Below are 144,179 nucleotides of genomic sequence, written 5' to 3' on the forward strand. Positions count from 1 at the left end.
CTTCTTGCGTATTGTTGGTGCAACGCTCATCCAGGCAAGTGGAGAGTATTCCATCACACTCCTTATTTGTGCCTTGTAGATGGCAGAAAGTCTTTGGAGAATCAGGAGATGAGACACCCGCCGCAGAATATCTAGCCTCTCACCTACTCTTGTTGTCACATTATTTATGGGGTTGGTCCCGTTATGTTTCTGGTCACTGGTAACCCCCCAGGATGTTGATGGTCGGGGATTCGGCGATGGTAATGTCGTTGAATGTTAAGGGGAGGTGGTTAGACTCTCGTTTGTTCGAAATAGTCATTGCCGGGCACTTCTGTGGAACGAATGTTACCTGCCACTTATCAGCACAAGCCTGAATGTTGTCCAGGTTTTTTGTATACGGGCATGGATTACTTCATTATCTGAGGAGTTCTTAATGGCACTGAACACTGCAATCATCAGCGAATATCCCCACGTTTGACCTTATGCTGGAGGGAAGGTCATTGATGAAGCAGCTGAAGATGGTTCGACCAAGGACACTGCCCTGAGTAAATCCTGCAGCGATGTCCTGGGGCTGTGATGACTGACCTTCAGTCACCACAACCATCTTCCTTTGTGCTAGGTAAGACTCCAACCAATGGAGAGTTTCCACCCCACCCCCCGATTCCCATTGACTTCAGATTTACTAGGGCTCCTTGATACCACACTCAGTCAAATGCTGCCTTGATGCCAAGGGCAGTCACTTGCACTTCTCCTCTGGAATTCAGCTCCTTATTTCATGTTTGGACCAAGGCTGTAATGAAGTCGGGAACCGAGAGGTTTTGGCAGAACCCAAGCTGGGCATCCATTAGCAGGTTATTGGTGAGTAAGTGCCACTTGATAGCACTATCGATGACAACTTCCATCACTTTGCTGATGATTGAGCGTAGATTGATGGGGCGGTATTTGGCTGGATTGGATTTGTCCTGCTTCTTGTGGACAGGAAATACCTGGGCACTCTTCCACATTGTTGGTTCGATGCCAGTGTTGTAGCCTCACTAGAACCGCTTGGCTAGATGCACAACAAGTTCTGGATCACAAGTCTCCAGCATGATAGCCGGGATGTTGTCAGGGCCCATAGCCTTTGCTGTCGACAGTGTGCTCTACCGTTTTTGATATCACGTGGCGTGAAACTAATTGGCTGAAGTCTGGCTTCTGTTCTGTTGGGGACCTTAGAAGGAGGCTGATATGGATCAGGACAGGTGATCCTCCCAGATTCATTTTTATTATTTTGTTTTATAGCGGTTTGTTACAACTGAGTGGCATGCTAGGCCAGTTCAGAGGGCAGTTCAGAGTCAACCACATTGCTGTGGGTCTGGAGTCACTCATCGGCCAGACCAGGTAAGGATGGCAGATTTCTTTCCCTGAAAGACATTAGTGAACCAGATGGGTTTTTACGACAATCCGATAGTTTCATGGTTACCATTACTGATCCTGGTGTTTTTTTGGTGAGTTGCAGTACAGAAGGAGGAGCCTCGTGTGGAGACCAGTTCGTGCAAATGGACTGTTTCTGTGGTGCAGACTCTATGATAATATGTAACACCCGTTTTAAACAGACATAGAATGATCTGAGTCTGACAGAAGATCCCTTTTAAACAGACACAGAATGATCAGGGACTGCCAACACACCCTTTTAAAAAGTCAAAGAATGATCCGGGACTGACAGCACATCCCTTTTAAATAGACACAGAATGATCCGGGACTGAAAGTAGAACCATTTTACACAGGCATCTAAAGCTGCCTGACTTGCAGAGTGCTTCCAGCATTTTATCTGTTTATATTTCAGATTTCCAACATCAACAATATTTTGCTTTTGTAATACAAGTGCCTTTAGTTGGCTCTGTGGCGCAATGGAAGTGCATTGAACTTATATATTACTATGTGACTAGATGAAGTCATTCAAAGGCTAGTGGGTTCGAATCCCACCAGAGTTGAATTTTGGGTCAGGTTTCTGTGGTTCTTCCACTGACGGTGCATTTGGCAGTAAATCAGTAATTCAGTGAAGGGAAACTCCCCCCCGCCAACACTTCCTTTACACAAGTGGCTCCAGTCCCACCCCACTTTCCCTCTGAGTCCTCTCAACCCCTGAATCTGTTACACAGGAACAGGAGGATTCAATTGATCCCCTCGAGTCTGTTACACAGAAGCAGGAGGAGGCCATTCAGTCCAATGGCTCTTTTACATAGAAACAGGAGAAGGCCATTCAGTCCTATGGCCCTTTAACTTAGGAACAGGAGGAGGCCTTTCAGTCCCATGGCCCTCTTACATAGGAACAGGAGGAGGCCATTCTTTCGCATGATCCTTTGACATAGGATCAGGAGGAGGCCATTCAGGTCCATGACACATTAATAAAGGAGCAGAGGCATGCCATTCAGTCCCAAGGCCCTTTTACACAGGGACAGGCGGAGGCCATTTAATCCCATGACACTTTTACATAGGAACAGAATGCCATTCTGTCCCATGAGCCTTTCGCACAGGAACAGGAGGAGGCCATTCAGCCCCTGTAGCCTGTTATACAGGAACAGGAGGAGGCCATTCAGCCCCTCGAGCCTGTTACACAGGGACAAGAGGAGGCCTTTAACGCCTCGAGCCTGTTGCATTGGACTCGAGGAAGCCATTCAGCGATACAAGATCTGTATAAGAACAGTAGCAATCCATTCAGCCCCTTGAACCTGTTACAGAGGATGACAAGGAGATAATTCAGAGCCACGATCCAGTTATACAGGAACAGGAGAAGGCAATTCATTCCAACAAGTCTGTTATACAGCAACAGGAGGAGACAATTCAGACCCACGAGCCTGTTTCACATGAACAGGAGGAGGCCATTCAGCCCCTCAATCCTGTTATACATGAATAGGAGGAGGCCATTCAGCCCCTCGATCCTGTTATGCATGCACAAGAGGAGGCCATACAGCCACTCGAGCCAGTTACATAAGAACAGGAGGAGGCCATTCAACCCCTCAAGCCTGTTACAATGGAACTGGAAGAGGCTATTCAGTTCTTCGAGTCTGTTATTCAGGAAGAGGAGGAGGACATTCATCCCCTTGAGCCTTTTACACAGGAACAGGAGGTGACCATTCAGCCACTCGGGTCTATTATACAGGAAAAGGAGAAGTCCATTCAACCACTCAAGCCTGTTACACAGTAACAGGATGAGGCGATTCAGCCACTAATGCCTGTTACACAGTGTCAGGAGGAGACCATTCACCCACTCGAGTCTGTTATCCAGGAACAGGAGGAGGCCATTCAGCCCCTCAAGCATGTTACGCAGGAACAGGAGGAGGCCATTGAGCCACTCGAGTCTGTTATATTGGAAGAGGATGAGGCGGTGAAAAATCCTCTCCGTCACGGAATTAAACCCCGGTCTCCAGCGTGAGAGGCAATGATACTCACCACTATACTAAGAAAGAAGTGAGCGATGCAATGTCCGTCAGTGCTAGAATTGACCGAGGGACAAAGAGGCAGAAGGGAGAGAAAGAAGAATAAGAACAGAAGAAATAGGAGCAGGAGTGGGCCATTCGGCCCCTCGAGCCTGCCACGTCATTGAATAAGATCATGGCTGATCAGATCATCCACTCTACGCCAGATTCCCGCCAACTCCCCATAACCATTGACTCCCCTGTAGCTCATATATATGTCTATCTCTGCCAGACCTACAGAGCGAGAGCCTCAGTTTGACGTCTTACAGAGTGGCCCGAGGGATAAGGGACTTCAGTTATGTTGATAGTGTGGAGAACTGGGATTGCTTTCCTCAGAAGGTTAAGAGGAAATTTAATCGAGGCTTGCAAGATTACAAGGTGATTTGGTAGAGGAAATGAGGAGAAACGCTTTCCAGTGGCAGGAGGGTCGGTAACCAGAGAACACCGATTGGAGATAACCGGCAAAAGAACCAGCATGAGGAGAATTGTCTTACGCAGCAAGGGGTAAGGACTAATGAATGTCTTAATGCTCAGGATAAGTTATCACGGCGCAGGTACACTCTCATTCCAGTCTTGCACACGTTGCTAATGTGGCATTTTTCACACTGGCAATGAGTTGATTGATAGCCGTGCTGTGATCAGCTAAGTTTGTTCGGGAGATGCAGTCGGCAACAAAATACATGGATGACGGATAACAACCATGACGGTTCTGACACTGTGAGGTACAGTTAAATGTGTGCGAGTAAACATTTAAAGTATCTTGTTCCCAATGTCATTTCCTGCAAACATTGAAACAACAGGCTTTTCACAGAAGGCAATGAAGTGTATAACATAACATTACATAAGAACTCGGAGCAGGAGTAGACCATACGGCCCCTCGGGCCTGCTCCACCATTCAATAGGATAATGACTGATCCGAACCTTGACTCACGTACAATTCCCTGCCCGCTCCCCATAACCCCTAATTCCCTTATCAGATAGGAAACTGTTTATCTCCTTTTTAAATGTATTTAATGTCGCAGCATCCACAGCTCTCTGAGGTAGCAAACGCCATAGATTTACTACCCTCTGAGTGAAGAAGTGTCTCCTCATCTCAGTTTTGTAATGGCAGCCCCTTATTCTAAGACTAGCTGGAGTGCCCGGCGGTGCCGAGGCTTTTTCGAGGACATGTTGTTGGAAGAGAGAGAGAGAGAGCGACTGGGGGGGGGGAAAGAGAGTGAGTGACTGTGGGGGGGGGAAGAGAGCGAGCGACTGTGGGGGGGGAAGAGAGCGAGCGACTGTGGGGGGGGAAGAGAGCAAGGGAGAGAGGGGGGGAAGAGAGCGAGGGAGAGAGGGGGGAGTGAGGGAGAGAGGGGGCGAGGGAGAGGGGGGTGCGGGAGTGGGGGGCGAGGGAGAGGGGGGTGAGGGAGAGGGGGGCGAGGGAGAGCGGGGGTGAAGGAGAGGGGGGGCGAGGGAGAGGGTGAGGGCGAGGGAGAGGGGCGGGTGAGGGGGGGGTGAGGGAGGGGGGCGAGGGAGAGGGGGGGCGAGGGAGGGGGGTCGAGGGAGAGGGGGGCGAGGGAGGGGGGCGAGGGGAGGGAGGGAGAGGTGGGCGAGGGAGAGGGGGCGGGGCGTGGGAGAGGGGGCGAGGGAGAGGGCGAGGGAGAGGGGGGGCGAGGGAGAGGGGGGCGCGAGGGAGAGGGGGGCGCCGGGGGGGGAGAGAGAGAGAGAGAGAGAGAGAGAGAGAGAAGGGGGGGAGAGAGTGAGAAGGGGGAGAGAGTGAGAAAGGGGAGGAGGTGGAGGAAGGAGAGTGGGAGGAGGGGAGGAGTGTTTTGAGGGGGTCAGCGAAAGACCAAAAATTTTTTTTTTCAAAAACGGGTGTTAAGAATATGGGAGGCTATGTTGAAAGGTTTTTAATGTTTTTAAAAAGCTGCCATGGAGAAGGAACGCGCAGTCTGTGAAACCAACAGAAATTTTTTTTTTTTTTTTTTAATCTGCTACGGAGAAGGAACCCAACAGAATTTTTTTTTTTTAAAGCTGCCACGGAGAAGGAACGCGCAGTCTGAAATGAACAGAATTTTTAAAGTTTTTTTTTAAAAAGCTGCCACGGAGAAGGAACGCGCAGTCTGTGAAACCAACAGAAATTTTTTAATTTTTTTTTTAAAAAAGCTGCCACGGAGAAGGAACGCGCATTCTTGCTGAAAACACCAAAAGTTATTTTTTTTAAAACGACTGTTAATAAGATGGGACACCATCTTCATTGTGTTTAAACGTTTTAGACATTGTGTTTTTACGTTTTACACATTTAAAAAAAAAAATCGCTCCTAACAAAACAACAGAAATTTCACTCACTTCTTAATCCTGCAAGTGACTCACGTGTACTCAGGCCAGTGTCCGTCTCTTTGTTGATGAAAGAAGGCTAAGCTAATGTATTTATAGTCTTTGAAGGATTAGGCCCCACCCAGACAATAAACACACAGAAGGTGAGAATAAAGATGGCGGCCACTCACCTCAGTTCAGAACGATAAGGCCCACCACAGTAGCACTGATTGGTCGATTGTCATGTCACCGAAGCATAGGATTGGTCAGTCGCCCTGTCATTCGACTCTAGGAGGGCCCGGCTTCACATGCGACGAACCCCCCCCCGCCACGCATTGATTGGTCGACCATCGGGTTGGTCACTCTATGGTAATGAGTGGATAATGAGCGGAATGTTGAAGGTTTTTCGGATACCGCAGGCACAATTTTTGTCCGGCCGAAACGTAAATATGCTTACCATCGTTTTGGAACGGTGAGCTTTCTTTTGACGTAACGCACGCATAGGTACGCTCTGTAACTTTCGAGCGCATAGCCGGACAGACGCACACCCGAGGACAGACAGATGGACAGACAGAATGACAGACAGAAGTACGGACAGAAGGACAGACAGACAGAAAGAACGATCCGTTTATATATATAGATGATGTACCCTAGTTCTATTCTCACCCATCAGCGGAAACATCCTCCCCACATCCACCCGATCAAGCTACCTTTCAATCTTATATGTTTCGATAAGATCGCCACTCATTCTTCGGCATTCCAATGAGTAGAGGCCCAACCTACTCAACCTTTCCTCATAAGTCAACCCACTCATCTCCGGAATCAACCAAGTGAACCTTCTCTGAACTGCATTGAGAGCAAGTATATCTTTTCTTAAATATGGAAAACAAAACTGTACGCAATATTCCAGGTGTGGCCTCACCAGTACCCTGTATAACTGAAGCAAGACTTCGCTGCTTTTATACTCCATCCCCCTTGCAATAAAAGCCAAGATTCCATTGGCCTTCCTGATCACCTGCTGTACCTGCATACCAACATTCTCTGTTTCCTGTGCCAGGACACCCAGATCCCTTTGTACTGTAGCACTTTACAGTTGCTCTCCATTTGGATAATAACCTCCTCTTTGATTTTTTTCTGCCAAAGTGCATAACCTCACAATTTCCAACATTATATTCCATCTGGCAAATGTCTGCCCACTTACTTAGCCTGTCTATGTCCTTTTTGCAGGATTTTTATGTCCTCCTCACTCACTGCCTGCCCTTGCATCTTTGTATCATCGGCAAACTTGGATATGTTGCAACTGGTCCCCTCCTCCAAATCGTTAATATAGATTGTAAAGAGTTGTGGTCCCAGGACTGATCCCCGCGAAACACCACTAGTTACTGATTGCCAACCTGAGAATGAAACATTTTCCCAACTCTCTGTTTTCTGTTAGATAGCCAATATTCGACCCATGCAGGATATAACCTCAAATCCCGTGGTATTTTATCATGTGCAGTAACCTTTTGTGTGGCACCTTGTCAAATGCCTTTTGGAATTCCAAATACACCACAACCACTGGTTCCCCTTTATCCACACTGTTTGTTACACCTGAAAGAATTCAAGCAAATTTGTCAAACATGACTTCCCCTTCATGAAACCATGCTGACTCTGTCCGATTAAATTATGCTTATCCAAATGTCCTGTTACTGCTTCCTTAATAATGGACTCCAACATTTTACCAACCACAGATGTTAGGCTAACTGCTCTATACTTTCCAGCCTTATGTCTGCCTCCCTTTTAAATAAGGGCTTTACATTAGCAGTTTTCCAATCTGCTGGGACCTTTCCTGAATCCAGGGAGTTTTGGATATTACCACCAATGCATCCGCAATCCCTACCGCTGCTTCTCTAAAGACCCGAGGATGTAAACCATCATGTCCAGGGGATTTGTCCGCCTTAAGTCCCATTATCTTACCGAGTACCATCTCCTTAGTGACTTTAATCGTGTTTAGCTCCTCCACCCCTATAGCCCCCTGTTTGTCCAGTGTTGGGGTAGTTTTAGTTTCCTCAACTGTAACGATTGATACAAAATATTTGATCAGCGTTTCTGCCATCTCCATGTTCCCCAGCAGTAATTTCCCGGTCTTGTCCTCTAAGGGACCAACATTCACTTTAGCCACACTTTTTCTTTTTATATAACTGTAGAAACACTTGTAATCTATTATTTGCTAGTTTAATTTCATAATTTATCTTCCCTTTCTTAATTAATCTTTTAGTTATTCTTTGCTGGCTTTTAAATGCTTCCCAATCTTCTCTCCTCCCAGGAGATTTGGCTACTTTATATGCCCTTGTTTACAGTCGGATACTATCCTTTATTCCTTTCCTTAGCCATGGATGGCTGTCTTTTCTTTTATGCCCCTTTTTCCTCAATGGAATATATTTTTCTTGAAAGTTGTGTAATATCTCCTTGAATGTACACCACTGCTCACGTACCGTCTTACACCTTAATCTATCTTCCCAGTCCACTTTAGCCAACTCTGCTTTCATACCTTCATAATCTCCTTTACTTAAGCATAGTACGCTGGTTTGAGCTCCAAGTGTCTCACCCTCCAACTGAATTTGGAATTCAACCATGTTATGGTCAGTCATTCCAAGGGGATCCTTTACTAGGGCATTTTTTATTAATCCTGTCTCATTACACAAGACCAGGTCTAAGATTGCCTCTCCCCTGGTTGGTTCAGTAACATACTGCTCAAGGAACCCGTCCCTAATACACTCTATGAAATCTTCCTCAAGGGTGCGCTGCCCAATTTCACTTGTCCAATAATTATGAAAGTTAAAATCTCCCATGATTATAGTTGTTCACTTATTACAAGCCCAAACTATTTCCTGATTTATACTCCGACCAATAGAGTTCCCACTATTAGGAGGCCTATAGACTATGCCCACTAGTGACTTTTTCCCCTTATTATTCCTTATCTCCACCCAAACCGTTCCACTATCCTGAACATTTGACCGAATATAATTTCTCACTATTGCAGTGATTCCATCTTTATTAACACAGCCACCCAACCTCCCTTTCCTTCCTGTATGTCCTTCCTAATAGTCAAGTGCCCCTGGATGTTTAGTTCCCAGTCCTGGTCACCCTGCAGCCATGTCTCCGTAATGGCCAGCAGAACATACCCATGTGTAATTATTTGTACCGTCAACTCGTCTATTTTATTACGAATGCTGCATGCATTCAGATAAAGAACGTTTAAATAAGCTTTGTGACAATTAATTCCTGCTTTTACCCCCTTTACTACTTTACCTTTATTTTTATATATTCTGTCCCTTCCTGACACGATCTGGTTTTTAATTCCCCCACTGCTACCTTGGTTTTTAATTCCCCCACTGCTACCTTGCTCTATTGCCTTCTCCGTTGACATTTTTATTTTTCACTCTCTTGAAACCTCCCTCCCCCCACTAATTATTTTAAAGCCCTCTCTACAGCCCTAGTTTTTCGATTCGCCAGGATTCTAGTCCCAGCACTGGACAAGTGAAGTCCTTCACAACGGAAAAGCTCTCTCCTGTCCCAGTACTGGTGCCAGTGTCCTAAGAAGCAAAACCCATTTCTCCCACACCAGTCTTGTAGCCACGCATTTAACTCTCTGATTTTATTTACCCAAGCCAAATTTGCTCGTGGCTCAGGTAGTAATCCAGAGATTATTACCCTTCTGGTTCTGCTTTTTAATTTGGCACCTAGCTGCTCATACTCCCTCAGAAGAACCTCTTTCCTTGTCCTATTTATGTCGTTCGTACCAACATGGACCACGACAACTGGATTCTCCCCCTCCCACTCCAAGTTTCTCTCCAGCCTAGAGGAGATGTCCTTAACCGTGGCACTGGGCAGGCAACACAGCCTTTGGGACTCTCACTCTCGGCTGCAAAGAACCCTATCTATCCTCCTAATGATGCTACCCCCTACCACTACAACATTTCTATTTACTCCCCCAACTTGAATGGCCCCTCGTTCCACGGTGCTGTGGCCAGGTTGCTCATCATCCCTGCAGTCCCCGTTCCCGTCCTCACAGGGAGTAAAAGCCTCGAACCTGTTGGACAAGAGCAAGGACTGTGGCTCGTCCAGCACTACCTCCTGCTTCCCCGTCCCTGCCTCAATAATAGTCACACCATCCTGCCCTGACCACGGACTACATCTGAATTGGTGTGACTACTTCCAGAAACAGAGAGTCCAGGTAACTCTCCCCCTCCCTGATGTGTCGCAGTGTTTGAAGCTCGGTCTCCAGCTCATCAACACGGAGCCAGAGTTCCTCGAGCAGCCAGCACTTACTGCAAATGTGATCACTGTGAACATCAATGCTGTCCACCAGCTCCCACATATTGCAGCAGTAACACATCACCTGCTCTCCCATTCTATGTAATGAATTACATTTATTAATATTATTTTTAAATACCCTCTGCCCCGATTCTAGATGATGAATATCGCACCTCTATTTAATTGAACTTATCAACTTATAAAGGTTTCAAAGGGAAGGAAAAGTACTCACGAACCAGCCAATCACGTACCAGCTTTTCTGTGATGTCACTTTTGAATTCTGACGTCCCCTTGGTATGTTGCCTTTGGAGCCTTTTTAGGCTGCTTCGCCTCGCTGCTCTGACTCGACTCAACACCCACTGTTGCTACCGGCAGCCTCGACTGGGCCTCGCCTCGCTGCTCCGCCTCCACGATGTCTGCTAATCCTGAGACTGGCAGGAAAACAAGGCCAGAAACAAAACAGAAACAGCACCTCACACCCCAATTACCCTAACTCTCTCACTTACCCAAACTCTCACAGCACGCTCTGCTACTCGCACTGATCTTTTTATACTGTTTGTTTGTAACCAATTGAATCACCCCTGCTGATTGGTTAGAGAACTGGTTTTTACTGCCTGCCAATTAACTCTGACTGCACTGTTACCTTGCATTACTCTTCTTAAATCAACAGAATCTCAAATATTTAACTTTTCTCCTTTACTTAAACTGTTTAAGTAATCTTATCAAGATATTACTGGCAAATGCCACTAACAATTTGCACCACTCCAAATGATTCAAAGAGAAATAACCATTAAAGAACTATGTCATTTACCCAAACTTTCACAGCACTCTCTGCTAATCGCACTCATTTTGTACCTCTGTACCGAATGATGCGCTGCTGATTGTTGAGGCAACAGCAGCGGTGTGGAAAGTTGAAAGGTTCAGAGGTGCACGCAATTTTTCTCGTGGCTGCTTTGAATGCTGCTATTACAAACAGCCGAAAAATGCACTGTTCTCTGACTGCGAAAGAAACCCATGCCGCGGCGGTTTAAGCGCCGAATCCTAACCACTAGACCAGGAAGCGTCCTGCCAGCAAGCAGAACAATGCAGTCTTTCCTCCTTGCTGCTTTGAAATTCAGGTCACATTCATGCCAGGCAAACTTTTCGTACACGATGACATTTTTTAGGCGAGATCACAAAGGACATGTTCACGAAACCACAGCATCAAGTGCGGGGAGGCGTCCACCTGAAATGTATTTGCTTCTGTGCTTTTCTCAGAGACACACAGTCAGAGAAAACCCTTCGGGATATTGAATAATCAGGACTAAAATATCAAGGACAAAATAGAGGAAAATGTAATGCAGTGCTTGAGGCAAAGACTCAAACACATACACGAACACAGATGTGTGCCCACTTTGTGTGGGTATGTCTCAGATATCCTTATGATTCATGGAGGCTTGCAGCATAGTGTGAGGCCATTCGGCCAATCGTGCCAGTGCTGTCTTCTTGAAAGAGCAGACGTGCTTTCTTCCACTGTTATCTACATTTTCCTGTCCTCTCTCCTTCCGCAGTGCCCCGCACAAAAGACAAACAGAAAGAAAACACGAACGAGGAATTGATGCAGGAAGTTGTTATACAGTTCTCCACCGTTTAAAATTATTTTAGGTTCATTTTTATTCTGTTATTCTTTTCGAAGGAGCACTTTAATGTGCTGCCCAAAGGTTTAAAATTGGGATCGAGCCAGTTACACAGCAACAGGATGCCATTCAGCCCCTCAAACCAGTTGCACAGGAACAGGAGCAGAACATTCATAACCTTGACCCAGTTGCACAGGTACAGCTAATATATTATTAATGCTTCATGTGATGTGTTTGCTATGATATAAATTGTTAAAAAATTACGCTGCATTGACCAAGATTCGAACCCAGGTTTTGCTACGCTGGCAGGCGAGAATTCTACCCCTGCACCACCAATGCACACAGGAGCAGCCGATTCCATTTTCTGGTAGCTACAATTTAATTTTGACTTTTGTTAATACAAGCGAGGACACTGCGTTAACATAAAAAGCAAAATGCAGCAGATGCTGGATCTGGAATTGTTGATTAAATGCTGGAAACAGTCCGACGGTCCTGGAACATCTGTGGACAGAGAAACACAGTGTTAATCTTTCAGGACCATGAGCTCTCGGCAGAGATAAAATTTTGCGGTTTTGTAGTTCCCGTGTGAGTTTCCATCCAAAGTTGTTAAGCTCCTCAAAAATTAGATAATTAAGAAACTAACCTTCCCCAAAATAATAAATAGGTGCAGGATTGGGCCATTCGGCCCCTCGAGCCTAACTCGCCATTTAATAATTTCATGGCTGATGAGATCTCCAACACAACGCCACTTTGCTACCCGCTCCCCATAAAGCTTGACTCCCCGGTAGCTGAAATATATATCTATATCCGCCAGACATACAGAGCCCGTTTGACGTCTTAAAGAGTGGCCCGAGGGATAAGCCACTTCAGTTATGTTGATAGTGTGGCGAAGCTGGGACTGCTTTCCTCTGAAGGCTAAGAGGAAATGTAATAGAGGCTTGCAAAATTACAAGGGGTTTTGATAGATGAAATAAAGGGAAACGCTTTCCAGTGGCAGGAGAGATGGTAAGCAGAGGGAGAATTGTCTTATGTAGCAAGTGTTAAGGCATAATAAATATCTGAATAAGTTATCACGGCCAAGGTATTCTCTCATTCCAGTCTTACACACGATGCTAATTTTTCACACTGGCAATGAGTTGACTGATAGCCGTGCTGTGATCAGCTAAGTTTGTTATGGAGATGCAGTCGGTAAGATAAAACATGGAAGACGGATAATAACCGTGACTGTTCTGACACAGTTAAATGTGGACATTTAAAGTGTCTTGTTCCCAATGTCATTTCCTGCTGACTTTGAAACAACAGGCAAGGCAGGAAGTGAATGTTGCAGCTCTGTACCGAATGATGCGCTGCTGTCGGTTGAGGCAACAGCAGCGGTGTGAAAGGTTGATGAGGTGCAAGCAGAACATTCATACCCTTGATCCAGTTGCACAGGTACAGCTAATATATTATTTAAGCTCATGTGATGTGTTTGCTCTGAAATGAATTGTTAAAAGTATGAACCTGCATTGGTCGGGAATCGAACCCGGGTCTCCAGCGTGGCAGGCGAAAATTCTATCGCTGAACCACCAATGCACACCAAGTTAACAAATCCCTTTTTCTGGTAGCTACAATTTATGTCTGACTTTTGTTAATACAAGCGGGGACACTGCGTTAACATGTAACGCAAAATGCAGCAGATATTGCATCTGGAATTGTTGATTAAAAGCTGAAAACACTTCGAAGCTCCTGGAAGATCTGTGGACAGAGATACACAGGGTTAACCTCTCTGGTGCATGAGCTCTCGGCAGAGCTAAGATTTTGCACTTTTCTAGGTCCCGTGGGAGTTTCCTTCCAACGTTGCTTAGCTGCTCAAAAATTACATAATTAAGAAACAAACCTTCCCCAAAAGAATAAATAGGAGCAGGATTGTGCCATTCGGCCCCTCGAGCCCCGCCATTTAATAGGTTCGTGGCTCATGAGATCTTCGACACAACGGAACTTTGCCGCCCGTTCCCCATAACCCTTAACACCCCTGTAGCTAAAATATATGTCTATCAGATATACAGAACCCGTTTGACGTCTTACAGTGTGGCCCGAGGGACAAGCGACTTCAGTTATGTTGATAGTGTGGAGAAGCTGGGATTGCTTTCCTCTGGAGGCTAAGAGGAAATTTAATAGAGGCTTGCAAAATTACAATGGGTTTTGATAGAGGAAATAAAGACAAACGCTTTCCAATGGCAGGAGGGATGGTAACCAAAGGTAGAATTGTCTTATGCAGCGAATGTTAAGGCCTCATGAATATCAGGATAAGTTATCACGGCCCAGTTACTCTGTCATTCGAGTCTTGCACACGTTGCTAATGTGGCATTTTTCACACTGGCAATGAGTTGACTGATAGCCGTGCTGTGATCAGCTAAGTTTGTTAAGGAGATGCAGTCGGCAAAATAATACATGGAAGACGGATAATAACCGTGACAGTTCTGACACAAGGAAGCGAATGCTGCACCTCGGTACCGAATGATGCGCTGCTGACTGTTGAGGCAACAGCAGCGGTGTGGAAATTTAAAAGGTTGATGAGGTGCAAGCATTGTTTCGCGCGGGTGCTTTGATTGCTGGCATTTCAAACACCCAGACGACGCACTGGTTCCCTGACCGTGAATCGAACCCGGGCCGCGGCGGTGAAAGCGCCGAATCATATCCACTAGACCACCAGGGAAGCTGTGAGAAACGGCCTGCCAGCAAGCAGAACAAGGCAGTCTTTCCTCCTTGCTGCTTTGAAATTCAGGTCACTTTCACGCCAGGCAAACTTTTCGGACAAGATGACATTTTTTAGGCGAGATCACAAAGGACATGTTCAGGAAACCATAGCATCAAGTGCGTGTAGGCGTCCACCTGAAATCTATTTGCTTCTGTGCTTATCTCAGAGATACACAGTCAGAGAAAAGCCGTCGGGATATTGAATAATCAGCATCAAAATATCAAGGACAATACAGAGGAAACAGTAATGCACTGCTTGAGACAAAGACTCAAACATATGCACGAACACAGATGTGTGCTCACTTTGTGTGAGTATGTCTCAGATATCCATATGATTTATGGAGGCGTGCAGTACAGTGTGAGGCCATTCGGCCAATCGTGCCAGTGCTGTCCACTTGAAAGATCAGACGTGCTTTCTCCCGCTGTTATCTGCATTTCCCTGTCCTCTCTCGTTCCGCAGTGCCCCGCACAAAAGACAAACAGAAGGAGAACACTATGCTAACGAGGAATTGATGCAGGAGGTTTTTTTGCAGTTCCTCACCGTTTAAAATTGTTTTAGGTTCAATATTTCGCTGTTGATCTTTTCCAAGGAGCGCTTTAAGGTGCTGCCAAAACGTTTAAAATTGGGGATGTTAAAATTCCTTTCCGTCGGGGAATTTCACCCCGGTCTCCCGCGTGACAGGCGGGGATACTCACAACGAGACTAACGAGGAAGTGAGCAATGTCTGTCAGAGTAAGAATCGAGCCTGTTACACAGGAACAGGATGCCATTCAGCCCCTCAAAGCTGTTGCACAGGAACAGGAGCAAAACATTGATACCCTTGATCCATTGCACAGGTACAGCTAATAAATTATTGATGCTCATGTGATGTGTTTGCTATGAAATGAGTTGTTAAAAAAATTAGCCTGCATTGGCCGGGAATCGAACCCGGGTCTCCCGCGTGGCAGGCGAGAATTCTACCCCTGAACCACCAATGCACGCCGACTTAATCGATTCTATTTTCTGGTAGCTACAATTTATTTTTGACTTTTGTTAATACAAGCGGGGACACTGCGTTAACATAAAAAGCAATATGCAGCAGATACTGCATCTGGAATTGTTGATTAAATGCTGGAAACACTTCGAAGGTCCTGGAAGATCTGTGGACAGAGAAACACAGGGTTAACCTCTCAGGTGCATGAGCTCTCGGTAGAGCTAAGATTTTGCACTTTTCTACGTCCCTTGGGAGTTTCCTTCCAACGTTGTTTAGCTGCTCAAAAATTACATAATTAAGAAACTAACCTTCCCCAAAAGAAAAAATAGGAGCAGGATTGGGCCATTCGGCCCCTCGAGCCCGCCATTTAAAAAGTTCGTGGCTGATGAGATCTTCGACACAACGCAACTTTGCCGCCCGTTCCCCATAACCTTTGACTCCCCTGTAGCTGAAATATATGTCTATCAGACATACAGAACCCGTTTGACGTCTTACAGTGTGGCCCGAGGGATAGTGTGGAGAAGCTGGGATTGCTTTCCTCTGGAGGCTAAGAGGAAAGTTAATAGAGGCTTGCAAAATTACAATGGGTTTTGATAGAGGAAATAAAGACAAAAGTTTTCCAATGGCAGGAGGGAAGGTAACCAGAGGTAGAATTGTCTTATGCAGCGAATGTTAAGGCCTCATGAATATCAGGATAAGTTATGACGGCCCAGTAACTCTGTCATTCGAGTCTTGCACACGTTGCTAATGTGGCATTTTTCACACTGGCAATGAGTTGACTGATAGCCGTGCTGTGATCAGCTAAGTTTGTTAGGGAGATGCAGTCGGCAAAATAATACATGGAAGACGGATAATAACCGTGACAGTTCTGACACTGTGAGGCAAGGAGGCGAATGCTACACCACGGTACCGAATGATGCGCTGCTGACTGTTCAGGCAACAGCAGCGGTGTGGAAATTTGAAAGGTTGATGAGGTGCAAGCATTGTTTCGCGCGGGTGCTTTGATTGCTGGCATTTCAAACACCCAGACGACGCACTGGTTCCCTGACCGGGAATCGAACCCAGGCCGCGGCGGTGAAAGCGCCGAATCCTATCCACTAGACCACCAGGGAAGCTGTGAGAAACGGCCTGCCAGCAAGCAGAACAAGGCAGTCTTTCCTCCTTGCTGCTTTGACATTCAGGTCACTTTCACGCCAGGCAAACTTTTCGTACAAGATGACATTTTTTAGGCGAGATCACAAAGGACATGTTCAGGAAACCATAGCATCAAGTGCGTGTAGGCGTCCACCTGAAATCTATTTGCTTCTGTGCTTTTCTCAGAGATACACAGTCAGAGAAAAGCCGTCGGGATATTGAATAATCAGCATCAAAATATCAAGGACAATACAGAGGAAACAGTAATGCACTGCTTGAGACAACGACTCAAACATAGGCACGAACACAGATGTGTGCTCACTTTGTGTGAGTATGTCTCAGATATCCATATGATTCATGGAGGCGTGCAGTACAGTGTGAGGCCATTCGGCCAATCGTGCCAGTGCTGTCCACTTGAAAGATCAGACGTGCTTTCTCCCGCTGTTATCTGCATTTCCCTGTCCTCTCTCGTTCCGCAGTGCCCCGCACAAAAGACAAACAGAAGGAGAACACTATGCTAACGAGGAATTGATGCAGGAGGTTTTTATGCAGTTCCTCACCGTTTAAAATTGTTTTAGGTTCAATCTTTCGCTGTTGATCTTTTCCAAGGAGCGCTTTAAGGTGCTGCCAAAACGTTTAAAATTGGGGATGTTAAAATTCCTTCACGTCGGGGAATTTCACCCCGGTCTCCCGCGTGACAGGCGGGGATACTCACAACGAGACTAACGAGGAAGTGAGCAATGTAGTGTGTGTCAGAGTAAGAATCGAGCCTGTTACACAGGAACAGGATGCCATTCAGCCCCTCAAAGCTGTTGCACAGGAACAGGAGCAGAACATTCATACCCTTGATCCATTGCACAGGTACAGCTAATAAATTATTTATGCTCATGTGATGTGTTTGCTATGAAATGAGTTGTTAAAAAAATTAGCCTGCATTGGCCGGGAATCGAACCCGGGTCTCCCGCGTGGCAGGCGAGAATTCTACCCCTGAACCACCAATGCACGCCGACTTAATCGATTCTATTTTCTGGTAGCTACAATTTATTTTTGACTTTTGTTAATACAAGCGGGGACACTGCGTTAACATAAAAAGCAATATGCAGCAGATACTGCATCTGGAATTGTTGATTAAATGCTGGAAACACTTCGAAGGTCCTGGAAGATCTGTGGACAGAGAAACACAGGGTTAACCTCTCAGCTGCATGAGCTCTCGGTAGAGCTAAGATTTTGCACTTATCTACGTCCCGTGGGAGTTTCCTTCCAACGTTGTTTAGCTGCTCAAAAATTACATAATTAAGAAACTAACCTTCCCCAAAAGAAAAAATAGGAGCAGGATTGGGCCATTCGGCCCCTCGAGCCCGCCACTTAAAAACTTCGTGGCTGATGAGATCTTCGACACAACGCAACTTTGCCGCCCGTTCCCCATAACCTTTGACTCCCCTGTAGCTGAAATATATGTCTATCAGACATACAGAACCCGTTTGACGTCTTACAGTGTGGCCCAAGGGATAGTGTGGAGAAGCTGGGATTGCTTTCCTCTGGAGGCTAAGAGGAAATTTAATTGAAGCTTGCAAAATTACAATGGGTTTTGATAGAGGAAATAAAGACAGACGCTTTCCAATGGCAGGAGGGATGGTAACCAGAGGTAGAATTGTCTTATGCAGCGAATGTTAAGGCCTCATGAATATCAGGATAAGTTATCACGGCCCAGTTACTCTGTCATTCGAGTCTTGCACACGTTGCTAATGTGGCATTTTTCACACTGGCAATGAGTTGACTGATAGCCGTGCTGTGATCAGCTAAGTTTGTTAGGGAGATGCAGTCGGCAAAATAATACATGGAAGACGGATAATAACCGTGACAGTTCAGACACAAGGAAGCGAATGCTGCACCTTGGTACCGAATGATGCGCTGCTGACTGTTGAGGCAACAGCAACGGTGTGGAAAATTGAAAGGTTGATGAGGTGCAAGCATTGTTTCGCGCGGGTGCTTTGATTGCTGGCATTTCAAACACCCAGACGACGCACTGGTTCCATCTGACCGGGAATCGAACCCGGGCCGACGGCGGTGAAAGCGCCGAATCCTATCCACTAGACCACCAGGGAAGCTGTGAGAAACGGCCTGCCAGCAAGCAGAACAAGGCAGTCTTTCCTCCTTGCTGCTTTGAAATTCAGGTCACTTTCACGCCAGGCAAACTTTTCGTACAAGATGACATTTTTTAGGCGAGATCACAAAGGACATGTTCAGGAAACCATAGCATCAAGTGCGTGTAGGCGTCCACCTGAAATCTATTTGCTTCTGTGCTTTTCTCAGAGATACACAGTCAGAGAAAAGCCGTCGGGATATTGAATAATCAGCATCAAAATATCAAGGACAATACAGAGGAAACAGTAATGCACTGCTTGAGACAAAGACTCAAACATATGCACGAACACAGATGTGTGCTCACTTTGTGTGAGTATGTCTCAGATATCCATATGATTTATGGAGGCGTGCAGTACAGTGTGAGCTCATTCGGCCAATCGTGCCAGTGCTGTCCACTTGAAAGATCAGACGTGCTTTCTCCCGCTGTTATCTGCATTTCCCTGTCCTCTCTCGTTCCGCAGTGCCCCGCACAAAAGACAAACAGAAGGAGAACACTATGCTAACGAGGAATTGATGCAGGAGGTTTTTATGCAGTTCCTCACCGTTTAAAATTGTTTTAGGTTCAATCTTTCGCTGTTGATCTTTTCCAAGGAGCGCTTTAAGGTGCTGCCAAAACGTTTAAAATTGGGGATGTTAAAATTCCTTCCCGTCGGGGAATTTCACCCCGGTCTCCCGCGTGACAGGCGGGGATACTCACAACGAGACTAACGAGGAAGTGAGCAATGCAATGTCTGTCAGAGTAAGAATCGAGCCTGTTACACAGGAACAGGATGCCATTCAGCCCCTCAAAGCTGTTGCACAGGAACAGGAGCAGAACATTCATACCCTTGATCCATTGCACAGGTACAGCTAATAAATTATTTATGCTCATGTGATGTGTTTGCTATGAAATGAGTTGTTAAAAAAATTAGCCTGCATTGGCCGGGAATCGAACCCGGGTCTCCCGCGTGGCAGGCGAGAATTCTACCCCTGAACCACCAATGCACGCCGACTTAATCGATTCTATTTTCTGGTAGCTACAATTTATTTTTGACTTTTGTTAATACAAGCGGGGACACTGCGTTAACATAAAAAGCAATATGCAGCAGATACTGCATCTGGAATTGTTGATTAAATGCTTGAAACACTTCGAAGGTCCTGGAAGATCTGTGGACAGAGAAACACAGGGTTAACCTCTCAGGTGCATGAGCTCTCGGTAGAGCTAAGATTTTGCACTTTTCTACGTCCCGTGGGAGTTTCCTTCCAACGTTGTTTAGCTGCTCAAAAATTACATAATTAATAAACTAACCTTCCCCAAAAGAAAAAATAGGAGCAGGATTGGGCCATTCGGCCCCTCGAGCCCGCCATTTAAAAAGTTCGTGGCTGATGAGATCTTCGACACAACGCAACTTTGCCGCCCGTTCCCCATAACCTTTGACTCCCCTGTAGCTGAAATATATGTCTATCAGACATACAGAACCCGTTTGACGTCTTACAGTGTGGCCCGAGGGATAGTGTGGAGAAGCTGGGATTGCTTTCCTCTGGAGGCTAAGAGGAAATTTGATAGAGGCTTGCAAAATTACAATGGGTTTTGATAGAGGAAATAAAGACAAACGTTTTCCAATGGCAGGAGGGAAGGTAACCAGAGGTAGAATTGTCTTATGCAGCGAATGCTAAGGCCTCATGAATATCAGGATAAGTTATGACGGCCCAGTAACTCTGTCATTCGAGTCTTGCACACGTTGCTAATGTGGCATTTTTCACACTGGCAATGAGTTGACTGATAGCCGTGCTGTGATCAGCTAAGTTTGTTAGGGAGATGCAGTCGGCAAAATAATACATGGAAGACGGATAATAACCGTGACAGTTCTGACACTGTGAGGCAAGGAGGCGAATGCTACACCACGGTACCGAATGATGCGCTGCTGACTGTTGAGGCAACAGCAGCGGTGTGGAAAATTGAAAGGTTGATGAGGTGCAAGCATTGTTTCGCGCGGGTGCTTTGATTGCTGGCATTTCAAACACCCAGACGACGCACTGGTTCCATCTGACCGGGAATCGAACCCGGGCCGACGGCGGTGAAAGCGCCGAATCCTATCCACTAGACCACCAGGGAAGCTGTGAGAAACGGCCTGCCAGCAAGCAGAACAAGGCAGTCTTTCCTCCTTGCTGCTTTGAAATTCAGGTCACTTTCACGCCAGGCAAACTTTTCGTACAAGATGACATTTTTTAGGCGAGATCACAAAGGACATGTTCAGGAAACCATAGCATCAAGTGCGTGTAGGCGTCCACCTGAAATCTATTTGCTTCTGTGCTTTTCTCAGAGATACACAGTCAGAGAAAAGCCGTCGGGATATTGAATAATCAGCATCAAAATATCAAGGACAATACAGAGGAAACAGTAATGCACTGCTTGAGACAAAGACTCAAACATATGCACGAACACAGATGTGTGCTCACTTTGTGTGAGTATGTCTCAGATATCCATATGATTTATGGAGGCGTGCAGTACAGTGTGAGGCCATTCGGCCAATCGTGCCAGTGCTGTCCACTTGAAAGATCAGACGTGCTTTCTCCCGCTGTTATCTGCATTTCCCTGTCCTCTCTCGTTCCGCAGTGCCCCGCACAAAAGACAAACAGAAGGAGAACACTATGCTAACGAGGAATTGATGCAGGAGGTTTTTATGCAGTTCCTCACCGTTTAAAATTGTTTTAGGTTCAATCTTTCGCTGTTGATCTTTTCCAAGGAGCGCTTTAAGGTGCTGCCAAAACGTTTAAAATTGGGGATGTTAAAATTCCTTCCCGTCGGGGAATTTCACCCCGGTCTCCCGCGTGACAGGCGGGGATACTCACAACGAGACTAACGAGGAAGTGAGCAATGCAATGTCTGTCAGAGTAAGAATCGAGCCTGTTACACAGGAACAGGATGCCATTCAGCCCCTCAAAGCTGTTGCACAGGAACAGGAGCAGAACATTCATACCCTTGATCCATTGCACAGGTACAGCTAATAAATTATTTATGCTCATGTGATGTGTTTGCTATGAAATGAGTTGTTAAAAAAATTAGCCTGCATTGGCCGGGAATCGAACCCGGGTCTCCCGCGTGGCAGGCGAGAATTCTACCCCTGAACCACCAATGCACGCCGACTTAATCGATTCTATTTTCTGGTAGCTACAATTTATTTTTGACTTTTGTTAATACAAGCGGGGACACTGCGTTAACATAAAAAGCAATATGCAGCAGATACTGCATCTGGAATTGTTGATTAAATGCTGGAAACACTTCGAAGGTCCTGGAAGATCTGTGGACAGAGAAACACAGGGTTAACCTCTCAGCTGCATGAGCTCTCGGTAGAGCTAAGATTTTGCACTTATCTACGTCCCGTGGGAGTTTCCTTCCAACGTTGTTTAGCTGCTCAAAAATTACATAATTAAGAAACTAACCTTCCCCAAAAGAAAAAATAGGAGCAGGATTGGGCCATTCGGCCCCTCGAGCCCGCCACTTAAAAACTTCGTGGCTGATGAGATCTTCGACACAACGCAACTTTGCCGCCCGTTCCCCATAACCTTTGACTCCCCTGTAGCTGAAATATATGTCTATCAGACATACAGAACCCGTTTGACGTCTTACAGTGTGGCCCAAGGGATAGTGTGGAGAAGCTGGGATTGCTTTCCTCTGGAGGCTAAGAGGAAATTTAATTGAAGCTTGCAAAATTACAATGGGTTTTGATAGAGGAAATAAAGACAGACGCTTTCCAATGGCAGGAGGGATGGTAACCAGAGGTAGAATTGTCTTATGCAGCGAATGTTAAGGCCTCATGAATATCAGGATAAGTTATCACGGCCCAGTTACTCTGTCATTCGAGTCTTGCACACGTTGCTAATGTGGCATTTTTCACACTGGCAATGAGTTGACTGATAGCCGTGCTGTGATCAGCTAAGTTTGTTAGGGAGATGCAGTCGGCAAAATAATACATGGAAGACGGATAATAACCGTGACAGTTCAGACACAAGGAAGCGAATGCTGCACCTTGGTACCGAATGATGCGCTGCTGACTGTTGAGGCAACAGCAACGGTGTGGAAAATTGAAAGGTTGATGAGGTGCAAGCATTGTTTCGCGCGGGTGCTTTGATTGCTGGCATTTCAAACACCCAGACGACGCACTGGTTCCATCTGACCGGGAATCGAACCCGGGCCGACGGCGGTGAAAGCGCCGAATCCTATCCACTAGACCACCAGGGAAGCTGTGAGAAACGGCCTGCCAGCAAGCAGAACAAGGCAGTCTTTCCTCCTTGCTGCTTTGAAATTCAGGTCACTTTCACGCCAGGCAAACTTTTCGTACAAGATGACATTTTTTAGGCGAGATCACAAAGGACATGTTCAGGAAACCATAGCATCAAGTGCGTGTAGGCGTCCACCTGAAATCTATTTGCTTCTGTGCTTTTCTCAGAGATACACAGTCAGAGAAAAGCCGTCGGGATATTGAATAATCAGCATCAAAATATCAAGGACAATACAGAGGAAACAGTAATGCACTGCTTGAGACAAAGACTCAAACATATGCACGAACACAGATGTGTGCTCACTTTGTGTGAGTATGTCTCAGATATCCATATGATTTATGGAGGCGTGCAGTACAGTGTGAGCTCATTCGGCCAATCGTGCCAGTGCTGTCCACTTGAAAGATCAGACGTGCTTTCTCCCGCTGTTATCTGCATTTCCCTGTCCTCTCTCGTTCCGCAGTGCCCCGCACAAAAGACAAACAGAAGGAGAACACTATGCTAACGAGGAATTGATGCAGGAGGTTTTTATGCAGTTCCTCACCGTTTAAAATTGTTTTAGGTTCAATCTTTCGCTGTTGATCTTTTCCAAGGAGCGCTTTAAGGTGCTGCCAAAACGTTTAAAATTGGGGATGTTAAAATTCCTTCCCGTCGGGGAATTTCACCCCGGTCTCCCGCGTGACAGGCGGGGATACTCACAACGAGACTAACGAGGAAGTGAGCAATGCAATGTCTGTCAGAGTAAGAATCGAGCCTGTTACACAGGAACAGGATGCCATTCAGCCCCTCAAAGCTGTTGCACAGGAACAGGAGCAGAACATTCATACCCTTGATCCATTGCACAGGTACAGCTAATAAATTATTTATGCTCATGTGATGTGTTTGCTATGAAATGAGTTGTTAAAAAAATTAGCCTGCATTGGCCGGGAATCGAACCCGGGTCTCCCGCGTGGCAGGCGAGAATTCTACCCCTGAACCACCAATGCACGCCGACTTAATCGATTCTATTTTCTGGTAGCTACAATTTATTTTTGACTTTTGTTAATACAAGCGGGGACACTGCGTTAACATAAAAAGCAATATGCAGCAGATACTGCATCTGGAATTGTTGATTAAATGCTTGAAACACTTCGAAGGTCCTGGAAGATCTGTGGACAGAGAAACACAGGGTTAACCTCTCAGGTGCATGAGCTCTCGGTAGAGCTAAGATTTTGCACTTTTCTACGTCCCGTGGGAGTTTCCTTCCAACGTTGTTTAGCTGCTCAAAAATTACATAATTAATAAACTAACCTTCCCCAAAAGAAAAAATAGGAGCAGGATTGGGCCATTCGGCCCCTCGAGCCCGCCATTTAAAAAGTTCGTGGCTGATGAGATCTTCGACACAACGCAACTTTGCCGCCCGTTCCCCATAACCTTTGACTCCCCTGTAGCTGAAATATATGTCTATCAGACATACAGAACCCGTTTGACGTCTTACAGTGTGGCCCGAGGGATAGTGTGGAGAAGCTGGGATTGCTTTCCTCTGGAGGCTAAGAGGAAATTTAATAGAGGCTTGCAAAATTACAATGGGTTTTGATAGAGGAAATAAAGACAAACGTTTTCCAATGGCAGGAGGGAAGGTAACCAGAGGTAGAATTGTCTTATGCAGCGAATGCTAAGGCCTCATGAATATCAGGATAAGTTATGACGGCCCAGTAACTCTGTCATTCGAGTCTTGCACACGTTGCTAATGTGGCATTTTTCACACTGGCAATGAGTTGACTGATAGCCGTGCTGTGATCAGCTAAGTTTGTTAGGGAGATGCAGTCGGCAAAATAATACATGGAAGACGGATAATAACCGTGACAGTTCTGACACTGTGAGGCAAGGAGGCGAATGCTACACCACGGTACCGAATGATGCGCTGCTGACTGTTCAGGCAACAGCAGCGGTGTGGAAATTTGAAAGGTTGATGAGGTGCAAGCATTGTTTCGCGCGGGTGCTTTGATTGCTGGCATTTCAAACACCCAGACGACGCACTGGTTCCCTGACCGGGAATCGAACCCAGGCCGCGGCGGTGAATGCGCCGAATCCTATCCACTAGACCACCAGGGAAGCTGTGAGAAACGGCCTGCCAGCAAGCAGAACAAGGCAGTCTTTCCTCCTTGCTGCTTTGAAATTCAGGTCACTTTCACGCCAGGCAAACTTTTCGTACAAGATGACATTTTTTAGGCGAGATCACAAAGGACATGTTCAGGAAACCATAGCATCAAGTGCGTGTAGGCGTCCACCTGAAATCTATTTGCTTCTGTGCTTTTCTCAGAGATACACAGTCAGAGAAAAGCCGTCGGGATATTGAATAATCAGCATCAAAATATCAAGGACAATACAGAGGAAACAGTAATGCACTGCTTGAGACAAAGACTCAAACATATGCACGAACACAGATGTGTGCTCACTTTGTGTGAGTATGTCTCAGATATCCATATGATTCAGGGAGGCGTGCAGTACAGTGTGAGGCCATTCGGCCAATCGTGCCAGTGCTGTCCACTTGAAAGATCAGACGTGCTTTCTCCCGCTGTTATCTGCATTTCCCTGTCCTCTCTCGTTCCGCAGTGCCCCGCACAAAAGACAAACAGAAGGAGAACACTATGCTAACGAGGAATTGATGCAGGAGGTTTTTATGCAGTTCCTCACCGTTTAAAATTGTTTTAGGTTCAATCTTTCGCTGTTGATCTTTTCCAAGGAGCGCTTTAAGGTGCTGCCAAAACGTTTAAAATTGGGGATGTTAAAATTCCTTCCCGTCGGGGAATTTCACCCCGGTCTCCCGCGTGACAGGCGGGGATACTCACAACGAGACTAACGAGGAAGTGAGCAATGCAATGTCTGTCAGAGTAAGAATCGAGCCTGTTACACAGGAACAGGATGCCATTCAGCCCCTCAAAGCTGTTGCACAGGAACAGGAGCAGAACATTCATACCCTTGATCCATTGCACAGGTACAGCTAATAAATTATTTATGCTCATGTGATGTGTTTGCTATGAAATGAGTTGTTAAAAAAATTAGCCTGCATTGGCCGGGAATCGAACCCGGGTCTCCCGCGTGGCAGGAGAGAATTCTACCCCTGAACCACCAATGCACGCCGACTTAATCGATTCTATTTTCTGGTAGCTACAATTTATTTTTGACTTTTGTTAATACAAGCGGGGACACTGCGTTAACATAAAAAGCAATATGCAGCAGATACTGCATCTGGAATTGTTGATTAAATGCTGGAAACACTTCGAAGGTCCTGGAAGATCTGTGGACAGAGAAACACAGGGTTAACCTCTCAGGTGCATGAGCTCTCGGTAGAGCTAAGATTTTGCACTTTTCTACGTCCCGTGGGAGTTTCCTTCCAACGTTGTTTAGCTGCTCAAAAATTACATAATTAAGAAACTAACCTTCCCCAAAAGAAAAAATAGGAGCAGGATTGGGCCATTCGGCCCCTCGAGCCCGCCATTTAAAAAGTTCGTGGCTGATGAGATCTTCGACACAACGCAACTTTGCCGCCCGTTCCCCATAACCTTTGACTCCCCTGTAGCTGAAATATATGTCTATCAGACATACAGAACCCGTTTGACGTCTTACAGTGTGGCCCGAGGGATAGTGTGGAGAAGCTGGGATTGCTTTCCTCTGGAGGCTAAGAGGAAATTTAATAGAGGCTTGCAAAATTACAATGGGTTTTGATAGAGGAAATAAAGACAAACGTTTTCCAATGGCAGGAGGGAAGGTAACCAGAGGTAGAATTGTCTTATGCAGCGAATGTTAAGGCCTCATGAATATCAGGATAAGTTATGACGGCCCAGTAACTCTGTCATTCGAGTCTTGCACACGTTGCTAATGTGGCATTTTTCACACTGGCAATGAGTTGACTGATAGCCGTGCTGTGATCAGCTAAGTTTGTTAGGGAGATGCAGTCGGCAAAATAATACATGGAAGACGGATAATAACCGTGACAGTTCAGACACAAGGAAGCGAATGCTGCACCTCGGTACCGAATGATGCGCTGCTGACTGTTGAGGCAACAGCAGCGGTGTGGAAAATTGAAAGGTTGATGAGGTTCAAGCATTGTTTCGCGCGGGTGCTTTGATTGCTGGCATTTCAAACACCCAGACGACGCACTGGTTCCATCTGACCGGGAATCGAACCCGGGCCGACGGCGGTGAAAGCGCCGAATCCTATCCACTAGACCACCAGGGAAGCTGTGAGAAATGGCCTGCCAGCAAGCAGAACAAGGCAGTCTTTCCTCCTTGCTGCTTTGAAATTCAGGTCACTTTCACGCCAGGCAAACTTTTCGCACATGATGACATTTTTTAGGCGAGATCACAAAGGACATGTTCAGGAAACCATAGCATCAAGTGCGTGTAGGCGTCCACCTGAAATTTATTTGCTTCTGTGCTTTTCTCAGAGATACACAGTCAGAGAAAAGCCGTCGGGATATTGAATAATCAGCATCAAAATATCAAGGACAATACAGAGGAAACAGTAATGCACTGCTTGAGACAAAGACTCAAACATATGCACGAACACAGATGTGTGCTCACTTTGTGTGAGTATGTCTCAGATATCCATATGATTTATGGAGGCGTGCAGTACAGTGTGAGGCCATTCGGCCAATCGTGCCAGTGCTGTCCACTTGAAAGATCAGACGTGCTTTCTCCCGCTGTTATCTGCATTTCCCTGTCCTCTCTCGTTCCGCAGTGCCCCGCACAAAAGACAAACAGAAGGAGAACACTATGCTAACGAGGAATTGATGAAGGAGGTTTTTATGCAGTTCCTCACCGTTTAAAATTGATTTAGGTTCAATATTTCGCTGTTGATCTTTTCCAAGGAGCGCTTTAAGGTGCTGCCAAAACGTTTAAAATTGGGGATGTTAAAATTCCTTCTCGTCGGGGAATTTCACCCCGGTCTCCCGCGTGACAGGCGGGGATACTCACAACGAGACTAACGAGGAAGTGAGCAATGCAATGTCTGTCAGAGTAAGAATCGAGCCTGTTACACAGGAACAGGATGCCATTCAGCCCCTCAAAGCTGTTGCACAGGAACAGGAGCAGAACATTCATACCCTTGATCCATTGCACAGGTACAGCTAATAAATTATTTATGCTCATGTGATGTGTTTGCTATGAAATGAGTTGTTAAAAAAATTAGCCTGCATTGGCCGGGAATCGAACCCGGGTCTCCAGCGTGGCAGGCGAGAATTCTACCCCTGAACCACCAATGCACGCCGACTTAATCGATTCTATTTTCTGGTAGCTACAATTTATTTTTGACTTTTGTTAATACAAGCGGGGACACTGCGTTAACATAAAAAGCAATATGCAGCAGATACTGCATCTGGAATTGTTGATTAAATGCTGGAAACACTTCGAAGGTCCTGGAAGATCTGTGGACAGAGAAACACAGGGTTAACCTCTCAGGTGCATGAGCTCTCGGTAGAGCTAAGATTTTGCACTTTTCTACGTCCCGTGGGAGTTTCCTTCCAACGTTGTTTAGCTGCTCAAAAATTACATAATTAAGAAACTAACCTTCCCCAAAAGAAAAAATAGGAGCAGGATTGGGCCATTCGGCCCCTCGAGCCCGCCATTTAAAAAGTTCGTGGCTGATGAGATCTTCGACACAACGCAACTTTGCCGCCCGTTCCCCATAACCTTTGACTCCCCTGTAGCTGAAATATATGTCTATCAGACATACAGAACCCGTTTGACGTCTTACAGTGTGGCCCGAGGGATAGTGTGGAGAAGCTGGGATTGCTTTCCTCTGGAGGCTAAGAGGAAATTTAATAGAGGCTTGCAAAATTACAATGGGTTTTGATAGAGGAAATAAAGACAAACGTTTTCCAATGGCAGGAGGGAAGGTAACCAGAGGTAGAATTGTCTTATGCAGCGAATGTTAAGGCCTCATGAATATCAGGATAAGTTATGACGGCCCAGTAACTCTGTCATTCGAGTCTTGCACACGTTGCTAATGTGGCATTTTTCACACTGGCAATGAGTTGACTGATAGCCGTGCTGTGATCAGCTAAGTTTGTTAGGGAGATGCAGTCGGCAAAATAATACATGGAAGACGGATAATAACCGTGACAGTTCAGACACAAGGAAGCGAATGCTGCACCTCGGTACCGAATGATGCGCTGCTGACTGTTGAGGCAACAGCAGCGGTGTGGAAAATTGAAAGGTTGATGAGGTGCAAGCATTGTTTCGCGCGGGTGCTTTGATTGCTGGCATTTCAAACACCCAGACGACGCACTGGTTCCATCTGACCGGGAATCGAACCCGGGCCGACGGCGGTGAAAGCGCCGAATCCTATCCACTAGACCACCAGGGAAGCTGTGAGAAACGGCCTGCCAGCAAGCAGAACAAGGCAGTCTTTCCTCCTTGCTGCTTTGAAATTCAGGTCACTTTCACGCCAGGCAAACTTTTCGTACATGATGACATTTTTTAGGCGAGATCACAAAGGACATGTTCAGGAAACCATAGCATCAAGTGCGTGTAGGCGTCCACCTGAAATTTATTTGCTTCTGTGCTTTTCTCAGAGATACACAGTCAGAGAAAAGCCGTCGGGATATTGAATAATCAGCATCAAAATATCAAGGACAATACAGAGGAAACAGTAATGCACTGCTTGAGACAAAGACTCAAACATATGCACGAACACAGATGTGTGCTCACTTTGTGTGAGTATGTCTCAGATATCCATATGATTTATGGAGGCGTGCAGTACAGTGTGAGGCCATTCGGCCAATCGTGCCAGTGCTGTCCACTTGAAAGATCAGACGTGCTTTCTCCCGCTGTTATCTGCATTTCCCTGTCCTCTCTCGTTCCGCAGTGCCCCGCACAAAAGACAAACAGAAGGAGAACACTATGCTAACGAGGAATTGATGAAGGAGGTTTTTATGCAGTTCCTCACCGTTTAAAATTGATTTAGGTTCAATATTTCGCTGTTGATCTTTTCCAAGGAGCGCTTTAAGGTGCTGCCAAAACGTTTAAAATTGGGGATGTTAAAATTCCTTCTCGTCGGGGAATTTCACCCCGGTCTCCCGCGTGACAGGCGGGGATACTCACAACGAGACTAACGAGGAAGTGAGCAATGCAATGTCTGTCAGAGTAAGAATCGAGCCTGTTACACAGGAACAGGATGCCATTCAGCCCCTCAAAGCTGTTGCACAGGAACAGGAGCAGAACATTCATACCCTTGATCCATTGCACAGGTACAGCTAATAAATTATTTATGCTCATGTGATGTGTTTGCTATGAAATGAGTTGTTAAAAAAATTAGCCTGCATTGGCCGGGAATCGAACCCGGGTCTCCCGCGTGGCAGGCGAGAATTCTACCCCTGAACCACCAATGCACGCCGACTTAATCGATTCTATTTTCTGGTAGCTACAATTTATTTTTGACTTTTGTTAATACAAGCGGGGACACTGCGTTAACATAAAAAGCAATATGCAGCAGATACTGCATCTGGAATTGTTGATTAAATGCTGGAAACACTTCGAAGGTCCTGGAAGATCTGTGGACAGAGAAACACAGGGTTAACCTCTCAGGTGCATGAGCTCTCGGTAGAGCTAAGATTTTGCACTTTTCTACGTCCCGTGGGAGTTTCCTTCCAACGTTGTTTAGCTGCTCAAAAATTACATAATTAAGAAACTAACCTTCCCCAAAAGAAAAAATAGTAGCAGGATTGGGCCATTCGGCCCCTCGAGCCCGACATTTAAAAAGTTCGTGGCTGATGAGATCTTCGACACAACGCAACTTTGCCGCCCGTTCCCCATAACCTTTGACTCCCCTGTAGCTGAAATATATGTCTATCAGACATACAGAACCCGTTTGACGTCTTACAGTGTGGCCCGAGGGATAGTGTGGAGAAGCTGGGATTGCTTTCCTCTGGAGGCTAAGAGGAAATTTAATAGAGGCTTGCAAAATTACAATGGGTTTTGATAGAGGAAATAAAGACAAACGTTTTCCAATGGCAGGAGGGAAGGTAACCAGAGGTAGAATTGTCTTATGCAGCGAATGTTAAGGCCTCATGAATATCAGGATAAGTTATGACGGCCCAGTAACTCTGTCATTCGAGTCTTGCACACGTTGCTAATGTGGCATTTTTCACACTGTCAATGAGTTGACTGATAGCCGTGCTGTGATCAGCTAAGTTTGTTAGGGAGATGCAGTCGGCAAAATAATACATGGAAGACGGATAATAACCGTGACAGTTCAGACACAAGGAAGCGAATGCTGCACCTTGGTACCGAATGATGCGCTGCTGACTGTTGAGGCAACAGCAGCGGTGTGGAAAATTGAAAGGTTGATGAGGTGCAAGCATTGTTTCGCGCGGGTGCTTTGATTGCTGGCATTTCAAACACCCAGACGACGCACTGGTTCCATCTGACCGGGAATCGAACCCGGGCCGACGGCGGTGAAAGCGCCGAATCCTATCCACTAGACCACCAGGGAAGCTGTGAGAAACGGCCTGCCAGCAAGCAGAACAAGGCAGTCTTTCCTCCTTGCTGCTTTGAAATTCAGGTCACTTTCACGCCAGGCAAACTTTTCGTACAAGATGACATTTTTTAGGCGAGATCACAAAGGACATGTTCAGGAAACCATAGCATCAAGTGCGTGTAGGCGTCCACCTGAAATCTATTTGCTTCTGTGCTTTTCTCAGAGATACACAGTCAGAGAAAAGCCGTCGGGATATTGAATAATCAGCATCAAAATATCAAGGACAATACAGAGGAAACAGTAATGCACTGCTTGAGACAAAGACTCAAACATATGCACGAACACAGATGTGTGCTCACTTTGTGTGAGTATGTCTCAGATATCCATATGATTTATGGAGGCGTGCAGTACAGTGTGAGGCCATTCGGCCAATCGTGCCAGTGCTGTCCACTTGAAAGATCAGACGTGCTTTCTCCCGCTGTTATCTGCATTTCCCTGTCCTCTCTCGTTCCGCAGTGCCCCGCACAAAAGACAAACAGAAGGAGAACACTATGCTAACGAGGAATTGATGCAGGAGGTTTTTATGCAGTTCCTCACCGTTTAAAATTGTTTTAGGTTCAATCTTTCGCTGTTGATCTTTTCCAAGGAGCGCTTTAAGGTGCTGCCAAAACGTTTAAAATTGGGGATGTTAAAATTCCTTCCCGTCGGGGAATTTCACCCCGGTCTCCCGCGTGACAGGCGGGGATACTCACAACGAGACTAACGAGGAAGTGAGCAATGTAGTGTCTGTCAGAGTAAGAATCGAGCCTGTTACACAGGAACAGGATGCCATTCAGCCCCTGAAAGCTGTTGCACAGGAACAGGAGCAGAACATTCATACCCTTGATCCATTGCACAGGTACAGCTAATAAATTATTTATGCTCATGTGATGTGTTTGCTATGAAATGAGTTGTTAAAAAAATTAGCCTGCATTGGCCGGGAATCGAACCCGGGTCTCCCGCGTGGCAGGCGAGAATTCTACCCCTGAACCACCAATGCACGCCGACTTAATCGATTCTATTTTCTGGTAGCTACAATTTATTTTTGACTTTTGTTAATACAAGCGGGGACACTGCGTTAACATAAAAAGCAATATGCAGCAGATACTGCATCTGGAATTGTTGATTAAATGCTTGAAACACTTCGAAGGTCCTGGAAGATCTGTGGACAGAGAAACACAGGGTTAACCTCTCAGGTGCATGAGCTCTCGGTAGAGCTAAGATTTTGCACTTTTCTACGTCCCGTGGGAGTTTCCTTCCAACGTTGTTTAGCTGCTCAAAAATTACATAATTAATAAACTAACCTTCCCCAAAAGAAAAAATAGGAGCAGGATTGGGCCATTCGGCCCCTCGAGCCCGCCATTTAAAAAGTTCGTGGCTGATGAGATCTTCGACACAACGCAACTTTGCCGCCCGTTCCCCATAACCTTTGACTCCCCTGTAGCTGAAATATATGTCTATCAGACATACAGAACCCGTTTGACGTCTTACAGTGTGGCCCGAGGGATAGTGTGGAGAAGCTGGGATTGCTTTCCTCTGGAGGCTAAGAGGAAATTTAATAGAGGCTTGCAAAATTACAATGGGTTTTGATAGAGGAAATAAAGACAAACGTTTTCCAATGGCAGGAGGGAAGGTAACCAGAGGTAGAATTGTCTTATGCAGCGAATGCTAAGGCCTCATGAATATCAGGATAAGTTATGACGGCCCAGTAACTCTGTCATTCGAGTCTTGCACACGTTGCTAATGTGGCATTTTTCACACTGGCAATGAGTTGACTGATAGCCGTGCTGTGATCAGCTAAGTTTGTTAGGGAGATGCAGTCGGCAAAATAATACATGGAAGACGGATAATAACCGTGACAGTTCAGACACAAGGAAGCGAATGCTGCACCTCGGTACCGAATGATGCGCTGCTGACTGTTGAGGCAACAGCAGCGGTGTGGAAAATTGAAAGGTTGATGAGGTTCAAGCATTGTTTCGCGCGGGTGCTTTGATTGCTGGCATTTCAAACACCCAGACGACGCACTGGTTCCATCTGACCGGGAATCGAACCCGGGCCGACGGCGGTGAAAGCGCCGAATCCTATCCACTAGACCACCAGGGAAGCTGTGAGAAATGGCCTGCCAGCAAGCAGAACAAGGCAGTCTTTCCTCCTTGCTGCTTTGAAATTCAGGTCACTTTCACGCCAGGCAAACTTTTCGTACATGATGACATTTTTTAGGCGAGATCACAAAGGACATGTTCAGGAAACCATAGCATCAAGTGCGTGTAGGCGTCCACCTGAAATTTATTTGCTTCTGTGCTTTTCTCAGAGATACACAGTCAGAGAAAAGCCGTCGGGATATTGAATAATCAGCATCAAAATATCAAGGACAATACAGAGGAAACAGTAATGCACTGCTTGAGACAAAGACTCAAACATATGCACGAACACAGATGTGTGCTCACTTTGTGTGAGTATGTCTCAGATATCCATATGATTTATGGAGGCGTGCAGTACAGTGTGAGGCCATTCGGCCAATCGTGCCAGTGCTGTCCACTTGAAAGATCAGACGTGCTTTCTCCCGCTGTTATCTGCATTTCCCTGTCCTCTCTCGTTCCGCAGTGCCCCGCACAAAAGACAAACAGAAGGAGAACACTATGCTAACGAGGAATTGATGAAGGAGGTTTTTATGCAGTTCCTCACCGTTTAAAATTGATTTAGGTTCAATATTTCGCTGTTGATCTTTTCCAAGGAGCGCTTTAAGGTGCTGCCAAAACGTTTAAAATTGGGGATGTTAAAATTCCTTCTCGTCGGGGAATTTCACCCCGGTCTCCCGCGTGACAGGCGGGGATACTCACAACGAGACTAACGAGGAAGTGAGCAATGCAATGTCTGTCAGAGTAAGAATCGAGCCTGTTACACAGGAACAGGATGCCATTCAGCCCCTCAAAGCTGTTGCACAGGAACAGGAGCAGAACATTCATACCCTTGATCCATTGCACAGGTACAGCTAATAAATTATTTATGCTCATGTGATGTGTTTGCTATGAAATGAGTTGTTAAAAAAATTAGCCTGCATTGGCCGGGAATCGAACCCGGGTCTCCCGCGTGGCAGGCGAGAATTCTACCCCTGAACCACCAATGCACGCCGACTTAATCGATTCTATTTTCTGGTAGCTACAATTTATTTTTGACTTTTGTTAATACAAGCGGGGACACTGCGTTAACATAAAAAGCAATATGCAGCAGATACTGCATCTGGAATTGTTGATTAAATGCTGGAAACACTTCGAAGGTCCTGGAAGATCTGTGGACAGAGAAACACAGGGTTAACCTCTCAGGTGCATGAGCTCTCGGTAGAGCTAAGATTTTGCACTTTTCTACGTCCCGTGGGAGTTTCCTTCCAACGTTGTTTAGCTGCTCAAAAATTACATAATTAAGAAACTAACCTTCCCCAAAAGAAAAAATAGGAGCAGGATTGGGCCATTCGGCCCCTCGAGCCCGCCATTTAAAAAGTTCGTGGCTGATGAGATCTTCGACACAACGCAACTTTGCCGCCCGTTCCCCATAACCTTTGACTCCCCTGTAGCTGAAATATATGTCTATCAGACATACAGAACCCGTTTGACGTCTTACAGTGTGGCCCGAGGGATAGTGTGGAGAAGCTGGGATTGCTTTCCTCTGGAGGCTAAGAGGAAATTTAATAGAGGCTTGCAAAATTACAATGGGTTTTGATAGAGGAAATAAAGACAAACGTTTTCCAATGGCAGGAGGGAAGGTAACCAGAGGTAGAATTGTCTTATGCAGCGAATGTTAAGGCCTCATGAATATCAGGATAAGTTATGACGGCCCAGTAACTCTGTCATTCGAGTCTTGCACACGTTGCTAATGTGGCATTTTTCACACTGGCAATGAGTTGACTGATAGCCGTGCTGTGATCAGCTAAGTTTGTTAGGGAGATGCAGTCGGCAAAATAATACATGGAAGACGGATAATAACCGTGACAGTTCAGACACAAGGAAGCGAATGCTGCACCTCGGTACCGAATGATGCGCTGCTGACTGTTGAGGCAACAGCAGCGGTGTGGAAAATTGAAAGGTTGATGAGGTGCAAGCATTGTTTCGCGCGGGTGTTTTGATTGCTGGCATTTCAAACACCCAGACGACGCACTGGTTCCATCTGACCGGGAATCGAACCCGGGTCGACGGCGGTGAAAGCGCCGAATCCTATCCACTAGACCACCAGGGAAGCTGTGAGAAATGGCCTGCCAGCAAGCAGAACAAGGCAGTCTTTCCTCCTTGCTGCTTTGAAATTCAGGTCACTTTCACGCCAGGCAAACTTTTCGTACATGATGACATTTTTTAGGCGAGATCACAAAGGACATGTTCAGGAAACCATAGCATCAAGTGCGTGTAGGCGTCCACCTGAAATTTATTTGCTTCTGTGCTTTTCTCAGAGATACACAGTCAGAGAAAAGCCGTCGGGATATTGAATAATCAGCATCAAAATATCAAGGACAATACAGAGGAAACAGTAATGCACTGCTTGAGACAAAGACTCAAACATATGCACGAACACAGATGTGTGCTCACTTTGTGTGAGTATGTCTCAGATATCCATATGATTTATGGAGGCGTGCAGTACAGTGTGAGGCCATTCGGCCAATCGTGCCAGTGCTGTCCACTTGAAAGATCAGACGTGCTTTCTCCCGCTGTTATCTGCATTTCCCTGTCCTCTCTCGTTCCGCAGTGCCCCGCACAAAAGACAAACAGAAGGAGAACACTATGCTAACGAGGAATTGATGAAGGAGGTTTTTATGCAGTTCCTCACCGTTTAAAATTGATTTAGGTTCAATATTTCGCTGTTGATCTTTTCCAAGGAGCGCTTTAAGGTGCTGCCAAAACGTTTAAAATTGGGGATGTTAAAATTCCTTCTCGTCGGGGAATTTCACCCCGGTCTCCCGCGTGACAGGCGGGGATACTCACAACGAGACTAACGAGGAAGTGAGCAATGCAATGTCTGTCAGAGTAAGAATCGAGCCTGTTACACAGGAACAGGATGCCATTCAGCCCCTCAAAGCTGTTGCACAGGAACAGGAGCAGAACATTCATACCCTTGATCCATTGCACAGGTACAGCTAATAAATTATTTATGCTCATGTGATGTGTTTGCTATGAAATGAGTTGTTAAAAAAATTAGCCTGCATTGGCCGGGAATCGAACCCGGGTCTCCCGCGTGGCAGGCGAGAATTCTACCCCTGAACCACCAATGCACGCCGACTTAATCGATTCTATTTTCTGGTAGCTACAATTTATTTTTGACTTTTGTTAATACAAGCGGGGACACTGCGTTAACATAAAAAGCAATATGCAGCAGATACTGCATCTGGAATTGTTGATTAAATGCTGGAAACACTTCGAAGGTCCTGGAAGATCTGTGGACAGAGAAACACAGGGTTAACCTCTCAGGTGCATGAGCTCTCGGTAGAGCTAAGATTTTGCACTTTTCTACGTCCCGTGGGAGTTTCCTTCCAACGTTGTTTAGCTGCTCAAAAATTACATAATTAAGAAACTAACCTTCCCCAAAAGAAAAAATAGTAGCAGGATTGGGCCATTCGGCCCCTCGAGCCCGACATTTAAAAAGTTCGTGGCTGATGAGATCTTCGACACAACGCAACTTTGCCGCCCGTTCCCCATAACCTTTGACTCCCCTGTAGCTGAAATATATGTCTATCAGACATACAGAACCCGTTTGACGTCTTACAGTGTGGCCCGAGGGATAGTGTGGAGAAGCTGGGATTGCTTTCCTCTGGAGGCTAAGAGGAAATTTAATAGAGGCTTGCAAAATTACAATGGGTTTTGATAGAGGAAATAAAGACAAACGTTTTCCAATGGCAGGAGGGAAGGTAACCAGAGGTAGAATTGTCTTATGCAGCGAATGTTAAGGCCTCATGAATATCAGGATAAGTTATGACGGCCCAGTAACTCTGTCATTCGAGTCTTGCACACGTTGCTAATGTGGCATTTTTCACACTGTCAATGAGTTGACTGATAGCCGTGCTGTGATCAGCTAAGTTTGTTAGGGAGATGCAGTCGGCAAAATAATACATGGAAGACGGATAATAACCGTGACAGTTCTGACACTGTGAGGCAAGGAGGCGAATGCTACACCACGGTACCGAATGATGCGCTGCTGACTGTTGAGGCAACAGCAGCGGTGTGGAAATTTGAAAGGTTGATGAGGTGCAAGCATTGTTTCGCGCGGGTGCTTTGATTGCTGGCATTTCAAACACCCAGACGACGCACTGGTTCCCTGACCGGGAATCGAACCCAGGCCGCGGCGGTGAAAGCGCCGAATCCTATCCACTAGACCACCAGGGAAGCTGTGAGAAACGGCCTGCCAGCAAGCAGAACAAGGCAGTCTTTCCTCCTTGCTGCTTTGAAATTCAGGTCACTTTCACGCCAGGCAAACTTTTCGTACAAGATGACATTTTTTAGGCGAGATCACAAAGGACATGTTCAGGAAACCATAGCATCAAGTGCGTGTAGGCGTCCACCTGAAATCTATTTGCTTCTGTGCTTTTCTCAGAGATACACAGTCAGAGAAAAGCCGTCGGGATATTGAATAATCAGCATCAAAATATCAAGGACAATACAGAGGAAACAATAATGCACTGCTTGAGACAACGACTCAAACATATGCACGAACACAGATGTGTGCTCACTTTGTGTGAGTATGTCTCAGATATCCATATGATTCATGGAGGCGTGCAGTACAGTGTGAGGCCATTCGGCCAATCGTGCCAGTGCTGTCCACTTGAAAGATCAGACGTGCTTTCTCCCGCTGTTATCTGCATTTCCCTGTCCTCTCTCGTTCCGCAGTGCCCCGCACAAAAGACAAACAGAAGGAGAACACTATGCTAACGAGGAATTGATGCAGGAGGTTTTTATGCAGTTCCTCACCGTTTAAAATTGTTTTAGGTTCAATCTTTCGCTGTTGATCTTTTCCAAGGAGCGCTTTAAGGTGCTGCCAAAACGTTTAAAATTGGGAATGTTAAAATTCCTTCCCGTCGGGGAATTTCACCCCGGTCTCCCGCGTGACAGGCGGGGATACTCACAACGAGACTAACGAGGAAGTGAGCAATGCAATGTCTGTCAGAGTAAGAATCGAGCCTGTTACACAGGAACAGGATGCCATTCAGCCCCTCAAAGCTGTTGCACAGGAACAGGAGCAGAACATTCATACCCTTGATCCATTGCACAGGTACAGCTAATAAATTATTTATGCTCATGTGATGTGTTTGCTATGAAATGAGTTGTTAAAAAAATTAGCCTGCATTGGCCGGGAATCGAACCCGGGTCTCCCGCGTGGCAGGCGAGAATTCTACCCCTGAACCACCAATGCACGCCGACTTAATCGATTCTATTTTCTGGTAGCTACAATTTATTTTTGACTTTTGTTAATACAAGCGGGGACACTGCGTTAACATAAAAAGCAATATGCAGCAGATACTGCATCTGGAATTGTTGATTAAATGCTGGAAACACTTCGAAGGTCCTGGAAGATCTGTGGACAGAGAAACACAGGGTTAACCTCTCAGCTGCATGAGCTCTCGGTAGAGCTAAGATTTTGCACTTTTCTACGTCCCGTGGGAGTTTCCTTCCAACGTTGTTTAGCTGCTCAAAAATTACATAATTAAGAAACTAACCATCCCCAAAAGAAAAAATAGGAGCAGGATTGGGCCATTCGGCCCCTCGAGCCCGCCACTTAAAAACTTCGTGGCTGATGAGATCTTCGACACAACGCAACTTTGCCGCCCGTTCCCCATAACCTTTGACTCCCCTGTAGCTGAAATATATGTCTATCAGACATTCAGAACCCGTTTGACGTCTTACAGTGTGGCCCAAGGGATAGTGTGGAGAAGCTGGGATTGCTTTACTCTGGAGGCTAAGAGGAAATTTAATTGAAGCTTGCAAAATTACAATGGGTTTTGATAGAGGAAATAAAGACAGACGCTTTCCAATGGCAGGAGGGATGGTAACCAGAGGTAGAATTGTCTTATGCAGCGAATGTTAAGGCCTCATGAATATCAGGATAAGTTATCACGGCCCAGTTACTCTGTCATTCGAGTCTTGCACACGTTGCTAATGTGGCATTTTTCACACTGGCAATGAGTTGACTGATAGCCGTGCTGTGATCAGCTAAGTTTGTTAGGGAGATGCAGTCGGCAAAATAATACATGGAAGACGGATAATAACCGTGACAGTTCAGACACAAGGAAGCGAATGCTGCACCTCGGTACCGAATGATGCGCTGCTGACTGTTGAGGCAACAGCAGCGGTGTGGAAAATTGAAAGGTTGATGAGGTGCAAGCATTGTTTCGCGCGGGTGTTTTGATTGCTGGCATTTCAAACACCCAGACGACGCACTGGTTCCATCTGACCGGGAATCGAACCCGGGCCGACGGCGGTGAAAGCGCCGAATCCTATACCACTAGACCACCAGGGAAGCTGTGAGAAACGGCCTGCCAGCAAGCAGAACAAGGCAGTCTTTCCTCCTTGCTGCTTTGAAATTCAGGTCACTTTCACGCCAGGCAAACTTTTCGTACAAGATGACATTTTTTAGGCGAGATCACAAAGGACATGTTCAGGAAACCATAGCATCAAGTGCGTGTAGGCGTCCACCTGAAATCTATTTGCTTCTGTGCTTTTCTCAGAGATACACAGTCAGAGAAAAGCCGTCGGGATATTGAATAATCAGCATCAAAATATCAAGGACAATACAGAGGAAACAGTAATGCACTGCTTGAGACAAAGACTCAAACATATGCACGAACACAGATGTGTGCTCACTTTGTGTGAGTATGTCTCAGATATCCATATGATTTATGGAGGCGTGCAGTACAGTGTGAGGCCATTCGGCCAATCGTGCCAGTGCTGTCCACTTGAAAGATCAGACGTGCTTTCTCCCGCTGTTATCTGCATTTCCCTGTCCTCTCTCGTTCCGCAGTGCCCCGCACAAAAGACAAACAGAAGGAGAACACTATGCTAACGAGGAATTGATGCAGGAGGTTTTTATGCAGTTCCTCACCGTTTAAAATTGATTTAGGTTCAATATTTCGCTGTTGATCTTTTCCAAGGAGCGCTTTAAGGTGCTGCCAAAACGTTTAAAATTGGGGATGTTAAAATTCCTTCTCGTCGGGGAATTTCACCCCGGTCTCCCGCGTGACAGGCGGGGATACTCACAACGAGACTAACGAGGAAGTGAGCAATGCAATGTCTGTCAGAGTAAGAATCGAGCCTGTTACACAGGAACAGGATGCCATTCAGCCCCTCAAAGCTGTTGCACAGGAACAGGAGCAGAACATTCATACCCTTGATCCATTGCACAGGTACAGCTAATAAATTATTTATGCTCATGTGATGTGTTTGCTATGAAATGAGTTGTTAAAAAAATTAGCCTGCATTGGCCGGGAATCGAACCCGGGTCTCCCGCGTGGCAGGCGAGATTCCAACCCCTGAACCACCAATGCACGCCGACTTAATCAATTCTATTTTCTGGTAGCTACAATTTATTTTTGACTTTTGTTAATACAAGCGGGGACACTGCGTTAACATAAAAAGCAATATGCAGCAGATACTGCATCTGGAATTGTTGATTAAATGCTGGAAACACTTCGAAGGTCCTGGAAGATCTGTGGACAGAGAAACACAGGGTTAACCTCTCAGGTGCATGAGCTCTCGGTAGAGCTAAGATTTTGCACTTTTCTACGTCCCGTGGGAGTTTCCTTCCAACGTTGTTTAGCTGCTCAAAAATTACATAATTAAGAAACTAACCTTCCCCAAAAGAAAAAATAGGAGCAGGATTGGGCCATTCGGCCCCTCGAGCCCGACATTTAAAAAGTTCGTGGCTGATGATATCTTCGACACAACGCAACTTTGCCGCCCGTTCCCCATAACCTTTGACTCCCCTGTAGGTGAAATATATGTCTATCAGACATACAGAACCCGTTTGACGTCTTACAGTGTGGCCCGAGGGATAGTGTGGAGAAGCTGGGATTGCTTTCCTCTGGAGGCTAAGAGGAAATTTAATAGAGGCTTGCAAAATTAAAATGGGTTTTGATAGAGGAAATAAAGACAAACGTTTTCCAATGGCAGGAGGGAAGGTAACCAGAGGTAGAATTGTCTTATGCAGCGAATGTTAAGGCCTCATGAATATCAGGATAAGTTATGACGGCCCAGTAACTCTGTCATTCGAGTCTTGCACACGTTGCTAATGTGGCATTTTTCACACTGTCAATGAGTTGACTGATAGCCGTGCTGTGATCAGCTAAGTTTGTTAGGGAGATGCAGTCGGCAAAATAATACATGGAAGACGGATAATAACCGTGACAGTTCTGACACTGTGAGGCAAATGCTGCACCTCGGTACCGAATGATGCGCTGCTGACTGTTGAGGCAACAGCAGCGGTGTGGAAAATTGAAAGGTTGATGAGGTGCAAGCATTGTTTCGCGCGGGTGCTTTGATTGCTGGCATTTCAAACACCCAGACGACGCACTGGTTCCATCTGACCGGGAATCGAACCCGGGCCGACGGCGGTGAAAGCGCCGAATCCTATCCACTAGACCACCAGGGAAGCTGTGAGAAACGGCCTGCCAGCAAGCAGAACAAGGCAGTCTTTCCTCCTTGCTGCTTTGAAATTCAGGTCACTTTCACGCCAGGCAAACTTTTCGTACAAGATGACATTTTTTAGGCGAGATCACAAAGGACATGTTCAGGAAACCATAGCATCAAGTGCGTGTAGGCGTCCACCTGAAATCTATTTGCTTCTGTGCTTTTCTCAGAGATACACAGTCAGAGAAAAGCCGTCGGGATATTGAATAATCAGCATCAAAATATCAAGGACAATACAGAGGAAACAGTAATGCACTGCTTGAGACAAAGACTCAAACATATGCACGAACACAGATGTGTGCTCACTTTGTGTGAGTATGTCTCAGATATCCATATGATTTATGGAGGCGTGCAGTACAGTGTGAGGCCATTCGGCCAATCGTGCCAGTGCTGTCCACTTGAAAGATCAGACGTGCTTTCTCCCGCTGTTATCTGCATTTCCCTGTCCTCTCTCGTTCCGCAGTGCCCCGCACAAAAGACAAACAGAAGGAGATCACTATGCTAACGAGGAATTGATGCAGGAGGTTTTTATGCAGTTCCTCACCGTTTAAAATTGTTTTAGGTTCAATATTTCGCTGTTGATCTTTTCCAAGGAGCGCTTTAAGGTGCTGCCAAAACGTTTAAAATTGGGGATGTTAAAATTCCTTCTCGTCGGGGAATTTCACCCCGGTCTCCCGCGTGACAGGCGGGGATACTCACAACGAGACTGACGAGGAAGTGAGCAATGCAATGTCTGTCAGAGTAAGAATCGAGCCTGTTACACAGGAACAGGATGCCATTCAGCCCCTCAAAGCTGTTGCACAGGAACAGGAGCAGAACATTCATACCCTTGATCCATTGCACAGGTACAGCTAATAAATTATTTATGCTCATGTGATGTGTTTGCTATGAAATGAGTTGTTAAAAAAATTAGCCTGCATTGTCCGGGAATCGAACCCGGGTCTCCCGCGTGGCAGGCGAGAATTCTACCCCTGAACCACCAATGCACGCCGACTTAATCGATTCTATTTTCTGGTAGCTACAATTTAAATTTGACTTTTGTTAATACAAGCGGGGACACTGCGTTAACATAAAAAGCAATATGCAGCAGATACTGCATCTGGAATTGTTGATTAAATGCTGGAAACACTTCGAAGGTCCTGGAAGATCTGTGGACAGAGAAACACAGGGTTAACCTCTCAGGTGCATGAGCTCTCGGTAGAGCTAAGATTTTGCACTTTTCTACGTCCCGTGGGAGTTTCCTTCCAACGTTGTTTAGCTGCTCAAAAATTACATAATTAAGAAACTAACCTTCCCCAAAAGAAAAAATAGGAGCAGGATTGGGCCATTCGGCCCCTCGAGCCCGACATTTAAAAACTTCGTGGCTGATGAGATCTTCGACACAACGCAACTTTGCCGCCCGTTCCCCATAACCCTTGACTCCCCTGTAGCTGAAATATATGTCTATCAGACATACAGAACCCGTTTGACGTCTTACAGTGTGGCCCGAGGGATAGTGTGGAGAAGCTGGGATTGCTTTCCTCTGGAGGCTAAGAGGAAATTTAATAGAGGCTTGCAAAATTACAATGGGTTTTGATAGAGGAAATAAAGACAGACGCTTTCCAATGGCAGGAGGGATGGTAACCAGAGGTAGAATTGTCTTATGCAGCGAATGTTAAGGCCTCATGAATATCAGGATAAGTTATCACGGCCCAGTTACTCTGTCATTCGAGTCTTGCACACGTTGCTAATGTGGCATTTTTCACACTGGCAATGAGTTGACTGATAGCCGTGCTGTGATCAGCTAAGTTTGTTAGGGAGATGCAGTCGGCAAAATAATACATGGAAGACGGATAATAACCGTGACTGTTCTGACATAAATGTGGGCATTTAAAGTGTCTTGTCCCCAACGTCATTTCCTGCTGACTTTGAAACAGCAGGCATTTTTTGAAGGCAAGGAAGCGAATGCTGCACCTCGGTACCGAATGATGCGCTGCTGACTGTTGAGGCAACAGCAGCGGTGTGGAAAATTGAAAGGTTGATGAGGTGCAAGCATTGTTTCGCGCGGGTGCTTTGATTGCTGGCATTACAAACAGCCAGAAAACGCACTGGTTCCCTGATCGGGACTCGAACCCGGGCCGCGGCGGTGAAAGCGCCGAATCCTATCCACTAGACCACCAGGGAAGCTGTGAGAAGCGGCCTGCCAGCAAGCAGAACAAGGCAGTCTTTCCTCCTTGCTGCTTTGAAATTCAGGTCACTTTCACGCCAGGCAAACTTTTCGTACAAGATGACATTTTTTAGGCGAGATCACAAAGGACATGTTCTGGAAACCACAGCATCAAGTGCGTGTAGGCGTCCACCTGAAATCTATTTGCTTCTGTGCTTTTCTCAGAGATACACAGTCAGAGAAAAGCCGTCGGGATATTGAATAATCAGCACCAAAATATCAAGGACAATACAGAGGAAACAGTAATGCACTGCTTGAGACAAAGACTCAAACATATGCACGAACACAGATGTGTGCTCACTTTGTGTGAGTATGTCTCAGATATCCATATGATTCATGGAGGCGTGCAGTACAGTGTGAGGCCATTCGGCCAATCGTGCCAGTGCTGTCCACTTGAAAGATCAGACGTGCTTTCTCCCGCTGTTATCTGCATTTCCCTGTCCTCTCTCGTTCCGCAGTGCCCCGCACAAAAGACAAACAGAAGGAGAACACTATGCTAACGAGGAATTGATGCAGGAGGTTTTTATGCAGTTCCTCACCGTTTAAAATTGTTTTAGGTTCAATATTTCGCTGTTGATCTTTTCCAAGGAGCGCTTTAAGGTGCTGCCAAAACGTTTAAAATTGGGGATGTTAAAATTCCTTCCCGTCGGGGAATTTCACCCCGGTCTCCCGCGTGACAGGCGGGGATACTCACAACGAGACTAACGAGGAAGTGAGCAATGCAATGTCTGTCAGAGTAAGAATCGAGCCTGTTACACAGGAACAGGATGCCATTCAGCCCCTCAAAGCTGTTGCACAGCAACAGGAGCAGAACATTCATACCCTTGATCCACTTGCACAGGTACAGCTAATGAATTATTTATGCTCATGTGATGTGTTTGCTATGAAATGAATTGTTAAAAAAATTAGCCTGCATTGGCCGGGAATCGAACCCGGGTCTCCCGCGTGGCAGGCGAGAATTCTACCCCTGAACCACCAATGCACGCCGACTTAATCGATTCTATTTTCTGGTAGCTACAATTTATTTTTGACTTTTGTTAATACAAGCGGGGACACTGCGTTAACATAAAAAGCAATATGCAGCAGATACTGCATCTGGAATTGTTGATTAAATGCTGGAAACACTTCGAAGGTCCTGGAAGATATGTGGACAGAGAAACACAGGGTTAACCTCTCAGGTGCATGAGCTCTCGGTAGAGCTAAGATTTTGCACTTTTCTACGTCCCGTGGGAGTTTCCTTCCAACGTTGTTTAGCTGCTCAAATATTACATAATTAAGAAACTAACCTTCCCCAAAAGAAAAAATAGGAGCAGGATTGGGCCATTCGGCCCCTCGAGCCCGCCATTTAAAAAGTTCGTGGCTGATGAGATCTTCGACACAACGCAACTTTGCCGCCCGTTCCCCATAACCTTTGACTCCCCTGTCGCTGAAATATATGTCTATCAGACATCCAGAACCCGTTTGAAGTCTTACAGTGTGGCCCGAGGGATAGTGTGGAGAAGCTGGGATTGCTTTCCTCTGGAGGCTAAGAGGAAATTTAATAGAAGCTTGCAAAATTACAATGGGTTTTGATAGAGGAAATAAAGACAGACGCTTTCCAATGGCAGGAGGGATGGTAACCAGAGGTAGAATTGTCTTATGCAGCGAATGTTAAGGCCTCATGAATATCAGGATAAGTTATCACGGCCCAGTTACTCTGTCATTCGAGTCTTGCACACGTTGCTAATGTGGCATTTTTCACACTGGCAATGAGTTGACTGATAGCCGTGCTGTGATCAGCTAAGTTTGTTAGGGAGATGCAGTCGGCAAAATAATACATGGAAGACGGATAATAACCGTGACTGTTCTGACACTGTGAGGCAAGGAGGCGAATGCTGCACCTCGGTACCGAATGATGCGCTGCTGACTGTTGAGGCAACAGCAGCGGTGTGGAAATTTGAAAGGTTGATGAGGTGCAAGCATTGTTTCGCGCGGGTGCTTTGATTGCTGGCATTTCAAACAGCCAGAAAACGCACTGGTTCCCTGATCGGGACTCGAACCCGGGCCGCGGCGGTGAAAGCGCCGAATCCTATCCACTAGACCACCAGGGAAGCTGTGAGAAGCGGCCTGCCAGCAAGCAGAACAAGGCAGTCTTTCCTCCTTGCTGCTTTGAAATTCAGGTCACTTTCACGCCAGGCAAACTTTTCGTACAAGATGACATTTTTTAGGCGAGATCACAAAGGACATGTTCAGGAAACCACAGCATCAAGTGCGTGTAGGCGTCCACCTGAAATCTATTTGCTTCTGTGCTTTTCTCAGAGATACACAGTCAGAGAAAAGCCGTCGGGATATTGAATAATCAGCACCAAAATATCAAGGACAATACAGAGGAAACAGTAATGCACTGCTTGAGACAAAGACTCAAACATATGCACGAACACAGATGTGTGCTCACTTTGTGTGAGTATGTCTCAGATATCCATATGATTCATGGAGGCGTGCAGTACAGTGTGAGGCCATTCGGCCAATCGTGCCAGTGCTGTCCACTTGAAAGATCAGACGTGCTTTCTCCCGCTGTTATCTGCATTTCCCTGTCCTCTCTCGTTCCGCAGTGCCCCGCACAAAAGAGAAACAGAAGGAGAACACTATGCTAACGAGGAATTGATGCAGGAGGTTTTTATGCAGTTCCTCACCGTTTCAAATTGTTTTAGGTTCAATATTTCGCTGTTGATCTTTTCCAAGGAGCGCTTTAAGGTGCTGCCAAAACGTTTAAAATTGGGGATGTTAAAATTCCTTCCCGTCGGGGAATTTCACCCCGGTCTCCCGCGTGACAGGCGGGGATACTCACAACGAGACTAACGAGGAAGTGAGCAATGCAATGTCTGTCAGAGTAAGAATCGAGCCTGTTACACAGGAACAGGATGCCATTCAGCCCCTCAAAGCTGTTGCACAGGAACAGAACATTCATACCCTTGATCCACTTGCACAGTTACAGCTAATGAATTATTTATGCTCATGTGATGTGTTTGCTATGAAATGAATTGTTAAAAAAAATAGCCTGCATTGGCCGGGAATCGAACCCGGGTCTCCCGCGTGGCAGGCGAGAATTCTACCCCTGAACCACCAATGCACGCCGACTTAATCGATTCTATTTTCTGGTAGCTACAATTTATTTTTGACTTTTGTTAATACAAGCGGGGACACTGCGTTAACATAAAAAGCAATATGCAGCAGATACTGCATCTGGAATTGTTGATTAAATGCTGGAAACACTTCGAAGGTCCTGGAAGATATGTGGACAGAGAAACACAGGGTTAACCTCTCAGGTGCATGAGCTCTCGGTAGAGCTAAGGTTTTGCACTTTTCTACGTCCCGTGGGAGTTTCCTTCCAACGTTGTTTAGCTGCTCAAATATTACATAATTAAGAAACTAACCTTCCCCAAAAGAAAAAATAGGAGCAGGATTGGGCCATTCGGCCCCTCGAGCCCGCCATTTAAAAAGTTCGTGGCTGATGAGATCTTCGACACAACGCAACTTTGCCGCCCGTTCCCCATAACCTTTGACTCCCCTGTCGCTGAAATATATGTCTATCAGACATCCAGAACCCGTTTGAAGTCTTACAGTGTGGCCCGAGGGATAGTGTGGAGAAGCTGGGATTGCTTTCCTCTGGAGGCTAAGAGGAAATTTAATAGAGTCTTGCAAAATTACAATGGGTTTTGATAGAGGAAATAAAGACAAACGTTTTCCAATGGCAGGAGGGAAGGTAACCAGAGGTAGAATTGTCTTATGCAGCGAATGTTAAGGCCTCATGAATATCAGGATAAGTTATGACGGCCCAGTAACTCTGTCATTCGAGTCTTGCACACGTTGCTAATGTGGCATTTTTCACACTGGCAATGAGTTGACTGATAGCCGTGCTGTGATCAGCTAAGTTTGTTAGGGAGATGCAGTCGGCAAAATAATACATGGAAGACGGATAATAACCGTGACTGTTCTGACATAAATGTGGGCATTTAAAGTGTCTTGTTCCCAACGTCATTTCCTGCTGACTTTGAAACAGCAGGCATTTTTTGAAGGCAAGGAAGCGAATGCTGCACCTCGGTACCGAATGATGCGCTGCTGACTGTTGAGGCAACAGCAGCGGTGTGGAAAATTGAAAGGTTGATGAGGTGCAAGCATTGTTTCGCGCGGGTGCTTTGATTGCTGGCATTTCAAACAGCCAGAAAACGCACTGGTTCCCTGACCGGGAATCGAACCCGGGCCGCGGCGGTGAAAGCGCCGAATCCTATCCACTAGACCACCAGGGAAGCTGTGAGAAGCGGCCTGCCAGCAAGCAGAACAAGGCAGTCTTTCCTCCTTGCTGCTTTGAAATTCAGGTCACTTTCACGCCAGGCAAACTTTTCGTACAAGATGACATTTTTTAGGCGAGATCACAAAGGACATGTTCTGGAAACCACAGCATCAAGTGCGTGTAGGCGTCCACCTGAAATCTATTTGCTTCTGTGCTTTTCTCAGAGATACACAGTCAGAGAAAAGCCGTCGGGATATTGAATAATCAGCACCAAAATATCAAGGACAATACAGAGGAAACAGTAATGCACTGCTTGAGACAAAGACTCAAACATATGCACGAACACAGATGTGTGCTCACTTTGTGTGAGTATGTCTCAGATATCCATATGATTCATGGAGGCGTGCAGTACAGTGTGAGGCCATTCGGCCAATCGTGCCAGTGCTGTCCACTTGAAAGATCAGACGTGCTTTCTCCCGCTGTTATCTGCATTTCCCTGTCCTCTCTCGTTCCGCAGTGCCCCGCACAAAAGACAAACAGAAGGAGAACACTATGCTAACGAGGAATTGATGCAGGAGGTTTTTATGCAGTTCCTCACCGTTTAAAATTGTTTTAGGTTCAATATTTCGCTGTTGATCTTTTCCAAGGAGCGCTTTAAGGTGCTGCCAAAACGTTTAAAATTGGGGATGTTAAAATTCCTTCCCGTCGGGGAATTTCACCCCGGTCTCCCGCGTGACAGGCGGGGATACTCACAACGAGACTAACGAGGAAGTGAGCAATGCAATGTCTGTCAGAGTAAGAATCGAGCCTGTTACACAGGAACAGGATGCCATTCAGCCCCTCAAAGCTGTTGCACAGGAACAGGAGCAGAACATTCATACCCTTGATCCACTTGCACAGGTACAGCTAATGAATTATTTATGCTCATGTGATGTGTTTGCTATGAAATGAATTGTTAAAAAAATTAGCCTGCATTGGCCGGGAATCGAACCCGGGTCTCCCGCGTGGCAGGCGAGAATTCTACCCCTGAACCACCAATGCACGCCGACTTACTCGATTCTATTTTCTGGTAGCTACAATTTATTTTTGACTTTTGTTAATACAAGCGGGGACACTGCGTTAACATAAAAAGCAGTATGCAGCAGATACTGCATCTGGAATTGTTGATTAAATGCTGGAAACACTTCGAAGGTCCTGGAAGATATGTGGACAGAGAAACACAGGGTTAACCTCTCAGGTGCATGAGCTCTCGGTAGAGCTAAGATTTTGCACTTTTCTACGTCCCGTGGGAGTTTCCTTCCAACGTTGTTTAGCTGCTCAAATATTACATAATTAAGAAACTAACCTTCCCCAAAAGAAAAAATAGGAGCAGGATTGGGCCATTCGGCCCCTCGAGCCCGCCATTTAAAAAGTTCGTGGCTGATGAGATCTTCGACACAACGCAACTTTGCCGCCCGTTCCCCATAACCTTTGACTCCCCTGTCGCTGAAATATATGTCTATCAGACATCCAGAACCCGTTTGAAGTCTTACAGTGTGGCCCGAGGGATAGTGTGGAGAAGCTGGGATTGCTTTCCTCTGGAGGCTAAGAGGAAATTTAATAGAGGCTTGCAAAATTACACTGGGTATTGATAGAGGAAATAAAGACAAACGCTTTCCAATGGCAGGAGGGATGGTAACCAAAGGTAGAATTGTCTTATGCAGCGAATGTTGAGGCCTCATGAATATCAGGATAAGTTATCACGGCCCAGTAACTCTGTCATTTGAGTCTTGCACACGTTGCTAATGTGGCATTTTTCACACTGGCAATGAGTTGACTGATAGCCGTGCTGTGATCAGCTAAGTTTGTTAGGGAGATGCAGTCGGCAAAATAATACATGGAAGACGGATAATAACCGTGACTGTTCTGACACTGTGAGGCAAGGAGGCGAATGCTGCACCTCGGTACCGAATGATGCGCTGCTGACTGTTGAGGCAACAGCAGCGGTGTGGAAAATTGAAAGGTTGATGAGGTGCAAGCATTGTTTCGCGCGGGTGCTTTGATTGCTGGCATTTCAAACAGCCAGAAAACGCACTGGTTCCCTGACCGGGAATCGAACCCGGGCCGCGGCGCTGAAAGCGCCGAATCCTATCCACTAGACCACCAGGGAAGCTGTGAGAAGCGGCCTGCCAGCAAGCAGAACAAGGCAGTCTTTCCTCCTTGCTGCTTTGAAATTCAGGTCACTTTCACGCCAGGCAAACTTTTCGTACAAGATGACATTTTTTAGGCGAGATCACAAAGGACATGTTCAGGAAACCACAGCATCAAGTGCGTGTAGGCGTCCACCTGAAATCTATTTGCTTATGTGCTTTTCTCAGAGATACACAGTCAGAGAAAAGCCGTCGGGATATTGAATAATCAGCACCAAAATATCAAGGACAATACAGAGGAAACAGTAATGCACTGCTTGAGACAACGACTCAAACATATGCACGAACACAGATGTGTGCTCACTTTGTGTGAGTATGTCTCAGATATCCATATGATTCATGGAGGCGTGCAGTACAGTGTGAGGCCATTCGGCCAATCGTGCCAGTGCTGTCCACTTGAAAGATCAGACGTGCTTTCTCCCGCTGTTATCTGCATTTCCCTGTCCTCTCTCGTTCCGCAGTGCCCCGCACAAAAGACAAACAGAAGGAGAACACTATGCTAACGAGGAATTGATGCAGGAGATTTTTATGCAGTTCCTCACCGTTTAAAATTGTTTTAGGTTCAATCTTTCGCTGTTGATCTTTTGCAAGGAGCGCTTTAAGGTGCTGCCAAAACGTTAAAAATTGGGGATGTTAAAATTCCTTCCCGTCGGGGAATTTCACCCCGGTCTCCCGCGTGACAGGCGGGGATACTCACAACGAGACTAACGAGGAAGTGAGCAATGCAATGTCTGTCAGAGTAAGAATCGAGCCTGTTACACAGGAACAGGATGCCATTCAGCCCCTCAAAGCTGTTGCACAGGAACAGGAGCAGAACATTCATACCCTTGATCCACTTGCACAGGTACAGCTAATAAATTATTTATGCTCATGTGATGTGTTTGCTATGAAATGAATTGTTAAAAAAATTAGCCTGCATTGGCCGGGAATCGAACCCGGGTCTCCCGCGTGGCAGGCGAGAATTCTACCCCTGAACCACCAATGCACTCCGACTTAATCGATTCTATTTTCTGGTAGCTACAATTTATTTTTGACTTTTGTTAATACAAGCGGGGACACTGCGTTAACATAAAAAGCAATATGCAGCAGATACTGCATCTGGAATTGTTGATTAAATGCTGGAAACACTTCGAAGGTCCTGGAAGATCTGTGGACAGAGAAACACAGGGTTAACCTCTCAGCTGCATGAGCTCTCGGTAGAGCTAAGATTTTGCACTTTTCTACGTCCCGTGGGAGTTTCCTTCCAACGTTGTTTAGTTGCTCAAAAATTACATAATTAAGAAACTAACCTTCCCCAAAAGAAAAAATAGGAGCAGGATTGGGCCATTCGGTCCCTCGAGCCCGCCACTTAAAAACTTCGTGGCTGATGAGATCTTCGACACAACGCAACTTTGCCGCCCGTTCCCCATAACCTTTGACTCCCCTGTAGCTGAAATATATGTCTATCAGACATACAGAACCCGTTTGACGTCTTACAGTGTGGCCCGAGGGATAGTGTGGAGAAGCTGGGATTGCTTTCCTCTGGAGGCTAAGAGGAAATTTAATAGAAGCTTGCAAAATTACAATGGGTTTTGATAGAGGAAATAAAGACAGACGCTTTCCAATGGCAGGAGGGATGGTAACCAGAGGTAGAATTGTCTTATGCAGCGAATGTTAAGGCCTCATGAATATCAGGATAAGTTATCACGGCCCAGTTACTCTGTCATTCGAGTCTTGCACACGTTGCTAATGTGGCATTTTTCACACTGGCAATGAGTTGACTGATAGCCGTGCTGTGATCAGCTAAGTTTGTTAGGGAGATGCAGTCGGCAAAATAATACATGGAAGACGGATAATAACCGTGACTGTTCTGACACTGTGAGGCAAGGAGGCGAATGCTGCACCTCGGTACCGAATGATGCGCTGCTGACTGTTGAGGCAACAGCAGCGGTGTGGAAATTTGAAAGGTTGATGAGGTGCAAGCATTGTTTCGCGGGGGTGCTTTGATTGCTGGCATTTCAAACAGCCAGAAAACGCACTGGTTCCCTGATCGGGACTCGAACCCGGGCCGCGGCGGTGAAAGCGCCGAATCCTATCCACTAGACCACCAGGGAAGCTGTGAGAAGCGGCCTGCCAGCAAGCAGAACAAGGCAGTCTTTCCTCCTTGCTGCTTTGAAATTCAGGTCACTTTCACGCCAGGCAAACTTTTCGTACAAGATGACATTTTTTAGGCGAGATCACAAAGGACATGTTCAGGAAACCACAGCATCAAGTGCGTGTAGGCGTCCACCTGAAATCTATTTGCTTCTGTGCTTTTCTCAGAGATACACAGTCAGAGAAAAGCCGTCGGGATATTGAATAATCAGCACCAAAATATCAAGGACAATACAGAGGAAACAGTAATGCACTGCTTGAGACAAAGACTCAAACATATGCACGAACACAGATGTGTGCTCACTTTGTGTGAGTATGTCTCAGATATCCATATGATTCATGGAGGCGTGCAGTACAGTGTGAGGCCATTCGGCCAATCGTGCCAGTGCTGTCCACTTGAAAGATCAGACGTGCTTTCTCCCGCTGTTATCTGCATTTCCCTGTCCTCTCTCGTTCCGCAGTGCCCCGCACAAAAGAGAAACAGAAGGAGAACACTATGCTAACGAGGAATTGATGCAGGAGGTTTTTATGCAGTTCCTCACCGTTTCAAATTGTTTTAGGTTCAATATTTCGCTGTTGATCTTTTCCAAGGAGCGCTTTAAGGTGCTGCCAAAACGTTTAAAATTGGGGATGTTAAAATTCCTTCCCGTCGGGGAATTTCACCCCGGTCTCCCGCGTGACAGGCGGGGATACTCACAACGAGACTAACGAGGAAGTGAGCAATGCAATGTCTGTCAGAGTAAGAATCGAGCCTGTTACACAGGAACAGGATGCCATTCAGCCCCTCAAAGCTGTTGCACAGGAACAGAACATTCATACCCTTGATCCACTTGCACAGTTACAGCTAATGAATTATTTATGCTCATGTGATGTGTTTGCTATGAAATGAATTGTTAAAAAAAATAGCCTGCATTGGCCGGGAATCGAACCCGGGTCTCCCGCGTGGCAGGCGAGAATTCTACCCCTGAACCACCAATGCACGCCGACTTAATCGATTCTATTTTCTGGTAGCTACAATTTATTTTTGACTTTTGTTAATACAAGCGGGGACACTGCGTTAACATAAAAAGCAATATGCAGCAGATACTGCATCTGGAATTGTTGATTAAATGCTGGAAACACTTCGAAGGTCCTGGAAGATATGTGGACAGAGAAACACAGGGTTAACCTCTCAGGTGCATGAGCTCTCGGTAGAGCTAAGGTTTTGCACTTTTCTACGTCCCGTGGGAGTTTCCTTCCAACGTTGTTTAGCTGCTCAAATATTACATAATTAAGAAACTAACCTTCCCCAAAAGAAAAAATAGGAGCAGGATTGGGCCATTCGGCCCCTCGAGCCCGCCATTTAAAAAGTTCGTGGCTGATGAGATCTTCGACACAACGCAACTTTGCCGCCCGTTCCCCATAACCTTTGACTCCCCTGTCGCTGAAATATATGTCTATCAGACATCCAGAACCCGTTTGAAGTCTTACAGTGTGGCCCGAGGGATAGTGTGGAGAAGCTGGGATTGCTTTCCTCTGGAGGCTAAGAGGAAATTTAATAGAGTCTTGCAAAATTACAATGGGTTTTGATAGAGGAAATAAAGACAAACGTTTTCCAATGGCAGGAGGGAAGGTAACCAGAGGTAGAATTGTCTTATGCAGCGAATGTTAAGGCCTCATGAATATCAGGATAAGTTATGACGGCCCAGTAACTCTGTCATTCGAGTCTTGCACACGTTGCTAATGTGGCATTTTTCACACTGGCAATGAGTTGACTGATAGCCGTGCTGTGATCAGCTAAGTTTGTTAGGGAGATGCAGTCGGCAAAATAATACATGGAAGACGGATAATAACCGTGACTGTTCTGACATAAATGTGGGCATTTAAAGTGTCTTGTTCCCAACGTCATTTCCTGCTGACTTTGAAACAGCAGGCATTTTTTGAAGGCAAGGAAGCGAATGCTGCACCTCGGTACCGAATGATGCGCTGCTGACTGTTGAGGCAACAGCAGCGGTGTGGAAAATTGAAAGGTTGATGAGGTGCAAGCATTGTTTCGCGCGGGTGCTTTGATTGCTGGCATTTCAAACAGCCAGAAAACGCACTGGTTCCCTGACCGGGAATCGAACCCAGGCCGCGGCGGTGAAAGCGCCGAATCCTATCCACTAGACCACCAGGGAAGCTGTGAGAAGCGGCCTGCCAGCAAGCAGAAAAAGGCAGTCTTTCCTCCTTGCTGCTTTGAAATTCAGGTCACTTTCACGCCAGGCAAACTTTTCGTACAAGATGACATTTTTTAGGCGAGATCACAAAGGACATGTTCAGGAAACCACAGCATCAAGTGCGTGTAGGCGTCCACCTGAAATCTATTTGCTTCTGTGCTTTTCTCAGAGATACACAGTCAGAGAAAAGCCGTCGGGATATTGAATAATCAGCACCAAAATATCAAGGACAAGACAAAGGAAACAGTAATGCACTGCTTGAGACAAAGACTCAAACATATGCACGAACACAGATGTGTGCTCACTTTGTGTGAGTATGTCTCAGATATCGATATGATTCATGGAGGCGTGCAGTACAGTGTGAGGCCATTCGGCCAATCGTGCCAGTGCTGTCCACTTGAAAGATCAGACGTGCTTTCTCCCGCTGTTATCTGCATTTCCCTGTCCTCTCTCGTTCCGCAGTGCCCCGCACAAAAGACAAACAGAAGGAGAACACTATGCTAACGAGGAATTGATGCAGGAGGTTTTTATGCAGTTCCTCACCGTTTAAAATTGTTTTAGGTTCAATATTTCGCTGTTGATCTTTTCCAAGGAGCGCTTTAAGGTGCTGCCAAAACGTTTAAAATTGGGGATGTTAAAATTCCTTCCCGTCGGGGAATTTCACCCCGGTCTCCCGCGTGACAGGCGGGGATACTCACAACGAGACTAACGAGGAAGTGAGCAATGCAATGTCTGTCAGAGTAAGAATCGAGCCTGTTACACAGGAACAGGATGCCATTCAGCCCCTCAAAGCTGTTGCACAGGAACAGGAGCAGAACATTCATACCCTTGATCCACTTGCACAGGTACAGCTAATGAATTATTTATGCTCATGTGATGTGTTTGCTATGAAATGAATTGTTAAAAAAATTAGCCTGCATTGGCCGGGAATCGAACCCGGGTCTCCCGCGTGGCAGGCGAGAATTCTACCCCTGAACCACCAATGCACGCCGACTTAATCGATTCTATTTTCTGGTAGCTACAATTTATTTTTGACTTTTGTTAATACAAGCGGGGACACTGCGTTAACATAAAAAGCAATATGCAGCAGATACTGCATCTGGAATTGTTGATTAAATGCTGGAAACACTTCGAAGGTCCTGGAAGATATGTGGACAGAGAAACACAGGGTTAACCTCTCAGGTGCATGAGCTCTCGGTAGAGCTAAGATTTTGCACTTTTCTACGTCCCGTGGGAGTTTCCTTCCAACGTTGTTTAGCTGCTCAAATATTACATAATTAAGAAACTAACCTTCCCCAAAAGAAAAAATAGGAGCAGGATTGGGCCATTCGGCCCCTCGAGCCCGCCATTTAAAAAGTTCGTGGCTGATGAGATCTTCGACACAACGCAACTTTGCCGCCCGTTCCCCATAACCTTTGACTCCCCTGTCGCTGAAATATATGTCTATCAGACATCCAGAACCCGTTTGAAGTCTTACAGTGTGGCCCGAGGGATAGTGTGGAGAAGCTGGGATTGCTTTCCTCTGGAGGCTAAGAGGAAATTTAATAGAGGCTTGCAAAATTACACTGGGTATTGATAGAGGAAATAAAGACAAACGCTTTCCAATGGCAGGAGGGATGGTAACCAAAGGTAGAATTGTCTTATGCAGCGAATGTTAATGCCTCATGAATATCAGGATAAGTTATCACGGCCCAGTAACTCTGTCATTCGAGTCTTGCACACGTTGCTAATGTGGCATTTTTCACACTGGCAATGAGTTGACTGATAGCCGTGCTGTGATCAGCTAAGTTTGTTAGGGAGATGCAGTCGGCAAAATAATACATGGAAGACGGATAATCACCGTGACTGTTCTGACACTGTGAGGCACGGAAGCGAATGCTGCACCTCGGTACCGAATGATGCGCTGCTGACTGTTGAGGCAACAGCAGCGGTGTGGAAAATTGAAAGGTTGATGAGGTGCAAGCATTGTTTCGCGCGGGTGCTTTGATTGCTGGCATTTCAAACAGCCAGAAAACGCACTGGTTCCCTGACCGGGAATCGAACTCGGGCCGCGGCGGTGAAAGCGCCGAATCCTATCCACTAGACCACCAGGGAAGCTGTGAGAAGCGGCCTGCCAGCAAGCAGAACAAGGCAGTCTTTCCTCCTTGCTGCTTTGAAATTCAGGTCACTTTCACGCCAGGCAAACTTTTCGTACAAGATGACATTTTTTAGGCGAGATCACAAAGGACATGTTCAGGAAACCACAGCATCAAGTGCGTGTAGGCGTCCACCTGAAATCTATTTGCTTCTGTGCTTTTCTCAGAGATACACAGTCAGAGAAAAGCCGTCGGGATATTGAATAATCAGCACCAAAATATCAAGGACAATACAGAGGAAACAGTAATGCACTGCTTGAGACAAAGACTCAAACACATGCACGAACACAGATGTGTGCTCACTTTGTGTGAGTATGTCTCAGATATCCATATGATTCATGGAGGCGTGCAGTACAGTGTGAGGCCATTCGGCCAATCGTGCCAGTGCTGTCCACTTGAAAGATCAGACGTGCTTTCTCCCGCTGTTATCTGCATTTCCCTGTCCTCTCTCGTTCCGCAGTGCCCCGCACAAAAGACAAACAGAAGGAGAACACTATGCTAACGAGGAATTGATGCAGGAGGTTTTTATGCAGTTCCTCACCGTTTAAAATTGTTTTAGCTTCAATCTTTCGCTGTTGATCTTTTCCAAGGAGCGCTTTAAGGTGCTGCCAAAACGTTTAATATTGGGGTTGTTAAAATTCCTTCCCGTCGGGGAATTTCACCCCGGTCTCCCGCGTGACAGGCGGGGATACTCACAACGAGACTAACGAGGAAGTGAGCAATGCAATGTCTGTCAGAGTAAGAATCGAGCCTGTTACACAGGAACAGGATGCCATTCAGCCCCTCAAAGCTGTTGCACAGGAACAGGAGCAGAACATTCATACCCTTGATCCACTTGCACAGGTACAGCTAATAAATTATTTATGCTCATGTGATGTGTTTGCTATGAAATGAGTTGTTAAAAAAATTAGCCTGCATTGGCCGGGAATCGAACCCGGGTCTCCCGCGTGGCAGGCGAGAATTCTACCCCTGAACCACCAATGCACGCCGACTTAATCGATTCTATTTTCTGGTAGCTACAATTTATTTTTGACTTTTGTTAATACAAGCGGGGACACTGCGTTAACATAAAAAGCAATATGCAGCAGATACTGCATCTGGAATAGTTGATTAAATGCTGGAAACACTTCGAAGGTCCTGGAAGATATGTGGACAGAGAAACACAGGGTTAACCTCTCAGGTGCATGAGCTCTCGGCAGAGCTAAGATTTTGCACTTTTCTACGTCCCGTGGGAGTTTCCTTCCAACGTTGTTTAGCTGCTCAAATATTACATAATTAAGAAACTAACCTTCCCCAAAAGAAAAAATAGGAGCAGGATTGGGCCATTCGGCCCCTCGAGCCCGCCATTTAAAAAGTTCGTGGCTGATGAGATCTTCGACACAACGCAACTTTGCCGCCCGTTCCCCATAACCTTTGACTCCCCTGTAGCTGAAATATATGTCTCTCAGACATACAGAACCCGTTTGAAGTCTTACAGTGTGGCCCGAGGGATAGTGTGGAGAAGCTGCGATTGCTTTCCTCTGGAGGCTAAGAGGAAATTTAATAGAGGCTTGCAAAATTACAATGGGTTTTGATAGAGGAAATAAAGACAAACGCTTTCCAATGGCAGGAGGGATGGTAACCAAAGGTAGAATTGTCTTATGCAGCGAATGTTAAGGCCTCATGAATATCAGGATAAGTTATCACGGCCCAGTTACTCTGTCATTCGAGTCTTGCACACGTTGCTAATGTGGCATTTTTCACACTGGCAATGAGTTGACTGATAGCCGTGCTGTGATCAGCTAAGTTTGTTAGGGAGATGCAGTCGGCAAAATAATACATGGAAGACGGATAATAACCGTGACTGTTCTGACATAAATGTGGGCATTTAAAGTGTCTTGTTCCCAACGTCATTTCCTGCTGACTTTGAGACAGCAGGCATTTTTTGAAGGCAAGGAAGCGAATGCTGCACCTCGGTACCGAATGATGCGCTGCTGACTGTTGAGGCAACAGCAGCGGTGTGGAAAATTGAAAGGTTGATGAGGTGCAAGCATTGTTTCGCGCGGGTGCTTTGATTGCTGGCATTTCAAACAGCCAGAAAACGCACTGGTTCCCTGACCGGGAATCGAACCCGGGCCGCGGCGGTGAAAGCGCCGAATCCTATCCACTAGACCACCAGGGAAGCTGTGAGAAGCGGCCTGCCAGCAAGCAGAACAAGGCAGTCTTTCCTCCTTGCTGCTTTGAAATTCAGGTCACTTTCACGCCAGGCAAACTTTTCGTACAAGATGACATTTTTTAGGCGAGATCACAAAGGACATGTTCAGGAAACCACAGCATCAAGTGCGTGTAGGCGTCCACCTGAAATCTATTTGCTTCTGTGCTTTTCTCAGAGATACACAGTCAGAGAAAAGCCGTCGGGATATTGAATAATCAGCACCAAAATATCAAGGACAATCCAGAGGAAACAGTAATGCACTGCTTGAGACAAAGACTCAAACACATGCACGAACACAGATGTGTGCTCACTTTGTGTGAATATGTCTCAGATATCCATATGATTCATGGAGGCGTGCAGTACAGTGTGAGGCCATTCGGCCAATCGTGCCAGTGCTGTCCACTTGAAAGATCAGACGTGCTTTCTCCCGCTGTTATCTGCATTTCCCTGTCCTCTCTCGTTCCGCAGTGCCCCGCACAAAAGACAAACAGAAGGAGAACACTATGCTAACGAGGAATTGATGCAGGAGGTTTTTATGCAGTTCCTCACCGTTTAAAATTGTTTTAGGTTCAATCTTTCGCTGTTGATCTTTTCCAAGGAGCGCTTTAAGGTGCTGCCAAAACGTTTAAAATTGGGGTTGTTAAAATTCCTTCCCGTCGGGGAATTTCACCCCGGTCTCCCGCGTGACAGGCGGGGATACTCACAACGAGACTAACGAGGAAGTGAGCAATGCAATGTCTGTCAGAGTAAGAATCGAGCCTGTTACACAGGAACAGGATGCCATTCAGCCCCTCAAAGCTGTTGCACAGGAACAGGAGCAGAACATTCATACCCTTGATCCACTTGCACAGGTACAGCTAATAAATTATTTATGCTCATGTGATGTGTTTGCTATGAAATGAATTGTTAGAAAAATTAGCCTGCATTGGCCGGGAATCGAACCCGGGTCTCCCGCGTGGCAGGCGAGAATTCTACCCCTGAACCACCAATGCACGCCGACTTAATCGATTCTATTTTCTGGTAGCTACAATTTATTTTTGACTTTTGTTAATACAAGCGGGGACACTGCGTTAACATAAAAAGCAATATACAGCAGATACTGCATCTGGAATTGTTGATTAAATGCTGGAAACACTTCGAAGGTCCTGGAAGATATGTGGACAGATAAAAACAGGGTTAACCTCTCAGGTGCATGAGCTCTCGGCAGAGCTAAGATTTTGCACTTTTCTACGTCCCGTGGGAGTTTCCTTCCAACGTTGTTTAGCTGCTCAAATATTACATAATTAAGAAACTAACCTTCCCCAAAAGAAAAAATAGGAGCAGGATTGGGCCATTCGGCCCCTCGAGCCCGCCATTTAAAAAGTTCGTGGCTGATGAGATCTTCGACACAACGCAACTTTGCCGCCCGTTCCCCATAACCTTTGACTCCCCTGTAGCTGAAATATATGTCTATCAGACATACAGAACTCGTTTGAAGTCTTACAGTGTGGCCCGAGGGATAGTGTGGAGAAGCTGGGATTGCTTTCCTCTGGAGGCTAAGAGGAAATTTAATAGAGGCTTGCAAAATTACAATGGGTTTTGATAGAGGAAATAAAGACAAACGCTTTCCAATGGCAGGAGGGATAAAGGGGAAAGTTTTGGCGTGGATAGGGAACTGGCTGTCAGATAGAAAACAGAGAGTTGGAATAAACGGCTCATTTTCTGAATGGCAGGCAGTAACAAGTGGGGTACCACAGGGATCTGTCCTGGGCCCCCAGCTGTTCACAATTTACATTAATGACCTGGATCAGGGAGTCGGATGCAGCATTTCCAAATTTGCAGACGACACTAAACTAGGAGGGGGGGTGGGCTCAGAGGAAGAGACCAGGAAGCTCCAGAGCGATTTGGACAGACTGGGCGATTGGGCGGATAAATGGCAGATGCACTATAATGTGGACAAGTGCGAAGTTATCCACCTTGGGTGCAGGAACGGGAGGGCAAATTATTATTTAAATGGCAATAGATTGGGAGAGGGGGAAGTACAGAGAGACCTGGGTGTTCTTGTACACCAGTCACTGAAGGCGAGCATGCAGGTGCAACAGGCGGTCAAGAAGGCAAACGGTATGCTGGCCTTCATAGCAAAAGGGTTAGAATACAGGAACAGGGATACCTTGCTGCAGCTGTACAGGGCACTGGTGAGACCACACCTCGAGTACTGTGTACAGTTTTGGTCGCCTCATCTGAGGAAGGATGTTCTTGCCATGGAGGGGGTGCAGCGGCGATTCACCAGGCTAATACCAGGAATGGCGGGAATGACCTATGAGGAGAGACTATGTAGTTTAGGGATGTACACACTGGAGTTTAGAAGATTGAGAGGGGACCTCATAGAAGTGTATAAAATTCTGACAGGTCTAGACAGACTGGATGCAGAAGGAATGTTTCCCTTGGCGGGTGAGAACAGAACTAGAGGACATAATTTAAGGATAAGGGCTAAACCATTTAGGACAGAGATGAGGGGGAATTTCTTCACTCAGAGAGTGGTGAACCTGTGGAACTCATTGCCACAGAGGGCAGTGTACGCCAGCTCATTAAATATATTTAAGAGGGAATTAGATATATTTCTACGGGCAAAAGGGGTTAAGGGTTACGGAGAGAAGGCGGGGACGGGATACTGAATTAAAGGATCAGCCATGATCTCATCGAATGGCGGAGCAGGCACGAAGGGCCGAATGGCCTACTCCTGCTCCTATCTTCTATGTATCTATGTATCTATGTAACCAAAGGTAGAATTGTCTTATGCAGCGAATGTTAAGGCCTCATGAATATCAGGATAAGTTATCACGGCCCAGTTACTCTGTCATTCGAGTCTTGCACACGTTGCTAATGTGGCATTTTTCACACTGGCAATGAGTTGACTGATAGCCGTGCTGTGATCAGCTAAGTTTGTTAGGGAGATGCAGTCGGCAAAATAATACATGGAAGACGGATAATAACCGTGACTGTTCTGACATAAATGTGGGCATTTAAAGTGTCTTGTTCCCAACGTCATTTCCTGCTGACTTTGAGACAGCAGGCATTTTTTGAAGGCAAGGAAGCGAATGCTGCACCTCGGTACCGAATGATGCGCTGCTGACTGTTGAGGCAACAGCAGCGGTGTGGAAAATTGAAAGGTTGATGAGGTGCAAGCATTGTTTCGCGCGGGTGCTTTGATTGCTGGCATTTCAAACAGCCAGAAAACGCACTGGTTCCCTGACCGGGAATCGAACCCGGGCCGCGGCGGTGAAAGCGCCGAATCCTATCCACTAGATCACCAGGGAAGCTGTGAAAAGCGGCCTGCCAGCAAGCAGAACAAGGCAGTATTTCCTCCTTGCTGCTTTGAAATTCAGGTCACTTTCACGCCAGGCTAACTTTTCGTACAAGATGTCATTTTTTAGGCGAGATCACAAAGGACATGTTCAGGAAACCACAGCATCAAGTGCGTGTAGGCGTCCACCTGAAATCTATTTGCTTCTGTGCTTTTCTCAGAGATACACAGTCAGAGAAAAGCCGTCGGGATATTGAATAATCAGCACCAAAATATCAAGGACAATACAGAGGAAACAGTAATGCACTGCTTGAGACAAAGACTCAAACATATGCACGAACACAGATGTGTGCTCACTTTGTGTGAGTATGTCTCAGATATCCATATGATTCATGGAGGCGTGCAGTACAGTATGAGGCCATTCGGCCAATCGTGCCAGTGCTGTCCACTTGAAAGATCAGACGTGCTTTCTCCCGCTGTTATCTGCATTTCCCTGTCCTCTCTCGTTCCGCAGTGCCCCGCACAAAAGACAAACAGAAGGACAACACTATGCTAACGAGGAATTGATGCAGGAGGTTTTTATGCAGTTCCTCACCGTTTAAAATTGTTTTAGGTTCAATCTTTCGCTGTTGATCTTTTCCAAGGAGCGCTTTAAGGTGCTGCCAAAACGTTTAAAATTGGGGATGTTAAAATTCCTTCCCGTCGGGGAATTTCACCCCGGTCTCCCGCGTGACAGGCGGGGATACTCACAACGAGACTAACGAGGAAGTGAGCAATGCAATGTCTGTCAGAGTAAGAATCGAGCCTGTTACACAGGAACAGGATGCCATTCAGCCCCTCAAAGCTGTTGCACAGGAACAGGAGCAGAACATTCATACCCTTGATCCACTTGCACAGGTACAGCTAATAAACTATTTATGCTCATGTGATGTGTTTGCTATGAAATGAATTGTTAAAAAAATTAGCCTGCATTGGCCGGGAATCGAACCCGGGTCTCCCACGTGGCAGGCGAGAATTCTACCCCTGAACCACCAATGCACGCCGACTTAATCGATTCTATTTTCTGGTAGCTACAATTTATTTTTGACTTTTGTTAATACAAGCGGGGACACTGCGTTAACATAAAAAGCAATATGCAGCAGATACTGCATCTGGAATTGTTGATTAAATGCTGGAAACACTTCGAAGATCCTGGAAGATATGTGGACAGAGAAACACAGGGTTAACCTCTCAGGTGCATGAGCTCTCGGCAGAGCTAAGATTTTGCACTTTTCTACGTCCCGTGGGAGTTTCCTTCCAACGTTGTTTAGCTGCTCAAATATTACATAATTAAGAAACTAACCTTCCCCAAAAGAAAAAATAGGAGCAGGATTGGGCCATTCGGCCCCTCGAGCCCGCCATTTAAAAAGTTCGTGGCTGATGAGATCTTCGACACAACGCAACTTTGCCGCCCGTTCCCCATAACCTTTGACTCCCCTGTAGCTGAAATATATGTCTATCAGACATACAGAACCCGTTTGAAGTCTTACAGTGTGGCCCGAGGGATAGTGTGGAGAAGCTGGGATTGCTTTCCTCTGGAGGCTAAGAGGAAATTTAATAGAGGCTTGCAAAATTACAATGGGTTTTGATAGAGGAAATAAAGACAAACGCTTTCCAATGGCAGGAGGGATGGTAACCAAAGGTAGAATTGTCTTATGCAGCGAATGTTAAGGCCTCATGAATATCAGGATAAGTTATCACGGCCCAGTTACTCTGTCATTCGAGTCTTGCACACGTTGCTAATGTGGCATTTTTCACACTGGCAATGAGTTGACTGATAGCCGTGCTGTGATCAGCTAAGTTTGTTAGGGAGATGCAGTCGGCAAAATAATACATGGAAGACGGATAATAACCGTGACTGTTCTGACATAAATGTGGGCATTTAAAGTGTCTTGTTCCCAACGTCATTTCCTGCTGACTTTGAGACAGCAGGCATTTTTTGAAGGCAAGGAAGCGAATGCTGCACCTCGGTACCGAATGATGCGCTGCTGACTGTTGAGGCAACAGCAGCGGTGTGGAAAATTGAAAGGTTGATGAGGTGCAAGCATTGTTTCGCGCGGGTGCTTTGATTGCTGGCATTTCAAACAGCCAGAAAACGCACTGGTTCCCTGACCGGGAATCGAACCCGGGCCGCGGCGGTGAAAGCGCCGAATCCTATCCACTAGATCACCAGGGAAGCTGTGAAAAGCGGCCTGCCAGCAAGCAGAACAAGGCAGTATTTCCTCCTTGCTGCTTTGAAATTCAGGTCACTTTCACGCCAGGCAAACTTTTCGTACAAGATGACATTTTTTAGGCGAGATCACAAAGGACATGTTCAGGAAACCACAGCATCAAGTGCGTGTAGGCGTCCACCTGAAATCTATTTGCTTCTGTGCTTTTCTCAGAGATACACTGTCAGAGAAAAGCCGTCGGGATATTGAATAATCAGCACCAAAATATCAAGGACAATACAGAGGAAACAGTAATGCACTGCTTGAGACAAAGACTCAAACATATGCACGAACACAGATGTGTGCTCACTTTGTGTGAGTATGTCTCAGATATCCATATGATTCATGGAGGCTTGCAGTACAGTATGAGGCCATTCGGCCAATCGTGCCAGTGCTGTCCACTTGAAAGATCAGACGTGCTTTCTCCCGCTGTTATCTGCATTTCCCTGTCCTCTCTCGTTCCGCAGTGCCCCGCACAAAAGACAAACAGAAGGACAACACTATGCTAACGAGGAATTGATGCAGGAGGTTTTTATGCAGTTCCTCACCGTTTAAAATTGTTTTAGGTTCAATCTTTCGCTGTTGATCTTTTCCAAGGAGCGCTTTAAGGTGCTGCCAAAACGTTTAAAATTGGGGATGTTAAAATTCCTTCCCGTCGGGGAATTTCACCCCGGTCTCCCGCGTGACAGGCGGGGATACTCACAACGAGACTAACGAGGAAGTGAGCAATGCAATGTCTGTCAGAGTAAGAATCGAGCCTGTTACACAGGAACAGGATGCCATTCAGCCCCTCAAAGCTGTTGCACAGGAACAGGAGCAGAACATTCATACCCTTGATCCACTTGCACAGGTACAGCTAATAAATTATTTATGCTCATGTGATGTGTTTGCTATGAAATGAATTGTTAAAAAAATTAGCCTGCATTGGCCGGGAATCGAACCCGGGTCTCCCACGTGGCAGGCGAGAATTCTACCCCTGAACCACCAATGCACGCCGACTTAATCGATTCTATTTTCTGGTAGCTACAATTTATTTTTGACTTTTGTTAATACAAGCGGGGACACTGCGTTAACATAAAAAGCAATATGCAGCAGATACTGCATCTGGAATTGTTGATTAAATGCTGGAAACACTTCGAAGGTCCTGGAAGATATGTGGACAGAGAAACACAGGGTTAACCTCTCAGGTGCATGAGCTCTCGGCAGAGCTAAGATTTTGCACTTTTCTACGTCCCGTGGGAGTTTCCTTCCAACGTTGTTTAGCTGCTCAAATATTACATAATTAAGAAACTAACCTTCCCCAAAAGAAAAAATAGGAGCAGGATTGGGCCATTCGGCCCCTCGAGCCCGCCATTTAAAAAGTTCGTGGCTGATGAGATCTTCGACACAACGCAACTTTGCCGCCCGTTCCCCATAACCTTTGACTCCCCTGTAGCTGAAATATATGTCTATCAGACATACAGAACCCGTTTGAAGTCTTACAGTGTGGCCCGAGGGATAGTGTGGAGAAGCTGGGATTGCTTTCCTCTGGAGGCTAAGAGGAAATTTAATAGAGGCTTGCAAAATTACAATGGGTTTTGATAGAGGAAATAAAGACAAACGCTTTCCAATGGCAGGAGGGATAGTAACCAAAGGTAGAATTGTCTTATGCAGCGAATGTTAAGGCCTCATGAATATCAGGATAAGTTATCACGGCCCAGTTACTCTGTCATTCGAGTCTTGCACACGTTGCTAATGTGGCATTTTTCACACTGGCAATGAGTTGACTGATAGCCGTGCTGTGATCAGCTAAGTTTGTTAGGGAGATGCAGTCGGCAAAATAATACATGGAAGACGGATAATAACCGTGACTGTTCTGACATAAATGTGGGCATTTAAAGTGTCTTGTTCCCAACGTCATTTCCTGCTGACTTTGAGACAGCAGGCATTTTTTGAAGGCAAGGAAGCGAATGCTGCACCTCGGTACCGAATGATGCGCTGCTGACTGTTGAGGCAACAGCAGCGGTGTGGAAAATTGAAAGGTTGATGAGGTGCAAGCATTGTTTCGCGCGGGTGCTTTGATTGCTGGCATTTCAAACAGCCAGAAAACGCACTGGTTCCCTGACCGGGAATCGAACCCGGGCCGCGGCGGTGAAAGCGCCGAATCCTATCCACTAGATCACCAGGGAAGCTGTGAAAAGCGGCCTGCCAGCAAGCAGAACAAGGCAGTATTTCCTCCTTGCTGCTTTGAAATTCAGGTCACTTTCACGCCAGGCAAACTTTTCGTACAAGATGACATTTTTTAGGCGAGATCACAAAGGACATGTTCAGGAAACCACAGCATCAAGTGCGTGTAGGCGTCCACCTGAAATCTATTTGCTTCTGTGCTTTTCTCAGAGATACACTGTCAGAGAAAAGCCGTCGGGATATTGAATAATCAGCACCAAAATATCAAGGACAATACAGAGGAAACAGTAATGCACTGCTTGAGACAAAGACTCAAACATATGCACGAACACAGATGTGTGCTCACTTTGTGTGAGTATGTCTCAGATATCCATATGATTCATGGAGGCGTGCAGTACAGTGTGAGGCCATTCGGCCAATCGTGCCAGTGCTGTCCACTTGAAATATCAGACGTGCTTTCTCCCGCTGTTATCTGCATTTCCCTGTCCTCTCTCGTTCCGCAGTGCCCCGCACAAAAGACAAACAGAAGGAGAACACTATGCTAACGAGGAATTGATGCAGGAGGTTTTTATGCAGTTCCTCACCGTTTAAAATTGTTTTAGGTTCAATCTTTCGCTGTTGATCTTTTCCAAGGAGCGCTTTAAGGTGCTGCCAAAACGTTTAAAATTGGGGATGTTAAAATTCCTTCCCGTCGGGGAATTTCACCCCGGTCTCCCGCGTGACAGGCGGGGATACTCACAACGAGACTAACGAGGAAGTGAGCAATGCAATGTCTGTCAGAGTAAGAATCGAGCCTGTTACACAGGAACAGGATGCCATTCAGCCCCTCAAAGCTGTTGCACAGGAACAGGAGCAGAACATTCATACCCTTGATCCACTTGCACAGGTACAGCTAATAAATTATTTATGCTCATGTGATGTGTTTGCTATGAAATGAATTGTTAAAAAAATTAGCCTGCATTGGCCGGGAATCGAACCCGGGTCTCCAACGTGGCAGGCGAGAATTCTACCCCTGAACCACCAATGCACGCCGACTTAATCGATTCTATTTTCTGGTAGCTACAATTTATTTTTGACTTTTGTTAATACAAGCGGGGACACTGCGTTAACATAAAAAGCAATATGCAGCAGATACTGCATCTGGAATTGTTGATTAAATGCTGGAAACACTTCGAAGGTCCTGGAAGATATGTGGACAGAGAAACACAGGGTTAACCTCTCAGGTGCATGAGCTCTCGGCAGAGCTAAGATTTTGCACTTTTCTACGTCCCGTGGGAGTTTCCTTCCAACGTTGTTTAGCTGCTCAAATATTACATAATTAAGAAACTAACCTTCCCCAAAAGAAAAAATAGGAGCAGGATTGGGCCATTCGGCCCCTCGAGCCCGCCATTTAAAAAGTTCGTGGCTGATGAGATCTTCGACACAACGCAACTTTGCCGCCCGTTCCCCATAACCTTTGACTCCCCTGTAGCTGAAATATATGTCTATCAGACATACAGAACCCGTTTGAAGTCTTACAGTGTGGCCCGAGGGATAGTGTGGAGAAGCTGGGATTGCTTTCCTCTGGAGGCTAAGAGGAAATTTAATAGAGGCTTGCAAAATTACAATGGGTTTTGATAGAGGAAATAAAGACAAACGCTTTCCAATGGCAGGAGGGATGGTAACCAAAGGTAGAATTGTCTTATGCAGCGAATGTTAAGGCCTCATGAATATCAGGATAAGTTATCACGGCCCAGTTACTCTGTCATTCGAGTCTTGCACACGTTGCTAATGTGGCATTTTTCACACTGGCAATGAGTTGACTGATAGCCGTGCTGTGATCAGCTAAGTTTGTTAGGGAGATGCAGTCGGCAAAATAATACATGGAAGACGGATAATAACCGTGACTGTTCTGACATAAATGTGGGCATTTAAAGTGTCTTGTTCCCAACGTCATTTCCTGCTGACTTTGAGACAGCAGGCATTTTTTGAAGGCAAGGAAGCGAATGCTGCACCTCGGTACCGAATGATGCGCTGCTGACTGTTGAGGCAACAGCAGCGGTGTGGAAAATTGAAAGGTTGATGAGGTGCAAGCATTGTTTCGCGCGGGTGCTTTGATTGCTGGCATTTCAAACAGCCAGAAAACGCACTGGTTCCCTGACCGGGAATCGAACCCGGGCCGCGGCGGTGAAAGCGCCGAATCCTATCCACTAGATCACCAGGGAAGCTGTGAAAAGCGGCCTGCCAGCAAGCAGAACAAGGCAGTATTTCCTCCTTGCTGCTTTGAAATTCAGGTCACTTTCACGCCAGGCAAACTTTTCGTACAAGATGACATTTTTTAGGCGAGATCACAAAGGACATGTTCAGGAAACCACAGCATCAAGTGCGTGTAGGCGTCCACCTGAAATCTATTTGCTTCTGTGCTTTTCTCAGAGATACACTGTCAGAGAAAAGCCGTCGGGATATTGAATAATCAGCACCAAAATATCAAGGACAATACAGAGGAAACAGTAATGCACTGCTTGAGACAAAGACTCAAACATATGCACGAACACAGATGTGTGCTCACTTTGTGTGAGTATGTCTCAGATATCCATATGATTCATGGAGGCGTGCAGTACAGTATGAGGCCATTCGGCCAATCGTGCCAGTGCTGTCCACTTGAAAGATCAGACGTGCTTTCTCCCGCTGTTATCTGCATTTCCCTGTCCTCTCTCGTTCCGCAGTGCCCCGCACAAAAGACAAACAGAAGGAGAACACTATGCTAACGAGGAATTGATGCAGGAGGTTTTTATGCAGTTCCTCACCGTTTAAAATTGTTTTAGGTTCAATCTTTCGCTGTTGATCTTTTCCAAGGAGCGCTTTAAGGTGCTGCCAAAACGTTTAAAATTGGGGATGTTAAAATTCCTTCCCGTCGGGGAATTTCACCCCGGTCTCCCGCGTGACAGGCGGGGATACTCACAACGAGACTAACGAGGAAGTGAGCAATGCAATGTCTGTCAGAGTAAGAATCGAGCCTGTTACACAGGAACAGGATGCCATTCAGCCCCTCAAAGCTGTTGCACAGGAACAGGAGCAGAACATTCATACCCTTGATCCACTTGCACAGGTACAGCTAATAAATTATTTATGCTCATGTGATGTGTTTGCTATGAAATGAATTGTTAAAAAAATTAGCCTGCATTGGCCGGGAATCGAACCCGGGTCTCCCGCGTGGCAGGTGAGAATTCTAGCCCTGAACCACCAATGCACGCCGACTTAATCGATTTTATTTTCTGGTAGCTACAATTTATTTTTGACTTTTGTTAAAACAAGCGGGGACACTGCGTTAACATAAAAAGCAATATGCAGCAGATACTGCATCTGGAATTGTTGATTAAATGCTGGAAACACTTCGAAGGTCCTGGAAGATCTGTGGACAGAGAAACACAGGGTTAACCTCTCAGGTGCATGAGCTCTCGGTAGAGCTAAGATTTTGCACTTTTCTACGTCCCGTGGGAGTTTCCTTCCAACGTTGTTTAGCTGCTCAAATATTACATAATTAAGAAACTAACCTTCCCCAAAAGAAAAAATAGGAGCAGGATTGGGCCATTCGGCCCCTCGAGCCCGCCATTTAAAAAGTTCGTGGCTGATGAGATCTTCGACACAACGCAACTTTGCCGCCCGTTCCCCATAACCTTTGACTCCCCTGTAGCTGAAATATATGTCTATCAGACATACAGAACCCGTTTGACGTCTTACAGTGTGGCCCGAGGGATAGTGTGGAGAAGCTGGGATTGCTTTCCTCTGGAGACTAAGAGGAAATTTAATAGAGGCTTGCAAAATTACAATGGATTTTGATAGAGGAAATAAAGACAAACGCTTTCCAATGTCAGGAGGGATGGTAACCAAAGGTAGAATTGTCTTATGCAGCGAACGTTAAGGCCTCATGAATATCAGGATAAGTTATCACGGCCCAGTTACTCTGTCATTCGAGTCTTGCACACGTTGCTAATGTGGCATTTTTCACACTGGCAATGAGTTGACTGATAGCCGTGCTGTGATCAGCTAAGTTTGTTAGGGAGATGCAGTCGGCAAAATAATACATGGAAGACGGATAATAACCGTAACTGTTCTGACATAAATGTGGGCATTTAAAGTGTCTTGTTCCCAACGTCATTTCCTGCTGACTTTGAAACAGCAGGCATTTTTTGAAGGCAAGGAAGCGAATGCTGCGCTGCTGACTGTTGAGGCAACAGCAGCGGTGTGGAAAATTGAAAGGTTGATGAGGTGCAAGCATTGTCTCGCGCGGGTGCTTTGATTGCTGGCATTTCAAACAGCCAGAAAACGCACTGGTTCCCTGACCGGGAATCGAACCCGGGCCGCGGCGGTGAAAGCGCCGAATCCTATCCACTAGACCACCAGGGAAGCTGCGAGAAGCGGCCTGCCAGCAAGCAGAACAAGGCAGTCTTTCCTCCTTGCTGCTTTGAAATTCAGGTCACTTTCACGCCAGGCAAACTTTTCGTACAAGATGACATTTTTTAGGCGAGATCACAAAGGACATGTTCAGGAAACCACAGCATCAAGTGCGTGTAGGCGTCTACCTGAAATCTATTTGCTTCTGTGCTTTTCTCAGAGATACACAGTCAGAGAAAAGCCGTCGGGATATTGAATAATCAGCACCAAAATATCAAGGACAATACAAAGGAAACAGTAATGCACTGCTTGAGACAAAGACTCAAACATATGCACGAACACAGATGTGTGCTCACTTTGTGTGAGTATGTCTCAGATATCCATATGATTCATGGAGGCGTGCAGTACAGTGTGAGGCCATTCGGCCAATCGTGCCAGTGCTGTCCACTTGAAATATCAGACGTGCTTTCTCCCGCTGTTATCTGCATTTCCCTGTCCTCTCTCGTTCCGCAGTGCCCCGCACAAAAGACAAACAGAAGGAGAACACTATGCTAACGAGGAATTGATGCAGGAGGTTTTTATGCAGTTCCTCACCGTTTAAAATTGTTTTAGGTTCAATCTTTCGCTGTTGATCTTTTCCAAGGAGCGCTTTAAGGTGCTGCCAAAACGTTTAAAATTGGGGATGTTAAAATTCCTTCCCGTCGGGGAATTTCACCCCGGTCTCCCGCGTGACAGGCGGGGATACTCACAACGAGACTAACGAGGAAGTGAGCAATGTCTGTCAGAGTAAGAATCGAGCCTGTTACACAGGAACAGGATGCCATTCAGCCCCTCAAAGCTGTTGCACAGGAACAGGAGCAGAACATTCATACCCTTGATCCACTTGCACAGGTACAGCTAATAAATTATTTATGCTCATGTGATGTGTTTGCTATGAAATGAATTGTTAAAAAAATTAGCCTGCATTGGCCGGGAATCGAACCCGGGTCTCCCGCGTGGCAGGTGAGAATTCTACCCCTGAACCACCAATGCACGCCGACTTAATCGATTCTATTTTCTGGTAGCTACAATTTATTTTTGACTTTTGTTAATACAAGCGGGGACACTGCGTTAACATAAAAAGCAATATGCAGCAGATACTGCATCTGGAATTGTTGATTAAATGCTGGAAACACTTCGAAGGTCCTGGAAGATCTGTGGACAGAGAAACACAGGGTTAACCTCTCAGGTGCATAAGCTCTCGGTAGAGCTAAGATTTTGCACTTTTCTACGTCCCGTGGGAGTTTCCTTCCAACGTTGTTTAGCTGCTCAAATATTACATAATTAAGAAACTAACCTTCCCCAAAAGAAAAAATAGGAGCAGGATTGGGCCATTCGGCCCCTCGAGCCCGCCATTTAAAAAGTTCGTGGCTGATGAGATCTTCGACACAACGCAACTTTGCCGCCCGTTCCCCATAACCTTTGACTCCCCTGTAGCTGAAATATATGTCTATCAGACATACAGAACCCGTTTGACGTCTTACAGTGTGGCCCGAGGGATAGTGTGGAGAAGCTGGGATTGCTTTCCTCTGGAGACTAAGAGGAAATTTAATAGAGGCTTGCAAAATTACAATGGGTTTTGATAGAGGAAATAAAGACAAACGCTTTCCAATGGCAGGAGGGATGGTAACCAAAGGTAGAATTGTCTTATGCAGCGAACGTTAAGGCCTCATGAATATCAGGATAAGTTATCACGGCCCAGTTACTCTGTCATTCGAGTCTTGCACACGTTGCTAATGTGGCATTTTTCACACTGGCAATGAGTTGACTGATAGCCGTGCTGTGATCAGCTAAGTTTGTTAGGGAGATGCAGTCGGCAAAATAATACATGGAAGACGGATAATAACCGTGACTGTTCTGACATAAATGTGGGCATTTAAAGTGTCTTGTTCCCAACGTCATTTCCTGCTGACTTTGAAACAGCAGGCATTTTTTGAAGGCAAGGAAGCGAATGCTGCACCTCGGTACCGAATGATGCGCTGCTGACTGTTGAGGCAACAGCAGCGGTGTGGAAAATTGAAAGGTTGATGAGGTGCAAGCATTGTCTCGCGCGGGTGCTTTGATTGCTGGCATTTCAAACAGCCAGAAAACGCACTGGTTCCCTGACCGGGAATCGAACCCGGGCCGCGGCGGTGAAAGCGCCGAATCCTATCCACTAGACCACCAGGGAAGCTGCGAGAAGCGGCCTGCCAGCAAGCAGAACAAGGCAGTCTTTCCTCCTTGCTGCTTTGAAATTCAGGTCACTTTCACGCCAGGCAAACTTTTCGTACAAGATGACATTTTTTAGGCGAGATCACAAAGGACATGTTCAGGAAACCACAGCATCAAGTGCGTGTAGGCGTCCACCTGAAATCTATTTGCTTCTGTGCTTTTCTCAGAGATACACTGTCAGAGAAAAGCCGTCGGGATATTGAATAATCAGCACCAAAATATCAAGGACAATACAGAGGAAACAGTAATGCACTGCTTGAGACAAAGACTCAAACATATGCACGAACACAGATGTGTGCTCACTTTGTATGAGTATGTCTCAGATATCCATATGATTCATGGAGGCGTGCAGTACAGTATGAGGCCATTCGGCCAATCGTGCCAGTGCTGTCCACTTGAAAGATCAGACGTGCTTTCTCCCGCTGTTATCTGCATTTCCCTGTCCTCTCTCGTTCCGCAGTGCCCCGCACAAAAGACAAACAGAAGGAGAACACTATGCTAACGAGGAATTGATGCAGGAGGTTTTTATGCAGTTCCTCACCGTTTAAAATTGTTTTAGGTTCAATCTTTCGCTGTTGATCTTTTCCAAGGAGCGCTTTAAGGTGCTGCCAAAACGTTTAAAATTGGGGATGTTAAAATTCCTTCCCGTCGGGGAATTTCACCCCGGTCTCCCGCGTGACAGGCGGGGATACTCACAACGAGACTAACGAGGAAGTGAGCAATGCAATGTCTGTCAGAGTAAGAATCGAGCCTGTTACACAGGAACAGGATGCCATTCAGCCCCTCAAAGCTGTTGCACAGGAACAGGAGCAGAACATTCATACCCTTGATCCACTTGCACAGGTACAGCTAATAAATTATTTATGCTCATGTGATGTGTTTGCTATGAAATGAATTGTTAAAAAAATTAGCCTGCATTGGCCGGGAATCGAACCCGGGTCTCCCACGTGGCAGGCGAGAATTCTACCCCTGAACCACCAATGCACGCCGACTTAATCGATTCTATTTTCTGGTAGCTACAATTTATTTTTGACTTTTGTTAATACAAGCGGGGACACTGCGTTAACATAAAAAGCAATATGCAGCAGATACTGCATCTGGAATTGTTGATTAAATGCTGGAAACACTTCGAAGGTCCTGGAAGATATGTGGACAGAGAAACACAGGGTTAACCTCTCAGGTGCATGAGCTCTCGGCAGAGCTAAGATTTTGCACTTTTCTACGTCCCGTGGGAGTTTCCTTCCAACGTTGTTTAGCTGCTCAAATATTACATAATTAAGAAACTAACCTTCCCCAAAAGAAAAAATAGGAGCAGGATTGGGCCATTCGGCCCCTCGAGCCCGCCATTTAAAAAGTTCGTGGCTGATGAGATCTTCGACACAACGCAACTTTGCCGCCCGTTCCCCATAACCTTTGACTCCCCTGTAGCTGAAATATATGTCTATCAGACATACAGAACCCGTTTGAAGTCTTACAGTGTGGCCCGAGGGATAGTGTGGAGAAGCTGGGATTGCTTTCCTCTGGAGGCTAAGAGGAAATTTAATAGAGGCTTGCAAAATTACAATGGGTTTTGATAGAGGAAATAAAGACAAACGCTTTCCAATGGCAGGAGGGATGGTAACCAAAGGTAGAATTGTCTTATGCAGCGAATGTTAAGGCCTCATGAATATCAGGATAAGTTATCACGGCCCAGTTACTCTGTCATTCGAGTCTTGCACACGTTGCTAATGTGGCATTTTTCACACTGGCAATGAGTTGACTGATAGCCGTGCTGTGATCAGCTAAGTTTGTTAGGGAGATGCAGTCGGCAAAATAATACATGGAAGACGGATAATAACCGTGACTGTTCTGACATAAATGTGGGCATTTAAAGTGTCTTGTTCCCAACGTCATTTCCTGCTGACTTTGAGACAGCAGGCATTTTTTGAAGGCAAGGAAGCGAATGCTGCACCTCGGTACCGAATGATGCGCTGCTGACTGTTGAGGCAACAGCAGCGGTGTGGAAAATTGAAAGGTTGATGAGGTGCAAGCATTGTTTCGCGCGGGTGCTTTGATTGCTGGCATTTCAAACAGCCAGAAAACGCACTGGTTCCCTGACCGGGAATCGAACCCGAGCCGCGGCGGTGAAAGCGCCGAATCCTATCCACTAGATCACCAGGGAAGCTGTGAAAAGCGGCCTGCCAGCAAGCAGAACAAGGCAGTATTTCCTCCTTGCTGCTTTGAAATTCAGGTCACTTTCACGCCAGGCAAACTTTTCGTACAAGATGACATTTTTTAGGCGAGATCACAAAGGACATGTTCAGGAAACCACAGCATCAAGTGCGTGTAGGCGTCCACCTGAAATCTATTTGCTTCTGTGCTTTTCTCAGAGATACACTGTCAGAGAAAAGCCGTCGGGATATTGAATAATCAGCACCAAAATATCAAGGACAATACAGAGGAAACAGTAATGCACTGCTTGAGACAAAGACTCAAACATATGCACGAACACAGATGTGTGCTCACTTTGTATGAGTATGTCTCAGATATCCATATGATTCATGGAGGCGTGCAGTACAGTATGAGGCCATTCGGCCAATCGTGCCAGTGCTGTCCACTTGAAAGATCAGACGTGCTTTCTCCCGCTGTTATCTGCATTTCCCTGTCCTCTCTCGTTCCGCAGTGCCCCGCACAAAAGACAAACAGAAGGAGAACACTATGCTAACGAGGAATTGATGCAGGAGGTTTTTATGCAGTTCCTCACCGTTTAAAATTGTTTTAGGTTCAATCTTTCGCTGTTGATCTTTTCCAAGGAGCGCTTTAAGGTGCTGCCAAAACGTTTAAAATTGGGGATGTTAAAATTCCTTCCCGTCGGGGAATTTCACCCCGGTCTCCCGCGTGACAGGCGGGGATACTCACAACGAGACTAACGAGGAAGTGAGCAATGCAATGTCTGTCAGAGTAAGAATCGAGCCTGTTACACAGGAACAGGATGCCATTCAGCCCCTCAAAGCTGTTGCACAGGAACAGGAGCAGAACATTCATACCCTTGATCCACTTGCACAGGTACAGCTAATAAATTATTTATGCTCATGTGATGTGTTTGCTATGAAATGAATTGTTAAAAAAATTAGCCTGCATTGGCCGGGAATCGAACCCGGGTCTCCCACGTGGCAGGCGAGAATTCTACCCCTGAACCACCAATGCACGCCGACTTAATCGATTCTATTTTCTGGTAGCTACAATTTATTTTTGACTTTTGTTAATACAAGCGGGGACACTGCGTTAACATAAAAAGCAATATGCAGCAGATACTGCATCTGGAATTGTTGATTAAATGCTGGAAACACTTCGAAGGTCCTGGAAGATATGTGGACAGAGAAACACAGGGTTAACCTCTCAGGTGCATGAGCTCTCGGCAGAGCTAAGATTTTGCACTTTTCTACGTCCCGTGGGAGTTTCCTTCCAACGTTGTTTAGCTGCTCAAATATTACATAATTAAGAAACTAACCTTCCCCAAAAGAAAAAATAGGAGCAGGATTGGGCCATTCGGCCCCTCGAGCCCGCCATTTAAAAAGTTCGTGGCTGATGAGATCTTCGACACAACGCAACTTTGCCGCCCGTTCCCCATAACCTTTGACTCCCCTGTAGCTGAAATATATGTCTATCAGACATACAGAACCCGTTTGACGTCTTACAGTGTGGCCCGAGGGATAGTGTGGAGAAGCTGGGATTGCTTTCCTCTGGAGACTAAGAGGAAATTTAATAGAGGCTTGCAAAATTACAATGGATTTTGATAGAGGAAATAAAGACAAACGCTTTCCAATGTCAGGAGGGATGGTAACCAAAGGTAGAATTGTCTTATGCAGCGAACGTTAAGGCCTCATGAATATCAGGATAAGTTATCACGGCCCAGTTACTCTGTCATTCGAGTCTTGCACACGTTGCTAATGTGGCATTTTTCACACTGGCAATGAGTTGACTGATAGCCGTGCTGTGATCAGCTAAGTTTGTTAGGGAGATGCAGTCGGCAAAATAATACATGGAAGACGGATAATAACCGTGACTGTTCTGACATAAATGTGGGCATTTAAAGTGTCTTGTTCCCAACGTCATTTCCTGCTGACTTTGAAACAGCAGGCATTTTTTGAAGGCAAGGAAGCGAATGCTGCGCTGCTGACTGTTGAGGCAACAGCAGCGGTGTGGAAAATTGAAAGGTTGATGAGGTGCAAGCATTGTCTCGCGCGGGTGCTTTGATTGCTGGCATTTCAAACAGCCAGAAAACGCACTGGTTCCCTGACCGGGAATCGAACCCGGGCCGCGGCGGTGAAAGCGCCGAATCCTATCCACTAGACCACCAGGGAAGCTGCGAGAAGCGGCCTGCCAGCAAGCAGAACAAGGCAGTCTTTCCTCCTTGCTGCTTTGAAATTCAGGTCACTTTCACGCCAGGCAAACTTTTCGTACAAGATGACATTTTTTAGGCGAGATCACAAAGGACATGTTCAGGAAACCACAGCATCAAGTGCGTGTAGGCGTCCACCTGAAATCTATTTGCTTCTGTGCTTTTCTCAGAGATACACAATCAGAGAAAAGCCGTCGGGATATTGAATAATCAGCACCAAAATATCAAGGACAATACAAAGGAAACAGTAATGCACTGCTTGAGACAAAGACTCAAACATATGCACGAACACAGATGTGTGCTCACTTTGTGTGAGTATGTCTCAGATATCCATATGATTCATGGAGGCGTGCAGTACAGTGTGAGGCCATTCGGCCAATCGTGCCAGTGCTGTCCACTTGAAAGATCAGACGTGCTTTCTCCCGCTGTTATCTGCATTTCCCTGTCCTCTCTCGTTCCGCAGTGCCCCGCACAAAAGACAAACAGAAGGAGAACACTATGCTAACGAGGAATTGATGCAGGAGGTTTTTATGCAGTTCCTCACCGTTTAAAATTGTTTTAGGTTCAATCTTTCGCTGTTGATCTTTTCCAAGGAGCGCTTTAAGGTGCTGCCAAAACGTTTAAAATTGGGGATGTTAAAATTCCTTCCCGTCGGGGAATTTCACCCCGGTCTCCCGCGTGACAGGCGGGGATACTCACAACGAGACTAACGAGGAAGTGAGCAATGTCTGTCAGAGTAAGAATCGAGCCTGTTACACAGGAACAGGATGCCATTCAGCCCCTCAAAGCTGTTGCACAGGAACAGGAGCAGAACATTCATACCCTTGATCCACTTGCACAGGTACAGCTAATAAATTATTTATGCTCATGTGATGTGTTTGCTATGAAATGAATTGTTAAACAAGTTAGCCTGCATTGGCCGGGAATCGAACCCGGGTCTCCCGCGTAGCAGGCGAGAATTCTACCCCTGAACCACCAATGCACGCCGACTTAAACGATTCTATTTTCTGGTAGCTACAATTTATTTTTGACTTTTGTTAATACAAGCGGGGACACTGCGTTAACATAAAAAGCAATATGCAGCAGATACTGCATCTGGAATTGTTGATTAAATGCTGGAAACACTTCGAAGGTCCTGGAAGATATGTGGACAGAGAAACACAGGGTTAACCTCTCAGGTGCATGAGCTCTCGGCAGAGCTAAGATTTTGCACTTTTCTACGTCCCGTGGGAGTTTCCTTCCAACGTTGTTTAGCTGCTCAAATATTACATAATTAAGAAACTAACCTTCCCCAAAAGAAAAAATAGGAGCAGGATTGGGCCATTCGGCCCCTCGAGCCCGCCATTTAAAAAGTTCGTGGCTGATGAGATCTTCGACACAACGCAACTTTGCCGCCCGTTCCCCATAACCTTTGACTCCCCTGTAGCTGAAATATATGTCTATCAGACATACAGAACCCGTTTGAAGTCTTACAGTGTGGCCCGAGGGATAGTGTGGAGAAGCTGGGATTGCTTTCCTCTGGAGGCTAAGAGGAAATTTAATAGAGGCTTGCAAAATTACAATGGGTTTTGATAGAGGAAATAAAGACAAACGCTTTCCAATGGCAGGAGGGATGGTAACCAAAGGTAGAATTGTCTTATGCAGCGAATGTTAAGGCCTCATGAATATCAGGATAAGTTATCACGGCCCAGTTACTCTGTCATTCGAGTCTTGCACACTTTGCTAATGTGGCATTTTTCACACTGGCAATGAGTTGACTGATAGCCGTGCTGTGATTAGCTAAGTTTGTTAGGGAGATGCAGTCGGCAAAATAATACATGGAAGACGGATAATCACCGTGACTGTTCTGACACTGTGAGGCACGGAAGCGAATGCTGCACCTCGGTACCGAATTATGCGCTGCTGACTGTTGAGGCAACAGCAGCGGTGTTGGAAATTGAAAGGTTGATGAGGTGCAAGCATTGTTTCGCGCGGGTGCTTTGATTGCTGGCATTTCAAACAGCCAGAAAACGCACTGGTTTTCTGACCGGGAATCGAACTCGGGCCGCGGCGTGTGAAAGCGCCGAATCCTATCCAATAGACCACCAGGGAAGCTGTGAGAAGCGGCCTGCCAGCAAGCAGAACAAGGCAGTCTTTCCTCCTTGCTGCTTTGAAATTCAGGTCACTTTCACGCCAGGCAAACTTTTCGTACAAGATGACATTTTTTAGGCGAGATCACAAAGGACATGTTCAGGAAACCACAGCATCAAGTGCGTGTAGGCGTCCACCTGAAATCTATTTGCTTCTGTGCTTTTCTCAGAGATACACAGTCAGAGAAAAGCCGTCGGGATATTGAATAATCAGCACCAAAATATCAAGGACAATACAGAGGAAACAGTAATGCACTGCTTGAGACAAAGACTCAAACATATGCACGAACACAGATGTGTGCTCACTTTCTGTGAGTATGTCTCAGATATCCATATGATTCATGGAGGCGTGCAGTACAGTGTGAGGCCATTCGGCCAATCGTGCCAGTGCTGTCCACTTGAAAGATCAGACGTGCTTTCTCCCGCTGTTATCTGCATTTCCCTGTCCTCTCTCGTTCCGCAGTGCCCCGCACAAAAGACAAACAGAAGGAGAACACTATGCTAACGAGGAATTGATGCAGGAGCTTTTTACGCAGTTCCTCACCGTTTAAAATTGTTTTAGGTTCAATCTTTCGCTGTTGATCTTTTCCAAGGAGCGCTTTAAGGTGCTGCCAAAACGTTTAAAATTGGGGATGTTAAAATTCCTTCCCGTCGGGGAATTTCACCCCGGTCTCCCGCGTGACAGGCGGGGATACTCACAACGAGACTAACGAGGAAGTGAGCAATGCAATGTCTGTCAGAGTAAGAATCGAGCCTGTTACACAGGAACAGGATGCCATTCAGCCCCTCAAAGCTGTTGCACAGGAACAGGAGCAGAACATTCATACCCTTGATCCACTTGCACAGGTACAGCTAATAAATTATTTATGCTCATGTGATGTGTTTGCTATGAAATGAATTGTTAAAAAAATTAGCCTGCATTGGCCGGGAATCGAACCCGGGTCCCCCGCGTGGCAGGCGAGAATTCTACCCCTGAACCACCAATGCACGCCGACTTAATCGATTCTATTTTCTGGTAGCTACAATTTATTTTTGACTTTTGTTAATACAAGCGGGGACACTGCGTTAACATAAAAAGCAATATGCAGCAGATACTGCATCTGGAATTGTTGATTAAATGCTGGAAACACTTCGAAGGTCCTGGAAGATCTGTGGATAGAGAAACACAGGGTTAACCACTCAGGTGCATGAGCTCTCGGTAGAGCTAAGATTTTGCACTTTTCTACGTCCCGTGGGAGTTTCCTTCCAACGTTGTTTAGCTGCTAAAAATTACATAATTAAGAAACTAACCTTCCCCAAAAGAAAAAATAGGAGCAGGATTGGGCCATTCGGCCCCTCGAGCCCGCCATTTAAAAAGTTCGTGGCTGATGAGATCTTCGACACAACGCAACTTTGCCGCCCGTTCCCCATAACCTTTGACTCCCCTGTAGCTGAAATATATGTCTATCAGACATACAGAACCCGTTTGACGTCTTACAGTGTGGCCCGAGGGATAGTGTGGAGAAGCTGGGATTGCTTTCCTCTGGAGGCTAAGAGGAAATTTAATAGAGGCTTGCAAAATTACAATGGGTTTTGATAGAGGAAATAAAGACAAACGCTTTCCAATGGCAGGAGGGATGGTAACCAGAGGTAGAATTGTCTTATGCAGCGAATGTTAAGGCCTCATGAATATCAGGATAAGTTATCACGGCCCAGTTACTCTGTCATTCGAGTCTTGCACACGTTGCTAATGTGGCATTTTTCACACTGGCAATGAGTTGACTGATAGCCGTGCTGTGATCAGCTAAGTTTGTTAGGGAGATGCAGTCGGCAAAATAATACATGGAAGACGGATAATAACCGTGACAGTTCTGACACTGTGAGGTAAGGAAGCGAATGCTGCACCTCGGTACCGAATGATGCGCTGCTGACTGTTGAGGCAACAGCAGCGGTGTGGAAAATTGAAAGGTTGATGAGGTGCAAGCATTGTTTCGCACGGGTGCTTTGATTGCTGGCATTTCAAACAGCCAGAAAACGCACTGGTTCTCTGACCGGGAATTCGAACCCGGGTCGCGGCGGTGAAAGCGCCGAATCCTAACCACTAGACCACCAGGGAAGCTGTGGAAAGCATCCTGCCAGCAAGCAGAACAAGGCAGTCTTTCCTCCTTGCTGCTTTGAAATTCAGGTCACTTTCGCGCCAGGCAAACCTTTCGTACCACATGACATTTTTTCGGCGAGATCACAAACGACATGTTCAAGAAACCACAGCATCAATTGCGGGTAGGCGTCCACCTGAAATCTATCTGCTTCTGTGCTTTTCTCAGTGATACATAGTCAGAGAAAAGCCGTCGGGATATTGAATAATCAGCACCAAAATATCAAGGACAACACAGAGGAAATAGTAATGCACTGCTTGAGACAAAGGCTCAAACACATACACGAACACAGATGTGTGCTCACTTTGTGTGGGTATGTCTCAGATATCCATATGATTCATGGAAGCTTGCAGTACAGTATGAGTCCATTCGGCCAATCGTGCCAGTGCTGTCCCCTTGAAAGATCAGACGTGCTTTCTCCCGCTGTTATCTGCATTTCCCTGTCCTCTCTCTTTCCGCAGTGCCCCGCACAAAAGACAAACAGAACGAGAACACTATGCTAACGAGGAATTGATGCAGGAGCTTTTTATACAGTTCCTCACCGTTTAAAATTATTTTAGGTTCAATTTTTCGCTGTTGATCTTTTCCAAGGAGCACGTTAAGGTGCTGCCAAAAGGTTTAAAATTGGGGATGTTAAAATTCCTCCCCGTCGGGGAATTTCACCCCGGTCTCCCGCGTGACAGGTGGGGATACTCACAACTATACTAACGAGGAAGTGAGCAATGTAATGTCTGTCAGAGTAAGAATCGAGCCTGTTACACAGAAACAGGATGCCATTCAGCCTCTGAAAACTGTTGCACAGGAACAGGAGCAGAACATTAATTCCGTTGATCCAGTTGCACAGATACAGCTAATATATTATTTATGCTCAAGTGATGTGTTTGCTATGAAATGAATTGTTTAAAATGTTAACCTGCATTGGCCGGGAATCGAACCCGGGTCAACCGCGTGGGAGGCGAGAATTCTACCCCTGAACCACCAATGCACGCCTAGTTAGCAAATTCCATTTTCTGGTAGCTACAATTTATTTTTGGCTTTTGTTAATACAAGCGGGGACACTGCGTTAACATAAAAAGCTAAATGCAGCATATACTGCATCTGGAATTGTTGACTAAATGCTGGAAACACTTCGAAGGTCCTGGAAGATCCGTGGATAGAGAATCACAGGGTTAACCTCTCAGGTGCATGAGCTCACGGTTGAGCTAAGATTTTGCACTTTTCTATGTGCCGTGGGAGTTTCCTTCCAACGATGTTTAGCTTCTCAAAAATTACATAATTAAGAAACTAACGTTCCCCAAAAGAATAAATAGGAGCAGGATTGGGCCATTCAGCTCCTCGAGCCCCGCCATTTAATAAGTTCGTGGCTGATGAGATCTTCGACACAACGCAACTTTTCCGCCCGCTAGCCATAACCCTTGACTCCCCGACATACAGAACTCGTTTGACGTCTTACAGTGTGGCCCGAGGGACAAGCGATTTCAGCTATGTTGATGGTGTGGACAAGCTGGAATTGCTTTCCTCTGGAGGCTAAGAGGAAATTTAATAAAGGCTTGCAAAATTACAATGGCTTTTGATAGAGGAAATAAAGACAACCGCTTTCCAATGGCAGGAGGGATGGTAACCAGAGGTAGAATTGTGTTATGCAGCGAATGTTAAGGCCTCATGAATATCAGGATAAGTTCTCACGGCCAAGGTACTCTGTCATTCGAGTCTTGAACACGTAGCTAATGTTGCATCCTTCACACTGGCAATGAGTTGACTGATAGCCGTGCTGTGATCAGCTAAGTTTGTTAGGGAGATGCAGTCGGCAAAAGAATACATGGAAGACGGATAATATCCGTGACTGTTCTGACACTGTGAGGTACACATAAATGTGGGCATTTAAGGTGTCTTGTTCCCAATGTCATTTCCTGCTGACTTTGAAACAGCAGGCATTTTACAGAAGGCAAGGAAGTGAATGTTGCACCTCGGTGCCGAATGTTGCGCTGCTGACTGTTGAGGCAACAGCAGCGTGGAAAGTTGAAAGGTTGATGAGGTGCAAGCATTGTTTCGCGCGGGTGCTTTGATTGCTGGCATTTCAAACAGCCAGAAAAAGCACTGGCTCCCTGACCGGGAATCGAGCCCGGGCCGCAGCGGTGAAAGCGCCGAATCCTAACCACTAGGCCACCAGGAAAACTGTGAAAAGCATCCTGCCAGCAAGCAGAACAATGCAGTCTTTCCTCCTTGCTGCTTTGAAATTCAGGTCACTTTCGCGCCAGGCAAACTTTTCGGACCAGATGACATTTTTTAGGCGAGATCACAAACGAAATGTTCAAGAAACCACAGCATCAATTGCGGGTAGGCGTCCACCTGAAATCTATTTGCTTCTGTGCTTTTCTCAGTGATACACAGTCAGAGAAAAGCCGTCGGGATATTGAATAATCAGCACCAAAATATCAAGAACAACACAAAGGAAATACTAATGCATTGCTTGAGACAAAGGCTCAAACACATACACGAACACAGATGTGTGCTCACTTTGTGTGGGTATGTCTCAGATATCCATATGATTCATGGAAGCTTGCAGTACAGTATGAGGCCATTCGGCCAATCGTGCCAGTGCTGCCCCTTGAAAGTTCAGACGTGCTTTCTCCCGCTGTTAACTGCATTTCCCTGTCCTCTCTCGTTCCGCAGTGCCCCGCACAAAAGACAAACAGAAGGAGAACACTATTCTAACGAGGAATTGATGCAGGAGCTTTTTATACAGTTCCTCACCGTTTAAAATTATTTTAGGTTCAATTTTTCGCTGTTGATCTTTTACAAGGAGCACGTTCAGGTGCTGCCCAAAGGTTTAAAATTGCGAATGTTAAAATTCCTCCCCGTCGGGGAATTTCACCCCGGTCTCCCGCGTGACAGGTGGGGATACTCACAACTATACTAACGAGGAAGTGAGCAATGTAATGTCTGTCAGAGTAAGAATCGAGCCTGTTACACAGGAACAGGATGCCATTCAGCCTCTGAAAGCTGTTGTCCAAGGAACAGGAGCAGAACATTCATACCCTTGATCCAGTTGCACAGATACAGCTAATATATTATTTGTGCTCAAGTGATGTGTTTGCTATGAAATGAATTGTTTAAAATGTTAACCTGCATTGGCCGGGAATCGAACCCGGGTCACCCGCGTGGGAGGCGAGAATTCTACCCCTGAACCACCAATGCACGCCGAGTTAACACATTCCTTTTTCTGGTAGCTACAATTTATTTTTGGCTTTTGTTAATACAAGCGGGGACACTGCGTTAACATATAAAGCAAAATGCAGCAGATACTGCATCTGGAATTGTTGACTAAATGCTGGAAACACTTCGAAGGTCCTGGAAGATCTGTGGATAGAGAATCACAGGGTTAACCTCTCAGGTGCATGAGCTCACGGCAGAGCTAAGATTTTGCTCTTTTCTAGGTGCCGTGGGAGTTTCCTTCCAACGTTGTTTAGCTGCTCAAAAATTACATAATTAAGAAACTAACCTTCCCCAAAAGAATAAATAGGAGCAGGATTGGGCCATTCAGCCCCTCGAGCCCCGCCATTTAATAAGTTCGTGGCTGATGAGATCTTCGACACAACGCAACTTTTCCGCCCGTTCCCTTTCACGTTGACTCCCCGACATACAGAACTCGTTTGACGTCTTACAGTGTGGCCCGAGGGACAAGCGACTTCAGTTATGTTGATGGTGTGGACAAGCTGGAATTGCTTTCCTCTGGAGGCTAAGAGGAAATTTAATAAATGCTTACAAAATTACAATGGCTTTTGAAAGAGGAAATAAAGAAAACCGCTTTCCAATGGCAGGAGGGATGGTAACCAGAGGTAGAATTGTCTTATGCTGCGAATGTTAAGGCCTCATGAATATCAGGATAAGTTATCACGGCCCAGGTACTCTGTCATTCGAGTCTTGCACACGTAGCTAATGTGGCATTCTTCACACTGGCAATGAGTTGACTGATAGCCGTGCTGTGATCAGCTAAGTTTGTTAGGGAGATGCAGTCGGCATAATAATACATGGAAGGCGGATAATAACCGTAACTGTTCTGACACTGTGAGGCACGGAAGCGAATGCTGCACCTCGGTACCGAATTATGCGCTGCTGACTGTTGAGGCAACAGCAGCGGTGTTGGAAATTGAAAGGTTGATGAGGTGCAAGCATTGTTTCGCGCGGGTGCTTTGATTGCTGGCATTTCAAACAGCCAGAAAACGCACTGGTTTTCTGACCGGGAATCGAACTCGGGCCGCGGCGTGTGAAAGCGCCGAATCCTATCCAATAGACCACCAGGGAAGCTGTGAGAAGCGGCCTGCCAGCAAGCAGAACAAGGCAGTCTTTCCTCCTTGCTGCTTTGAAATTCAGGTCACTTTCACGCCAGGCAAACTTTTCGTACAAGATGACATTTTTTAGGCGAGATCACAAAGGACATGTTCAGGAAACCACAGCATCAAGTGCGTGTAGGCGTCCACCTGAAATCTATTTGCTTCTGTGCTTTTCTCAGAGATACACAGTCAGAGAAAAGCCGTCGGGATATTGAATAATCAGCACCAAAATATCAAGGACAATACAGAGGAAACAGTAATGCACTGCTTGAGACAAAGACTCAAACATATGCACGAACACAGATGTGTGCTCACTTTCTGTGAGTATGTCTCAGATATCCATATGATTCATGGAGGCGTGCAGTACAGTGTGAGGCCATTCGGCCAATCGTGCCAGTGCTGTCCACTTGAAAGATCAGACGTGCTTTCTCCCGCTGTTATCTGCATTTCCCTGTCCTCTCTCGTTCCGCAGTGCCCCGCACAAAAGACAAACAGAAGGAGAACACTATGCTAACGAGGAATTGATGCAGGAGCTTTTTACGCAGTTCCTCACCGTTTAAAATTGTTTTAGGTTCAATCTTTCGCTGTTGATCTTTTCCAAGGAGCGCTTTAAGGTGCTGCCAAAACGTTTAAAATTGGGGATGTTAAAATTCCTTCCCGTCGGGGAATTTCACCCCGGTCTCCCGCGTGACAGGCGGGGATACTCACAACGAGACTAACGAGGAAGTGAGCAATGCAATGTCTGTCAGAGTAAGAATCGAGCCTGTTACACAGGAACAGGATGCCATTCAGCCCCTCAAAGCTGTTGCACAGGAACAGGAGCAGAACATTCATACCCTTGATCCACTTGCACAGGTACAGCTAATAAATTATTTATGCTCATGTGATGTGTTTGCTATGAAATGAATTGTTAAAAAAATTAGCCTGCATTGGCCGGGAATCGAACCCGGGTCCCCCGCGTGGCAGGCGAGAATTCTACCCCTGAACCACCAATGCACGCCGACTTAATCGATTCTATTTTCTGGTAGCTACAATTTATTTTTGACTTTTGTTAATACAAGCGGGGACACTGCGTTAACATAAAAAGCAATATGCAGCAGATACTGCATCTGGAATTGTTGATTAAATGCTGGAAACACTTCGAAGGTCCTGGAAGATCTGTGGATAGAGAAACACAGGGTTAACCACTCAGGTGCATGAGCTCTCGGTAGAGCTAAGATTTTGCACTTTTCTACGTCCCGTGGGAGTTTCCTTCCAACGTTGTTTAGCTGCTAAAAATTACATAATTAAGAAACTAACCTTCCCCAAAAGAAAAAATAGGAGCAGGATTGGGCCATTCGGCCCCTCGAGCCCGCCATTTAAAAAGTTCGTGGCTGATGAGATCTTCGACACAACGCAACTTTGCCGCCCGTTCCCCATAACCTTTGACTCCCCTGTAGCTGAAATATATGTCTATCAGACATACAGAACCCGTTTGACGTCTTACAGTGTGGCCCGAGGGATAGTGTGGAGAAGCTGGGATTGCTTTCCTCTGGAGGCTAAGAGGAAATTTAATAGAGGCTTGCAAAATTACAATGGGTTTTGATAGAGGAAATAAAGACAAACGCTTTCCAATGGCAGGAGGGATGGTAACCAGAGGTAGAATTGTCTTATGCAGCGAATGTTAAGGCCTCATGAATATCAGGATAAGTTATCACGGCCCAGTTACTCTGTCATTCGAGTCTTGCACACGTTGCTAATGTGGCATTTTTCACACTGGCAATGAGTTGACTGATAGCCGTGCTGTGATCAGCTAAGTTTGTTAGGGAGATGCAGTCGGCAAAATAATACATGGAAGACGGATAATAACCGTGACAGTTCTGACACTGTGAGGTAAGGAAGCGAATGCTGCACCTCGGTACCGAATGATGCGCTGCTGACTGTTGAGGCAACAGCAGCGGTGTGGAAAATTGAAAGGTTGATGAGGTGCAAGCATTGTTTCGCACGGGTGCTTTGATTGCTGGCATTTCAAACAGCCAGAAAACGCACTGGTTCTCTGACCGGGAATTCGAACCCGGGTCGCGGCGGTGAAAGCGCCGAATCCTAACCACTAGACCACCAGGGAAGCTGTGGAAAGCATCCTGCCAGCAAGCAGAACAAGGCAGTCTTTCCTCCTTGCTGCTTTGAAATTCAGGTCACTTTCGCGCCAGGCAAACCTTTCGTACCACATGACATTTTTTCGGCGAGATCACAAACGACATGTTCAAGAAACCACAGCATCAATTGCGGGTAGGCGTCCACCTGAAATCTATTTGCTTCTGTGCTTTTCTCAGTGATACATAGTCAGAGAAAAGCCGTCGGGATATTGAATAATCAGCACCAAAATATCAAGGACAACACAGAGGAAATAGTAATGCACTGCTTGAGACAAAGGCTCAAACACATACACGAACACAGATGTGTGCTCACTTTGTGTGGGTATGTCTCAGATATCCATATGATTCATGGAAGCTTGCAGTACAGTATGAGTCCATTCGGCCAATCGTGCCAGTGCTGTCCCCTTGAAAGATCAGACGTGCTTTCTCCCGCTGTTATCTGCATTTCCCTGTCCTCTCTCTTTCCGCAGTGCCCCGCACAAAAGACAAACAGAACGAGAACACTATGCTAACGAGGAATTGATGCAGGAGCTTTTTATACAGTTCCTCACCGTTTAAAATTATTTTAGGTTCAATTTTTCGCTGTTGATCTTTTCCAAGGAGCACGTTAAGGTGCTGCCAAAAGGTTTAAAATTGGGGATGTTAAAATTCCTCCCCGTCGGGGAATTTCACCCCGGTCTCCCGCGTGACAGGTGGGGATACTCACAACTATACTAACGAGGAAGTGAGCAATGTAATGTCTGTCAGAGTAAGAATCGAGCCTGTTACACAGAAACAGGATGCCATTCAGCCTCTGAAAACTGTTGCACAGGAACAGGAGCAGAACATTAATTCCGTTGATCCAGTTGCACAGATACAGCTAATATATTATTTATGCTCAAGTGATGTGTTTGCTATGAAATGAATTGTTTAAAATGTTAACCTGCATTGGCCGGGAATCGAACCCGGGTCAACCGCGTGGGAGGCGAGAATTCTACCCCTGAACCACCAATGCACGCCTAGTTAGCAAATTCCATTTTCTGGTAGCTACAATTTATTTTTGGCTTTTGTTAATACAAGCGGGGACACTGCGTTAACATAAAAAGCTAAATGCAGCATATACTGCATCTGGAATTGTTGACTAAATGCTGGAAACACTTCGAAGGTCCTGGAAGATCCGTGGATAGAGAATCACAGGGTTAACCTCTCAGGTGCATGAGCTCACGGTTGAGCTAAGATTTTGCACTTTTCTATGTGCCGTGGGAGTTTCCTTCCAACGATGTTTAGCTTCTCAAAAATTACATAATTAAGAAACTAACGTTCCCCAAAAGAATAAATAGGAGCAGGATTGGGCCATTCAGCTCCTCGAGCCCCGCCATTTAATAAGTTCGTGGCTGATGAGATCTTCGACACAACGCAACTTTTCCGCCCGCTAGCCATAACCCTTGACTCCCCGACATACAGAACTCGTTTGACGTCTTACAGTGTGGCCCGAGGGACAAGCGATTTCAGCTATGTTGATGGTGTGGACAAGCTGGAATTGCTTTCCTCTGGAGGCTAAGAGGAAATTTAATAAAGGCTTGCAAAATTACAATGGCTTTTGATAGAGGAAATAAAGACAACCGCTTTCCAATGGCAGGAGGGATGGTAACCAGAGGTAGAATTGTGTTATGCAGCGAATGTTAAGGCCTCATGAATATCAGGATAAGTTCTCACGGCCAAGGTACTCTGTCATTCGAGTCTTGAACACGTAGCTAATGTTGCATCCTTCACACTGGCAATGAGTTGACTGATAGCCGTGCTGTGATCAGCTAAGTTTGTTAGGGAGATGCAGTCGGCAAAAGAATACATGGAAGACGGATAATATCCGTGACTGTTCTGACACTGTGAGGTACACATAAATGTGGGCATTTAAGGTGTCTTGTTCCCAATGTCATTTCCTGCTGACTTTGAAACAGCAGGCATTTTACAGAAGGCAAGGAAGTGAATGTTGCACCTCGGTGCCGAATGTTGCGCTGCTGACTGTTGAGGCAACAGCAGCGTGGAAAGTTGAAAGGTTGATGAGGTGCAAGCATTGTTTCGCGCGGGTGCTTTGATTGCTGGCATTTCAAACAGCCAGAAAAAGCACTGGCTCCCTGACCGGGAATCGAGCCCGGGCCGCAGCGGTGAAAGCGCCGAATCCTAACCACTAGGCCACCAGGAAAACTGTGAAAAGCATCCTGCCAGCAAGCAGAACAATGCAGTCTTTCCTCCTTGCTGCTTTGAAATTCAGGTCACTTTCGCGCCAGGCAAACTTTTCGGACCAGATGACATTTTTTAGGCGAGATCACAAACGAAATGTTCAAGAAACCACAGCATCAATTGCGGGTAGGCGTCCACCTGAAATCTATTTGCTTCTGTGCTTTTCTCAGTGATACACAGTCAGAGAAAAGCCGTCGGGATATTGAATAATCAGCACCAAAATATCAAGAACAACACAAAGGAAATACTAATGCATTGCTTGAGACAAAGGCTCAAACACATACACGAACACAGATGTGTGCTCACTTTGTGTGGGTATGTCTCAGATATCCATATGATTCATGGAAGCTTGCAGTACAGTATGAGGCCATTCGGCCAATCGTGCCAGTGCTGCCCCTTGAAAGTTCAGACGTGCTTTCTCCCGCTGTTAACTGCATTTCCCTGTCCTCTCTCGTTCCGCAGTGCCCCGCACAAAAGACAAACAGAAGGAGAACACTATTCTAACGAGGAATTGATGCAGGAGCTTTTTATACAGTTCCTCACCGTTTAAAATTATTTTAGGTTCAATTTTTCGCTGTTGATCTTTTACAAGGAGCACGTTCAGGTGCTGCCCAAAGGTTTAAAATTGCGAATGTTAAAATTCCTCCCCGTCGGGGAATTTCACCCCGGTCTCCCGCGTGACAGGTGGGGATACTCACAACTATACTAACGAGGAAGTGAGCAATGTAATGTCTGTCAGAGTAAGAATCGAGCCTGTTACACAGGAACAGGATGCCATTCAGCCTCTGAAAGCTGTTGTCCAAGGAACAGGAGCAGAACATTCATACCCTTGATCCAGTTGCACAGATACAGCTAATATATTATTTGTGCTCAAGTGATGTGTTTGCTATGAAATGAATTGTTTAAAATGTTAACCTGCATTGGCCGGGAATCGAACCCGGGTCACCCGCGTGGGAGGCGAGAATTCTACCCCTGAACCACCAATGCACGCCGAGTTAACACATTCCTTTTTCTGGTAGCTACAATTTATTTTTGGCTTTTGTTAATACAAGCGGGGACACTGCGTTAACATATAAAGCAAAATGCAGCAGATACTGCATCTGGAATTGTTGACTAAATGCTGGAAACACTTCGAAGGTCCTGGAAGATCTGTGGATAGAGAATCACAGGGTTAACCTCTCAGGTGCATGAGCTCACGGCAGAGCTAAGATTTTGCTCTTTTCTAGGTGCCGTGGGAGTTTCCTTCCAACGTTGTTTAGCTGCTCAAAAATTACATAATTAAGAAACTAACCTTCCCCAAAAGAATAAATAGGAGCAGGATTGGGCCATTCAGCCCCTCGAGCTCCGCCATTTAATAAGTTCGTGGCTGATGAGATCTTCGACACAACGCAACTTTTCCGCCCGTTCCCTTTCACGTTGACTCCCCGACATACAGAACTCGTTTGACGTCTTACAGTGTGGCCCGAGGGACAAGCGACTTCAGTTATGTTGATGGTGTGGACAAGCTGGAATTGCTTTCCTCTGGAGGCTAAGAGGAAATTTAATAAATGCTTGCAAAATTACAATGGCTTTTGAAAGAGGAAATAAAGAAAACCGCTTTCCAATGGCAGGAGGGATGGTAACCAGAGGTAGAATTGTCTTATGCTGCGAATGTTAAGGCCTCATGAATATCAGGATAAGTTATCACGGCCCAGGTACTCTGTCATTCGAGTCTTGCACACGTAGCTAATGTGGCATTCTTCACACTGGCAATGAGTTGACTGATAGCCGTGCTGTGATCAGCTAAGTTTGTTAGGGAGATGCAGTCGGCATAATAATACATGGAAGGCGGATAATAACCGTAACTGTTCTGACACTGTGAGGCACACATAAATGTGGGCAATTCAAGTGCCTTGTTCCCAATGTCATTTCCTGCTGACTTTGAAACAGCAGGCATTTTACAGAAGGCAAGGCAAGTGAATGTTGCACCTCGATACCGAATGATGCGATGCTGACTGTTGAGGCTACAGCAGCGGTGTGGAAAGTTGAAGCATTGTTTTGGCTTTGATTGCTGGCATTTTAAACTGCCAGAAAACGCACTATTTTCCTGACCGGGTAATCGAATTCGGGTCGCGGTGGTGAAAGCGCCGAATCCGAACCACTATACCACCAGGGAAACTGCGAAAAGCGTCCTGCCAGCAAGCAGAACAATGCAGTCTTTCCTCCATGCTTCTTTGAAATTCAGGTCTCTTCCACGCCAGGCATCTTATCGTACAAGATGACATTTTTTAGGCGGGATCACAAAGGACATGTTCAGGAACCCACAGCATCAAGTGCGGGTAGGCATCCACCTGAAATCTATTTGCTTCTGACCCACTGACCACAAGCTGACCGATCACAAAGAAAGTGACCAAATGATCACAATCTGAAAGAACACACAGAAACTGACCCATTGACTAAAACCTGATGGAACAAACACTGAAACTCTCACACTGACCACAAACTGACCTAAGACACCGAAAGTGACCCATTGACCACAACCTGGACAAACACACAGAAAGTGAACAACTGAACAAATCATGACTGAAGAAACAGAAACTGACCCACTGACAACAACTTAACCGAACACAGAGAAACTGTACCACTGATCAAACACTGATGGAACTGACAGAAAATGATCCACTGACCACAAACTGACCGAAAACAAAGAAACAAACCCACTGACCACAAACTGACCGAGCACACAAAGACTGGCACAATGAGCTCAACCTGAACAAACTCACAGAAACTGACCCACCGGACACAACATGACCGAACTCACAGAATCTGACAAAATGACAACAACCTTACTGAGCACACAGAACTGACCCACGGACCAAAACTTGAACAAACACAAAGAAACTGAACCACTGAAGACAACCAGACGTAACACACATAAATTGGCTCACTTACCACAATCTGACCGAACACAAAGTAACTGACACACTGTCCACAACCTGATCGAACATACTGATTCTGATACACTAACCACAACGTGACTGAACGCACATAAACTGACATACTGACCAAAAAGTGACCGAACACACAGAAACGAACCCACTGACCACAACCAGGCCGAAAGCACAGAAACTGACCCACTGACCACAACCTGGCTGATCAAACATAAACTGACACAGTGACCAAGTCCTGACTGAACACACAGAAACTGACCCACTGACCACAACCTGACAAAACACACAGAAACTGGCCCACTAACCACAACATGACCAAACACACAGAAACAAAACCACTGACCACAACATGTTCGATCACACATAACCTGACCCACTGACCACAAATTGACCGAACACACAGAAACTGACCCACTGACCACAACCTGACAGACCACACAGCAACTGACACACTGACGGCAACCGGTACGATCACACAGAAACTGACCCACTAACTACCACCTTTCCAAACAAACAGAAACTGATCCACTGACCACATACTGACCAAAGTCAACCAAACTGAACCACTGGTCACAGCCTGCCCAAAACTCAGAAACTGACCTTCTGATGATAACCTGGCCGGACATGCAGAAACTGGCCAACTGAACACAACCTGACCGAACACACAGAAACAGACCAACGGACCAGAACCTGATCAAAAACACAGAAACTGACACTCTGACCACAGCCTTACCAAACACAAAGAAACTGACCCACTGACCACAACCTGGCTGAACACACAAAAACTGTCCCACTGACCACAACCTGACCAAAGACACTGAAACTGACACACTGACAACAAATTGAACGAGCACACAGAAATTGAGCAACTGACCACATCCTGACCAATCACATAGAAACTGACCCACTGACCACAATCTGACTGAACACACAGAAACTGACCCACTGAGCAGAACCTGACTGAACACACAGAAACTGACCCACTGACAACACATGACAGAACAAATAGAAACTGGCCCATTGACCACAACCTGACCGAACTGAACCAGACTGAGCCACTGACCACAACCTGACAAAACATGCAGAAACTGACCTTCTGGCCATGACCTGAGCGAAGACACAGAAACTGACCGACTGACCACAACATGACCAAACACAAGGTACCTGACCCACTGTCAACAACCTGGCTGAACACACAGAAACTGAACCACTGACCACAACCTTAAAGAAAACACGGAACCTGAAACAATGACCACAACCTGAACGAGCACACAGAAACTGACACACTGAACAAATACTGAACGAACACAGTGAATCTGACCCACTGAGCACAACCTGAGAGAGCACGCAGTAACTGAGCAACTGGCCACAAGCTGACCAATCACACACAAACTGACCCACTGACCACAACCTGATCGAACAAACAGAAACTGGCCCACTGACCGCATACTGACGGAACTCAACCAGACTGAGCAACTGACCACAACCTGACCGGACATGTAGAGTATCACACACTGACATATCCAGACCGAAAACACAGGATATGATCCACTGACCACAACCTGACCGAACAGACAGAAACTGACCCACTGACCAAAACATGAGAAAGCACACAGAAACTGACCTTCCAACCACAACCTGAGTGAACACAAAGCAACCGACCCATTGACCACAACCTGACCAACTGAACAAATCCTGACAACTTGGCTGAACACACAGAAATTGATCCACGGACCACACACTGACAGAACTGACAGAAAATTATCCACTGACCACAAACTGACCGAACACCCATAAACAAACCCACTGGGCACAAACTGACCGAGCACACAGAAACTGACCCACTGACCACAACCTGACCAAACACACAGAATCTGACAAACTGATGACAACCTGACCGAACAAACAGAAACTGACACATTGACCACAACCTGACCGAAAAAACACTGAAACTGACCCACTGACCATAACATGACCAAGCACACAGAAACTGACCTACCTACCACAAGCTGACCGAACACACAGAAACCGACCCATTCACCGAAACCTGGCCAAACACACAGCAACTGACCAAATGAACAAATCCTGACAGAACACACAGAAAATGAACATTGGACAACAACTTGACGGAACAGACAGAAACTGACCCACTGACCACACAATGATGGAACCCGCAGAAACTGATCCGCTGACCACAAACTGACTGAACACACAGCAACTGACTAACTGACCATATTTGGACCAAACACACAGAAATTGACACACTGACCACAATTTGTCCGAACAGAGAAACACTGACACATTGACCACAATCTGACCCAATACACTCACAGTGATCAAATGACCATAACCTGACCGAGTACACCAAAACTGAACCACTGATACAACCTGACGGTGCACAGAGAAACTGACTCACTGACCAGAACATGATCGAACACACAGAAACTGACCCATTGACCACAACCTGACCGAACAAACACTGAAACTGACCCACTGATCAAAACATGATAGAGCACACAAAAACTGACCTTCAAACCACAACCTGAGCGAACACAGAGTAACCGACCCATTGACCACAACCTTTACAAACACACAGTAACTGACCAACTGATAAAATCCTGACAACTTGACTGAACACACAGAAACTGATCCACGGACCACACACTGACGAAACTGACAGAAATATATCCACTGACCACAACCTGACCGAACACACATAAACAAACCCACTGGGCACAACCTGACCGAGAACACAGAAACAGACCCACTGACCACAACCTGACCAAACACACAGAATGTGACAAACTGACGACAACCTGACCGAACAAACAGAAACTGACACATTGACCACAACCTGACCGAAAAAACACTGAAACTGAACCACTGACCATAACATGACCAAGCACACAAAAACTGACCTTCCTAGCACAACCTGACTGAACACAAAAACCGACCCATTGACCGCAACCTGGCCAAACACACAGCAACTGACCAAATGAACAAATCCTGACAGAACACACAGAAACTGAACATCTGACAACAACTTGATGGAACAGACAGAAACTGACCTACTGACCACACAATGACAGAACCCACAGAAACTGATCCGCTGACCACAAATTGACTGAACACACAGAAACTGACCAACTGACCATATTCGGACCAAACACATGGAAATTGACACACTAAAAGCAACTTGTCCGAACAGACAAACATTGGCCCATTGACCACAATCTGACCCAATACACTCAAAGTGACCAAGTGACCACAACCTCACCGAGTACGCCAAAACTGAACCACTGACAACAACCTGACGGTGCACAGAGAAACTGACGCACTGACCAGACCCTGACCGAACACACAGAAAGTGACCAAATGACCACAACCTGAGCAAACACACAGATAATGATTCACTGACCACAACCTGACAGAACACACAGAAACTGACTTACTGATCACCGCCTCTCCGAACACACAGAACCTGACCCACTGACCACCACCTGTCCAAGCACACAGTAAGTGACCCACTGATAACAGTTTGACCACACACGCAGAAACTTACGCATGGAACACATCCTGACCGATCAGACAGAAACTGAAACACTGACCAAATCCTGACTCACAATACAGAAACTGACCCATTGACCACAGCTAGTCCCAACACAGAGAAACTAACCCACTGACAACAACCTGACTGAACACACCGAAACTGACAAAATAACCACAACCTGAGTGAACAAACAGAAACTGACCCATTGACCACAACCTGACCGAACACACAGAAACTGATACAATGACCAACTCCTGACTGAGCACACAGAAACTGACACACTGACCACAACTTGAATGAACACACAGGAATTGACCCACTGGCGACAACCTGACCAAACACGCAGAAAGTGACCCATAGACCAGCACCTGTCAAAACACACAGATACTGACCCACTGACAACAACCTGGCTGAAGACACAGAAACTCACTCATGAACACAACCTGGCCGAACACACACAAACTGAGCAATGACCACAAACTGACCGAACAAACAGAAACTGACCCATTAACCACAACCTGATGGAACACAGATAAACTGGCCCACATACCACAGCCAGACTGAGCACACAGAAACTGTCCCACTGACCAGAACCTGACAGAACACATAGAATCTGACCCACTGTACAAATCCTGGCCGAACACACAGAAACTGACCCACTGACAACGTTTTGACGATACACACAGAAACTGACCCACTGACCAGATCCTCTCCGAACAGACAGAAATTGACCCATTGAACACAACCTGACCGAGTACATAGGAACTGACACATTGAGCAAATCCTGACCGAACACACAGAAACTGGGACACCAACAAAATCTTGACTGAACACACAGAAACTGACCCACTGACCACAAACTGAAGGAATTGACAGAAATTGTTCCACTGACCACAACCTGACTGAACACACAGAAACTGACCCACTTAACACATTCTGAACGGACTCACAGAATATGACCCACTGACAAAAATCTGACCGAGCACACAGTAACTGACCCAGTAACCACAACCTGACCAAACACACACAAACTCACCCACTGACCACAACCTTACCGAACACACAGATCCTGACTCACTGACCACAACCTGACCAAAGACACAGAAACGGACCCACTGACCACAACCTGATCGACCACACAGAAACTGAGCAACTGACCACAAACTGACCGAACACACAGAAACTGACACACTGACCACAACTTGAATGAACACACAGGAATTGACCCACTGACGACAACCTGACCAAACATGCAAAAAGTGACCCGTAGACCAGCACCTGTCAATACACACAGAAACTGACCCACTGACAAAAACCTGGCTGAAGACACAGAAACTGACTCATGAACACAACCTGGCCGAAACACACAAACTGACCAATGACCACAAACTGACCGAACACACAGAAACTGATCCACTAACCCCAACCTGATGGAACACAGAGAAACTGGCCCACATACCACAGCCAGACTGAGCACACAGAAACTGTCCCACTGACCAGAACCTGGCAGAACACATAGAATCTGACCCACTGAACAAATCCTGGCCGAACACACAGAAACTGACCCACTGACAACATTCTGAAGATACACACAGAAACGGACCCACTGACCACAACCTGACCGAACACACAGAAACTGACACACTGCCCACAACCTGACCGAAAACACAGAAACTGTCAACCTGACCTCACCCTGACTGAACACGCAAAAACTGACACAGTGACCAAGTCCTGACTGAACATACAGAAAATGACCCACTGACCACATCCTGACAAAAGACACATAAACTGACACAATGACCACAACCTGAACAAACACACAGAAAGGGACCCACTGACGACAATCTTATCTAGCAAGCCAAAACTGACCCACTGAACACATCCTGACCTAACACATAGAAACTGACCCACTGACCACAACTGACCGATCACACAGAAACTGCCACGCTGACCACTACCTTAACGAACACACAGAAACTGACGCAGTGAACAAATCCTGACTGAACACACATAAGCTGACCCACTGACTACATCTTGGCCAAACACACAGAAACAGACCCACTGACCAAATCCTGACCGAACACACAGAAGCTGACCCACTGACCACAACCGGACCGAGCATACATAACCAGACCCACAGACCACAAACTGACCGAACACACAGAAGCTGACCCACTGAACACAACCTGATCGATCACGCAGGAAACGACCCACTGACCACAACCTGACCGAATGCACTGATAATGTCACACTGAGCACAAACTGACCGAACACACAGAAACTGACCCATGGAACACAACGTGACTGAATAAACACTGAAACTGACCCACTGACCACAAACTGAATGAACAAAAACTGTAAATAACCCACTGACCACAACCTGACCGAGCTCACAGAAAAGGTCCTTCCTACCAAAACCTGACCCAACACAACGAAAGTTACCCATTGACGCCAACCTGGCCGAAAACACAGAAACTGACCAACTGAACACATCCTGACCGAACACACAGAAACTGAACCACAGAAACAACTTTACCAAACAAACAGAAACTGACCCACTGACCACACACTGATGGAACCCACAGAAACGTATCCACTGACCATAAACTGACTGAACACACTGAAACTGACTAACTGACCACAACCTGACCGAGCAAACAAAAATTGACCCACTGGCGACAACCTGACCGAACACACAGAAACTTCCCCATTGACCACAACATGAACGAACACACAGAAACTAACCCACTGAAATTAACATGAATGCACACACAGGAACTGACCCACTGAACACAACCTGACTGTACACAACAAAACTGAACCATTGACCACAACCTGGCCAAACACTCAGAAAGTGGCCAGCTGAACAAATACGGACCGAACACACAGAAACTGACCCAATGACAATAACTTGAATGAGCATACAGAAACTGTCCGACTGACCACACACTGACGGAACCCACAGAAACTGATCCACTGACAACATCATGACTGAACAGACAGAAACTGACCCACTGTTCACCTACTGGCCGAAAACACAGAAACTGACCCACTGATCACCACCTTTCCGAGCACACATAAACTGACCCACGGTCCACATACTTACTGAGAAACAGAAATTGACCCACGGACTAAATCCTGACCAAACACACAGAAACTGACCCACATAACTCAAAATGCCCAAGCACACAGACACTGACCCGTTGACCACAACCTGACTGAACAAACACTGAATCTCACACACTGACCACTATCTCACCGAGCACACTGAAACTGACCCATTGGCCACAACCTGGCCAAACACACAGAAAGTGATCAACTGAACAAATCCTGACCGAACACACATGACCTGGAACACTGACAATTACATGACTAAACACACAGAATCTGTCCCACTGACCACAAACGGAAGGAATCGACAGAAATTGATCCACTGACCAGAACCTGACTGAACACACAGAAACTGACCCACTGAACACCTCCTGAACGAACTCATAGAATCTGACACACTGACCAAAACCTGACCGAGCACACAGTAACTGACCCACTGACCACAACCTGACCAAACACACACAAACTCACCCACTGACCACAACCTGATGAAACACACAGAAAGTGACACACTGCCAACAACCTGACCGAACATGCAGAAACTGTCACACTGATCTTAACCTGACTGAACACACAAAAATTGACTCAGTGACCTAGACCTGAGTGAACACATAGAAAATGACGACTGACCACAACCTGACAAAACACACAGACACTGACACAATGACCACAACCTGAACAAACACACAGAAAGAAACCCACTGACCACAACCTGATCTAGCACACAGAAACGGACCCACTGAACAGATCCTGACCAACCACAAAGAAACTGATCCACTGACCACAACTGACCGATCACACAGAAACTGGCACACTGACCACAACCTGAACGAACACACAGAAACTTACCCACTGACCACAACCTGACCGAAGACTCAGAAATTGACCCACTGACCAAATCCTTACCGAACACACATAAACTTAACCACTGACCACAACCAGTCCGAGCAAACAGAATCGGACCCACTGAACACAAGCTGACCGATCACACAGAAGCTGACCCACTGACATAACCTGACCGAAAGCACTGATAATGTCCCACTGAGCCCAATCTGACCGAACACAAATAAACTGACCCATGGACCACAACCTGACTGAACAAACACTGAAACTGACCCACTGACCACAACCTGAATGAAAAGAACTGAAACTGACTCACTGACCAGAACCTGTCCGAGCTCACAGAAAAGGGACTTCATACCAAAACCTGACCCAACACACCGAAACTGACCCATTGACCACAACCTGGCCAAACACAGATAAACTGACGAACTGAACAAATCCTGACCGAACACACAGACACTGAACCACTGAAGCAACTTGACCGAACGAACAAAAACTGACCCACTGACTACACACTGATGGAACCCACAGAAACTTGAACACTGACCATAAGCTTACTGAAAACACTGAATCTGACTTACTGATCACCACCTGACAGAGCAACCAAAAATTAACCCTCTGGCGAAAACCTGACCGAACACACAGAAACTGACACAGAGACCAACACCTGTCCTAACACACAGAAACTGACCCATTGACCACAACCTGGCTGTTTTTTTAGTATTCTACTGTTTAGTATTTAGCATTCTAGTTTTATTATTAATAGTTTAGTTATTTTTAAAAAAGTATTCTACTGTTTAAACGACCTGTATGGTTCATGAGGGTAGCCGCTGTTTTACGAACTCATCCACAATTTTCCACTTTATTAATTATTTTATTGTTATTATTAAACAATTCTGTCAGTACTGTTTCTTCACTTATCTGCTACGACAGTCAATCACTTCTGGATATAAGATCGTCCGGAGATATAGGACTTACCCCCGATTTTTCGAACTGTGATTCTGCTGCTACTACCATCAACCCTCCCACCTGCTTACCTGACTTCATTCCTGTGATCAGGACGCAACGACGGCGCAAGCGGGGCAGACGAGCAGGTGCATTAGTGAAGCTGATGCGACGTGAACACCACCCCCCGCCCTCCGATTATTCTCCTGGCGAATGTGCAGTCACTGGACAATAAGCTGGACGAAGGAGGGAGGCTCACCTTACAGCGAGACATTAAGAACTGCAATGTCTTGATTTGTACTGAGACTTGGCTTGATCCATCGACACCAGCTTTGGCCATTCAACCAGAGGGATTCAACATTCACCGGCTAGACCAAACAAAAGACTCGGGGAGGAATAGAGGGGGTGGAGTATGCTTTATGATCAACAATTCTTGGTGTTCCAACGTGGAACTACTTACATCTTCTTGTTCACCCGATCTTGAACACCTGATGATCAAATGCCGACCATTCTACCTCCCGAGAGAGTTCTCATCCGTGATAATTACAGTGGTGTATATTCCACCACTAGGCCAACGCAAATAGGGTACTAAACGAGCTGTATGGGATCATTAGCAGGCTTGAAAGTTCCCATCCAGAGGCTGCATTCATCGTGGCTGGCGATTTCAACAAAGCCAAGCTGAGGAAAGCACTGCCTAAATACCATCAGCATATCACCTGCCCAACTCGAGCCAAGAACACACTAGATCACATTTACACTCCATTCCGGGATAGATACAAGGCCCTCCCCCGCCCTCCCTTCGGCAAATCAAATCACAACTCCATCCTGCTGCTACCCACCTATAGGCAGAAACTGAAACAGGGAAAGCCTGTGATGAGATCTCTACAACGCTGGTCGTATCAATCAGACGCTAAGTTACAAGACTGCTTTGATTCCACTGACTGGGATATGTTCCGGAATGCCTTGGACAATGACATCAACACATATACAGATTCGTTCATTAGTTTCATAAACAAGTGCATAGACGACGTTGTTCCGAGGATTGTTGAACGAACATTTCCCTACCAGAAACCATGGGTAAATGGCAATATCCGTGCTATGCTAAAAGCACGGTCCATCGCATTCAACTCTGGGGACATGGACGAGTACAAGAAATCAAGGTACGACCTCAGAAAAACCATCAAAAATGCAAAAAGACAATACACGGACAAAGTGGAGTCACACTATCACAGCACAGATTCGCGTAGGATGTGGAGTGGACTACAATCTATTACAGACTACAAAGGGAAACCCAACTGTGTCATGCCCAGCAATGCCTCTCTCCCAGATGAGCTTAACACTTTTTACGCCCGGTTTCAGGCCAACAACAACTGGCCTGTTACAAGGGCGCCCGCGGCTCAGGACGACCGGGTCTTGTCAAACTCTGTGGCTGATGTGAGCAAGACCTTTGAGAGAGTGAACACCCATAAAGCACCCGGTCCAGATGGAATCCCTGGGCGTGTCCTTAGAGCAGGCGCTGACCAGCTGGCAGCCGTGTTTAAGGATATATTCAACCATTCACTGTACCAGTCTGTAGTCCCCACAACTTCAAGATGACATCGGTTATTCCAGTCCCCATAAAATCAAAAGTAACCTGTTTAAACGACTACCGCCCCATAGCACTCACTTCTGTCATCATGAACTGCTTTGAGAGGCTCGTCAAAACCCACATCAACTCGTTACTACCTGACACACTGGACCCACTCCAATTTGCCTACCGCCCAAACAGATCTAGCGATGATGCCATCGCCACTGTACTGCACAATGCCTTATCACCGCTGGATAAGAGGAACACCTATGTGTGAATGTTGTTCATTGATTATAGTTCAGCATTCAATACCATTATCGCCTCCAATCTTGTCAATAAGCTCAGTGAGCTAGAACTTAACACCTCCCTATGCAACTGGACCCTGGACTTCCTGACAGGAAGGCACCAGGTGGTGAAAATAGGCAGAAACAACTCCCCCACAATGATACTGAACACGGAACTCCCCAGGGTTGTGTGCTCAGTCCCCTTCTGTACTCCCTGTTTACTCACGATGGCGTGGCCACACACAACTTCAACTCCATCATCAATATTGCTGATGCCACTACCGTTGTAGACCTGTGTAAGAAGTCACACAACACCAGGTTATAGTCCAACAGCTTCATTTGAAATCACAAGCTTTCAGAGCGCTGCTCCTTCGTCGGGTGAAGTGCAGAAATGCATAAAGACACAGCTTATATAGTCAGAGAATCATGTCAGATGTTTACAGGTAACCTTTCCAACTGCCATTTATCGCACCTCGGCAGAGAGATAATCACAGCAGTCAAAGGTGTGAATGGTGTCCAAACAGGTCAGTCAGGGAAACATTACATCAAAGAACAATGAGGTGGGGTCACAAGGGGTCAAATATTGCAGATGCTGGTGTCTGTATGAAAAACAAAAAAACAGACAAAAAACATTTTTTTTTTGGCTGGAAATCACAGCAGGTCCGGCCGCATCTGTGTAGAGAGAACAAGCCAATGTCGACTCGAGTCTGGATGACCCTGCATCAGGTGGGGTTACATGTAGCGTGACATGAACCCAAGATCTCGGTTGAGGCCGTCCTCATGAGTGCGGAACTTGGCTATCAGTTTCTGCTCGACGATTTTGCGTTGTCGTGTGACTCGAAGGCCACCTTGGAGAATGCTTACCCGAAGATCGGAGGCTGAATGTCCTTGACTGCTGAAGTGTTCCCCGACTGGGAGGGAACACTCCTGCCTGGTGATTGTTGCGCGGTGTCCATTCATCCGTTGTCGCTGTGTCTGCATGGTCTCGCCGATGTACCATGCTCCGGGGCATCCTTTCCTGCAACGTATGAGGTAGACAACGTTGGCCGAGTCACATGAGTATGTACCATGTACCTGGTGGGTGGTGTCCTCACGTGTGATGATGGTATCTGTGTTGATGATCTGGCACGTCTTGCAGAGGTTGCTGTGGCAGGGTTGTGTGGTGTCGTGGTCGCTGTTCTCCTGAAAGCTGGGTAATTTGCTGCGAACGATGGTCTGTTTGAGGTTAGGCGGCTGTTTGAAAGCGAGTAGTGGAGGCATGGGGATGGGCTTAGCGAGGTGTTCGTCGTCATCGATGACATGTTGAAGGCTGTGAAGAACATGGCATAGTTTCTCTGCTCCGGGGAAGTACTGGACGACGAAGGGTACTCTGTTGGTTGTGTCCCGTGTTTGTCTTCAGAGGAGTTCTATGCGATTTTTCGCTGTGGCCCGTCGGAACTGTCGATCGACGAGTCGAGCGTCATATCCCGTTCTTACAAGGGCTTCTTTCAGTGTCTGTAGGTGTCCATCGCGTTCCTCCTCGTCTGAGCAGATCCTGTGTATTCGCAGGGCTTGTCCATAGGGGATGGCTTCTTTAACGTGGTTAGGGTGGAAGCTGGAGAAGTGAAGCATCGTGAGGTTGTCCGTGGGCTTGAGGTAGAGTAAAGTGCTGAGGTGTCCGTCTTTGATGGAGATTCGTGTGTCCAGGAATGAGACTAATTCTGAGGAGTAGTCCATAGTGAGTTTGATGGTGGGATGGAACTTGTTGATGTTATCGTGTAGTCTTTTCAGTGATTCTTCGCCGTGGGTCCATAGGAAGAAAATGTCGTCGATGTATCTGGTGTATAGCGTTGGTTGGAGATCCTGTGCAGCGAAGAAGTCTTGCTCGAACTTGTGCATGAAGATGTTTGCGTATTGGGGTGCGAATTTGGTCCCCATGGCTGTTCCGTGTGTTTGGGTAAAGAACTGGTTATCGAAGGTGAAGACATTGTGGTCCAGTTGAACCAGGAACACTCCTCGCCACGATGGACGTCTCGGCACTCTACACCAGTATCCCCCACGATGACGGCATCGCTGCGACAGCCTCAGTACTCAACACCAACAACAGCCAATCTCCAGACGCCATCCTACAACTCATCCGCTTCATCCTTGACCACAATGTCTTCACCTTCGGCAACCAGTTCTTTACCCAAACACACGGAACAGCCATGGGGACCAAATTCGCAACCCAATACGCAAACATCTTCATGCACAAGTTCGAGCAAGACTTCTTCGCTGCACAGGATCTCCAACCAACGCTATACACCAGATACATCGACGAGATTTTCTTCCTATGGACCCACGGCGAAGAATCACTGAAAAGACTACACGATAACATCAACAAGTTCCATCCCACCATCAAACTCACTATGGACTACTCCTCAGAATTAGTCTCATTCCTGGACACACGAATCTCCATCAAAGACGGACACCTCAGCACTTCACTCTACCGCAAGCCCACGGAGAACCTCACGATGCTTCACTTCTCCAGCTTCCACCCTAACCACGTTAAAGAAGCCATCCCCTATGGACAAGCCCTGCGAATACACAGGATCTGCTCAGACGAGGAGGAACGCGATGGACACCTACAGACACTGAAAGACGCCCTTGTAAGAACGGGATATGACGCTCTACTCGTCGATCGACAGTTCCGACGGGCCACAGCGAAAAATCGCATAGACCTCCTCAGAAGACAAACACGGGACACAACCAACAGAGTACCCTTCGTCGTCCAGTACTTCCCCGGAGCGGAGAAACTACGCCATGTTCTTCGCAGCCTTCAACATGTCATCGATGACGACGAACACCTCGCTAAGCCCATCCCCACGCCTCCACTACTCGCTTTCAAACAGCCGCCTAACCTCAAACAGACCATCGTTTGCAGCAAATTACCCAGCTTTCAGGAGAACAGCGACCACGACACCACACAACCCTGCCACAGCAACCTCTGCAAGACATGCCAGATCATCAACACAGATACCATCATCACACGTGAGGACACCACCCACCAGGTACATGGTACATACTCATGTGACTCGGCCAACGTTGTCTACCTCATACGTTGCAGGAAAGGATGCCCCGGAGCATGGTACATCGGCGAGACCATGCAGACACTGCGACAACGGATGAACGGACACCGCGCAACAATCACCAGGCAGGAGTGTTCCCTCCCAGTCGGGGAACACTTCAGCAGTCAAGGACATTCAGCCTCCGATCTTCGGGTAAGCATTCTCCAAGGTGGCCTTCGAGACACACGACAACGCAAAATCGTCGAGCAGAAACTGATAGCCAAATTCCTCACTCATGAGGACGGCCTCAACCGAGATCTTGGGTTCATGTCACGCTACATGTAACCCCACCTGATGCAGGGTCATCCAGACTCGAGTCGACATTGGCTTGTTCTCTCTGCACAGATGCGGCCGGACCTGCTGTGATTTCCAGCCAAAAAAAAAAAATGTTTTTTGTCTGTTTTTTTGTTTTTCATACAGACCCCAGCATCTGCAATATTTGACCCCTTGTGACCCCACCTCATTGTTCTTTGTTGTAATGTTTCCCTGACTGACCTGTTTGGACACCATTCACACCTTTGACGGCTGTGATTATCTCTCTGCCGAGGTGCGATAAATGGCAGTTGGAAAGGTTACCTGTAAACATCTGACATAATTCTCTGACTATATAAGCTGTGTCTTTATGCATTTCTCCACTTCACCTGAAGAAGGAGCAGCGCTCCGAAAGCTTGTGATTTCAAATAAAGCTGTTGGACTATAACCTGGTGTTGTGTGACTTCTTACATTTGTCCACCCCAGTCCAACTCCGGCATCTCCACACCGTTGTAGACCTGATCACAGATGGAGACGAGACAGGCTACAGGGAGGAGGTAAAAGCCCTAGGGGAATGGTGCATGTACAGCAAACTCTCCCTCAACATCAGCAAAACAAAGGATATTATCGTGGATTATAACAAGCGGCAGGGGGAGGGACACACCCCAATCTACATCGAAGGGGCTGAGGTGGAGAGGGTCGGCAGCTTCAAATTCCTGGGTGTATTCATTATGGAGGACTTAAGGTGGTCCCATCACATCGACGTTGTAACCAAGAAGGCATGCCAACGCCTGTTCTTCCTCAGGAGATGGAAGAAATTTGGAATGGCCCCCCAGATTCTCACCAACTTCTACCGGTGCACCATCGAGAGTATCCTGTCCGGTTTGCATCACTGCCTGGTATGGCAACTGCACCGCCACAGACCACGAGGCTCTACAGATGGTAGTGAAAGCTGCACAACACACTATAGGAATTAAACTACCTGCTGTGCAGGATATCTACCCGAGAGGTGCCGGGGGAAGGCCCTGAGAATCATTAAAAACGTGAGTCACCCCAGCCACAACCTCTTCGTCCTGCTCCCGTCTGGTAAGAGATACTGAAGCATACGGTCTCGTACCAACAGGTTTCGAAACAGCTTCTACCCACAGGCCATAAGATACATGAACGATTAATTTATTATTATTTATTACTGTTGTTTTATTTATTATTACTGTCTTTCTATTAGTATTTCTATTAGTATTTTTATCATTGTATGCCATATTTATTCCAATGTTGAGAGAACTCGTAAAAATCAACATTTCATTGTGCAGTACACAAGTCTGCTGCATATATGACAAATAAAATTGAATTGAATTGAGCACACGGAAACTGACACAATGAAAACACACCTGACCGAATACACACACACTGACCTGCTGACCTCAAACTGACCAAACACACAGGAACTGACCCAGTGACCACAACCTCATGGAACACACGGAAACTGGCCCACCAAACACAACCTGACCGAGCACACAGAAACTGACCAAGTGACCAAAACCTGACCGAGCACACAGATACTGAACCACTGACCAAATCCTGACCAAACACACAGAAACTGACCCACTGACAACAGTATGACGAAACAAACAGAAACTGACCCACTGACCAGATCCTTTCCGAACAGACAAAAACTGACCCACTGATCACAACCTGACCGAACACAAAAAAAATGACTCAATGACCTCAACCTGACTGAACACACATAAACTGACCCACTGATCATAACCTTACCAAACACAAAGAAACTGACCCACTGACCACAACCTGACCGAACACAATAAAAATGACCCATTGACCAAAACCTGGCCAAAAATACATAAAGTGGCCAGCTGAACAAATACGAAACGAACACACAGAAACTTACCCATTGACCACAAGCTGGCCAAAAACACAAAAGTGGTCAACTGAACAAACAGGGACCGAACACACTGAAACTGACCCAATGACAACTTGACCAAACACACAGCAACTGACCCACTGACCGGTCACTGACGGAACCCACAGAAACTGATCCACTGACCACAACCTGACTGAACAGACAGAAATTAACCCACTGTCCACATCCTTACTGAGCACACAGAAACTAACCCGCGGGCCAAATCCTGACATAACACATAGAAACTGACTGATAGAACATAACCTGCCCAAGCACACGGAAACTGACCCATTGACCACAACCTGACCGAAAAAACACTGAAACTGACAAACAGATCACAGTCTGACTGAGCACACCGAAACTGACCCATTGATTACAAAATGGCCAAACACACAGAAAGTGACCAACAGAACAAATCCACACCGAAAACACAGAAACTGTCCCACTGACCACAAACTGAAGGAAACGACAGAAACTGATCTACTGACTACAACCTGACCGAGCACAGAAAGACTGACACAATGACCACAATATGACCGAACACAAAGAAACTGACCCACTGAACACATCCTGAATGAACTCACAGAATCTGACCCTCTGACCAAAACCTGACCGAGCACACAGAAACTGACCCACTGACCACAAACTGACCAAACACACAGAAACTGACACACTGACCACAACCTGACAGAACACAAATAAACTGGCTCACACACAACAACCTGACGGACAACACAGAAACTGACACAGTGATAAGTCCCGACTGAACACACAGAAACTGACCCACTGACCGCAAGCTGACAAAATGCACAGACACTGACACAATGAACAGAACCTGAACAAACACACAGAAAGTGACCCACTGACGACAACAGGACCTAGCACACAGAAAGTGACCCACTGACCACAACCTGAACAAACATACAGAAACTGACACAATGACCACAACCTGACCGTACACACATAAACTGGCTCACCCACAACCACCTGACCGACCACACAGGTACTGACGCAGTGACCAAGATCTGACTGAACACACAGAAACTGACCCAAACACCACCACATTTCTGAACAAAAAGAACCTGATCTCCGCACTGCAACATGAACAAATACGCATAAACTGAACCACTGAACAAAAATGAACCGAACACACAGAAACTGAGACAAGGAACACAAACTGACCAAACACTCAGTAACTGACCCACTGACCACAACCTGACAGCACACATATAAACTGAGAAACTGACCACCACCTGTCCGAGCACACAGAAACTCACACACTGAACACCACCTGTCCGAGCACACAGAAACTGACACATTGACAACAGTCTGACCGATCACACAGAAATTGACACACTGACCACAACCTGACCGAACACACAGTAACTGACCCACTGAACACATCCTTACCGAATCAACAGAAACTGACCCACTGACCACAACCTGACTAACAAACAGAAACTGACACAATGACCACAACCTGAACGAACACACAGGAACCAAAAGACTGACCAAATCCTGTCCGAACACAAAGAAACTGCCCCACTGAACACAACCTGACCAATCGCACCCAAACTGACCTACAGGCTACACCTGACTGAAGAAAGAGAAACTGGCCCACTGACCACATCCAGACCGAACACACAGAAATTGACGCACTGACCACATCCTGACCGAATTCAACCAAACTGATGCACTGACGTAAACTGACCGAACAGACAGAAACAGACCCATTGACCACCACCTGACTGAAAACACAGATACTGAACCTCTGACCACATAATGTTCGAACAAACATAAACTGACCCACAGACCACAAACTGACGGTGCACAAAGAAACTGACACACTGACCGCATCCTGACTGAACACACTGAAACATACCCACTGACCACAACTTGACTGAACACACAGAAACTGTCTCACTGACCACAACCTGACAGAACACACATTAACTGACCCACTGACGACAACCTGATGGTGCACACATAAACTGTCCCACTGACCACAACCTGACAGAACACACAGAAACTTACCCACTGGCCACAACTGACTGAACACACAGAAACTGACCCACTGACCTATTTCGTGTGTCTAATTCTGTTAGATTCAGGATATGGTTCTGGGATAGTGGATTGGCGGTTAGGATCAGATCAGCCATGACCTTATTGAATGGCGGAGCAGGCTCGAGGGGCCGATTGGCCTACTCCTGCTCCTATTTCTTATGTTCTTATGTAACATGACTGAAGACAAAATAATTGACCCACTGACCACAAACTGACGGTGCACACAGAAACTGACCAACTGATCACAACGAGGACGAACACACAGAACCTAACCCACAGAACACAACCTGAATTAGCACACAGAAACTGTCCCACTGACCACAACCTGGCCTTGCACACAGAAATTGAACTAATGACCACAACCTGATGGTGCACATTGAAACTGACCCACTGACCTCAACCTGACCAAACACACAGAAACTGACCCATTGACCACAAGCTGACTGAACACAAAGAAAGTGACCAAATGATCACAATCTGACAGAACACACAGAAACTGACCCATTGACCATAACCTGACGGAACAAACACTGAAACTCACACACTGACCACAAACAGACCAAAGACACCGAGACTGACCCATTGACCACAACCTGGACAAACACACAGAAAGTGACCAACTGAACAAATCCTGACTGAACACACAGAAACTGAGCCACTGACAACAAATTGACCAAACACACAGAAACTGTACCACTGATCATGCACTGATGGAACTGTCAGAAAATGGTCCACTGACCACAACCTGACCGAACACACAGAAATAAACCCACTGACCACAACCTGACCGAACACACGAAGACTGACAAAAAGAGCTCAACCTGACCAAACTCACAGAAACTGACCCACTGGACACATCATGACCGAACTCACAGAATCTGACAAACTGACCACAACCTTATTGAGCACACCGAACTGACACACTGACCACAACCTGACCAAACACAAAGAAACTGACCCACTGACAACAACCAGACGGAACACACATAAACTGTCTCACTGAGAGCAAAGTGACCGAACACAGAGAAACTAACCCACTGAACACATCCTGAACGAACTCACAGAATCTGACCCACTGACCACAAACTGACCAAACACACAGAAACTGACACATTGACCACAACCTGACCGAACACAAATAAACTGGCTCACCCACAACAACCTGACCGACAACAAAGAAACTGACACAGTGATAAGTCCCGACTGAACACACAGAAACTGACCCACTGACCACAAGCTGACAAAATACACAGACACTGACACAATGAACACAACCTGAACAAACACACAGAAGGTGACCCACTGACGACAAAAGCACCTAGCACACAGAAAATGACCCACTGACCACAACTTGAACAGACAGAAACTGACACAATGACCACAACCTGTCCAAACACACATAAACTGGCTCACCCACAACAACCTGACCGACCACACAGGAACTGACATTGTGACCAAGACCTGACTGAACACACAGAAACTGACCCAAACACCACCACCTTTCTGAACACATAGAAACTGATCTCCGTACCGCAACATGAACAAATACGCATAAACTGATCCACTGAACAAAAACTGACCAAACACACAGAAACTGACCCACTGACCACAACCTGACAGCACACATATAAACTGAGAAACTGACCACCACCTGTCCGAGCACACAGAAACTCACACACTGACCACCACCTGTCCGAGCACACAGAAACTGACACATTGACAACAGTCTGACCGATCACACAGAAATTGACACACTGACCACAACCTGACCGAACACACAGAAACTGACCCACTGAACACGTCCTTACCGAATCAACAGAAACTGACCCACTGACCACAACCTGACTAACAAACAGAAACTGACACAATGACCACAACCTGAACGAACACACAGGAACCAAAAGACTGATCAAATCCTGTCCGAACACAAAGAAACTGCCCCACTGAACACAACGTGACCAATCGCACCCAAACTGACCTACTGGCTACACCTGACCGAAGAAAGAGAAACTGGCCCACTGACCACATCCAGACCGAACACACAGAAATTGACACACTGACCACATCCTGACCGAATTCAACCAAACTGATGCACTGACGTAAACTGACCGAACAGACAGAAACAGACACACTGACCACCACCTGACTGAACACACAGATACTGAACCTCTGACCACATAATGTTCGAACAAACATAAACTGACCCACAGACCACAAACTGACGGTGCACAAAGAAACTGACACACTGACCGCATCCTGACTGAACACACTGAAACATACCCACTGACCACAACTTGACTGAACACACAGAAACTGTCTCACTGACCACAACCTGACAGAACACACATTAACTGACCCACTGACGACAACCTGATGGTGCACACATAAACTGTCCCACTGACCACAACCTGACAGAACACACAGAAACTTACCCACTGGCCACAACTGACTGAACACACAGAAACTGACCCACTGACCTATTTCGTGTGTCTAATTCTGTTAGATTCAGGATATGGTTCTGGGATAGTGGATAGGCGGTTAGGATCAGATCAGCCATGATCTTATTGAATGGCGGAGCAGGATCGAGGGGCCGATTGGCCTATTCCTGCTCCTATTACTTATGTTCTTATGTAACATGACTGAAGACAAAATAACTGACCCACTGACCACAAGCTGACGGCGCACACAGAAACTGACCAACTGATCACAACGCGGACGAACACACAGAACCTAACCCACAGAACACAACCTGAATTAGCACACAGAAACTGTCCCACTGACCACAACCTGGCCTTGCACACAGAAATTGAACTAATGACCACAACCTGATGGTGCACATTGAAACCGACCCACTGACCTCAACCTGACCAAACACACAGAAACTGACCCATTGACCACAAGCTGACTGAACACAAAGATAGTGAACAAATGATCACAATCTGACAGAACACACAGAAACTGACCCATTGACCATAACCTGACGGAACAAACACTGAAACTGACACACTGACCACAAACAGACCAAAGACACCGAGGCTGACCCATTGACCACAACCTGGACAAACACACAGAAAGTGACCAACTGAACAAATCCTGACTGAACACACTGAAACATACCCACTGACCACAACTTGACTGAACACACAGAAACTGTCTCACTGACCACAACCTGACAGAACACACATTAACTGACCCACTGACGACAACCTGATGGTGCACACATAAACTGTCTCACTGACCACAACCTGACAGAACACACAGAAACTTACCCACTGGCCACAACTGACTGAACACACAGAAACTGACCCACTGACCTATTTCGTGTGTCTAATTCTGTTAGATTCAGGATATGGTTCTGGGATAGTGGATTGGCGGTTAGGATCAGATCAGCCATGATCTTATTGAATGGCGGAGCAGGCTCGAGGGGCCGATTGGCCTATTCCTGCTCCTATTACTTATGTTCTTATGTAACATGACTGAAGACAAAATAACTGACCCACTGACCACAAGCTGACGGTGCACACAGAAACTGACCAACTGATCACAACGAGGACGAACACACAGAACCTAACCCACAGAACACAACCTGAATTAGCACACAGAAACTGTCCCACTGACCACAACCTGGCCTTGCACACAGAAATTGAACTAATGACCACAACCTGATGGTGCACATTGAAACCGACCCACTGACCTCAACCTGACCAAACACACAGAAACTGACCCATTGACCACAAGCTGACTGAACACAAAGATAGTGAACAAATGATCACAATCTGACAGAACACACAGAAACTGACCCATTGACCATAACCTGACGCAACAAACACTGAAACTCACACACTGACCACAAACAGACCAAAGACACCGAGGCTGACCCATTGACCACAACCTGGACAAACACACAGAAAGTGACCAACTGAACAAATCCTGACTGAACACACAGAAACTGACCCACTGACAACAACTTGACCAAACACACAGAAACTGTACCACTGATCATGCACTGATGGAACTGACAGAAAATGGTCCACTGACCACAACCTGACCGAACACTCAGAAATAAACCCACTGACCACAACCTGACCGAACACACGAAGACTGACAAAAATAGCTCAACCTGACCAAACTCACAGAAACTGACCCACTGGACACATCATGACCGAACTCACGGAATCTGACAAACTGACCACAACCTTATTGAGCACACCGAACTGACACACTGACCACAACCTGACCAAACACAAAGAAACTGACCCACTGACAACAACCAGACGGAACACACATAAACTGGCTCACTGAGAGCAAAGTGACCGAACACAGAGAAACTAACCCACTGAACACATCCTGAACGAACTCACAGAATCTGACCCACTGACCAAAACCTGACCGAGCACACAGAAACTGACCCACTGACCACAAACTGACCAAACACACAGAAACTGACACACTGACCACAACCTGACCGAACACAAATAAACTGGCTCACCCACAACAACCTGACCGACAACAAAGAAACTGACACAGTGATAAGTCCCGACTGAACACACAGAAACTGACCCACTGACCACAAGCTGACAAAATACACAGACACTGACACAATGAACACAACCTGAACAAACACACAGAAGGTGACCCACTGACGACAAAAGCACCTAGCACACAGAAAATGACCCACTGACCACAACTTGAACAGACAGAAACTGACACAATGACCACAACCTGACCGAACACACATAAACTGGCTCACCCACAACAACCTGACCGACCACACAGGATCTGACATTGTGACCAAGACCTGACTGAACACACAGAAACTGACCCAAACACCACCACCTTTCTGAACACATAGAAACTGATCTCCGTACCGCAACATGAACAATACGCATAAACTGATCCACTGAACAAAAACTGACCAAACACACAGAAACTGACCCACTGACCACAACCTGACAGCACACACATAAACTGAGAAACTGACCACCACCTGTCCGAGCACACAGAAACTGACACATTGACAACAGTCTGACCGAGCACACAGAAATTGACACATTGACCACAACCTGACCGAACACACAGAAACTGACCCACTGAGCACATCCTTACCGAAGCAACAGAAACTGACCCACTGACCACAACCTGACTAACAAACAGAAACTGACACAATGACGACAACCTGAACGAACACACAGGATCTGACAGACTGACCAAATCCTATCCGAACACAAAGAAACTGCCCCACTGAACACAACCTGACCAATCGCACCCAAACTCACCAATTGGCTACAACTGACCGAAGAAAGAGAAACTGGCCCACTGACCACTTCCAGACCAAACACACAGAATTGACACACTGACCACATCCTGACCGAATTCAACCAAACTGATCCACTGACCATATACTGACCGAACAGACAGAAACAGACCCACTGACCACCGCCTGACTGAACACACAGAAACTGAACCAATGACCACATAATGTTCGAACAAAGATAAACTGACCCACTGACCACAAACTGACGGTGCACAAAGAAACTGACACACTGACCACATCCTGACTGAACACATTGAAACATACCCACTGACCACAACTTGACAGAACACAGAGAAACTGTCTCACTGACCACAACCTGACAGAGCACACAGAAACTGACCCACTGACCACAACCTGATTGTGCACACAGAAACTGACCCACTGACTACAACCTGACCGAACACACAGAAACTGACCCACTGACCACAACCTGACCAAACACACAGCAACTGACCCACTGACAACAACCTGATGGTGCACACATAAACTGTCCCACAGACCACAACCTGACAGAACACGCAGAAACTTACCCACTGGTCACAACTGACTGAACACACAGAAACTGACCCACTGACAACAACCTGACTGAAGACACAAAAACTGACCCACTGACCACAAGCTGACGGTGCACACAGAAACTGACCCACTGATCACAACGAGAACGAACACACAGAACCTGACCCACTGAACACAACCTGAACAAGCACACAGAAACTGTCCCACTGACCACAATTTGGCCTTGCACACAGAAACTGAACTACTGACCGCAAACTGATGGTGCATACTGAAACCGGCCCACTTATCTCAACCTGACCAAACACACAGAAACTGACCCATTGACCAAAAGCTGACCGAACACAAAGAAAGTGACCAAATGATCACAATCTGACAGAACACACAGAAACTAACCCATTGACCATAACCTGACGGAACAAACACTGAAACCCAAACACTGACCACAACCTGTCTGATCACACATAAACTGATCCACTGACCACAAGCTGACCGAACACACAGAAACTGAGCCAGTGACCACAACCTGACGTACCACACAGAAACTGACCCGCTGATGACAAACTGTACGATCACACAGAAACTGAGCCACTGACCACCATCTGCCCAAACAATCAGAAACTGACCCACTGACCACAACCTGAACGAACAGATGGAAACTGACCTACTGACCACAACCTGGCAGAACACACAGAAACTGACACACCTGATCGAACAAACACAAACTGGTCCACTGACCACATACTGAACAAAGTCAACCAAACTGAACCACTGATCCCAAACTGACCAATATGCAGAAACTGACCTTCAGACGATAACCTGACTGAACACACAGAAACTGACCCAGGGACCACAACCCGAGCATATACACAGTACGATCACACAGAAACTGACCCACTGACCACCACCTGCCCAAACAAACAGAAACTGATCCACTGACCACAACCATACTGGTTACATAGAAATTGACACACTGACCGAATCCTGACCGAACACATGTAAAGTTACCCACTGACCACAGCCTGACCAAACACAAATAAACTGACCCACAGACCACAACCTGACTGATCACACAGAAACTGACCCACTGACTACAACCTGAACGAGCACACAGAAACTGACACACTGACCAAATACTGACCGAACACAGTGAAACTGACCCAGTGACCACAACCTGACCGAACATGCAGCAACGGACCATAACCTGACCGAGAACACAGGAATTGCCCCACCGACCAAATCCTGAATGAACAAACAGAAACTGACCCACTCACCATAACCTGACTGAGTACAGAGGTACTGACCCACTTACCACAACCTGATCGAATACACAGAATATCATCCACTGACATATCCTGACCGAAAACAGAGAAAATGACACACTGACCACAACCTGACTGAACATACAGAAACGGACCCATTGACCACAACCTGACTGAACAAACACTGAAACTGACCCACTGACCATATTGTGACCGAGCACACAGAAACTGACCTTCGAACCACAACCTGAGGGAACACACAGAAACTGACACATTGACCACAACCTGGCCAAACACACAGAAACTGACCAACTGAACAAATCTTGACAGAACACACAGAAACTTAACCTCTGACAACAACTTGACCGAACTAGCAAAAACTGATCTTCTGACCACACACAGATGGAGCGCACTGAAAGTGATCCACTGGCCACAAACTGACTGAACACAGAGAAACTGACTAACTGATCAAATCTTGACTGAACACACAGAAAATGACCCACTGAACACAACTTGTCCAAATACACAGAAACTTTCCCATTAACCACAATCTGACCGAAGACACTGAAAGTGAACAAATGAACACATCCTGACCGAACACACCAAAACTGAACGACTGACCACAACTTGACGGTGCACACAGACACTGACGCACTGACCAAAACCTGACCGAACACACAGAAAGTGACCAAATGACCACAACCTGACCAAACACACAGAAACGGATCCACTGACCACAACCTGACAGAACAAACAGAAACTGGGCCACTGACAAAAACCCAACCAAACACGCAGAAACTGACCATCTGACCATAACATGACCGAACACACAGAAACTCACACAATGACCAAAACATTACTGGTCACACAGAAATTGACACACTGACCAAATCCTGACCAAACACACATAAACTTACACTCTGACCACAATATGACCAAACGCAAAGAACCTGACCGCCTGTCCACAACCTGGCTGAACACACAGAAACTGACCCACTGACCACAACCTGACAGAAGACACAGAACCTGACACACTGACCACAACCAGAACGAGCACACAGAAACTGACACACTGAACAAATACAGACGAAACACAGTGAAACTGACCCACTGACCACCACCTGACCAATCACACAGAAACTGACACACTAACCATGACCTGACCGAACACACATAAGAACATAAGAACATAAGAAATAGGAGCATGAGTAGGCCAATCGGCCCCTCGAGCCTGCTCCGCCATTAAACAAGATCATGGCTGATCTGATCCCAGCCGCCAATCCACTACCACAGAAGCATCTCCTGAATCTAACATAATTAGACACATGAAATAGGAGCAGGATTAGGCTACACGGCCCCTGGGCTCGCTTTGCTACCCAAAGGGCCATGACCGATCGGAACCTAGACTCATGTCCAAATTCCTGCCCGCTCCCCGTAACCCTTAATTCCCTTTACTTCCATGAAACTGTCTATTTCTGTTAAAAATTTATATAATGATGTAGCTTCTACAGCTTTTTGGGGCAGCATATTCCATGGACCTACCACCCTCTGAGTGAACTAGTTCCTCCTCATCTCAGTTTTTAAAAGAGCAGCCCCTTATTCTAAGACTATGCCCCCTAGTTCTATTTTCACCCATCATCGGGAACATCCTCCCCGCATCCAGCCAATCCAACCCCTTCACAATCTTATATGTTTCAATAAGATCGCCTCTCATTATTCTGAACTCCAATGAGTAGAGTCGCAATCTACTCAACCTCTCCTCATATGTCCATCCCCTCATCCCCGGGATTAACCGAGTGAACCTTCTTTGTACTGACTCGAGAGCAAGTATGTCCTTTCTTAAGTATGGACACCAAAACTGTACGCAGTATTCCAGGTGCGGTCTCACCAATACCTTGTACAACTGAAGCAATACCTCCCTATTTTTATATTCTATCCCCCTAGCAATGAAAGCCAACGTTCCATTGGCCTTCTTAATCACTTACTGCACCTGTATACTAACCTTTTGAGTTTCGTGCACCAGGACCCCCAGATGCCTTTGTACTTCAGTAATTTCCAGTTTCTTGCCATTAAGATAATAACTTTCTCTACGATTTTTCCTGCCAAAGTGCATAACCTCACACTTTCCAGCATTGTATTCCATCTGCCAAATCTCTGCCCACTTACTTAGCCTGTCTATGTCCCCTTGCAGGTTTATTATGTCCTCCTCACTCACTACTTTCCCTCCCATCTTAGTATCATCTGCAAACTTTGATATGTTACACTCGGTCCCCTCCTCCAAATCGTTAATATAGATTGTAAAGAGTTGGGGACCCAGCACTGACCCCTGCGGAACACCACCAGTTACTGATTGCCAGTCTGAGAATGAAACATTTATCCCAACTCTCTGCCATCTGTTCGATAGCCAATCCTCTATCCTTGCCTGAATATTACCCCCAATTCCGTGATTTTTTATCTTAAGCAATAACCTTTTTTGTGGCACCTTGTCAAATGCCTTTTGTAAGTCTAAATACACTACATCCACTGGTTCCCCTTTTATCCACCCTATATGTAACTTCCTCAAAGAACTCCAGCATATTTGTCAAACATGACTTCCCCTTCATAAAACAATGCTGACTTTGTCCTATTAAATTATGATTATCCAAATGTCCTGTTACTGTCTCCTTAATAATGGACTCCAAAATTTTACATACCACAGATGTTAGGCTAACCGGTCTATAGTTTCCAGCCTTCTGTCTACTGCCCTGTCTACATTAGCTGTTTTCCAGTCTGCCGGGACCTTTGCCGAGTCCAGGGAGTTTTAGAAAATTATTACCAATGCATCCACAATCCCTACCGCCACTTCCCTCAAGACCCTAGGATTTAAGCCATCAAGTCCAGGTGATTTATCCACCTTGAGTCCCATTATTTTACCGAGTACCAGTTCCTTAGTGATTTTGATCGTTTTTAGCTCCTCCCCCGATTTAGCCCCCTGTTTGCCCAGTGCTGGGATATTCTAAGTGTCTTCTACTGTAAAGACTGATATAAAATATTCATTCAGTGTTTTTGCCATCTCCATATTTCCCACCATTAATTTCCCAGTCTCGTCCTCTAAGGGACCAACATTTACTTCAGCCACCCCTTTTCTTTTTATATAAATATAAAAACTCTTACTATCTGTTTTTATATTTTTTGCTAATTTACTTTCATAATCTATCTTCCCTTTCTTAATCAATCTTCTTGTTATTTATTGCTCTCTTTTAAAGTTTTCCCAATCCTCTATCCTCCCACTAGATTTGGCTACCTCATATGCCCTTGATTTTAGTCGAATTCTCTCCGTAATTTCTTTACTTAGCCACGGATAGCTGTCTTTTTTTATACACCCTTTTCTTCTCAGAGGAATATATTTTTTTTGGAAGTTGTAAAATAACTCCTTAAAATACACCACTGATCATGTATCGTCTTACCCTTTAATCTATTTTCCCAATCCACTCTACTCAATTCCGCTCTCATACCTTCATAGTCTCCTTTATTCAAGCTTAGCACGCTTGTTTGAGATCCAACCTTTTCACCCTCTAATTGAATATGGAATTCAACCATGTTATGGTAATTTATTCCAAGGGGATACTTTACTTCGACATTTTTAATTCATCCTGTCTCCTTGCAAAGGTCCAGATCTAAGGTTGCTTGCCCCCTGGTCGGTTCAGTTACATACTGCTCAAGAAAACCATCCCTAATACACTCAATGAACTCATCCTCAAGGCAGCCCTGCCCAATTTGATTTATCCAATTAATATGACAGTTAAAATCCCTCATAATTATAGATGTTCCCTTATTACAAGCCTCAATTATTTCCTGATTGATACTCCGTCCAACAGAGTTGCCACTGTTCGGAGGCCTATAGAATACGCCCACTAGTGTTTATTTCCCCTTATTATTCGTTACCTCCACCCAAACTGTTTCATTATCCTGATCTTTTACCCCAATATCATTTCTCTGTATTACAGTGATTCCTTCCTTTATTAACATAGCCAGCCCACCTCCCCTTCCTTCCTGCCTATCCTGCCTGATCGTTAAATAACCTGGTATGTTTAATTCCCAGGTATTGTCACCCTGCAGCCATGTTTCTGTAATGGCCACAAGATCATGCACATATGTAGTTATTTGTGCCATTAACTTGTCTATTTTGTTACGAATGCTACGTGCATTCAGATAGAGATCTTTCAAATATGTTTTGTGTCACTTAGATCCTGCTTTTGCCCTTTTTATTACTTTACCTTTTACTCCATACCTTCTGCCCCTTCCTGACACGCTCTGGTTTTTAATTTCCCCACTGCTACCTAAGTCTATGACCTTCTCTGTTGTCATTTTTTTTATTTGCTCTCTAGGAACCTCCCCCCCACTAGTTAGTTTAAAGCCCTCTCTACAGCCCTAGTTATATGTTCCGCCAGGACTCTAGTCCCAGCACTGGCCAAGTGAAGCCCGTCCCAACGGAACAGCTCCCTCCTGCCCCAGCACTGGTGCCAGTGTCCCAGGAAGCATAACCCATTTCTCCCACACCAGACCTTGAGCCACGCATTTAAATCTCTAATTTTATTTGTCCTAGCCAAATTCGCTCGTGGCTCAGGTAATAATCCTTACCCTTGTGGTTCTGCTTTTTAATTTGACCCCTAGCTGCTCAAACTCCCTCAGTAGAACCTCCTTCCTTGTCCTATCTATGTCGTTGGTACCAACATGGACCACGACAACTAGATCCTCCCCCTCCCACTCCAAGTTTCTCTCCAGTCCAGAGGAGATGTCCTTAACCCTGGCACCGGGCAGGCAACACAGCCTTCAGGACTCTCACTCTTGGCTGCAAAGAACTCTATCTATCCCCCTAACGATACTATCCCCTACTGATACAACATTTCTTTTAACTCCCCCCACTTGAATGGCCCCCCGCTCCACGGTGCTGTGGCCAGGTTGCTCATACTCCCCGCAGTACCTTTTCCCATCCTCACAGGGAGTAAGTGCCTGGAACCTGTTGGACAAGTGCAAGGGCTGCGGCTCCTCCAACACTACCTCCTGGATCCCCGTACCTACCACACTTCTAGTCACACCATCCTGACCCTGGCCACGGACTACTTCTGAATTAATTAATCTAATTGGTGTTAATACCTCGTGATACACAGAGTCCAGGTAACTCTCCCCCTCTCTGATGTGTCTCAGTGTTTGAAGCTCGGACTCCAGCTCTTCAACACGGAGCCGGAATACCTAGAGCAGCCAACACTTACTGCAAATGTGATCACCGTGAGCATCAATGGTGTCCACCAGCTCCCACATATTGCAACATAAACTGACCGACTGACCATAACCTGACTGAACACACTGAAACCTTCACTCTGACCACAACGTGACTGAAAACAGAAAAACTGACACAGTGACCAAGTCCTGACTGAACTCACAGTAAATGACCCACTGACCACAACCTGACAAAACACACTGACACTGACACAATGACCACAACTTGAGCAATCACACAAAAAGGGACCCACTGACAACTACCTGACATAGAAAAAAGAAACTGACCCACTGACCACATCCTGACCAAACACACAGAAACTGACCCACTGACCCCAACTGACCGATCACACAGAAAATGACACACTGACCACAACCTGAACGAACTCACAGAAACTGACACACTGACCAAATCCTGACCGAACACACATAAACTGACCCACTGACAACAAAATGACCAAACACACAGAAACTGGCCCATGCACCACAGCCAGACCGAGCACTCAGAAACTTACCCACTGAACACAACCTGTCCGAGCACACAGAAAATGACCCACAGACCACAACCTGACCGAGCACACAGAAGCTGACCTATTGAACATAAACTGACCGAACACACATGAAATGACCCACTGACCACAACCTGACGAAATGCACTGGTAATGTCCCACTGAGCACAACCTGACCGAAAACACAGAAACTGACCCATGGACCGCAACATGACTGAAAATACACTGAAACTGACCCACTGACCACAACCTGACCGATCTCACAGAAAAGGGCCTTCATTGCAAAACCTGGCCTAATGAACAGAAACTGAACAACTGATTAAATCCGGACCGAACAAACAGAATCTGAACCACTGACAACAACTTGACCGAACAAACAGAACCTGACCCTCTGACCGCACACTGATGGAAAACACAGAAAATGATCCACTGACCATAAAATGAGTGAACCCAATGAAACTAACGAACTGGCCAGATCCTGTCCGAACAGACAGAAATTGACCCACTGATCCCAACCTGACCGAGCACACAGAAACTGACACACTGAGCAAATCCTGACTGAACACACAGAAACTGATCCACTGGCCAGAACCTCACCGAACAATAACTGAAACTGACACAATGACCACAAACTGATCGAACATGAAGAAACTGACCTATTGAGCGCAACCTGACCAAACACACAAAAAGTGACCAATTGAACAAATCCGGACAGAACACACAGAAACTGTCCCACTGACAATACACTGACGGAACCCACAGAAACTGATCCACTGACCAGATGCTGACTGAACACACAGAAACTGTCCAACTGACCACCACCTGTCTGAACACACAGAAACTGACCAACAGACCACCAATTATCCGAGCACACAGAAACTAAGCCAGTGTCCACAACCTTACTGAGCACACAGAAACTGACCCAGGGACCAAATCATGACCAAACACACAGAAACGGACACACAAAACACAACCTGCCTGAGCATAAAGAAAGTGACTCATAGACAACAACCTGACCGAGTAAACACTGAAACTGACAAACTGACCCCAATCTTACAGAGCACAACGAAACTGACACATTACCCACAACCTTAATGAACAAACAGAAACTGACCCATTGCCCACAACCTGACCGAACACACAGAAACTGACACAATTAACAACTCCTGACTGAGCAAAAAGAAACTGACACACTGATCACAACCTGAATGAACAGACATAAATTGACCCACTGGCAACAGCCTGACCAAACGCACAGAAACTGACAGACAGACCAGCATCTGTCAAAACACAGAGAAACTGACCCACTGAACACAACTTGGCTGGAGACACAGAAACTGATTCACTGAACACAACCTGATCGAACACACACAAGCTGACCAATGACCACAAACTGACCGAACAAACAGAAACTGACCCACTGACCACAACCTGACGGAACACACAGAAACTGGCCCAGGTACCACAGCCAGACCGAACACGCAGAAACTGACCCTCTGACAACAACCTGACAGAAAACACAGAATCTAACCCACTGACCAAATCCAAACTGAACACACAGAAACTTACCCACTGACAAAAATCTGATGAAACACACAGAAAGTGACACGCTGAACAAATCCTGACCGAACACACAGAAATTGAACCACTGACAACAACTTGATCGAAAACATAGAGAAACCGTCCCACTGACCAAACACTGATCGAACCGACAGAAACTGATCCAATGAACAAGAACTAACTGATCACACAGACACTGACACACTGAACAAATACTGACTGAACACACAGAAACTGACACACTGACCACAACCAGACTGAACACATAACGACTGACACAATGACCACAACATGAATGAACTCACAGAAACTGAGCCATTGACCACAACCTGACCGAACACACAGAAACAGACACAATCACCAGAAATGGAATGAATTCACAGAAACTGGCCCACTGACCACAACCTGCCTGAACACACAGAAACTGAACCACTGACCACCACCTGAATCACCACACAGAACCTGATACACTGATCAAATCCTGACCGATCACACAGAAACTGTCCCACTGACCACAATCTGACTGAAAACACCGAAACTGACACAATAACCACAACCTGAATGAACACACAGAATATCACCCACTGACACAAAACTGACCACACACACAAACTGACACAGTGACCACAACCTGAACGAATACACAAAAATTGGCCCTCAGACCAGCACCTGTCCAAAGACACAGAAAATGACCCACTGACCACAAACTGGGTGAACACACAGCAACTGATGCAATGAACACAATCTGACCGAACACATGCAAACTGACCCACTGACCACAATCTGAAAGAACACACAGAAACTGACCCACTGACCACAACCTGATGGAACACACAGAAACTGACGCAATGACCACAACCTGACCGAACACACAGAAACTGAACCACTGAACAAACCCTGACTGAACACAAAGAAACTGACCCACTGACAACAGTATGACGAAACAAACAGAAACTGACCCACTGACCAGATCCTGTCAGAACAGACAGAAACTGACACACTGATCACAACCTGACCGAGCACACAGAAACTGACAAACTGAACACAAACTGACCAAACACACAGAAACTGACCGATTGACCACAACCTGTCCGAACACACAGAAACTGACCGACTGACCATAAAATGACTGAACACAAAGAAACTGACCAATTGGCCACATGCTGACCGAACACACAGTAACTGACAAAGTGACCATAAAATGATTCAACACACAGAAACTGACGCAGTGAACATAACCTGACTGAACACAACAAAACTGACCCATTGACCACAACCTGAAGAAACACACAGAAACTGACCCACTGACCACAACCTGATGGAACACACAGAAACTGGCCCCTTGGCCATAACCTGACCGAGAAGAACAAAACTGACCCATTGACCACAACCTGGCAAAACGCACAGAGAAAGTGGCCAACTGAACAAATACGGACCGAAAACACAGAAACTCACCCAATGACAATAACTTGACCGAACACACAGAAACTGACACACTGACCGCACACTGACGGAACCCACAGAAACTGATCCACTGACTTCAACCTGACTGAACAGACAGAAACTAACCCAATGATGACCTCCTGCCCGAACACACATAAACTGTCCCAATGACAACCACCTGTCCGAGCACACAGAAATTGACCCACGGTCCACATTCTTACTGAGCACACAGAAACTGACCCACGGACCAAATCCTGACCAAACACAGAGAAACTAACCCACAGAACACAAAATACCCGAGCACACAGAAACTGATCCATTGACCACAACCTGACCGAACAAACACTGAAAGTGACACACTAACCAATATCTGACCAAGAACACCGAAACTGAACCATTGACCACAACCTGGCAAAAACACAGAAAGTGACCAACTGAAGAAATCCTGACCGAACACACAGAAACTGGAACACTGACAAAAACATGACTGAATACACAGAAACAGTCCCACTGACCACAAACTGAAGGAATCGACAGAAATTGATCCAGTGACCACAACCTGAATGAACACACATAAACTGACCCACTGAACACATCCTGAATGAACTCACAGAATCTGATCCAATGAACAAAACCTGACCGAGCACACAGTAACTGACCCACTGAACACAACCTGATCAAACACACACAAACTTACCCACTGACCACAACCTGACCAAACATACAGAAACTGACCTACTGACCACAAACTGACCAAACACACAGAAACTGACACACTGCCCACAACCTGACCGAACACACAGAAACTGTCACACTGACTCAACCTGAATGAACACACAAAAACTGACACAGTGACCTAGTCCTGACTGAACACACAGAAAATGACCCACTGACCACATCCTGACAAAACACACAGACACTGACACAGTGTCCTCAACCTAAACAATCACACAGAAAGGGACCTACTGACAACAACCTGACCTAGCACACAGAAAGTGACCCACTGACCACATCCTGACCAAACACACAGAAACTGACCCACTGACAACAACATGTACGAAAACACAGAAACTGACACACTGACCAAATCCTGATCGAACACATATAAGCTGACCCACTGACTACAGCTTGACCAAACACACAGAAACTGACCCACAGACCACCAACTGTCCGAGCACACAGAAACTGACTCACTGTCCACAAACTTTGTGAGCACACAGAAACTGACCCAGGGAACAAATCATGACCAAACACACAGAAACGGACCTACAGAACACAACCTGCCCGAGCACAAAGAAAGTGAACCATTGTCAACAACCTCACAGAACATACACTGAAACTGACACACTGACCCCAATCTGACCGAGCACACCGAAACTGACACAATAACCATAACCTGAATGAACACACAGAAACTGACCCACTGACCACCAACTGACCGAGCACACAGAAACTGAGCCAGTGACCAGAACCTGACAGGACACATAGAATCTGACCCACTGACCAAATCCTGAACGAACACACAGAAACTGACCCAATGCCAACACTCTGATGAAACACACAGTAAGTGACACACTGAACAAGTCCTGACCGAACGCACAGAAACTGAACCACTGACAACAACATGATCGAACACACAGATTCCGTCCCACTGACCAAACACTGATCGAACCGACAGTAACTGATCCACTAAACAAAACTTTACTGATCAAACAGGAACTGACACACTGAACATATCCTGAATGAACACACAGAAACTGACACACTGACCACAACCAGACCGTGCACACAACGACCGCCACAATGACCACAAAATGAAGGAACTCACAGAAACTGAGCCATTGACCACAACCTGACCGAACACACAGAAACAGGCACAATGACAACAAATGGAACTAATTCACAGAAACTGACCCACTGACCACAACCTGCCTGAACACACAGAAACTGAACCATCGACCACAACCTGACTCACCACACAGGATCTGACACACTGATCAAATCCTGACCGATCACACAGAAACTGTCCCACTGACCACAACCTGACCAAAAACACCAAAACTGACACAATAACCATAACATGTATGAACACACAGAAAATGACCCACTGACTCAAAACTGACCAAAAACACAGAAACTGACACAATGATCACAACCTGAATGAACGCACAAAAAGTGACCCTCAGACCATCACCTGTCCAAACACACAGAAAATGACCCACTGACCACAAACTGGCTGAACACACAGCAACTGATACACTGAACACAACCTGACCGAACACATGCAAACTGACCCACTGACCATAATCTGACAGAACACACAGAAACTGACCCACTGACAACAACCTGAAGGAACACACAGAAACTGACCCAATGACAACAACCTGACCGAACACACAGAAACTGAACCACTGAACAAAACCTGAGTGAACACATAGAAACTGACCCACTGACAACAGTATGACGAATGAAACAGAAACTGACCCACTGACATAATCCTGCCAGAACAGACAGAAACTGAACCACTGATCACAACCTGACCGAGCACACAGAAACTGACAAAATGAAAACAACCTGAACGAACGCACAGAAACTCACCCATTGCACACAACCTGAACGAACACACAGAAACTGACCCATTGACCACATCCTGGCCGAACACACAGAAACTGACAAACTGACCATAACATGACTGAACACACAGAAACTGACCCAGTGAACAAAACCTGACCGAACACAGCAAATCTAACCCATTGACCACAACCTGAAGAAACACACAGAAACTGACCCACTGACCTCAACCTGATGGAACACAGAGAAACTGACCGCCTGACCACAACCTGACCGAACACAACTAAACTGACCCATTGACCACAACCTGACCAAACACACAGAAAGTGGCCAACTGAACAAATACGGACCGCAAACACAGAAACTGACCCAATGACAATATCTTGACCGAACACACAGAAACTGACACACTGACCACACACTGACAGAACCCACAGAAACTGATCCACTGAATACAATTTGACTGAACAGACAGAAACTAACCCAATGATGATCTCCTGCCCGAACACACAGAATCTTTCCCAATGACCACCACCTGTCTGAGCACACAGAAATTGACCCACGGTCCACATCCTTACTGAGCACACAGAAACTGACCTACGGACCAAATCCTGACCAAACACACAGAAACAGACACAATGACCACAACCTGACCGAAAACAACAAAACTGACACAATAACCATAACCTGAAAGAACACACAGAAAATGACCCACTGACTCAAAACTGACCAAAAGCAAAGAAACTGACACAATGACCACAACATGAACGAACACACAATCATTGACACTCTGACCATCACCTGTCCAATCACACAGAAAATGACCCACTGACCACAACATGGCTGAACACACAGAAACTGACCCACTGACCACAACCAGATGGAACACACAGAAACTGACCCACTGACCACAAGCTGACTGAACACACAGAATCTGAACCACTGAACATCCCTGACTGATCACACAGAAACTGACCCACTGACAACATTATGACGAAACAAACAGAAACTGACCCACTGAAAAGATCCTTTCAGAACAGACAGAAACTGACCCACTGATCACAACCTAACCAAGCACACAGAAACTGACAAGCTGAACACAACCTGACCGAACACACAGAAATTGAACCATTGACCACAACCTGACCGAACACACAGAAACTGACCCACTGACCATATAATGACAGAATACACAGAAACTGACCCATTGAACATAACCTGACCGAACACACAGGAACTGACAAACTGACCATAAAATGACTGAACACACAGAAACTGAACCACTGAACACAACCTGACCGAATATAACAAAACTGACACATTGACCACAACCTGATGGAACACACAGAGACTGACCCACTGACCTCAACCTGATGGAACACACAGAAACTGACCCCCTGACCACAACCTGACCAAACACTCAGTAACTGAACCACTGACCACAACCTGACCGAACGCACAGAAACTGAACAACTGACCACAAACTGACTGAACACACAGAAACTGAAACACTGCCCACAACCTGACCGAACACAAAGAAACTGTCACACTGACCTCAATCTGACTGAACACACAAAAACTGACACAGTGAGGAAGTCCTGACTGAACGCACAGAAAATGACCAACGGACCACAAACTGACTGAACTCACAGGAACTGTCACACTGACCTCAATCTGACTGAACACACAAAAATTGGCAAACTGAACAAATCCTGACTGAACACACAGAAACTGACACACTGACCACAAACTGACCGAGCACATAACGACTGACACAATGACCACTACATGAACGAACTCACAGAAACTGAGCCACTGACCACAAACTGACCGACCACAGAGAAACAGACACAATGACCACAAATGGAACGAATTCACAAAAAACTGGCCCACTGACCACAACCTGCCTGAACACACAGAAACTGAACCACTGACCGCAACCTGAATCACCACACAGAAACTGATACACTGATCAAATCCTGACCGATTGCACAGAAACTGTCCCAATGACAACAACCTGACTGAAAACTCCGAAACTGATACAATAACCACAACATAAATGAACACACAGAACATGACCCACTGACTCAAAACTGACCAAACACACAGAAACTGACACAATGACCACAACCTGAACGAACACACACAAAATTGACCCTCAGACTAGCACCTGTCCAAACACACAGAAACAGAGCTACTGACCACAAACTGGCTGAACACACAGCAACTGATGCACTGAATACAACCTGACTGAACACATGCAAACTGGCCCACTGACCACAATCTGACAGAACACACAGAAACTGACCCACTGACAACAACCTCATGGAACACACAGAAACTGACCCAATGACCACAACCTGACCGAATACACAGAAACTGAACCACTGAACAAACACTGACTGAACACACAGAAACTGACCCAGTGAACAAAACCTGACCGAACACAACAAAACTGACCCATTGACCACAACCTGAAGAAACACACAGAAACTGACCCACTGGCCACAACCTGACCGAACACAACAAAACTGACCAATTGACCACAACCTGGCCAAGCACACAGAAAGTGGCCAACTGAACGAATAAAGACCGCAAACACAGAAACTGACCCAATGACAATGACTTGACCGAACACACAGAAACTGACACACTGACCACAAACTGACGGAACAACACAGGAACTGATCCACTGACCACTACCTTTCTGAACAGAAAGTAACTAACCCAATGATGACCACCTGCCCGAACACACAGACACTTTCCCAATGACCACCACCTGTCCGAGCACACAGAAATTGACCCACGGTCCACATCCTTACTGAGCACACAGAAACTGACCCACGGACCAAATCCTCACCAAACACACAGAAACTGACACAATGACCACAAACTGACCGAAAACAGCAAAACTGACACAATAACCATAACCTGAATGAACACACAGAAAATGACCCACTGACTCAAAACTGACCAAAAACACAGAAACTGACACAATGACCACAACCTGAACGAACACACAAAAATTCACCCTCTGACCATCATCTGTCCAAACACACAGAAAATGACCCACTGACCACAACCTGGCTGAACACACAGCAACTGATACACTGAACACAAACTGACCGGACAAATTAAAACTGACCGACTGACCACAAACTGACAGAGCACACAGAAACTGACCCACTGACCACAACCTGATGGAACACACAGAAACTGATCCACTGACCACAAGTTAACCGAACACACAGAGACTGAACCACTGAACAAACCCTGACTGAACACACAGAAACTGACCCACTGACAACATTATGATGAAACAAACAGAAACTGAACCTCTGACCAGATCCTTTCAGAACAGACAGAAACTGACCCTCTGATCACAACCTGACCGAGCACACAGAAACTGACAAATTGAACACAACCTGACTGAAAACACAGAAACTGACCCATTGACCACAACCTGACCGAACACACAGAAACTGACCCACTGACCATAAAATGATTGAATACACAGAAACTGACCCATTGACCATAACCTGACCGAACACACATAAACTGACAAACTGACCATAAAATGACTGAACACACAGAAACTGACCAACTGAACACAACCTGACCGAACACAACAAAACTGACACATTGACCACAACCTGATGGAACACACAGAAACTGACCCACTGACCTCAACCTGATGGAACACACAGAAACTGACCCCCAGACCACAACCTGACCAAACACACAGTAACTGATCCATTGACCACAACCTGGCCGAACACACAGAAACTGACCAACTGACCACAAACTGACCGAACACACAGAAACTGACACACTGCCCACAACCTGACCGAACACGCCGAAACTATCACAATGACCTCAATCTGACTGAACACACAAAAACTGACACAGCGACCAAGTCCTGACTGAACGCACAGAAAATGACCAACTGACCAGAAACTGGCCGATCACACAGAAACTGATACATTGCCCACAACCTGACCGAACACACAGAAACTGTCACACTGACCTCAATCTGACTGAACACACAAAAACTGACACAGTGACCAAGTCCTGACTGAAAGCACAGAAAATGACCAACTGACCACAAACTGACGGATCACACAGAAACTGACACACTGCCCACAACCTGACCGAACACACAGAAACTGTCACACTGACCTCAATCTGACTGAACACACAAAAACTGACACACTGAAGAAATCCTGACTGAACACACAGAAACTGACACACTGACCACAACCTGACCGAGCACATAACGACTGACACAATGACCACAACATGAATGAACTCACAGAAGCTGAGCCATTGACCACAACCTGACTGAACTCACAGAAAAAGACACAATGACCTCATATGGAACGAATTCACATAAAACTGGCCCATTGACCACAACCTGCCTGAGCACACAGAAACTGAACCACTGACCACAACCTGAATCACCACACAGAAACTTATACACTGATCAAATCCTGACCGATCACACAGAAACTGTCCCACTGACCACAACCTGACCGAAAACACCAAAACTGACACAGTAACCACAACCTGAATGAACACACAGAACATGGCCCACTGACTCATAACTGACCAAACACACAGAAACTGACACAATGACCACAACCTGAACGAACACACAAAAATTGACCCTCAGACCAGCACCTGTCCAAACACACAGAAACGGAACCACTGAACAAATCCTGACTGAACACATGCAAACTGACCCAAAGACCACAATCTGACAGAACACACAGAAACTGACCCAATGACAACAACCTGATGGAACACACAGAAGCTGACCCAATGAACACAACCTGACCGAACACACAGAAACTGAACCACTGAACAAACCCTGACTGAACACACAGAAACTGACCCGCTGACAACAGTATGACGAACCAAACAGAAACTGACCCACTGACCAGTTCCTGTCGGAACAGACAGAAACTGACACACTGATCACAACCTGACCGAGCACACAGAAACTGTCAAAATGAACACAACCTGATCGAACACACAGAAACTGACCCATTGACCACAACCTGACCGAACACACAGAAACTGACAAACTGAGCATAACATGACTGAACACACAGAAACTGACCCAGTGAACAAAACCTGACCGAACACAACAAAACTGAACCTTGACCACAACCTGAAGAAACACACAGAAACTGACCCACTGATCTCAAACTGATGGAACAAACAGAAACTGACCCCCTGAACACAACCTGACCGAACACAAAAAACTGACTCATTGACCACAATCTGGCCAAACACACAGAAAGTGGCCAACTGAACAAATACGGACCGAAAACACAGAAACTGACCCAATGACAATAACTTGACCGAACACACAGAAACTGACACACTGACCACACACTGACGGAACCAACAGAAACTGATCCAGTGACAACAACCTGACTGAACAGACAGAAACTAACCCAATGGTGACCTCCTGCCCGAACACACAGAAACTTTCCCAATGACCACCACCTGTCGGATCACACAGAAATTGACCCACGGTCCACCTCCTCACTGAGCACACAGAAGCTGACCCACGGACCAAATCCTGACCAAACACACAGAAACTAACCCATAGAACACGAAAAGACCCGAGCACACAGAAACTGACCCATTGACCACAACCTGACCGAACAAACACTGAAACTGACACACTGACAACTATCTGACCGAGATCACCGAAACTGAACCATTGACCACAACCTGGCCAATACACAGAAAGTGACCAACTGAGCAAATCCTGACCGAACACACAGAAAATGGAACTCTGACAAAAACTTGACTGAATACACCGAAATTGTCCCACTGACCACAAACTAAAGGAATCGACAAAAATTGATCCACTGACCACAACCTGAATGAACACACATAAACTGACCCGCTGAACACTTCCTGAATGAACTCACAGAATCTGACCCACTGACCAAAACCTGACCGAGCACACTGTAACTGACCCACTGAAATCAACCTGTTCAAACACACACCAGCTTACCCACTGACGACAAACTGACCAGAGCACACATAACCTGACCCATTGACCATAACCTGACCAAAAACACAGTAGCTGACCAAATGACCACAACCTGACCGAGGACACAGAGACTGGCCAACTGACCACAAACTGACCGAACACAGAGAAACTGACACACTGCCCAAACTCCTGACTGAACACACAGAAACTGACACAATGACCACAACCTGACTGAGCATACAAAGACTGAAACAATGACCACAACATGAACGAACTCACAGAAACTGAGCCATTGTCCATAACCAGACCGCATACACATAAACTGACACATTGACAACAAATGGAACGAATTCACAGAAACTGTCCCACTGACCACAACCTGCCTGAACACACATAAACTGAAACACTGACCAAATCCTGGCCGAACTCACAGAAGCTGTCCCACTGACCAAAACTGACTGAAAATACCGGAACTTACACAATAACCACAACCTGAATGAACACACAGAAAATGACCAACTGACACAAATCTGACCATACACACAGAAACTGACACAATGACCACAACCTGAACGAACACACAAAAATTGACCCTCAGGCCAGCACGTGTCCACACACATAGAAAATGTCCGACTGAACACAACTTGGCTGAACACACTGTTGCCTCACAGCGCCAGGGACCCGGGTTCAAATCTGGACTCGGGCGACTGTCTGTGTGGAGTTTGCACATTCTCCCTGTGTTTGCGTGGATTTCCTCCGGGTGCTCCGGTTTCCTCCTACAGGCCAAAGATGTGCGGGTTAGGTTGATTTAGCTATAATAAATTGACCCTTAGTGTTGGGGGATTAAATACGTGGGGTTACGGGGATAGGGTGGGATATGAGTCGGTGCAGGCTCGATGGGCCGAAATGCCCTCTATCTGCACTGTGGGGATTCTGTGATTTTGTGTGATTCTGTGAACACAACCTGATGGAACACACAGAAACTGACCCACTGACTACAACATGGCTGAACACACAGAAACTGACCACATAACCACAAACTGACCGAACACACAGAAACTGACCCACTGACCACAGTATGACGAAACAAACAGAATCTGACCCACTGACCAGATCCTGTCAGAACAGACAGAAACTGAAGCACTGATCACAACCTGAACGAGCACACAGAAACTGACAAAATGAACACAACCTGACCGGACACATGCAAACTGACCTACTGATCACAAACTGAGAGAACACCCAGAAACTGACCCACTGACTACAACCTGATGGAATACACAGAAACTGACCCAATGACCACAACCTGACCGAACACACAGAAACTGAACCACTGAACAAACCCTGACTGAACACACAGAATCTGACCCACTGACAACAGTATGACGAAACAAACAGAAACTGACCCAATGACCAGATCCTGTCAGAACTGAAAGAAACTGGACGACTGATCACAACCTGACCGAACACACAGAAACTGACAAACTCACCATAACATGACTGAACACACAGAAACTGACCCAGTGAACAAAACCTGACCGAACACAACAAAACTGACCCATTGACCACAACATGAAGAAACACACAGAAACTGACCCACTGACCTCAACCTGATGGAACACACAGAAACTGACCCCCTGACCACAACCTGACCGAACACAACAAAACTGACCCATTGACCACAACCTGGCCAAAAGCACAGAAAGTGGCCAACTGAACAAATACAGACCGCAAACACAGAAACTGACCCAATGACAATAACTTGACCGAACACACAGAAACTGGCACACTGACCACACACTGACGGAACCCACAGAAACTGAACCACTGAACACAACCTGACTGAACAGACAGAAACTAACCCAATGATGACCTCCTGCCCGAACACACAGAAACTTTCCCAATGACCAACACCTGTCCGAGCACACAGAAATTGACCCATGGTCCACATCCTTACTGATCACACAGAAACTGATCCACGGACCAAATCCTGACCAAACACACAGAAACTGACGCAATGACCACAACCTGACCATAAACACCAAAACTGACACAATAACCATAACCTGAATGAACACACAGAAAATGACCCACTGACTCAAAACTGACCAAAAACACAGAAACTGACACAATGACCACAACCTGAACGAACACACAAAAATTGACCCTCAGACCATCACCTGTCCAAACACACAGAAAATGACCCACTAACCACAACCTGGCTGAACACACAGCAACTGATACACTGAACACAACCTGACCGAACACATGCAAACTGACCCACTGACCACAAGCTGACCGAACACACGGAAACTGAACCGCTGAACAAATCCTGACTGAACACACAGAATCTGACCCACTGACAACATTATGACGAATCAAACAGAAACTGACCCATTGACCAGATCCTTTCAGAACAGACAGAAACTGACCCACTGATCACAACATGATAGAGCACACAGAAACTCAAAAGCTGAACACAACCTGACCGAACACACAGAAACTGACCCATTGAGCACAACCTGACCGAACACACAGAAACTGACCCACTGACAATAAAATGACTGAATACACAGAAACTGACCCATTGATCATAACCTGACCGAACACACAGAAACTGACAAACTGACCAGAAAATGACTGAACACACAGAAACGGACCCACTGAGCACAACCTGACCGAACACAACAAAACTGACACATTGACCACAACCTGATGGAACACACAGAAACTGACACACTGACCTCAACCTGATGGAACACACAGAAACTGACCCCCTGACCACAACCTGACCAAACACACAGTAACTGACCCACTGACCACGACCTGACCAAACTCACAGAAACTGACCAACTGACCACAAACTGACTGAACACACAGAAACTGTCACACTGACCTCAATCTGACTGAACACACAGAAACTGACACACTGAACAAATCCTGACTGAACGCGCAGAAACTGACACACTGACCACAACCTGACCGAGCACATAACGACTGACACAATAACCACAACATGAACGAACTCGCAGAAACTGAGCCATTGACCACAACCTGACCGAAAACACAAAAACAGACACAATGACAACAAATGGAACGAATTCACAAAAAACTGGCCAACTGACCACAACCTGCCTGAACACACAGAAACGGAACCACTGACCGCAACCTGAATCACCACACAGAAACTGATACACTGATCAAATCCTGACCGATCGCACAGAAAGTGTCCCACTGACCACAACCTGACTGAAAACTCCAAAACTGATACAACGTCCACAACATAAATGAACACACAGAACATGACCCACTGACTCAAAACTGACCAAACATACAGAAACTGACACAATGACCACAACCTGAACGAACACACACAAAATTGACCCTCAGACCAGCACCTGCCCAAACACACAGAAACTGTCCCACTGACCACAATCTGACAGAACACACAGAAACTGACCCACTGACAACAACCGATGGAACACACAGAAACTGACCCAATGACCACAACCTGACCGAACACACAGAAACGGAACCACTGAATAAACCCTGACTGAACACACAGAAACTGATCCACTGACAACAGTATGACGAAACAAACACAAACTGACCCACTGACCAGACCCTGTCAGAACAGACAGAAACTGACACACTGATCACAACCTGACCGAGCACACAGAAACTGACAAAATGAACACATCCTGACCGAATACACAGAAACTGACCCATTGACAACAACGTGAACGAACACACAGAAACTGACCCACTGACCATAAAACGACTGAACACACAGAAACTGACCCATTGACCACAACCTGACCAAACACACAGAAACTGACAAACTGACCATAACATGAAGAAACACACAGAAACTGACCCACTGACCTCAATCTGATGGAACACACAGAAACTGTCCCCCTGACCACAACCTGACCGAACACAACAAAGCTGACCCATTGACCATAACCTCGCCAAACACACAGAACGTGGCCAAATGAACAAATACGGACCACAAACACAGAAACTGACCCAATGACAATAATTTGACCGAACACACAGAAACTTACACACTGACCACAAACTGACGGAACCCACAGAAACTGATCCACTGACCACAACCTGACTGAACAGACAGTAACTAACCCAATGATGGCCACTTGCCCGAAAACACAGAAACTGACCCAATGATAATAACTTGACCGAACACACAGAAACTTACACACTGACCACAAACTGACGGAACACACAGAAACTGATCCACTGACCACAACCTGATTGAACAGACAGAAACTAACCCAATGATGACCTTCTGCACGAACACACATAACTGATACAATGACCACCACCTGTCCGAGCACACAGAAATTGATCCACGGTCCACATCCTTACTGAGCACACAGAAACTGACCCACGGACCAAATCCTGACCAAACACACAGAAACTAACCCACAGAACACAAAGTGCCCGAGCACACAGAAACTGACCCATTGACCACAACCTGACTTAACAAACACTGAAACTGACACACTGACCACTATCTGACCGAGAAAACCGAAACTGAACCATTGACCACAACCTGGCCAAAACACAGAAAGTGACCAACTGAGCAAATCCTGACCGAACACACAGTAAATGGAACACTGACAAAAACTTGACTGAATGCACCGAAACTGTCCCACTGACCACAAACTTAAGGATCCGACATAAATTGATCCAGTGACCACAACCTGAATGATCACACATAAACTGACCCACTGAACACATCCTGAATGAACTCACAAAATTTGACCCACTGATCAAAACATGTCTGAGCACACTGTAACTGACCCAGTGACCACAACCTGTTCAAACACACACAAAATTACCCACTGACGACAACCTGACCAGAACATACAGAACCTGACACATTGACCATAACCTGACCAAACACACAGTAACTGACCCACTGACCACAACCTGACCGAACACACAGAGACTGATCAACTGACCACAAACTGACCGAACACACCAAAACTGACATACTGCCCAACTCCTAACTGAACACACAGGAACTGACACAATGACCACAACCAGACCGTAGACACATAAACTGACACATTGACAAAAAATGGAACGAATTCACAGAAACTGTCCCACTGACCACAACCTGCCTGAACACAGATAAACTGACACACTGACCAAATCCTGACGGAACACACAGAAGCTGTCACACTGACCAAAACTGACTGAAAACACCGGAACTGACACAATAACCACAACCTGAATGAACACAAAGAAAATGACCCACTGACACAAATCTGACCATAGACACAGAAACTGACACAATGACCAAAACCTGAACGAACACACAAAAATTGACCCTCAGACCAGCACCTGTCCAGCCACACAGAAAATGACCCACTGACCACAATTGGCTGAACACACAGGGACTGGCCCACTGAACACAACCTGATGGAACACAAAGGAACTGACCCACTGACTACAACATGGCTGAACACACATAAACTGACCAACTGACCACAAACTGACCGAACACACAGAAACTGATACACTGCCCACAACCTGACCGAACACACAGAAAATGTCACACTGACCTCAACCTGACTGAACACACAGAAACTGAACCACTGACCACATCCTGACCAAACACACAGAAACGGAACCACTGACCACAAACTGACCCACCACACAGAAACTGACACACTGATCAAATACGGGCCAATCACACATAAACTGTCCCACTGACCACAACCTGACCGAAAACACCAAAACGGACACAATAACCATAACCTGAATGAACACACAGAAAATGAACCACTGACTCAAAACTGACTAAAAACACATAAACTGACACAATGACCACAACCTGAACCAACACAGAAAAATTGACTCTCAGACCATCACCTGTCCAAACACAGAAAATGACCAACTGACCAGAACCTGGCTGAACACACAGCAACTGATATACTGAACACAACCTGACCGAACACATGCAAACAGACCTACTGACCACAAACTGACAGAACACACAGAAACTGACCCACTGACCACAACCTGATGGAACACACAGAAACTGACCCACTGACCACAATCTGACAGAACACACCGAAACGGAACCACTGAACAAACCCTGACTGAACACACAGAAACTGACCCACTGACAACGGTATGACGAAACAAACAGAAACTGACCCACAGACCAGATCATTTCAGAACAGATAGAAACTGACCTACTGATCACAAACTGATCAAGCACACAGAAATTGACAAACTGAACACAACCTGGCCGAACACACAGAAACTGAAACATTGACCACAACCTGAGCGAACACACAGAAACTGACACACTGACAATAAAATGACTGAATACACAGAAACTGACCCATTGAAAATAACCTGACCGAAACGCAGAAACTGACAAACTGACCATAAAATGACTGAACACACAGAAACTGACCCACTGAACACAACCTGACCGAACACAACAAAACTGATACATTGACCACAACCTGATGGAACACAAAGAAACTGACCCACTGACGTCAACCTGATGGAACACACAGAAACTGACCCCCTGACCACAACCTGACCAAACACACAGTAACTGACCCACTGACCAGAACCTGACCGAACACACAAAAAATGACCAACTGATCACTAACTGACCGAACACACAGAAACTGACACACTGCCAGCAACCTGACCAAACTCACAGCAAGTTTCAAACTGACCTCAATCTGACTGAACACACAAAAACTGACACAGTGACCAAGTCCTGACTGAATGCACAGAAAATGACCAACTGACCACAAACTGACCGAACACACAGAAACTGACACACTGCCCACAACCTGACCTAACTCACAGAAACTGTCACACTGACCTCAATCTGACTGAGCACACAGAAACTGACACACTGACCACAACCTGACCGAGCACAAAACGACTGACAGAATGAACACATCATGAACAAACTCACAGAAGCTGAGCCATTGACCACAACCTGACCGAAAAAAAGAAACAGACACAATGACCACAAATGGAAAAAATTCACAAAAAACTGGCCCACTGACCACAACCTGCCTGAACACACAGAAACTGACCCAATGACTACAACCTGACTGAACACACAGAAACTGAACCACTGAACAAACCCTGACTGAACACACAGAAACTGACCCACTGACAACAGTATGACAAAACATACAGAAACTGACTCACTGACCAGATCCTGTCAAAACAGACAGAAACTAACCATTGATCACAACCTGACCGAGCACACAGAAACTGACGAAATGAACACAACCTGACCGAACACACAGAAATTGACCCATTGACCATGAAGTTACTGAACACACAGAAACTGACCCATTGACCATAACCTGACCGAACACACAGAAACTGACAAACTGACCATAAAATGACTGAACACACAGAAAATGACCCCCTGAACACAACCTGACCGAACACAACAAAACTGACCCATTGACCACAACCTGGCCAAACACACAGAAAGTGGCCAACTGAACAAATACGTACCGCAAACACAGAAACTGACCCAATGACAATAACTTGACCGAACACACAGAAACTGATGCACTGAACACACACTGACGGAACCCACAGAAACTGATCCACTGACCACAACCTGATTGAACAGACAGAAACTAATCCAATGATGACCTCCTGCATGAACACAGAGAAAATTTCCCAATGACCACCACCTGTCCGAGCACAAATAAATTGTCCCACGGTCCACATCCTTACTGAGCACACAGAAAGTGACCCACGGACCAAATCCTGACCAAACACACGGAAACTAACCCACAGAACACAAAATCCCCGAGCACACAGAAACTGACCCATTGACCACAACCTGAGAGAACAAACACTGAAACTGACACACTGACCACTATCTGACCGAGAACACCGAAACTGACCCATTGACCACAACCTGGACAAAAAAAAGAAATTGACCAACTGAACAAATCCTGACTGAACACACAGAAAATGGAACTCTGACAAATACCTGACTGAATACACCGAAACTTTCCCACTGACCACAATTTAAGGAATCGACAGAAATTGATCCACTGACCACAACCTGAATGAACACACATAAACTGACCCACTGAACACATCCTGAATGAACTCACAGAATCA

General features: G+C 46.1%; 27 non-coding genes across 27 annotated transcripts; all 27 read right to left on the reverse strand.

The window, feature by feature from the left end:
• Window positions 1–15,284: 15,284 nt before the first annotated feature.
• Window positions 15,285–15,355, reverse strand: trnag-gcc (transfer RNA glycine (anticodon GCC)). Its single transcript has one exon. It is a non-coding gene; the product is annotated as a tRNA-Gly (tRNA).
• A 2,061-nt stretch (window positions 15,356–17,416) lies between these two features.
• Window positions 17,417–17,487, reverse strand: trnag-gcc (transfer RNA glycine (anticodon GCC)). The gene has a single exon. It is a non-coding gene; the product is annotated as a tRNA-Gly (tRNA).
• A 2,056-nt stretch (window positions 17,488–19,543) lies between these two features.
• trnag-gcc (transfer RNA glycine (anticodon GCC)) lies at window positions 19,544–19,614 on the reverse strand. Its single transcript has one exon. It is a non-coding gene; the product is annotated as a tRNA-Gly (tRNA).
• Window positions 19,615–21,678: 2,064 nt separating this feature from the next.
• Window positions 21,679–21,749, reverse strand: trnag-gcc (transfer RNA glycine (anticodon GCC)). The gene has a single exon. It is a non-coding gene; the product is annotated as a tRNA-Gly (tRNA).
• A 2,056-nt stretch (window positions 21,750–23,805) lies between these two features.
• Window positions 23,806–23,876, reverse strand: trnag-gcc (transfer RNA glycine (anticodon GCC)). The gene has a single exon. It is a non-coding gene; the product is annotated as a tRNA-Gly (tRNA).
• Window positions 23,877–30,191: 6,315 nt separating this feature from the next.
• Window positions 30,192–30,262, reverse strand: trnag-gcc (transfer RNA glycine (anticodon GCC)). The gene has a single exon. It is a non-coding gene; the product is annotated as a tRNA-Gly (tRNA).
• Window positions 30,263–32,318: 2,056 nt separating this feature from the next.
• trnag-gcc (transfer RNA glycine (anticodon GCC)) lies at window positions 32,319–32,389 on the reverse strand. The gene has a single exon. It is a non-coding gene; the product is annotated as a tRNA-Gly (tRNA).
• Window positions 32,390–34,445: 2,056 nt separating this feature from the next.
• On the reverse strand, window positions 34,446–34,516 carry trnag-gcc (transfer RNA glycine (anticodon GCC)). The gene has a single exon. It is a non-coding gene; the product is annotated as a tRNA-Gly (tRNA).
• Window positions 34,517–36,572: 2,056 nt separating this feature from the next.
• trnag-gcc (transfer RNA glycine (anticodon GCC)) lies at window positions 36,573–36,643 on the reverse strand. Its single transcript has one exon. It is a non-coding gene; the product is annotated as a tRNA-Gly (tRNA).
• A 2,061-nt stretch (window positions 36,644–38,704) lies between these two features.
• trnag-gcc (transfer RNA glycine (anticodon GCC)) lies at window positions 38,705–38,775 on the reverse strand. Its single transcript has one exon. It is a non-coding gene; the product is annotated as a tRNA-Gly (tRNA).
• A 6,386-nt stretch (window positions 38,776–45,161) lies between these two features.
• Window positions 45,162–45,232, reverse strand: trnag-gcc (transfer RNA glycine (anticodon GCC)). Its single transcript has one exon. It is a non-coding gene; the product is annotated as a tRNA-Gly (tRNA).
• Window positions 45,233–47,288: 2,056 nt separating this feature from the next.
• On the reverse strand, window positions 47,289–47,359 carry trnag-gcc (transfer RNA glycine (anticodon GCC)). The gene has a single exon. It is a non-coding gene; the product is annotated as a tRNA-Gly (tRNA).
• A 1,105-nt stretch (window positions 47,360–48,464) lies between these two features.
• Window positions 48,465–48,536, reverse strand: trnae-uuc (transfer RNA glutamic acid (anticodon UUC)). The gene has a single exon. It is a non-coding gene; the product is annotated as a tRNA-Glu (tRNA).
• Window positions 48,537–49,490: 954 nt separating this feature from the next.
• trnag-gcc (transfer RNA glycine (anticodon GCC)) lies at window positions 49,491–49,561 on the reverse strand. Its single transcript has one exon. It is a non-coding gene; the product is annotated as a tRNA-Gly (tRNA).
• A 2,062-nt stretch (window positions 49,562–51,623) lies between these two features.
• On the reverse strand, window positions 51,624–51,694 carry trnag-gcc (transfer RNA glycine (anticodon GCC)). The gene has a single exon. It is a non-coding gene; the product is annotated as a tRNA-Gly (tRNA).
• Window positions 51,695–53,750: 2,056 nt separating this feature from the next.
• Window positions 53,751–53,821, reverse strand: trnag-gcc (transfer RNA glycine (anticodon GCC)). Its single transcript has one exon. It is a non-coding gene; the product is annotated as a tRNA-Gly (tRNA).
• Window positions 53,822–55,952: 2,131 nt separating this feature from the next.
• On the reverse strand, window positions 55,953–56,023 carry trnag-gcc (transfer RNA glycine (anticodon GCC)). The gene has a single exon. It is a non-coding gene; the product is annotated as a tRNA-Gly (tRNA).
• A 2,062-nt stretch (window positions 56,024–58,085) lies between these two features.
• On the reverse strand, window positions 58,086–58,156 carry trnag-gcc (transfer RNA glycine (anticodon GCC)). Its single transcript has one exon. It is a non-coding gene; the product is annotated as a tRNA-Gly (tRNA).
• Window positions 58,157–59,261: 1,105 nt separating this feature from the next.
• On the reverse strand, window positions 59,262–59,333 carry trnae-uuc (transfer RNA glutamic acid (anticodon UUC)). Its single transcript has one exon. It is a non-coding gene; the product is annotated as a tRNA-Glu (tRNA).
• A 954-nt stretch (window positions 59,334–60,287) lies between these two features.
• trnag-gcc (transfer RNA glycine (anticodon GCC)) lies at window positions 60,288–60,358 on the reverse strand. Its single transcript has one exon. It is a non-coding gene; the product is annotated as a tRNA-Gly (tRNA).
• An 11,020-nt stretch (window positions 60,359–71,378) lies between these two features.
• On the reverse strand, window positions 71,379–71,450 carry trnae-uuc (transfer RNA glutamic acid (anticodon UUC)). The gene has a single exon. It is a non-coding gene; the product is annotated as a tRNA-Glu (tRNA).
• Window positions 71,451–73,575: 2,125 nt separating this feature from the next.
• trnae-uuc (transfer RNA glutamic acid (anticodon UUC)) lies at window positions 73,576–73,647 on the reverse strand. The gene has a single exon. It is a non-coding gene; the product is annotated as a tRNA-Glu (tRNA).
• Window positions 73,648–77,959: 4,312 nt separating this feature from the next.
• trnae-uuc (transfer RNA glutamic acid (anticodon UUC)) lies at window positions 77,960–78,031 on the reverse strand. Its single transcript has one exon. It is a non-coding gene; the product is annotated as a tRNA-Glu (tRNA).
• Window positions 78,032–83,247: 5,216 nt separating this feature from the next.
• trnag-ccc (transfer RNA glycine (anticodon CCC)) lies at window positions 83,248–83,318 on the reverse strand. The gene has a single exon. It is a non-coding gene; the product is annotated as a tRNA-Gly (tRNA).
• Window positions 83,319–85,460: 2,142 nt separating this feature from the next.
• trnag-ccc (transfer RNA glycine (anticodon CCC)) lies at window positions 85,461–85,531 on the reverse strand. The gene has a single exon. It is a non-coding gene; the product is annotated as a tRNA-Gly (tRNA).
• Window positions 85,532–89,725: 4,194 nt separating this feature from the next.
• Window positions 89,726–89,796, reverse strand: trnag-ccc (transfer RNA glycine (anticodon CCC)). Its single transcript has one exon. It is a non-coding gene; the product is annotated as a tRNA-Gly (tRNA).
• Window positions 89,797–91,938: 2,142 nt separating this feature from the next.
• On the reverse strand, window positions 91,939–92,009 carry trnag-ccc (transfer RNA glycine (anticodon CCC)). The gene has a single exon. It is a non-coding gene; the product is annotated as a tRNA-Gly (tRNA).
• Between the last annotated feature and the right edge of the window lie 52,170 nt (window positions 92,010–144,179).

Source organism: Somniosus microcephalus, unplaced genomic scaffold, assembly GCF_052327205.1.
Source record: "Somniosus microcephalus isolate GS21.2 unplaced genomic scaffold, FLI_Smic_1.0 unresolved_chr8, whole genome shotgun sequence".
Classification (NCBI taxonomy): domain Eukaryota; kingdom Metazoa; phylum Chordata; class Chondrichthyes; order Squaliformes; family Somniosidae; genus Somniosus; species Somniosus microcephalus.